A 113067-nucleotide genomic window follows, 5' to 3' on the forward strand; every position below is an offset into this window, starting at 1 on the left:
CTGTCCCATGAGACTTGTGGACTTCCCTAGGATTTTGATGAAGCAACACACCCTCCATCAAGTTAAAAATGTGAATTAGATGCAATGAAAATAAATGGTTGACTGATTGAGACAACCAATGCGTGGCTAACTTGATGCGTCGTTGTAATGGTCAATTTTAGGAGTTTGTGGGTGATCATCTCATTATGAGTGCAAAAGATGCGACAAACCTTGTACAACGAGACGAGAAACACTCCTCTTAGACCTGGGAAGTGCTCACGCATCTTCATGAAGCAACGTCCCTTCCATCAACTTAAAAATGTCAATTGGCCCTATTCAATAAGAATGAAAGCAATCCCGTGAGACTTGGGAACTGCTAGATACATCGAATGCGTGGCCATCTAGATGCATCGGTATAAAGGTCTGTTTTAGTTTGTAATATGTGATGATCATGTTATGGGTGCAAAAGATGCGATGAACCCTATTCAATAAGAATGAAAGCAATCCCGTGAGACTTGGGAACTGCTAGATACATCAAATGCGTGGCCATCTAGATGCATCGGTATAAAGGTTTGTTTTAGTTTGTAATATGTGATGATCATGTTGTGAGCGCAAAAGATGCGATGAACCCTATTCAACAAGAAGGAAAGCAATTCCGTGAGACTTGGAAACTGCTCATGTATCTTGATGAAACAACGTTCCTTCCATTAAGTTTACAATGTTGATTGGATGCAATTGAATTGAATGACTGACTCATTGACATAACCAATGCATGGCCAACTTGATGCATCAGTCATGAGGTTTTGTGTGATCAACTCATTATGAGATTAGAAGATGCGATGAACTCAGTACAACAAAAGGAGAAACAGTTCTGTGAGACCTGAGAACTGCTCAAGGATCTTGATGAAACAACGTCCCTTCCATCAAGTTAAACATGCAAATTGGATGCAATTGAAATAAATGACTAACTGATTGACAAAACGAATGCATGGACAACTTGATGCGTCAAGTTGGCCATCAAGTTGACGTTGTTAACTTGATGGAAGGGGAAACCCGGTACAACAAAAGGGGAAACAGTTCCGTGAGACCTGAGAACTGCTCAAGGATCTTGATGAAACGACGTCCATTCCATCGAGTTAAACATGCAAATTTGGATGCAATTGAAATAAATGATTGACTGATGGACAAAACGAATGCATGGACATCTTGATGCATCAGTATAATGGTTAATTTTAAGAGGTTTTGTGTGAGCAAGTCATTGTGAACTCAAAAGATGCGATGGACCCGGTACAACATAAGGGGAAGCAGTCCCGTGAGACCTGGGAACTGCTCAAGAATCTTGATGAAACAACGTCTCTTCCCTCAAGTTTAAATGTCAATTCGATGGAATTGAAAGAAATGACTGATTTATTAACAAAACGAGTGCATGGACAACTTGATGCGTTAGTATAATGGTTAGTTTTATGAGGTTATGTGTGTTCAACTTATTATGAGCGCAAAATATGTTATGAACCATGTACAACACGAGGGAAAACAGTCCCGTGAGACTTGAGAACTGCTCAAGAATCTTGATGAAACAACGTCCTCTCCATCAAGGTAAACCCCTGTACAACAAGATGGAAAACTGTCCCATGAGACCTGGGGACTTCCCTAGGTTTTTGATGAAGCAACATCCCTTCCATCAAGGTAAAAATGTGAATTAGATGCAATGAAATAAATGGTTGGATGATTGAGACAACCAATGCGTGTCCAACTTGATGCGTCGTTGTAATCGTCAATTTTAGGAGTTTGTGGGTGATCATCTCATTATGAGTACAAAAGATGCGATGAACGTTGTACAACGATATGGGAAGCACTCCTGTCAGACCTGGGAGCTGCTCACGCCTCTTTATGAAGCAACGTCCCTTCCATCAAGTTAAAAATGTCAATTGGATGAAATCGAAAAGAATGGTTGACTGATTGATACAACGAATGCATGGCCATCTTGATGCATCATTATAAAGGTCAGTTTTAGTTGGTTATATGTGATGATCTTGTTATGGGCACAAACGATGCGAAGAACCCTATTCAACATGAACGAAACTGTCCCGTGAGACTTGGGAACTGCTCATGGATCTTGATGGAACAACTTCCCCTCCGTCAAGTTAACAATGTTGATTGGATGCAATTGAAATGAATGACTGACTCATTGACGCAAGCAATGCATGGCCAACTTGATGCATCGGTCAGGAGGTTTTGTGTGATCAATTTGTTATGAGCTTAGAAGATGCGATGAACCCAGTACAACAAAAGGGGAAACAGTTCTGTGAGACCTGAGAACTGCTCAAGGATCTTGATGAAACAACATCCATTCCATCAAGTTAAACATGCAAATTGGATGCAATTGAAATAAATGACTGACTGATTGACAAAACGAATGCATGGACAACTTGATGCGTCAAGTTGGCCATCAAGTTGACGTTGTTAACTTGATGGATGGGGAAACCCAGTACAACAAAAGGGGAAACAGTTCCGTGAGACCTGAGAACTGCTCAAAGATCTTGATGAAACAACGTCCATTCCATCGAGTTAAACATGCAAATTGGATGCAATTGAAATAAATGACTGACTGATTGACAAAACGAATGCATGGTCATCTTGATGCGTCAGTATAATGGTTAATTTTAAGAGGTTTTGTGTGATCAAGCCATTGTGAGCTCAATAGATGCGTTGGACCCGGTACAACATAAGGGGAAGCAGTCCCGTGAGACCTGGAAACTGCTCAAGAATCTTGATGAGACATTGTCTCTTGCATCAAGTTTAAATGTCAATTCGATGCAATTGAAAGAAATGACTGATTTATTAACAAAACGAATGCATGGACAACTTGATGCGTTATTATAATGGTTAGTTTTATGAGGTTATGTGTGATCAACTTATTATGAGCGTAAAAGATTCGATGAACCCTGGGCAACACGAGGGAAAACAGTCCCGTGAGACTTGGGAACTGCTCAAGGATCTTGATGAAACAACGTCCTCTCCATCAAAGTAAACCCCTGTACAACAAGAGGGGAAACTGTCCCATGAGACCTGGGCACTTCCCTTGGATTTTGATGAAGCAACATCCCCTCCATCAAGTAGAAAATGTGAATTAGATGCAATGAAATAAATGGTTGAATGATTGAGACAACCAATGCGTGGCCAACTTGATGCGTCGTTGTAATGGTCAATTTTAGGAGTTTGTGGTTGATTATCTCATTATGAGTGCAAAAGATGCGACGAACCTTGTACAACGAGACGAGAAACACTCCTGTCGGACCTGGGAAGTGCTCACGCATCTTCATGAAGCAACGTCCCTTCCATCAACTTAAAAATGTCAATTGGATGCAATTGAAAAAAATGGTTGACTCATTGATACATTGAATGCATGGCCATCTTGATGCATCAGTATAAAGGTCAGTTTTAGTTGGTAATATGTGATGATCATGTTATGAGTGCAAAAGATGCGATGAACCCTATTCAATAAGAATGAATGCAATCCCGTGAGACTTAGGAACTGCTCATGTACCTTGATAATACAACGTTCCTTCCATTAAGTTTAAAATGTTAAATTGATGCAATTGAAATAAATGACTGACTCATTTTAATGGTTAGTTTTTTGGAGGATATGCGTGATCATCTCATTATGAGTGCAAAAGATACATTTAACCCTGTGCAACAATAGGGGAAACAATCCCGTGTGACCTGGGAACTGCTTAAGAATGTTGATGAAGCAACGTGCCATCCATCAAGTTAAAAATGTCAATTTAATGCAACTGAAATAAATGACTGATTGATTGACACAACCAATGCATGGACAACTTGATGCGTTAGTATAATGGTTAGTTTTAGAAGGTTATGTGTGATCATTTCATTATTAACGCAAAAGATACAATGAACCCTGTACAACAAGATGGGAAACAGTCCCGTGAGACCTGGGAACTGCTCATGAATCTTGATGAAACAACGTTTCCTGCATCAAGTTAAAAACGTCAATTGAATGCAATAGAAATAAATGACTGACTGATTGACATAACCAATGCGTGGCCTACTTGATGCATCGGTATAATGGTCAGTTTTAGGAGGTTGTGTGTGATCAATGCATTATGAGTGCAAAAGATGCGATGAACCCTGTACAACAAGAAAGAAAACTGTCCCATGAGACCTGGAGAGTTCCCAAGGATTTTGATGAAGCAACATCCCCTCCATCAAGTTAAAAATGTGAATTAGATGTAATTGAATTAAATGGTTGATTGATTGAGACAACCAATGCGTGGCCAACTTGATGCGTAGTTGTAATGGTCAATTTTAAGAGTTTGTGGGTGATCATCTCATTATGAGTACAAAAGATGCGATGAACCTTGTACAACGAGATGAGAAGCACTCCTGTCAGACCTGGGAACTGCTCACGCCTCTTCATGAAGCAACGTCCCTTCCATCAAGTTAAAAAAGTCATTTGGATGAAATCGAAAAGAATGGTTGACTGATTGATACAACGAATGATTGATACAACGAATGCATGGCCATCTTGATGCATCATTAAAAAGGTCAGTTTTAGTTGGTTATATGTGATGATGTTGTTATGGGCGCAAAAGATGCGATGAACCCTATTCAATAGGAACGAAACAGTCTCGTGAGACTTGGGAACTGCTCATGAATCTTGATGTAACAACTTCCCCTCCATCAAGTTAACAATGTTGATTGGATGCAATTGAAATGAATGATTGACTCATTGACGTAACCAATGCATGGCCAACTTGATGCATCAGTCAGGAGGTTTTGTGTGATCAACTGATTATGAGCTTAGAAGATGCGATGAACCCAGTACAACAAAAGGGGAAACAGTTCTGTGAGACCTGAGAACTGGTCAAGGATCTTGATGAAGCAACGTCCATTCCGTCAAGTTAAACATGCAAATTGGATGCAATTGAAATAAATTACTGACTGATTGACAGAACGAATGCATGGATAACTTGATGCGTCAAGTTGGCCATCAAGTTGACGTTGTTAACTTGATGGATGGGGAAACCCGATACAACAAAAGGGGAAACAGTTCCGTGAGACCTGAGAACTGCTCAAGGATCTTGATAAAGCAACGTCCATTCCATCAAGTTAAACATGCAAATTGGATGCAATTGAAATAAATGACTGACTGATTGACAAAACGACTGCATGGACATCTTGATGCGTCAGTATAATGGTTAATTTTAACAGTTTTTGTGTGATCAAGTCATTGTGAGTTCAAAAGATGCGATAGATCCAGTACAAAATAAGGGGAAGCAGTCCCGTGAGACATGGGAACTGCTCAAGAATTTTGATGAGACAATGTCTCTTGCATCAAGTTTAAATGTCAATTCGATGCAATTGAAAGAAATGACTGATTTATTAACAAAACGAATGCATGGACAACTTGATGCATTAGTATAATGGTTAGTTTTATGAGGTTATGTGTGATCAACTTTTTATGAGCGTAAAAGATGCGATGAACCCTGTACAACACGAGGGAAAACAGTCCCGTGAGACTTCGGAACTGCTCAAGGATCTTGATGAAACAACGTCCTCTCTATCAAGGTAAACCCTGTACAACAAGAGGGGAAACTGTCCCATGAGACCTGGGGACTTCCCTAGAATTTTGATGAAGCAACATCTTCTCCATCAAGTTAAAAATGTGAATTAGATGCAATGAAATAAATGGTTGACTGATTGAGACAACCAATGCATGGCCAACTTGATGTGTCGATGTAATGGTCAATTTTAGGAGTTTGTGGGTGATCATCTCATTATGAGTGCAAAAGATGCGACAAACCTTGTACAACGAGACGAGAAACACTCCTGTCAGACCTGGGAAGTGCTCACGCATCTTCATGAAGCAACGTCCCTACCATCAACTTAAAAATGTCAATTGGATGCAATCGAAAAAAATGGTTGACTGATTGATACATCGAATGCATGACCATCTTGATGCATCAGTGTAACGGTTTGTTTTAGTTGGTTATGTGTGATCATTCTATCAACGGCGCAAAAGATGCGATGAACACTGTTCAACAAGAAGGAAAACAGTCTCGTGACACTTGGGAACTGCTCATGGATCTTGATGAAACAATGTTCCCTCCATCAAGTTAAAAATGTCAATTGGATGCTAGTGAAATTAATGACTGACTCATTGACTTAACCAATGCATGGCCAACTTCATGCATCAATATAGTTATTAATTTTAGGAGGTTTTGTGGGATCAACTCATTATGAGCTTAGAAGATGCGATGAACCCGATACAACAAAAGGGGAAACGATTCCGTGAGACCTGAGAACTGCTCAAGGATCTTGATGAAACAACGTCCCTTCCATCAAGTTAAACATGCCAATTGGCTGTAATTGAAATAAATGACTGACTGATTGACAAAACGAATGCATGGACAACTTGATGCGTCAGTATAATGGTTAATTTTAGGAGGTTTTGTGTGATCAACTCATTATGAGCTCAAAAGATGCGATGAACCCAGCACAACATAAGGGGAAACAATCCCGTGAGACCTGAGAACTACTCAATGATCTTGTTGAAACAACGTCCCTTCCTTCAAGTTTAAATTTCAATTTGATGCAATTGAAATCAATGACTGATTGATTGAGAAAACGAATGCATGAACAACTTGATGTGTCGGTATAATGGTTAGTTTTATGCGGTTATGTGTGATCAACTTATTATGATCGCAAAAGATGCGATGAACCCTGTACAACAAGAGGGAAAACAGTCCTGTGAGACCTGGGAACTGTTTATAGATCTTCATCAAACAACGTCATCTCTATCAAGTTAAAAATGCCAATTTAATGCAATTGAAATAAATGATTGATTGATTGACACAACCAATGCATGACCAACTTGATGCATTGGTATAATGGTCAGTTTTAGGAAGTTATGTATGATGAACTCATTATGAGTACAAAAGATGCGATGAACGTTGTACAACGATATGGGAAGCACTCCTGTCAGACCTGGGAACTGCTCACGCCTCTTCATGAAGCAACGTCCCTTCCATCAAGTTAAAAATGTCAATTGGATAAAATCAAAAAGAATGGTTGACTGATTGGTACAACGAATGCATGGCCATCTTGATGCATCATTATAAAGGTCAGTTTTAGTTGGTTATATGTGATGATCTTGTTATGGGCACAAACGATGCGAAGAACCCTATTCAACATGAATGAAACAGTCCCGTGAGACTTGGGAACTGCTCATGGATCTTGATGGAACAACTTCCCCTCCGTCAAGTTAACAATGTTGATTGGATGCAATTGAAATGAATGACTGACTCATTGACGCAACCAATGCATGACCAACTTGATGCATTGGTATAATGGTCAGTTTTAGGAAGTTATGTATGATGAACTCATTATGAGCGCAAAAGATGTGATGAACCTTGTACAACGAGATGAGAAACACTCTTGTCAGACCTGGGAACTGCTCACGTATCTTCATGAAGCAACGTCCCTTCCATCATGTTAAAAATGTCAATTGGATGAAATCGAAAAAAATGGCTGACTGATTGATACAACGAATGCATGACCATCTTGAGCATCATTATAAATCTCAGTTTTAGTTGGTTATATGTGATGGTCTTGTTATGGGCGCAAAATATGCGATGAACCCTATTCAACAGGAACGAAACAGTCCCGTGATACTTGGGAACTGCTCATGGATCTTGATGGAACAACTTCCCCTCCATCAAGTTAACAATGTTGATTGGATGCAATTGAAATGAATGACTGACTCATTGACGTAACCAATGCATGCCAACTTGATGCATCAGTCAGGGGGTTTTGTGTGATCAACTCATTATGAGCTTAGAAGATGCGATGAACCCAGTACAACAAAAGGGGATACAGTTGTGTGAGACCTGAGAATTGGTCAAGGATCTTGATGAAACAACGTCCCTTCCATCAAGTTAACCATGCAAATTGGATGTAATTGAAATAAATGACTGACTGATTGACAAAACGAATGCGTGGACAACTTGATGCGTCAAGTTGGCCATGAAGTTGACGTTGTTAACTTGATGGATGGGGAAACCCGGTACAACAAAAGGAGAAACAGTTCCGTGAGACCTCAGAACTGCTCAAAGATCTTGATGAAACAACGTCCATTCCATCAAGTTAAACATGCAAATTGGATGCAATTGAAATAATGACTGACTGATTGACAAAACGAATGCATGGACATCTTGATGCGTCAGTATAATGGTTAATTTTAAGAGGTTTTGTGTGATCAAGTCATTGTGAGCTCAAAAGATGCGTTGGACCCGGTACAACATAAGGGGAAGCAGTCCCGTGAGACTTGGGAACTGCTCAAGAATCTTGATGAAACAACGTCTCTTCCTTCAAGTTTAAATGTCAAGTCGATGCAATTGAAAGAAATGGCTGATTTATTAACAAAACTAATGCATGGACAACTTGATGCGTTAGTATAATGGTTAGTTTTATGAGGTTATGTGTGATCAACTTATTATGAGCGCAAAAGATGCGATGAACCCTGTACAACACGAGGGAAAACAGTTCTGTGAGACTTGGGAATTGCTCAAGGATCTTGATGGAACAACGTCCTCTCCATCAAGGTAAACCCCTGTACAACAGGAGGGAAACTATCCCATGAGACCTGAGGACTTCCCTAGGATTTTGACGATGCAACATCCCCTCCATCAAGTTAAAAATGTGAATTAGATGCAATTGAAATAAATGGTTGATTGATTGAGACAACCAATGCGTGGCCAACTTGATGCGTAGTTGTAATGGTCAATTTTAGGAGTTTGTGGGTGATCATCTCATTATGAGTACAAAAGATGCGATGAACGTTGTACAACGAGATGAGAAGCACTCCTGTCAGACCTAGGAACTGCTCACGCATCTTCATGAAGCAACGTCCCTTCCATCAAGTTAAAAATGTCAATCGGATGAAATCGAAAAGAATGGTTGACTGATTGATACAACGAATGTATGGCCATCTTGATGCATCATTATAAAGGTCAGTTTTAGTTGGTTATATGTGATGATCTTGTTATGGGCGCAAAAGATGCGATGAACCCTATTCAACAGGAACGAAACAGTCCCGTGAGACTTGGGAACTGCTCATGGATCTTGATGGACCAACTTCCCCTCCGTCAAGTTAACAATGGTGATTGGATGCAATTGAAATGAATGACTGACTCATTGACGTAACCAATGCATGGACAACTTGATGCATCGGTCAGGAGGTTTTGTGTGATCAACTCATTATGAGCTTAGAAGATGCGATGAACTCAGTACAACAAACGGAGAAACAGTTCTGTGAGACCTGAGAACTGCTCAAGGATCTTGATGAAACAACGTCCCTTCCATCAAGTTAAACATGCAAATTGGATGCAATTGAAATAAATGACTGACTGATTGACAAAACGAATGCATGGACAACTTGATGCGTCAAGTTGGCCATCAAGTTGACGTTGTTAACTTGATGGAAGGGGAAACCCGGTACAACAAAAGGGGAAACAGTTGCGTGAAACCTGGGAACTGCTCATGGATCTTGATGAAACAACGTCCATTCCATCAAGTTAAACATGCAAATTGGATGCAATTGAAATAAATGACTGACTGATATACAAAACGAATGCATGGACATCTTGATGCGTCAGTATAATGGTTAATTTTAAGATGTTTTGTGTGATCAAGTCGTTGTGAGCTCAAAAGATGCGATGGACCCGGTACAACATAAGGGGAAGCAGTCCCGTAAGACCTGGGAACTGCTCAAGAGTCTTGGTGAAACAACGTGGTGCAAGATGGAAGCATAATCAAATCATGTAATGGATCTAATTGTATGTTTGGTACTTATTAAATGGATCCAGATCCGAAATCCATCCCTTTCTCTATAAAAGGGGACCTTGGATCATTTTGTAAGGGATCAATCAGTTTGAGTGAAAGGAAGTATTTTCTTATTCTCCTTCATATGTTCTTCTTGTTCCTTGTTCATTTGTTTGAGTTTTAGTTAGTTTTAGTTTAGCTGTGAATGCAGTTTGATTAAGATTCTTTAATCTTAATTTTTCTTGCATCACAACGTCTCTTCAATCAAGTTTAAATGTCAATTCGATGCAATTAGAAGAAATGACTGATTTATTAACAAAACGAATGCATGGACAACTTGATGCGTTAGTATAATGGTTAGTTTTATGTGGTTATGTGTGATCAACTTAACAGAGGGGAAACTGTCCCATGAGACCTGGGGACTTCCCTAGGATTTTGATGAAGCAACATCCCCTCCATCAAGTTAAAAATGTGAATTAGATGCAATGAAATAAATGGTTGACTGATTGAGACAACCAATGCGTGGCCAACTTGATGCGTCGTTGTAATGGTCAATTTTAGGAGTTTGTGGGTGATCATCTCATTATGAGTGCAAAAGATGCGACGAACCTTGTACAACGAGACGAGAAACACTCCTGTCAGACCTGGGAAGTGCTCACGCATCTTCATGAAGCAACGTCCCTTCCATCAACTTGAAAATGTCAATTGGATGCAATCGAAAAAAATGGTTGACTGATTGATACATCGAATGCATGGCCATCTTGATGCATCAGTATAAAGGTAAGTTTTAGTTGGTAATATGTGATGATCATGTTTTGAGTGCAAAAGATGCGATGAACCCTATTCCGTAAGAATGAAAGCAATCCCTTGAGACTTGGGAACTGCTCATGTATCTTGATGAAACAACGTTCCTTCCATTAAGTTTAAAATGTTAAATTGATGCAATTGAAATAAATGACTGACTCATTTTAATGGTTAGTTTTTTGGAGGCTATGTGTGATCATCTCATTATGAGTGCAAAAGATGCATTTAACCTTGTGCAACGAAAGGGGAAACAATCCCGTGTGACCTGGAAAATGCTTAAGAATGTTGATGAAGCAACGTTCCATCCATCAAGTTAAAATTGTCAATTGAATGCAATTAAAATAAATGACTGATTGATTGACAACACAAATGCGTGAACAACTTGATGCGTTAGTATAATGGTTAGTTTTAGAAGGTTATGTGTGATCATTTAATTATTAGCGCAAAAGATACAATGAACCCTGTACAACAAGATGGGAAACAGTCCCGTGAGACATGGGAACTGCTCATGGATCTTGATGAAACAATGTTTCTTCAATCAAGTTAAAATGTCAATCGAATGCAATTGAAATAAATGACTGACTGATTGACATAACCAATGCGTGGCCTACTTGATGCATCGTTATAATGGTCATTTTTAGGAGGTTGTGTGTGATCAATGCATTATGAGTGCAAAAGATGCGATGAACCCTGTACAACAAGAAGGAAAACAGTCCCATGAGACCTGAGGAGTTCCCAAGGATTTTGATGAAGCAACATCCCCTCCATCAAGTTAAAAATGTAAATTAGATGCAATTGAAATAAATGGTTGACTGATTGAGACAACCAATGCGTGGCCAACTTGATGCGTTATTGTAATAGTCAATTTTAAGAGTTTGTGGGTGATCATCTCATTATGAGTACAAAAGATGCGATGAACCTTGTACAACGAGATGAAAAACACTGCTGTCAGACCTGGGAACTGCTCACGCATCTTCATGAAACAACGTCCCTTCCATAAAGGTCAGTTTTAGTTGGTTATATGTGATGATCTTGTGATGGGCGCAAAAGATGCGATGAACCCTATTCAACAGGAACGAAACACTCCCTTGAGACTTGGGAACTGCTCATGGATCTTGATGGAACAACTTCCCCTCCATCAAGTTAACAATGTTGATTGGGTGCAATTGAAATGAATGACTGACTCATTGACGTAACCAATGCATGGCCAACTTGATGCATCGGTCAGGAGGTTTTGTGTGATCAACTCATTATGAGCTTAGAAGATGCGATGAACCCAGTACAACAAAAGGGGAAACAGTTCTGTGAGACCTGAGAACTGCTCAAGGATCTTGATGAGACAACGTCCATTCCATCAAGTTAAACATGAAAATTGGATGCAATTGAAATAAATGACTGACTGATTGACAAAACGAATGCATGGACAACTTGATGCGTCAAGTTAGCCATCAAGTTGACGTTGTTAACTTGATCGATGGGGAAACCCAGTACAACAAAAGGGGAAACAGTTCCGTGAGACCTGAGAACTTCTCAAAGATCTTGATGAAACAATGTCCATTCCATCAAGTTAAACATGCAAATTGGATGCAATTGAAATAAATGACTGACTGATTGACAAAACGAATGCATGGACATCTTGGTGCGTCATTATAATGGTTAATTTTAAGAAGTTTTGTGTGATCAAGTCATTGTGAGCTCAAAAGATGCGTTGGACCCGGTACAACATAAGGGGAAGCAGTCCCGTGAGACCTGGGAACTGCTCAAGAATCTTGATGAAACAACGTCTCTTCCATCTAGTTTAAATGTCAAGTCGATGCAATTGAAAGAAATGACTGATCTTTTAACAAAACGAATGCATGGACAACTTGATGCGTTCGTATAATGGTTAGTTTTATGATGTTATGTGTGATCAACTTATTATGAGCGTAAAAGATTCGATGAACGCTGTACAAATCGTGGGAAAACAGTCCCGTGAGACTTGGGAACTGCTTGAGGATCTTGATGAAACAACGTCCTCTCCATCAAGGTAAACCCCTGTACAACAGTAGGGGAACTGTCCCATGAGACCTGGGGACTTCCCTTGGATTTTGATGAAGCAACATCCCCTCCATCAAGTAGAAAATGTGAATTAGATGCAATGAAATAAATGGTTGAATGATTGAGACAACCAATGCGTGGCCAACTTGATGCGTCGTTGTAATGGTTAATTTTAGGAGTTTGTGGTTGATTATCTCATTATGAGTGCAAAAGATGCGACGAACCTTGTACAACGAGACGAGAAACACTCCTGTCGGACCTGGGAAGTGCTCACGCATCTTCATGAAGCAACGTCCCTTCCATCAACTTAAAAATGTCAATTGGATGCAATTGAAAAAAATGGTTGACTCATTGATACATTGAATGCATGGCCATCTTGATGCATCAGTATAAAGGTCAGTTTTAGTTGGTAATATGTGATGATCATGTTATGAGTGCAAAAGATGCGATGAACCCTATTCAATAAGAATGAATGCAATCCCGTGAGACTTGGGAACTGCTCATGTATCTTGATAATACAACGTTCCTTCCATTAAGTTTAAAATGTTAAATTGATGCAATTGAAATAAATGACGGACTCATTTTAATGGTTAGTTTTTTGGAGGATATGTGTGATCATCTCATTATGAGTGCAAAAGATACATTTAACCCTGTGCAACAATAGGGGAAACAATCCCGTGTGACCTGGGAACTGCTTAAGAATGTTGATGAAGCAACGTGCCATCCATCAAGTTAAAAATGTCAATTTAATGCAACTGAAATAAATGACTGATTGATTGACACAACCAATGCATGGACAACTTGATGTGTTAGTATAATGGTTAGTTTTAGAAGGTTATGTGTGATCATTTCATTATTAATGCAAAAGATACAATAAACCCTGTACAACAAGATGGGAAACAATCCTGTGAGACCTTGGAACTGCTCATGAATCTTGATGAAACAACGTTTCTTGCATCAAGTTAAAAATGTCAATTGAATGCAATAGAAATAAATGACTGATTGATTGACATAACCAATGCGTGGCCTACTTGATGCATCGGTATAATGGTCAGTTTTTGGATGTTGTGTGTGATCAATGCATTATGAGTGCAAAAGATGCGATGAACCCTGTACAACAAGAAGGAAAACTGTCCCATGAGACCTGGAGAGTTCCCAAGGATTTTGTTAAAGCAACATCCCCTCCATCAAGTTAAAAATGTGAATTAGATGCAATTGAATTAAATGGTTGATTGATTGAGACAACCAATGCGTGGCCAACTTGATGCGTAGTTGTAATGGTCAATTTTAAGAGTTTGTGGGTGATCATCTCATTATGAGTACAAAAGATGCGATGAACCTTGTACAACGAGATGAGAAGCACTCCTGTCAGACCTGGGAACTGCTCACGCCTCTTCATGAAGCAACGTCCCTTCCATCAAGTTAAAAAAGTCATTTGGATGAAATCGAAAAGAATGGTTGACTGATTGATACAACGAATGATTGATACAACAAATGCATGGCCATCTTGATGCATCATTAAAAAGGTCAGTTTTAGTTGGTTATATGTGATGATGTTGTTATGGGCGCAAAAGATGCGATGAACCCAGTACAACAAAAGGGAAAACAGTTCTGTGAAACCTGAGAACTGGTCAAGGATCATGATGAAACGACGTCCATTCCATCGAGTTAAACATGCAAATTGGATGCAATTGAAATAAATGATTGACTGATGGACAAAACGAATGCATAGACATGTTGATGCATCAGTATAATGGTTAATTTTAAGAGGTTTTGTGTGGGCAAGTCATTGTGAACTCAAAAGATGCGATGGACCCTGTACAACATAAGGGGAAGCAGTCCCGTGAGACCTGGGAACTGCTCAAGAATCTTGATGAAACAACGTCTCTTCCCTCAAGTTTAAATGTCAATTCGATGGAATTGAAAGAAATGACTGATTTATTAACAAAACGAGTGCATGGACAACTTGATGCATTAGTATAATGGTTAGTTTTATGAGGTTATGTGTGTTCAACTTATTATGAGCGCAAAATATGTTACGAACCCTGTACAACACGAGGGAAAACATTCCCGTGTGACTTGAGAACTGCTCAAGGATCTTGATGAAACGTCCTCTCCATCAAGGTAAACCCCTGTACAACAAGATGGAAAACTGTCCCGTGAGACCTGGGGACTTCCCTAGGATTTTGATGAAGCAACATCCCTTCCATCAAGGTAAAAAAGTGAATTAGATGCAATGAAATAAATGGTTGGCTGATTGAGACAACCAATGCGTGGCCAACTTGATGCGTCGTTGTAATCGTCAATTTTAGGAGTTTGTGGGTGATCATCTCATTATGAGTACAAAAGATGCGATGAACGTTGTACAACGAGATGAGAAGCACTCCTGTCAGACCTAGGAACTGCTCACGCCTCTTCATGAAGCAACGTCCCTTCCATCAAGTTAAAAATGTCAATCGGATGAAATCGAAAAGAATGGTTGACTGATTGATACAACGAATGCATGGCCATCTTGATGCATCATTATAAAGGTCAGTTTTAGTTGGTTATATGTGATGATCTTGTTATGGGCACAAAAGATGCGATGAACCCTATTCAGCATGAACAAAAGAGTCCCGTGAGACTTGGGAACTGCTCAGGGATCTTGATGGAACAACTTCCCCTCCGTCAAGTTAACAATGTTGATTGGATGCAATTGAAATGAATGACTGACTCATTGACGTAACCAATGCCTGGCCAACTTGATGCATCGGTCAGGAGGTTTTGTGTGATCAACTTGTTATGAGCTTAGAAGATGCGATGAACCTAGTACTACAAAAGGGGAAACAGTTCTGTGAGACCTGAGAACTGCTCAAGGATCTTGATGAAACAACGTCCATTCCATCAAGTTAAACATGCAAATTGGATGCAATTGAAATAAATGACTTACTGATTGACAAAACGAATGCATGGGCAACTTGATGCGTCATGTTGGCCATCAAGTTGACGTTGTTAACTTGATCGATGGGGAAACTCGGTACAATAAAAGGGGAAACAGTTCCGTGAGACCTGAGAACTGCTCAAAGATCTTGATGAAACAATGTCCATTCCATCGAGTTAAACATGCAAATTGTATGCAATTGAAATAAATGACTGACTGATTGACAAAACGAATGCATGGACATCTTGATGCGTCAGTATAATGGTTAATTTTAAGAGGTTTTGTGTGATCAAGTCATTGTGAGCTCAAAAGATGCGTTGGACCCGGTACAACTTAAGGGGAAGCAGTCCCATGAGACCTGGGAACTGCTCAAGAATCTTGATGAATAAACGTCTCTTCCATTAAGTTTAAATGTCAAGTCGATGCAATTGAAAGAAATGACTGATTTAATAACAAAACGAATGCATGGGCAACTTGATGCGTTAGTATAATGGTTAGTTTTATGAGGTTATGTGTGATCAACTTATTATGAGCGTAAAAGATTCGATGAACGCTGTACAAATCGTGGGAAAACAGTCCCGTGAGACTTGGGAACTGCTTGAGGATCTTGTTGAAACAACGTCCTCTCCATCAAGGTAAACCCCTGTAAAAATGTCAATTGGATGCAATTGAAAAAAATGGTTGACTCATTGATACATTGAATGCATGGCCATCTTGATGCATCAGTATAAAGGTCAGTTTTAGTTGGTAATATGTGATGATCATGTTATGAGTGCAAAAGATGCGATGAACCCTATTCAATAAGAATGAATGCAATCCCGTGAGACTTAGGAACTGCTCATGTATCTTGATAAAACAACGTTCCTTCCATTAAGTTTAAAATGTTAAATTGATGCAATTGAAATAAATGACTGACTCATTTTAATGGTTAGTTTTTTGGAGGATATGTGTACTCATCTCATTATGAGTGCAAAAGATACATTTAACCTGGTGCAACAATAGGGGAAACAATCCCGTGTGACCTGAGAACTGCTTAAGAATGTTGATGAAGCAACGTGCCATCCATCAAGTTAAAAATGTCAATTTAATGCAACTGAAATAAATGACTGATTGATTGACACAACCAATGCATGGACAACTTGATGCGTTAGTATAATGGTTAGTTTTAGAAGGTTATGTGTGATCATTTCATTATTAACGCAAAAGATACAATGAACCCTGTACAACAAGATGGGAAACAGTCCCGTGAGACCTGGGAACTGCTCATGAATCTTGATGAAACAATGTTTCCTGCATCAAGTTAAAAATATCAATTGAATGCAATAGAAATAAAAGATTGACTGATCGACATAACCAATGCGTGGCCTACTTGATGCATCGGTATAATGGTCAGTTTTAGGTGGTTGTGTGTGATCAATGCATTATGAGTGCAAAAGATGCGATGAACCCTGTACAACAAGAAGGAAAACTGTCCCATGAGACCTGGAGAGTTCCCAAGGATTTTGATGAAGCAACATCCCCTCCATCAAGTTAAAAATGTGAATTCGATGCAATTGAAATAAATGGTTGATTGATTGAGACAACCAATGCGTGGCCAACTTGATGCGTAGTTGTAATGGTCAATTTTAAGAGTTTGTGGGTGATCATCTCATTATCAGTACGAAAGATGCGATGAACCTTGTACAATGAGATGAGAAGCACTCCTGTCAGACCTGGGAACTGCTAACGCCTCTTCATGAAGCAACGTCCCTTTCATCTAGTTAAAAATGTCAATTGGATGAAATCGAAAAGAATGGTTGACTGATTGATACAACGAATGCATGGCCATCTTGATGCATCATTAAAAAGGTCAGTTTTAGATGGTTATATGTGATGATGTTGTTATGGGCGCAAAAGATGCGATGAACCCTATTCAACAGGAACGAAACAGTCTCGTGAGACTTGGGAACTGCTCATGAATCTTGATGTAACAACTTCCCCTCCATCAAGTTAACAATGTTGATTGGATGCAATTGAAATGAATGATTGACTCATTGACGTAACCAATGCATGGCCAACTTGATGCATCAGTCAGGAGGTTTTGTGTGATCAACTGATTATGAGCTTAGAAGATGCGATGAACCCAGTACAACAAAAGGGGAAACAGTTCTGTGAGACCTGAGAACTGGTCAAGGATCTTGATGAAGCAACGTCCATTCCGTCAAGTTAAACATGCAAATTGGATGCAATTGAAATAAATGACTGACTGATTGACAAAACGAATGCATGGATAACTTGATGCGTCAAGTTGGCCATCAAGTTGACGTTGTTAACTTGATGGATGTGGAAACCCGATACAACAAAAGGGGAAACAGTTCCGTGAGACCTGAGAACTGCTCAAGGATCTTGATGAAGCAACGTCCATTCCATCAAGTTAAACATGCAAATTGGATGCAATTGAAATAAATGACTGACTGATTGGCAAAACGACTGCATGGACATCTTGATGCGTCAGTATAATGGTTAATTTTAACAGTTTTTGTGTGATCAAGTCATTGTGAGTTCAAAAGATGCGATGTATCCGGTACAAAATAAGGGGAAGCAGTCCCGTGAGACATGAGAACTGCTCAAGAATTTTGATGAGACAATGTCTCTTGCATCAAGTTTAAATGTCAATTCGATGCAATTGAAAGAAATGACTGATTTATTAACAAAACGAATGCATGGACAACTTGATGCATTAGTATAATGGTTAGTTTTATGAGGTTATGTGTGATCAACTTTTTATGAGCGTAAAAGATGCGATGAACCCTGTACAACACGAGGGAAAACAGTCCCGTGAGACTTCGGAACTGCTCAAGGATCTTGATGAAACAACGTCCTCTCTATCAAGGTAAACCCCTGTACAACAAGAGGGGAAACTGTCCCATGAGACCTGGGGACTTCCCTAGGATTTTAATGAAGCAACATCTCCTCCATCAAGTTAAAAATGTGAATTAGATGCAATGAAATAAATGGTTGACTGATTGAGACAACCAATGCATGGCCAACTTGATGTGTCCTTGTAATGGTCAATTTTATTAGTTTGTGGGTGATCATCTCATTATGAATGCAAAAGATGCGACAAACCTTGTACAACGAGACGAGAAACACTCCTGTCATCCCTGGGAAGTGCTCACGCATCTTCATGAAGCAACGTCGCTACCATCAACTTAAAAATGTCAATTGGATGCAATCGAAAAAAATGTTTGACTGATTGATACATCGAATGCATGGCCATCTTGATGCATCGGTATAAAGGTCAGTTTTAGTTTGTAATATGTGATGATTATGTTGTGAGCGCAAAAGATGCGATGAACCCTATTCAACAAGAAGGAAAGCAATCCCGTGATACTTGGAAACTGATCATGTATCTTGATGAAACAACGTTCCTTCCATTAATTTTAAAATGTTAATTTGATGCAATTTAAATAAATGACTGATTCATTGACGTAACCAATACCTGGCCAACTTGATGCATCAGTCAGGAGGTTTTGTGTGATCAACTCATTATGAGCTTAGAAGATGCGATGAACCCAGTACAATAAAAGGGGAAATAGTTCTGTGGGACTTGAGAATTGCTCAAGGATCTTGATGAAACAACGTCCCTTCCATCAAGTTAAACATGCAAATTGGATGCAATTGAAATAAATGGCTGACTGATTGACAGAACGAATGCATGGACATCTTGATGCGTCAAGTTGGCCATCAAGTTGACGTTGTTAACTTGATGGAAGGGGAAGCCCAGTACAACAAAAGGGAAACAGTTATGTGAGACCTGAGAACTACTCAAGGATCTTGATGAAACAACGTCCATTCCATCAAGTTAAACATGCAAATTGGATGCAATTGAAATAAATGACTGACTGATTGACAAAACGAATGCATGGACATCTTGATGCGTAAGTGTAATGATTATTTTTAAAAGGTTTTGCGTGATCAAGTCATTGTGAGCTCAAAAGATGCAATGGACCTGGTACAACATAAGGGGAAGCAGTCCCGTGAGACCTGCGAACTGCTCCAAAATCTTGATGAAACAACGTCTCTTCCATCAAGTTTAAATGTCAGTTCGATGCAATTGAAAGAAATGACTGATTTATTAACAAAACGAATGCATGGACAACTTGATGCATGAGTATAATGGTTAGTTTATGAGGTTATGTGTGATCAACTTATTATGAGCACAAAAGATGCGATGAACCCTGTACAACACGAGGGAAAATAGTCCCGTGAGACTTGGGAACTCCTCAAGGATCTTGATGAAACAACGTCCTCTCCATTAAGGTAAACCACTGTACAAGAGGGGAAACTGTCCCATGAGACCTGGGGACTTCCCTAGGATTTTGATGAAGCAACATCCCCTCCATGAAGTTAAAAATGTGAATTAGATGCAATTGAAATAAATGGTTGACTGATTGAGACAACAAATGCGTGGTCAACTTGATGCGTCGTTGTAGTGTTCAATTTTAGGAGTATGTGGGTGATCATCTCACTATGAGTACAAAAGATGCGATGAACCTTGTACAACGAGATGGGAAACACTTCTTTCAGACCTGGGAACTACTCACGCATCTTCATGAAACAACGTCCCTTCCATCAAGTTAAAAATGTGAATTGGATGAAATCGAAAAAAATGGTTGACTGATTGATACAACGAATGCATGGCCATCTTGATGCATCATAATAAAGGTCAGTTTTAGTTGGTTATATGTGATGATCTTGTTATGGGCGCAAAAGATGCGATGAACCCTATTCAACAGGAACAAAAGAGTCCCGTGAGACTTGGGAACTGCTCATGGATCTTGATGGAACAACTTCCCCTCCATCAAGTTAACAATGCTGATTGGATGCAATTGAAATGAATGACTGACTCATTGACATAACCAAAGCATGGCCAACTTGATGCATCGGTCAGGAGGTTTTGTGTGATCAACTCATTATGAGCTTAGAAGATGCGATGAACCCAGTACAACAAAAGGGGAAACAGTTGTGTGAGACCTGAGAACTGCTTAAGGATCTTGATGAAACAACGTCGCTTCCATCAAGTGAAACAAGCAAATTGGATGCAATTGAAATAAATGACTTACTGATTGACAAAACGAATGCATGGGCAACTTGATGCGTCATGTTGGCCATCAAGTTGACGTTGTTAACTTGATGGATGGGGAAACCCGGTACAACAAAAGGGTAAACAGTTCCGTGAGACCTCAGAACTGCTCAAAGATCTTGATGAAACAACGTTCATTCCCTCAAGTTAAACATGCAAATTGGATGCAACTGAAATAAATGGCTGACTGATTGACAAAACGAATGCATGGACATCTTGATGCATCTGTATAATGGTTAATTTTAAGAGGTTTTGTGTGATCAAGTCATTGTGAGCTCAAACAATGCGATGGACCCGGTACAACATAAGGGGAAGCAGTCCCGTGAGACCTGGGAACTGCTCAAGAATCTTGATGAAACAACGTCTCTTCCATCAAGTTTAAGTGTCAAGTCGATGCAATTGAAAGAAATGACTGATTTCTTAACAAAACGAATGCATGGACAACTTGATGCGTTATTATAATGGTTAGTTTTATGAGGTTATGTGTGATCAACTTATTATGAGCGTAAAAGATTCGATGAACCCTGTGCAACACGAGGGAAAACAGTCCCGTGAGACTTGGGAACTGCTCAAGGATCTTGATGAAACAATGTCCTCTCCATCAAGGTAAACCCCTGTACAACAAGAGGGGAAACTGTCCCATGAGACCTGGGGACTTCCCAACAAAAATCCCTAGTATGACCAAGTTTTTTGCAATGTGTACATTTTCGGGAAGAACGAGGAGTTCCCACAGGGGCAGGGCTGACATAGGCAGACTGTTCTTCCCCCTTTTGTCCACTAGAAAGCAGCCTTCTCTGTTCTTCAGCTTCAACTCGGGAATAAACATCTTCAATACTAAATGATTCGTTAGAGTTAAGAATCTGACTCCTTATATTTTCAAAGTCATCATTCAGTACGGATAAGAAAAGGAATACCCTGTTCTCCCATTTATCAGTCATATATTGCATCTGGTCGTGAGGACACCTCCATGTAATATCAGAATGATAGTCAAGGTCCTCCCACTTAGATTTTAATGCTGCATAAAAGTCTGCAACCGAGAGAGCACCTTGTCGTAGGGAATACACATCCTTCATAAGTTGATACACACGAACTTTCCTTTTCTTTTGACCATACATCTGCTCCAAAATAATCCACATATCCCTTGCAGTCTTCTTACGAAGAATGAGGGGTTGGATATCCAGGGACACTGAATTAACAATCCAGGTTTTTACCTGGTTGTCTTCAAGAAACCATGTATGAAAAACCCTCAACGCGAGGGAAGAAAAACCACGGGTGAGGAGGTCTGGTGCCCACTAGCCTCCAGACACTCTCTCTCTTCAAAACTTCATTAACTCTAAGATTAGGGTTTACAGAGATATAAGTAGTCCTAATTAGGACAAACCGAATTGGGTAAGGATCCGGACCCGGACAACAAAACCCGTCAACAGTTGTAATGGACAATTTTAGGAGTTTGTGGGTGATCATCTCATTATGAGTGCAAAAGATGCGACGAACCTTGTACAACGAGACGAGAAACACTCCTGACAGACCTGAGAAGTGCTCACGCATCTTCATTAAGCAACGTCCCTTCCATCAACTTAAAAATATCAATTGGATGCAATCGAAAAAAATGGTTGACTGATTGATACAACGAATGCATGGCCATCTTGATGCATCAATATAAAGGTCAGTTTTAGTTGGTAATATGTGATGATCATGTTATGAGCGCAAAAGATGCAATGAACCCTATTCAACAAGAAGGAAAGCAATCCCGTGAGACTTGGGAACTGTTCATGTATCTTGATAAAACAACGTTCTTTCCATTAAGTGTAAAATGTTAATTTGATGCAATTGAAATAAACGACTGACTCATTTTAATGGTCAGTTTTTGGGAGGTTGTATGTGTTCATCTCATTATGAGTGCAAAAGATGCAATTAACCCTGTGCAACAAAAGGGGAAACAATCCCGTGTGACCTGAGAACTGCTTAAGAATGTTGATCAAGCAACGTTCCATCCATCAAGTTAAAAATGTCAATTGAATGCAATTGAAATAAATGACTGATTGATTGACACCACAAATGCGTGGACAACTTGATGCGTTAGTATAATGGTTAGTTTTATAAGGTTATGTGTGATCATTTAATTATTAGCGCAAAAGATACAATGAACCTTGTACAACAAGATGGGAAACAGTCCCGTGACACCTGGGAACTGCTCATGGATCTTGATGAAAGAACGTTTCCTCAATCAAGTTAAAAATGTCAATTGAATGCAATTGAAATAAATGATTGACTGATTGATATAACCAATGCATGGTCAACTTGATGCATCGGTATAATGGTTAGTTTTAGGAGGTTGTGTGTGATCAATGCATTATGAGCGCAAAAGGTGTGATGAACCTTGTACAACAAGAAGGAAAACTGTCCCATGAGACCTGGGGAGTTCCCAAGGATTTTGATTGAGCAACATCCCCTCCATCAAGTTAAAAATGTGAATTAGATGCAATTGAAATAAATGGTTGACTGATTGAGACAACCAATGCGTGGCCGACTTGATGCGTCGTTGTAATGGTCAATTTTAGGAGTTTGTGGGTGATCATCTCATTATGAGTACAAAAGATGCGATGAACCTTGTACAACGAGATGAGAAGGACTCCTGTCAGACCTGGGAGCTGCTCACGCATCTTCATCAAGCAACGTCCCTTCCATCATGTTAAAAATGTCAATTGGATGAAATCGAAAAAAATAGTTCACTGATTGATACAACGAATGCATGGCCATCTTGATGCATTATTATAAAGGTCAGTTTTAGTTGGTTATATGTGATGATCTTGTTATCGGCACAAAAGATGCGATGAACCCTATTCAACAAGAACGAAACAGTCCTGTGAGACTTGGGAATTGCTCATGGATCTTGGTGGAACAGCTTCCCCTCCATCAAGTTAACAATGTCAATTGGATGCAATTTAAATTAATGACTGATTGATTGACCAAACTAATGCATGGACAACTTGATGCGTTTGTATAATGGTTAGTTTTAGAACGTTTTGTGTGATCAACTTATTATGAGTGCAAAAGGAATCTGGACAACTAATTATTTAACCCTTTTATAAGCCCTTGAAGATCTCTCACAATCTTCAATATGAGACTAAATTTTTTGGGTGTTATAGTACATGCAACTATAATTTGACTCATAGTCATAGAAAACATACTCAGGTATTAAACAACTAGGTTTTTCTCAGGTATAATGTGGCGAGCTTGAAAAAAATGAGAAAAATACGATAAGTTTTTTAAAATTGAAAAAAACTAAAAATGATGAAAAAATAAATTAAGTGAAAAATTAATAACACAAACGTCAAAAAATAAGTAGATTTGCAACAAATAAAACTTAGATAATGAAAAAAACTGTTTGGGATTAAAAAAATGAAAAAAAAGCCAGAAAACATATTTTTTCATTTTAATTTTTTTTTTTAAAAAACGTCTTTTTAAAGTTTTAAACGGCAATTTTATTTATCACGTTTTTTTCACGTTTTTTTGTGAATATGATTTGAATGCATAGTCACAAAAAATGCATTTTGTTCGTGTTTTTTTTCATTTTTTAATGCCAAATATTTTTTTTCATTTTCTATTTTTTATTTGTTTCAAATCTACTTATCTTTTGATGTTTGTGTTATTAGTTTCTCACTTATTTTATTTTTTCTCTATTTTCAGTTTTTTTTAATTTTTAAAAATTTACCGTACTTTTCCCGTTTCATTCTTGTCTTTTTCAAACTCGCTGTATTATACCCAAGAAAAACCTCGCCGTTTAAAATTTCAAAACGTTATTTGTGACTGTTTTAATGCATATGAGTGACGGGAAATGAGAAAAGAATTGCGCATCACCAATATAATGCCAACTAAAACAACTTTCATGAAACTGTATTCTTATCTTGGAAGGGGAAAATGCCGATTCATCCTCAAAAATAAGAATATGGCACTTTTGATAAAATGGGAAATTTACATGGAAAGGACTATACAAGGTATATTGAAATGACATAATGTAAGGCGGGCAACACCAAACCAGATTTGGCGGGCCAACCCTTGAGAACATGAACCAGAGTCGCAGATGGGGAGACATAATAGAGAACGACCCACCTATGTGGGAACCCTTCAGAGAACGCCAAGTTGGGTCAAGGAACCAACCTCGAATTTCATTGGTCCGTATTGATTTCCCACATTTTAATGGCAAGGAAGCACGAGATTGGATCATCCAAGTGGAAGAATACTTTACTTGTCAGTTGATTCTAGAGGAGGATTGGCTTCAAACTTCCATCCTTCACTTTGATGGAGAAGCCAGACGGTGGTACAAATAGTTGAAACACAACGAGCCAGTGATGGATTGGGAGGGCTTCAAGGAAGCCTTATTGCTCAGGTTTGGAGAATCAACCTACGTGGATTATGATATTGAACTGCGAAACTTAAAACAAACCCCTTCAGTTCAAGAGTATCAAAGTAGGTTTGAAAACTTGGCTAGTATGGTTGAGTGGACACCAAAGTCCCTTATTGCCACCTTCATAGGAGAATTGAAAGAGGAGATCCAGATCGATATACAGGCAGAGCGAAACATCGAACTTGTCAAATGCTTTGCAAAGGCTCGTTCTATCTAAAAAAGGCAACAATGCAAGCAAGCGTTGCATCGTCCTTGGAGAAACGTTGTGGCCATACGGCCTAGAGAGGTTCCACATCAAAAACTCCTTCCACCTCCTCGTAAGGAAGAACCTAGACCTACATTCAAAGGCCGAGCACCTCCCTCCTTAACCCATGAAGAGAGGGAAGAGTTAATCAGAAACAAGCAGTGCTTTTGGTGTATGGAAAAATGGGACCCCACTCACAGGTGTAAACACATCAAGGTTTATGCGGTAGTTGAGGACAGTAGTGATGAGGAAGAGGAGGATCAGCCTGAAACCAAGAAAGAGCCAGAACCAGAGGCCAACTCAGATAGCGTCTGTCACTTACTGGCCGACCCAAACCGGCCTAACGCTATGCGAGTGCTTGGACGATTAGGAAACAAACGAGTTCTTGTTCTGCTTGATTCAGGAGCCACTCACAACTTCGTAGGAGTGCATGCGGCTAAAGATCTAGATTGTATTACTAAGGAACATCCTACCCTCAGAGTACTTGTGGCAAATAGTGACAGCCTCACATGCAATTGCAAGTGCACAAACGTGGAGCTAACCCTACAGAAAGTTCCCTTCCAAGTTGATCTACTTGTCGTACCCCTTTCCAATGTTGATGTTGTGTTGGGACTTCAGTGGTTAGAGACTCTCGGTATGATCTCATGTGATTTTCCCAAAATGACCATGAGCTTTCCTAAGGAGGGTGGCGAGGAACAAGTCACCCTAAGAGCAGTAAATTCAAGTGTTGAACCCAAGTCAGCAGTTAGAGCAATTATAGTGCAACAACCCGCAATGTGGATAGTGTCAGTAGCCAGAGATGTGACTACGGACGAGAGGCAAGATGAGGAGATACCAAGTGAGATCCAGGTGGTGTTGGATGAGTTTGGTGACATATTCGCCGAACCCGAAGGGTTACCACCCAAGCGAACGTATGATCATCGCATAGTTTTAACCAACGGGGCAGAACCAATCAATGTACGTCCTTACAGATACGGATATGCAGAAAAGGCAGAGATAGAGAGATTGGTCAAAGAAATGAAGGGGAGCGACATCATAAGGCCTAGCGCTAGTCCTTTTTCGTCACCCGTCCTTCTTGTAAAAAAGGACAACACGTGGAGATTTTTTGTAGACTACAGGGCTTTAAATGACGTCATAGTCAAGGACAGACATCCTATCCCAGTCATTGATGAACTTTTGGATGAACTAACAGGAGCTTCCATATTTTCCAAACTAGATCTTAGAGCGGGTTATCACCAGATCCGCATGGAAGAAGGGGATGTGTCAAAAACGGCGTTCAGGACTCACGATGGACACTATGAGTTCTTAGTAATGCCATTCGGTCTCACCAACGCCCCAGCAACAGCGATGCATGAACGATGTGTTTCGTCAATACCTTCGGGATTTTGTTTTGGTATTCTTCGATGGCATACTGGTCTACAGTCGAAGCCTTGAGCAACATGAGTGTTAGAATATGTTGTTGTGGGAACCGAGTCCATATCTGGACCCGGTTCTATGAGGCGCAGGTACCCTAGGCAGCTTCTCCTCTCTCTCTTCTTTATATTGTCACTTATGTACAAATGTTGAATTAAGTGAAATAGAATTTTCTCTCTCCTAGGGTTGCGGTGTGCACCTAGGTAGAGCTTCCCGTGGTTTTTTTCCTCATCCGAGGTTTTTCCACGTACATCGTGTGTTCTTCTTCCTCTTCCTCTACGTGGTTCGGGTTTCTACATGGTATCAGAGCCCTCGAAGTTGGAGAAGAGTTTTTTTTTCCGCGGATCGTTAGACGTGGAAGCTTTTCGTCGCCCGGCGCCGCTGCTCCGTTCCGCCGTCCTCCGTTTCCTGCCGCCTTCGTCCGTTCCGGCCGCCGTCGAACAGTGATCGCCCTGCTCTGCCGCCACCGTCCTCCGTGCCGTCGACGCTGCCTCATTCCCGCCGCCGTCGCCTGCCTTCTGTCGCCGCTGCCTCATTCCCGCCGCCGCCGCTGCCTCATTCCCGTCGCTGCCGCTGCCTCATTCCCGTCAACTCTCCGTTTATGTGCCTCTTGTTGCTGTGTGCTTGTTTGTGATGGCAGAAGCGATGGGGACTCAAAAAGATGCCGTTCTTGACGCGGGCAACGCCTCCAAGACTGAGAACGTGCCGATCCAGGTCACCTCCATCCGTCTGACCAAGGACAATTACCTATCTTGGTCTGCCGCTCTCGAGATTGGGATTACTAGCCGTGGGCGTCTCTCTTACATCACTGGCGACAAACCTGCGCCCATCAAATCTGATCCTCAATGGGCGACGTGGGCGTTGGAGGACAGCCAGGTGAAGGTGTGGATTATCAGCTCCGTGTCCTCCGATATCCAGCCCCTCATTCTGCGGAAGCCGACCTCTTTCGATATGTGGACTGTGCTTGCAAAGATGTATGGTCGCAAGAAGAGACATCTGCGCACCTATCAGATTAAACGCAGTATTTACTCCCTGACACAGGGTGACTTGTCTGTGGCTGCCTTCTATGCTGCCCTGAAGACCAAATGGGAGGAGCTAGATTATCATGTGACTGATGAGTGGAAGTGCGGTTCAGATCATTCCCTCTACTGGGAAAAGGAATGGATGGACCGTACGTTTCTGTTTCTGGGAGGCCTGCGGGATGAATTTGAGTCTATTCGTAGCCAGATTCTTAATGGTGATGAGATTCCGGGGATAGAGGAAGTATATGCTCGTGTTGAGTCTGAAGAATAACGTTGCCAGGTGATGCATCTTGACACCGGTCATGGCCCTTCTGCCTTTGTCAGCCGTGCCACAGGGACTGGGCAGCGTCCTGCCCGGCATTGCACTCATTGCAACAAGTTGGGGCATTCAGTGGATTTCTGTTGGGATCTTCATCCCGAGAAGAGACTGGTCAGAGGTCGTCCTCCCTCTGGCAAGCGTAGCCCTTCTGTGTCTGATTCCCGTCAGAACAATCCTTCTAGTGGTGCAAAATCCAAGCTGTCCCCTGATCAACTCAAGGAGCTACAGGCGTACATCAGCCGCCTATCTACTACCCCTGAGGAGTCCTCCACGTCTGAGGGGGCTCAGCTAGCCCAAGCCCTCGTTGCCTCGACTGATCAAGGTAACCCTTCTCTTGGTGATTGGATTGTTGATAGTGGAGCCACTCACCACATGACAGGGGACTCTAAACTCTTTCAAGAATATCAACTTTCCTCTGGCAAGCAACGCGTGTCTATGGCAGATGGGTCTTCTATCTCTGTGGCTGGGCAAGGGAGCTTGTCCCTGTTGAACAAATACCGTCTCCACAATGCCCTGCATGTTCCAAATATTCTTGTGAACTTACTCTCTGTCAGCAGTATTACTAAAGAATTAAACTGTAATCTGATTTTTTCTGCTGATCACTGTTCCCTGCAGGACTTGGTGACGGGGAAGAAGATTGGGATTGGTTCGGTTACTGATGGGCTCTACAGGCTGCCGGTAAAAGTTGCTTCTGCATTGATTTCTGCCACGAGTGGTCACTTGTCTGGTGTGAACGATAGATCTACGGTTCTGCGATGGCACGAGCATCTTGGACATCTCCCCTTTCCGTTAATAAAGAAGTTGTTTCCTCATTTGTTTGCTTCTGTCTCCATTGACTCCTTCGCTTGTGAAGTGTGTCAATTGGCTAAACATGTCAGGGCTTCGTACCCTATTTCATTGAATAAAACCACTCATCTGTTTGCCTTAGTTCATTCCGATGTTTGGGGTCCTTCTGGAGTACCCACGTGTGGTGGTTGTCACTATTTTTTGAACGCTTATTGATGATTACTCTAGATGTACGTTCGTGTACTTGTTGCGAGAACGTAGTGAGGTTCCAGCAGTTGTGAAAAACTTTGTTGCCTTTGTTGAGACTCAATTCCATACAACTGTCCAAGCTTTCCGTACGGATAATGCAAGGGAATATGTCTCCCAATCCCTTGATGATTTCTTGAAAGGCAAGGGTATTGTTCATGAAACCTCTTGTAGCTATACCCCCCCTCAAAATGGTATAGCTGAACGAAAAAATCGTCATCTTTTGAATGTTACTCGGGCCATTATGTTCCAACGTCATGTCCCTAAGCGGTATTGGGGTGATGCACTTCTCACTAGTGCACATCTCATTAACCGTATGCCTACTAGGGTGTTGGATGGTCAGTCTCCATATTCTACCCTGTGGCCCACTCAGAATCCGTGGCCTCTTACTCCTCGTGTCTTTGGGTGCAGTTGTTTTGTGCATAATCATAGCCCTACTCTCAAAAAGCTTGATCCCCGGTCTATTAAAGGAGTTTTCTTGGGGTACTCTTCCACTCAGAAGGGGTACAAATGTGTGGATCCCACTACTTCCAAAGTGTATGTTTCGAGGGATGTCACATTTCATGAACATGAGTCGTATTTTTCGGTGAATCCTCTTCAGGGGGAGTGCCTTGGGAACAAAGGGGAAGAGTATTCTTCTAATCAGCTGATTCAGTTTATGGAGTTTTTGGATTACAAGGTTAGTCCCAGTGTGATTGACACGGTCACGGTCAGTAATGAGAAGGGCAGTCATATGGAAGGGGTCACGGTGGATGCTCAGCCCATTGTTGCCCGGGATCACTTGTTTGGCCAGGTTTATGTCAGAAAGGAGAAAGCTACAGTGGAAGATGTTGGTGATGAGGATAGAACCAATCCCAATCCTGTGATCTCCCCGGATGACCCAAGTCCATCGAATGAAGAGCTCCCTATTGCTTTGCGCAAAGGCACCAGGTCATGTACTTCTCACCCTATTCAGAGATTTGTTTCTTATGCTAAGATCAGTACAAACTACAAGTGTTTTATCACAACCTTATCCAAAGTTGTTATTCCCAGGTCGGTGGATGATGCTAAGGATGATCCCAAGTGGTTACATGCTATGACGGAGGAGATGGGTGCGTTAGCGAAGAACAAAACATGGGAAGTTGTTGATATCCCTAAAGGGACACACTTAGTTGGCTCTAAGTGGGTTTACAACGTGAAGTACAAACCTGATGGCACTGTAGATCGATATAAAGCTCGTCTGGTTGCAAAGGGGTTCAGCCAGAAGTATGGGATCGACTATCTTGAGACCTTTGCCCCTGTTGCAAAGTTGAAGACCGTGAGGGTTATTCTTGCTCTTGCTGTGCACAGGAAGTGGCGCATGGACCAGCTTGATGTTAAAAATGCGTTCTTGAACGGCCATCTGGAGGAAGAAGTCTATATGAGCATGCCTCCCGGGTATGTTCAAGAGGGAAAATGTTGTCACCTCAAGAAAGCTTTGTATGGCCTGAAGCAGTCGCCTAGAGCTTGGTTTGAGAGACTAAGGATCGTTATGAAGTCTACTGGGTACAAGCAAGGAAATGGAGATCATACCCTATTCATAAAGCAGAGAGATGGTCTGGTGAGTCTTCTCCTTGTCTATGTTGATGATATGATTGTTACTGGCAGTGATGAAGAAGAAAACAGAAAGATGAAGGAGAGATTAGCTAAAGAATTCGACCTCAAGGATCTGGGTAAGCTGAGATACTTTCTGGGGATAGAGATTGCTCGATCAGAGACAGGGCTGGTTATGAATCAAAGGAAGTACACTCTTGACTTACTAAAGGAGACAGGTAAACTTGGTTGTAGGCCCTATCTTACTCCTATGGAGTCGGGGACTAAGATAAGTATCAAGACGGGCACTATTCTGGATGAGGAAGGAAAAGGGCGATATCAGAGGCTAGTCGGCAAGCTTATCTATCTTACTCTAACTCGCCCTGATATCACGTATGCGGTAAATGTGCTAAGTCAATTTATGCATGCTCCCACGGATTGTCACTGGAAGAGTGCAGAAAGAGTGTTGGGATATCTAAAGAATGACCCAGGAAAAGGACTGCTGTATACTCGACAAGACAAACTTACTATTGAGGGCTACTCAGATGCAGATTGGGCAGGTTGCACTGACACAAGGAGGTCCACTACAGGGTATTGTATCTTTCTTGGAGGTAACCTAGTTGTTTGGAGAAGTAAGAGGCAAGAAGTATGTTCGAGGTCTAGTGCTGAGGCTGAGTACAGGGCTGTTGCAATGGGGGTTACAGAGATGCTGTGGCTGAAGATTCTTTTGACTGATATTGGTGTGGAACTGGGAGATAAAATGAAGATGTACTGTGACAACAAGTCTGCGATTAATCTTGCCAATAATCCAGTTCTACACGACAGGACCAAACATGTGGAGATTGACCGTCATTTTATCCGGGAACGCATTGACTCAAAGGAGCTGATTCTGCCATATATGAAGTCTGAAGATCAAGTTGCAGACGTCCTAACTAAAGGGCTTTGTACTTCTTCATTCGAAAAGAATGTTAGCAAGCTTGGCATGTTTGGCGCGGGTACCGAGGCAGACTCGGTACCCTAGGCGGCTTCTCCTCTCTCCCTTCTTTATATTGTCACTTATGTACAAATGTTGAATTAAGTGAAATAGAATTTTCTCTCTCCTAGGGTTGCGGTGTGCACCTAGGTAGAGCTTCCCGTGGTTTTTTTCCTCATCCGAGGTTTTTCCACGTACATCGTGTGTTCTTCTTCCTCTTCCTCTACGTGGTTCGTGTTTCTACAATGAGCAACAGCTCTGCATTGTGTTAGAAATCTTGAGAGAAAATACCCTATATGCAAAGATGTCCAAATGCAGTTTTGGGCAATCATCCATAGGGTATCTGGGACACATCGTGTCCAAAGAAGGAGTGAAAGCCGACCCTGAAAAGCTACAAGCGATGGAGCAGTGGCCACTACCGAAGGACCCACGTGGTATGAGAGGATTCTTAGGCCTCACAGGCTACTACCGACGATTTATTCAGGGATATGAACTGATTGCATCTCCCTTAACTCACATGTTAAAAAAGGGAGAGTTCACATGGACGGATAAGGCTAGAGAAGCCTTCACCAAGCTGAAAGCAGCTATGATGAGTGCACTTGTACTCACCTTGCCAGACTTTACCAAAGAGTTTGTGGTAGAAACAGACGCCAGTGATATTGGAGTTGACGCAGTTTTAAGTCAAGAAAGCCATCCAATTGCCTTCATGTCAAAGGCCTTGACCAGCAAGGCAAAACCGTTATCTACCTATGAGAAATAATTGTTGGCTATAGTCTTGGCAGTTGAAAAATGGAGGCCCTATCTCATTGGGTGAAGATTCGTTGCCAGAACCGATCATAGTAGTCTACGATGCATGGTGAAGCGGAGAATATCAACGCCAACCCAGCAGAGATGGCTAGACAAGCTCCTTGGCTATGACTTTACAATAGAGTACAAGAAGGGTATTGAGAATTGTACAGCAGATTCACTATCGTGCATGCCTGAACAGTTGATGACGCTATCGGTTCTAGGAACAAATTTGTGGGAGCAATTGATCTGTGAACAAGATGAGGATCTGAACCTGAGGTTATTGAAACAATCCCTTAGGCAGAACCCTAATTCAATCCCACATTACAAGATGAGGGGCGATATCCTTTGTAGAAAGAAGAAGACAGTTGTGCCAAAGAACTCCTCACTCAAGCAAGAACTGCTTAAACACTTTCACGATTCAAGGTCATGAAGGCGTTGCCAAGACCTTAGGGCGCATCAAGGCCCAATTCTGGTGGGAAGGCCTCAAAACCAATGTGAGAGACTATGTCAAGGCATGTCCAACATGCCAACGTGAAAAATATGAGGCAACCAAGCCTCCAGGGCACATGAATCTGTTACCTATTCCGGAAAAGCCTTGGGAAGGCGTCTCCATAGACATCATAGACGCCATGCCTCGGGCAGAGGGGAAAGAAGTTGTTCTTGTAGTGGTAGACCGATTAACAAAGTACAGTCATTTCGCGGCCCTTCCCAAGATCTATCATGGGCCGATGGTTGCTAATGTCTACCAAGATTCTGTGCGAAAACTGCATGGGATGCCCCGAACCATTGTATGTGATCGTGACTCCATCTTCCTCAACGCTTTTTGGAGGGAATACATGAAGATGGCGGGAACAATCATCAATTTTAGTACAGTTCACCACCTGCAGACTGATGGGCAGAGCGAGGTGGTGAACAGGACATTAGAAACCTATCTAAGGTGTTACGCTGGCGAGAGACCCAATACGTGGGTCAAGTACTTGTCATGGGCTGAGTGGTCCTACAACACTAACCTGCATTCGGGAACTGGCATAACACCTTACGAGGCTTTATATAGATATCCACCTCCTTCAATTCCATGTTATGAGGTTAACTCGGCTAGGGAGGACAAAGTGGATTGTGCTATGCGCAATCGTGATGAAGTCCTAGCCACCTTGAAGAGTAATATTGAGAGAGCCCAGGCCAGAATGAAGAAAGCACATGACAAAGGGCGGAAAGACGGGGAATTTGAAGTTGGCGGTATGGTTTGGTTGAAAAGACTGCCTATGAGGCAGAAGTCATTACTGGGGCAGCCTTACTCCATGCTTTTGCCTAGGTACTATGGACTATTTCGAGTCTTGCAGAAGGTTGGAAAGGCTGCATATCGAATTGCTTTGCCTCCCACGGCTTTATTGCACCCGGTCTTCCATGTTTCCAGCTTAAGCCTCATCATGGACCTATACCTGAGCATGAAGAACCTATTCCAGATGTCAGACCACGTCCATATCGCATCTTGAAGCATCGTTGGGTCATTAGAGAAGGCCGGGCATGTCATGAAGTGCTAATAGAATGAGAGGGAATCGATGGAGGAACCTTTTGGGAGTTGTTCGATCAAATCACACTCCAATTTCCTATTACAAGAGCTTGGGGACAAGCTCATTCTAAGGAAGGTAGATCTGATACGGTCCAAGCAAGGACCGTGCCTAGAATGGCAGGGGACACGGCCGAGAGCAGCCATCAAGGGCGGGGCCACCCCGCCCTACAGTAGGCTAAGGCCGACCAAGGTCAAATTGACCCAACTCATGGTCAAGAGGGAGGAGTGGGTGGTGCAGACCAAGGCGTTGTCATCGGCAGAGAGGATGAAGGAACACTTAGAGTTGGAGCAGAGGGTGGTGAGGGCGGAATTGCAATGGCTCTAAGTGGAAAAATGGAAGAAGACTCCGGCGTAGATCCGATCTCTTTATCTAAAGACCAAAAAGGTGGGTCTAACTCCGGCCTAGATCGAGTCCACCTTGTGTCGGTCGAACCCGGTCACTTAGGGCCAACCTAGGGCGACGCCTAGGCAAATTTGGATCCAAATCAAAGGCCAAACATGTGCGGTCTAGAGGAGGATCCGTTTAGGATGCGAGACAATAGGTCTCAAACTTGGATTTTCGTTATTTGTTTAAGCATTTTGCTTTTGCGCCTTTGCTTTGGTTGATTTGGACTGGTTCATGAGCTTTGGAACCGGATTTAATCCAAGACTATAAATATTTTGTAAATCTTTCATTTCATATGCAATTAGAAGAATTTGAATTCATTTGTCTCTTGACTCTCTCTCCTCACGGTTCTCTCCTCTCTCCTTGTGCACCTTCTTCCCCACGGCACTTTCTTTTCTTCCTCGTTCTCACATTTGGGAGAAACCGACAGCCATTGCCGATTTTAACCAAGCTTCTGCAAATCCGAGGGCTTCTTCTTATCCTTTGCCTTTTTTCTTCCTCTCTTCTCATCCACTTGCCCAAGGTTCGACGGCTTGAAGCATACGACTCCTCCATTCAAAATCAGAGGTTAGTACGTTAAGATTAAGGTGCTAATTTGTGCAACTCCGTTGAATTGACTTGGGTTAAGATTCAGCCATTAGGAAGTCGTGAACTCTCGATTCTAGCCGTGAGATTCACTATTTTCCTTGGTGGAAGCTTTCCCCATATCCGTTCTTACGGGTCACAAGGGATCTCCTTGGTTGCTCGTGCAAAACCTTAAGTGTTGAAGGCTTTCGTCGATTTAATTGGTCAAAGGAACATGTTCTAGCATTCGGCTCTAGCTTGTATTCTTATGGGAAAAATTCAAAAAAAAAAAAGAAAGGAGAAAAAGAAGAGAAAATAGGCGAGAAAAGAAAGAAAAAGAAAAAGAAAAAGAAGAAAAACGCCCAAAGAAAAAGTATTGAAAATTGAATTCCTGTAAAGTTAGAAGCAAGTTTGGTCGATTTGGGAGTGGCCGGAATTCTGAAATTCTGGCCACCGCTGCACACTTTCCGGCATACATTTGGTATTTTTCGGCCAACATTTGGGACTTCCGGTCTGAGATTCGAGTACACCTTGAGCAGCTTCAAAACATCTCGCAAGGGTGACAGCCACATTTGGGGGAAAACCGGCGGATCGCGTGGAGGATCTCCTAGGTGCACTCACCTAGCCGCCGATGCATTTGGGGATTTCTGGTCGTCATCCCTACATTTGAGGTAAGTGGAATTCTACTTTGGCCTTTCGCAATTCTAACTTTTTATCTCAGCCACGTGGCAGCCATCGAGAGCAAGGAGGGATCCATCGAGATTGAGTTGGAGATTCCCTTCCACATTTGGTGGGCTCGCCCCTCCTTTTGAGGAATCATTTGGGATCAAATCCCATTCATTTAGGTAGTGTCCTTCATTTTAGGACTTAGCCTCCCCTAGCTCACCATTTGTCCTCAACCCCGAACCCATTCACACCCTTAACCTATTTCCAAAACCCCACGTGTGATCTCATTTGGCCTACCCGATCCTACCTTCTAGGCATTTCCTTAGCCTCCCTTCCTAGACTCGTGGAAGGTAGCCTCGATGCACCATACACCTCAGCCTACATTTTAGGAGCTCAATCCCCATCCGGATTTCTCTCCTAGACATTTGCCTAACACCCCTCACTCGCCTCTAGCTAGCCGCCATTTCCATTTGGCTCATTTCCCCCACTCATTTCCCATTTCCAATTATCCAAAGTGCCCTAGACCTACCCTTCCTAAAATATTGGAGTTGACTTTTGACCCCCTTGCCTACATTTGCTCGAACCTAGACTTGGACCCTTGAACCTAGTTGACCTAACCTATCTCGAGCCCAATTCTTACCTCAATCCGAGCTTAGTCGTAAGTTGACCCACCAAGTCCGAGCCTAGCCTAGACTACTCGAGCCCACCTTGTTCCACCCCCTAGGCGGCCACAGCCCTAGCCCCCAAGGCAGCCCGTGGCTTTCTTCCGCAGCCTTGGCCTTCTTGTGGCCAGTGGATCCCAGCCAGCAGCCCTCACACTTGCTGTCGGCCTTTGTGCTTGACTTCAGCCCCTCGCGTGGCCAGGAGGGCCACGCCCGTCGCCTTAGCTTACTACCGAGCTTGGCCAGGAAGGCCGAGCTCTCGGCACCAACAGCGGCCAGGAGGGCCGTCATCGCCTGCAACCCCGGCACCTACTCACGCGCCTGTTCCATCTACTCTCGGCCAGGCGGGCCGAGGCCTCCCTGCGAGTACTGTCCACACTCGGCCAGGAGGGCCGAGACATTGCTGTCTATCGCCGCAACCTGCCTGCTGCGGCCAGCCTTTGCCGGTGCCTGCTGTCTTCAGTCAGCACCTGCCTGCAATCTGCGGCCAATCCCTGCCGACGCCTGCGGCCAACGCCTGTTGCACCTGCAGCCAGCGGCCGTCGCCTGCGGCCTGTTCTCACTTGCGGCCAGCGGCTGGACCAGCCTGCTTTCTTGCGGTCGGTTGCTTACAACCTGTGCCAGCCCTTTTTAGCTGCAGTTTTCGTCATCACCCTCCGCCACTTGGAGTTGTCTTTCTCTCCCGCCTTGTAGCTGCAATACCTGAGGGTGGGTCATCACCTCGTGGTCTTTCTTGCTGCCCTTGCCAAGCGAGTCTTGGCCGGTAACCTCTCTAGACCCTCTATAGATAAGTGGGAGGTTGTTTTTGCTTTCGTACTTTGTTTTAGCCCAGCTTTGGCCATTGTTGTGCATTGAGGTACCTCGGAGGCTCCAAGCCAAAGACACGACCTCGTGGCAATTAGCCTCCTATGGGTGGGTGTGGTTTGATTCGATTAAAATTGGTTTGATGGTTTGTTTGAGTGAGTTGTGAGAGATTTTATACTTGTATCGTTTACGATTTGTATTAGCCTCACATCTTGTAGTTCTTTGTAGTAGGATTTGCTTTGGGGATTGGTATTAACCTCACTTGTATCCTTTGTACCTATTGGGTTTAAGTCGGGGTTCCTGTCCGACTGGGCAGTGTCATTGTATTTGATTTGTCTTAGGATTAGTCTTAGGCTGTCCCAAGGTGATCTTGGGGTGGGGGTAGGCACGGCCGTCGGTGTAGGATTTTGGTCGACGCCGGGTTTGACCCTATGAAGCCCTTCCAATTACAGCGCCAAATTTATTTTTTGAAAATATTATATTATTCTGTCACATTCACTTTACTTTGTGACTTGTGTGTGCTTCCTGCATCAACATGACTCAGTTCTCAGGCACCATTAAGATACTTCCCAATGTCAGTAGCCTTCATCAGCGTCAACACATTTAAATTGATTTTATCTGTTCCTGTTTCTGACTGTGATTGCTTTACTTGTATTTTTGTCTTCTTTTCTTTCCAAACTTTGTTATGAACTTTCGTGTGTGTTCTGTTTGATTGTTGTACAATGTTTTCCGGTTATGACCATCTATTACTGTTCAGAAGCTTCCAGTTGAGCTTGCCTTCATGCTTTACTGAGCACTGTGCATATGGCATATCTCTACATTCTATATTTGAGAAATGATGTACTATCCCAGGCAGGCAGGCAGGCATATCCACATCTGCATCCTGTTGTCGTAGCTGCACTTGCACCTGTTTTTTTTTTTCTCTTTTGCAGGAACATTTTGACATCTCTATAGTAGTCTATATGTGTGAATTATTACGACACCAGGTTGTTCAGATGCAGTCCTATCCAAACCTCAGTTGCATGCTCAATCTTTGGTGGATCAGCGATATGGTGCTCTTTTGACTGTGAATCAATATAATAACAGTGGAATAGCTAGCGCCATTTATATGACCCATTCTAGGACCTCGCAAATCCATGATGAGCTGGAAAAAATAAGGTTTGAGCTTCATCATGTCCAAGAAATGTTTAAGCTGGTCCAGGAGCAATCTGATCCTTCCAGCAAGGTAATCCTAATTGCATTATTAGAGATGTTTTCCGTAATGTATTCAGTTTATTTGTTGAACCTCCTTTGTTGCAAACCACATTCTAGATCTCTGAATTTCTTCCAACAAAAGTTTATGATAATAGAAATGGAAAATGCCTAGTTTATGAGGCTGATAGATGTTCATATATGCAAAAACTTTCTATTGAACCTAATGTACATGAGTTCTTCTATTTATGGATGTATAGTGTATTTCCTATGCTCAACCTTGTATTTGGGGTATCAAGCCATTTGTATTAGAAAATGGTTATGAGAGAGGCAACTGAAAGTTGTTTATCATGTGTTTTTCTGACCTTTATCTTGTGGGGTGGTCCCTCATGAGCCTATTTCCACAGCATTTATTTCTGGCCCCTGCAACTTATTTTCACTTATCTTCTGTACCGGTTGCTTTATCTTAGAAATCTGAGCTCAGCAATCACAAAGATGAGCTTGAATTGGTGACTACAGAAGGTAAAGCTAGAGAACCTCTAAAATATGAGAAGAAAAAACATGAAGCTGCTGACGAGGAAGCTGAATTTGTGAAGGTATGCTTAGAAAGCGAGCTCGTTCCGAAGAAAGAGGCTGTAGTTATAGCATCATACAAAGCAAAGGAGAAACATAAGCTGGAAAATGCATGTGCTTACTTGGATAACCAGTTTGAGAAATTTGGATGGGAAGAAATAAGTTCCGCAACTTCGTCATTGTCCGACACACTTAGGGTTGGAGAGGGGGCCTTTGGATATGTTTACAAGTGCACTTTGCGTCATGACAGTGGCTGTGAAAGTGTTGAAAGCAATTGGCATCCAGAAAGACAAGCAATTCCTACGGTGAGGTATGATTATGACATTCCAAGTAGTGAGCAGATTGTGACTTTTAAACATAGTCACAAAAAATTTTCTCAGGTTTTAAACGGTGAGGTTATTCTCGTGTATAATATGCCAAGCTTGAAAAAAAGGGAAAAAATATGATAACTTTTTAAAATTTTAAAAAACTAAAAATGAGGAAAAAATAAAATAACTGAAATTAATAATACGAATATAAAAAAATAAGTAGATTTGTAACAAATAAAAATTAGAAAATGAAAAAAAAAACGTCTGGCATTCAAAAAATGAATAGAAGGAAAAAAAAACGCTAAAAGAAATGCATTTTTTGTGAAAGAAATGCATTTTTTGTGACTATGCTTTTAAAGCTGCTTGGAAGAAAAGGGAAAATGATAGTAATAATTATGATAACCAAATAATGAAATAATCAATAATAATTCGAATTATAATAACAATAGTAATAAGAATGGGATCAGACATGTTATCTAGCAGCTGGCTGATTTCATTTTTAAGAGCAGCCACTAATTCAGTTAATTCAACATGTTTCTCTTGGTGACCGCATGGCATCCTGCCATGTCACACCAACTCAAACTAAACCTGATGTGGGTTCAGTAATCCCACAAGGGAGTCCACAGCTTTGACAGTGGAGAACTGTCAATCACGAAGAACCTCACCTTCTTGGGAAATTCATTTCAGAAATCTCATTTTTTGGGCATATCGTGCCTGACTTTTGGTTAGTCATTGGGAATTTCCCATTTGTTTATTTAGGGAAATTTAGAAGTGAATTTTATTTATGAAAAGGAATCTGAGTTTTTCCTGAAATACAGTTTTGTGATGTTTCAGCTTGAGATACTGAACAGTATCCGGCATCCCCATTTGCTGATGCTTATTGGTGCCTGTCCTGAGCATGGTTGCTTGGTTTATGAGTATATGGAACATGGCTGCTCGATCACAACCTTGTTAGTAAGATTGGAGACGTGGGTCTCTGTACGCTCATTCCAACAGGTCATTCCACCATGGCTACGGTCTACAAATTTGCTGTTGCCGAATAAGAATCTCGTTCCTAACCGGGCTCTCTCTTCTGCAATTTCAGAGTGGAAGTCCATAAACCACTGAGACCTCTCATTTCATAATATCCGAAAAATGATGCCCGTTCGACTTCGCAAATATTCTTATGTTGAAGTGTCTCACGGAAGGGCAGCAGAGGAACCCATCTCTGTCATCGGGTTCAGAACTGGCCGGGTTCTGGTTTTTTGTGAACCAAACCCCGATTTTATCCTGGTAAGGGCTGATATTCACTGCTATGCTTTCGAGGATTTCAAATCCTTGTTTTCCATAGATCTGAAATCCAGTATCTGTTCGGGCCCCTAAAAGGGATTTCAGATCTCAGACCAGCCTCATATGTGAGACCCGAGACTGTCAAGCACACCAAAGCCATACGAAAAGAAACAATCTTTTTTCCCCCTCCTGTCGTTTATGTTTGTTGCCTATATATATATATATATATATATATATGATGGAACAAGAAGATATTCTTGCTTAGCAAGATGGGGGAGACGCAAGCATCCAAATTTGGACCAACCAATTTGTTAGACGGGCAAGAACCAATAGTCCAAGGCAATTATTGGGGCTGACTCGATGCCTCGTTTCCTACCTCTTCCTTCCCTCAATCAGCTATATATATATATATATGCACGCAAAGGTGTAGTTCAATCCCGAAGCGGTCGACGGAGGCAGGCGTAGCCAGTATGTGCGTATGTTTTTGATACTCCATCGGGTCAAAGAAAATGATGATGACCCATGGATCAGTGCAGTCAAAGAGGTTGCTAAGCAATTCTGAATTTTCTTAAGCATAATATACTTAAGCAATGAGTTGTGTGGCCATTGAAGTTGAGATCCTGAAACTGAAAGGATTTGCTACGAAAAAATTAACTTTGGCAGGCTTCTAGTGGCTGTTATACAGCTTATGTCTGTAATTTTTCTTTTCTTTTCTTTTTTTTTGAGAGAGAGAGAGAGAGTTATGTTTATATAAATGTGAACAGCATTTTAGCTGGTGGGTAGCCTGATCCTGTATATAGCCTGCATCCCCAACTCCTAAAATGGGATTTGGTTCTTGTTTCTGAGAATGTCAGGCATGGGATGTTTAATTAGTTCTTAATTAGCATTTCAAAAGCAGGATGAACAAATTAAGGTGGTCCTATTAAGGAGGTTGTGCATGCGTTTGATCTTAACCTTGAAATGCCGAAACAGCTTTCTGCAAGACGTGATTGCATGTTCTGGCCGAACACGTATGAGTTTGGGCCAACCCAGCTTGCATTTGCATGATCAGCCCGTTTGGCCCACCAGCCAAGGCGTATCGATTTTCTTTTCTTTTTTTTTTTTGTTCGGCCCGAACGCATAACTTCCTTGAAAATTTTGCTGGATGAGAGAACATACACCCTCCATTTGTGTGGGCATTTAAGAAGAGCTTGAATTTCACACCTCGAGTTGGACCATGGATTTTCCATGCATATAAAGAAAGCTTATTTACTGGTATTATGAAGTAATTTGGGATGTCAACTCGTGTTTGAATCAGGTATATCATTTATCATATTTAATTTTTTGAATGTTTATATATTCGGATTCGAATGGGAATGAAGAAAAGCCTATACTGTATCTGAATCCTATTTTTAAATTCACAATCCGATTCGTATCCACAGCTGAATTTTATTTTCACATTTGAATCCCCCTTTCAGATGCACAACCAAATCCGAACCACCTTATGATATGTTAATTAAGAACCAACTTTCAAAATGATGGATACTAGACATAGGATATTTATTTTGAAAATGAATATACATTCAATTACGAAATCCAAATTTGATCAGATGTTTATTTAAAACGACAGGGGCCTTCACCCCCACTCAAAATTTAAAAAAAAATACATATAATTTTAAAAAAAATTTACTTAGCACCTATAAAAATTTTATTTTGACCCTTATTAAAATTCTAGAACTATAGTTTGGCCCTTCTAATGAAAAAAATTATTGACTCCACCCCTGTATACCAAGACTCGATCTCATGTCAAGCACAGACGAGCCAAATTTGATCAGATGTTTATTTCAAACTAAATCCGTATCTAATTAGTTGTGATTTCTTATGTAAATCCAAATTCACCCTGAATTCTTAATTGAATATTAAATCTTTTTTTCCATATCATCAGACATTTTTAAAAAGCAATTCGATCCCATTAAGTCTCAATATCCATTGACGACGACGTCCCTTGCAAGACCCATCAACTGATTTCAGTTAAGATCAGCTCGATTTTCAAACATTTTCTCGTTTGCATGTTGACAAGTGCATGAATGATGTGTAAAAAAAATTCCTTTTGGCTTCAAGAAGGATTAAAATATCATCATCATCATCATAAAGGTAGAAAATATATGAGATCCTGCGTTGCCAAACTCGGGAAGGAAATTGTATACAACCTTTTAGATTTAGAATACGAGGTCGCACACTCCCAGTGAAGATCAATGAAAAGAAAGGAAGAACATTTTGTTAACATTATCTCGGCTCGAGTACTTCAAGGAGTGGCATGATGGAGAACAGTAAATTATTGCACCACCTTTGAGGAATTGCAAAGTCAATCGCTTTTCTGCACTTTAATAGAACGTTGCTCCTTTTGATAAAATTGTTGTAGAGTCAACAGGTTTTTCTCCCATTGTGGGAAGGGGAAATCTACTCTCATATATGCATAAAAGTTCACAACTTTCAAAAAATTACAATTTCAGTGTTGTATCGTATATAGTAAGCTTTTAGAATTTGTGTTTTAGTTTTAAAACTTCAGTAAGCTTTTAAAATTTGTGGTAAATCTTGGGCACATTTTTCTTTTCAAACGCTTGAACGGTCTTAATTGTAGACCCACTTTTACATCATATATATTTCTTTAACAAACACTATGGTTTTATCTAGTTTATATTTTGAATTTAGGAATAACTATAGAAAGATTGAATTTGTGAAAATCACGATGAATCATTTTCATTACAATTGGAATTATGTGTCAGTCTCCGTGTATCGTTAATTGGCGTTAGTAGCTGACAGTTCGGGAACTAACTTAGGCTTGAGCGGGGTAAGAGGAAGAATTTTTCAGTCACCCAACTATAATTTCAAAATTTTGATAGGAGTTGAAATATAATATTTCAAAATTTTTATATAGGTTAAATGGATTTTTTTTAAAAAAAAATTACATATAGATTTTTTTAGGAGTGCATCGGCTCATGTCGAGCATGGATATGATACTCATGTGAATCGAATCAGGATCTAGTCTTTTACCAACCAATTGATCCGACCAGCTACCCAACCCTTTGGAACTTTTCTGGAACATGTTCGTGGACACCAAGATCACTTGTCCAACTTGTCCCGAAACGAGTTCACATGAATGAAAATTTTAAAAAGACCTACAGGAGAATTCTGGAATTTGAAATTCTGTCCTTGTCAAAATCATGCAATCTCCGACGAAAACACCGACAAGGCGTACACACTTTAAGGTCTCGTCACTTGATTATTTTGGAAAAAAACGTGAATTTAGGAAAATCCTAAATACCATTTTGGAATTTAGGAAACATGGTTATGATTCACGGAATTCGAAGTACGTCTATAACGAATCTTTCGCAAACGGGCTCTAATATTTAAGATTTTCGAAAGCACGATTAAACTTCAACAAACTTTTCTGGAACACGTTCGTGGTAGTCGAGCTATTTGACATCGTCTCAGTACAGTCATGTTCAATCGGGCTGGGCAGGCTCTATGCCCAGCCTTAGAAGTTGGGTTCTTATTAAAAAAAACAACTCGTGAATATATTAAATTTTAAGCATAGTTTTGTAATTTTTCAGTTAAAGCTAGTGCAGTATTTCTTCACTACGCTTCCTCCTTTCTGTTATTTTGTTGTCGTGAGTGCATTTCATTTGTGTGTGCGTGCTTTTGGAGAGCTAGATCTACGATATATTACTTCAAGAGATAGGCTTGTAGCTTAGATTTTACGCAATTAATGTACTTCTTGATTTCTGCTCATTCTTTCTTTTTTTAATTTTTTCTCTTATGCAGAGAAACCAAATATGGTAGTTGATTCTATGGTGCCTTATCTCTTCCAATTGAATTCTGTTGCTTTTCCCGCTCTAATTGCAAGTTGACATCTCTTAGCACGTTGTTTTCTTCTTTTTATTCATGTATTTATTCTCAACAGTTCGCTTGATTGCTAAAAAACCATCTGTTATGCTTTTGATGCAATTTTGCTGCCAAGTGTTGACACCCATTGGGCATATTCTGCATATATATTCCTTACCAAAATCAAAATCAACGAAACAGCTTTTTGGCGGGCAGGGAACAGTATTAATAGCAACCACATAGGCGCTACAGGAGATAGCAGACGACGAAAAGAAGCAATGAACTGTCATTTAGAACACGGGGCTAGAGAGAGAGAGACATTTGCTTTAACTTGAGAAGAAGCAGAGTCCCCTTTAGTGAGTGGACCTACATTGGTCAAGTCAGGGCTTTCACCTGCTGCAAGGTGTTTCCTGAACTTGGACCAGATTACTCTGCCTTCAAAGACCCCGGTCCTTTATCATATGTTAAGCCTATCCGGGCCCCTTGTTCTGAGCCATTTCCTTTACCAATTGATTGGACTATGCTACTTCCGTAGTTTTGAGTAAGTATCAGGTACCCTTAGTTTACATCCAAAAAAACTAAAATTAGGCTTTGAATCCATTTCCAACTGTTGTACACTGTGCAGATAAGGAAGCACTTTGATCGAAATGTCAAACGACGTTCTGTTTTTTTTCTCCTTTTTCTTTCAGAAGTCCCATAACTGAATGAAAAGGTGCCATAAATGATGCATGGTGGCTGAATTCTGTTTTTTAGATTCTGCTACCCCAGAGTTAAAACTGTTGTCCCAGGTTATCTTGGTGTCTTCTGAGGTTGGGAATGGAAGTCCTTCGGTGTGAGAAGGACGGTATAGTTGCGTCATCCACTTCAGCTTCAAGTGTTGCAGTTGCTGTCAATGGAAGCAGGAACAGCTTGTCTGCACTCTTCTGGGCATTAAAAAAGTTCGTCCCTGAGGGAAAAACTTCTTTCAAACTCATATATGTTCGTCCGAGAATCACGACAATCCCTACGCCAAGTAAGTTTTTAAGTTTTAAATCAACTTCTTGTGGCCTCAAGCCTTTTGTTAGCTAAGTATGAGCTGATAAAATTTTGTTTGGTAACATGAGTAGCTGTCAGACTAAGCTCCAATCTTTTCCTCATTAAGGTTTTGATTTTGATTGAAACTATAAAAATATTTTCTAATTTTCTAATATGCTACATATCATTTTGCTTAATCGAGACAATCATTACTTATTGTAATCTAACGTTTTTACAAAACGATACCTTCTGATGCAGTGGGCAATTCTATTCCTGTTTCAAATGTTAGAGAAGAAGTGGTTGCTGCATATAGAAAAGAAATAGAATGGGAGACGAACACAAAGCTCCTTCCTTTCAAGCAAATGTGTGCTCAAAAACCAGTATGACCTCCCTCTTCCTTACTTATGTCATCATATGCTTGCTAGTTGTAGGCTTCAAAAGTACTAACTCTGTTGTCAAGTTATTTCCAGTCAACATCTAGTGATTCAATTAGGGGCTGTTTCGATTCCTCATTTGGATATATGTCCCTAGATGCCTTGACATATAGGTACCCGCTCCTGTAGAGTGTAGACTCCAGCAACCCATAAAATTTATAGCTTTACCTAGATGGACCTGGACCAAGTATGCTTGAGTTGGTAGCATGGCATTTTCCATTTATTTTGCCGTACCAAACTTGTTTATCACCTAAAGGTGATACCTATGAATATCGATTAAGCAGACTTCTTTTTGCATGCCGGCATCAGTTCACAAAGGATAATTTTACAGTGTTACAGTAACCATGGGGTTTGGCATCCACAGTGTGCTGAGATAATTTTTGTTTCATAGACTTACTTTTTTCCTGTATGAACAATAAAACTCTTGTTCTATGTGCAGGTGGCAGTAGAGACCAATGTGATTGAGGCAGACGATATAGCAGAGGCCATATCAGAAGAAATTGCTAAATCTGAAATCCATATACTCGCTCTTGGATCATCATCTAGAAGCATATTTTCTAGGTAAAGTATTTTTGCTGGCACACTTACATGCTTAACATCTAATAGTGACGTCACCTTATCATAGATTCATGTTTCTGTATATCTAAATATTGGTACTAACACGTTTCTGCAACATTAACCTGACAACTAGGTAGACCAAGAAGCCTGCATCACAAAGAGTGACGATAGATATTATCAAATTGATGGATTTCTTAAATTATCAGACGATATCAAATCCTGAACAATATGATGTTATCCCGAAAAAGTTAATAGTGACGAGAATTTTGATGAAGTTATTTGACTTTTTTTTTTCTTTTGTTTGGTTTAACATTTCTATGGCCCACACGAAGATTGTTCATGAGTACAACTTCTAAGGAGGTAGAATATCGAATTTCCAGATATGGGCCCTTATTAGCTAAAATTTACAGCTCCAAGAACTCAGAAGGCAGTTAAGCCTGTATACAGAGAACAAAATTTAACAAATCATCTCTTATTTGTCTATGTTGTTGCTGTTGGTAATAGCCATGATGCTATTATCCATAAACTGACATGGAAATACAAAACAAATCTCTTAGATATTATTATCAGTTCGAAACATACAGCAATTAATAACTGTTTACTTGTTATTTTCTTATTACAATGTGTTCTTCCTCCTGTTTCTGTACCATTTTGCCTACCTTTTGAATGAAGAGTTTTTCCTTAGGAAACTCCGAAATCAAGATGTATCCAAGAGAGTATCTGGCTGTGTTCCAAACTTCTGTACGGTGTATGTTATTTCAAAGGGGAAAGTGTCATCCATCCATCCAGCAAGTTTGGAGGACAAAAACTCCACAGATGTAAAGGATGACGGTTTAAGCTCAAAGACAGGTATGAAAGTCTTCATATTCAATAACAACTCCACAGGCTTAATCGTTAACTAGTTAAGGTTCTATTTTACCTTAAATTATGTAGGCACTAACTCATGATACACATTAGAGATGCAATATTGTGTATAAATAGGCAACAGGTTGAGCAGCCTGCATGTTACAGGCTGCTTTGCCTAGTTGGACCAGGTATTTGGAGTGTGGGTCTGCCCACTTTGGGTCCAGGCCCTATCTGGCATGATTAGCCAATGGTTGCCTATTATATCCTGTCAAATCTATGGGGTATGCTGGACCTGGCCATCTTGTCACCAGTCTTAGAAGACTCATGCATAGCCACCCAAGTCTGTCAAGTTACTGCTCTGGCTGCTGACTTGGTCTTGGTCCAATTACCATCACGTCCATCATACAAGATAGGTTGGTATGAGGGGCTTTTTAGTTTTAATGTCAGAATTGGGCTGGTCCTTGGTTGCTTTCTACTGAGGCAGGCAGAAGAAAAAAGTTGCATCGGCTGGAGCTTTGTCCCTATGAATCCAAATTTAGACACATGCACACAGATGTGGTCAAGAATTTCGCATTCTCAAATATGGGTATGGACTCACATTTCCCTTACCCGGTGCCTGCCTGTATTTCTGTCAGGTCATGTATAAATGGGACTCTTGGCTATTGACTTCTAGAATAGCGATAGAGCTGTCAAAGTCTAGTTAATCATGAATTTTACTTGGGTTTGATTCGAAAAATTACATCACCAATTCCTATTGCCCGCATGCATATTAGGCAAATATATGTTCTCCTACTCCACTTCCATAATTACCTATAGTTCAGACGAGATCCAATCTACTACCCGCCAGGATAGCACTCCATGTGTGTAGAGGAACTTGAAAATAGTCTTATATCCAAGATTTTGAGAAATGTTCAGGGGTTTGTATACCTATGTTTACTAGCTACCTGTTGTACTACTTCGTAGCCTTTTAAGGAGTGAAGCAAAGTCGTCTAGAGGGTGGGTTGGATCCGCCATACTGGACAATCAAGTAAGTTAGGTTATTACAGTTGGTCTTTGAGTCCTGTACACAGACCTGAAGTCAAAATGTGGTGAAATGTATTTTTTCAGAGGGGTGGACTTCAACACTCAATCTGCATGTAAGGACTTGATCTTTGAGAAATCCTTTTGGGTTTAAACATTTCTATGTCATGCTACTGGTTATCTGTTTTTTACGTGTAAACTGAAAATGCTGTCAACGGCTTGGGATTCACCACAGCAGACGTACTGGGCCATTACATCTGCACTAAATCCATATTCTTACTAGTAGCTAGAGATACTGATTCTAGTATTGCTGTAATCATGCTTCCAGAATCAAGTGGAGAAATCTCATCCATTGAGGATGTCCAGTCACATTATCCTTCTCTCTTGGATCAGCGTGATCATGCCATTTCAGCAGTAAACTGCATTGGCAGAAGGCTACATCCAGGTGATATTGAGCCTTCGCAGGGTTCACCTCCAGTCCACAGTGAGGAATTTGCATTTATTGATCCTGGATGTGCATCCATAAATAGTCTTACTGCAATTTCAACAAGTGAGGAAAGCTTTGAGTCAGAGACTGACTTCTGGATCTTTGACCGGGCCTTTAAATCAGATATTCGAGCTGTTGCCTCTACAGAACCGGTAAGACATGTGTCATCACTATATACTATGACACTGGTTTTTTGTTTGGGTTGGTGAATTATATTTTTCCAGTTTGCCTAAAAGACAAAATTCAAACCAGCTATATTCCAAAATAGGACCAAGGCAAAATGTAATGTACGAGACTAAATTATCTTCTTCTTTTCTTTTCATAAATTAGGTGATTGAGATCAATAATGTCAAGATGCATGAAGCAAATGAGATCAAAGAAATGAGCTCAAAGGAAGAAATAGCAATAAGACATGCAAAAGACAAAAAGGAGAAGCATGAAGCTACTGATTTAGAAGCTAAATTTGCAAAAAATGAACACGTATGGGGAGAAGGGGCCAAGAATATGGCAGCAAATGAAGTGAAGGAGAAACATGTGCTGGAAAAGCCACTGGAGAAATTGGATCAGAAATACAAGAAATTTCCGTGGGAAGAAATAGTGTCTGCTAGCTCATCATTCTCTGAGTCACTCAGAATCGGATCTGGTGCATATGGAACTGTGTACAGATGCAAATTTCATCATGTCATGGCCGCTGTTAAAGTCCTCCAGATAAATGATGGATGCAAGACCAAGCATTTCCAGCAAGAGGTATTAACTTTTTGAAAGAATTACAGTGGAATATGCATGCATAAGTTGGCAATCTGGCAACATACTAACAAGCAGGTCCATGTCAATGCAATGAACACAGTCCAACAATCACACGGAACAGAATCCATCTATTCACATTGAGGGTTTCTGCAAACTGTGAGCATATTTGTTCTGATTGGGAAGCAAAACCATTTTGATTAGGAGTGTAGTGGCCATAGATTATAATCTTCTTAAGAAATAGCTTAAATTTAAGAAAATGGAAGTTTGTTTTTCAAGCGTAAGCCTATCTACCAGCATTCGGGCCTGACCTTAAGCTCATCAGAGCTTGAATGGCCTTGTCAAATTGCTAAAACCATAGATAAGATTCAGCAGGCCAAAGAGGCAGCGTAGCTTAAGCTTGAAAATCCAAGTTTGACTTGGTGAGCTTGCTTAACTGCATGCAGGATTATGAATTGGTTCCGTGTTGCATGAAGCAACATTAGTTTGATCTGATGAGCCTGATTTCCATTCCATGATTGTGTTGTTATTTTTGTACTGGTGGTTACATTGGAAACCATTTTTATTGTAAAAAAATATAGGCAGTAAACAGTTAGCCTTTGTCATGATAGATCAGGTTATCATGCATAAAGATTTCAGTGAGAGAAATGTCGCCATGATGGAATTTAGCTTATGGACCACTTTGTATCATCCATCTTGATGGGACTTTTTGCCACCTTGTTTTTTCCAGCTGGAAGTACTCAGCGAAATCCGTCATCCCCATCTTCTAATGCTGCTTGGTGCATGCCCTGATCATGGTTGTTTGGTCTATGAGTTCATGCAAAATGGAAGCTTGCACGACAGGTTGTTAAGAAAGAACAATACCCCACCGTTGCCTTGGTTTGATCGCTTCCGGATAGCTTGGGAGGTAGCTTCAGCGTTGTTTTTTCTGCATAACTTGAAGCCAAAGCCAATAATCCATTGTGATCTGAAACCTGCCAACATCTTGCTTGACCATAATCTTGTAAGCAAGATTAGTGATGTTGGTCTGACGACGTTACTTCCAAAAGATCATGCTACTTCAGTATTCAAGAACACAGCTCTTGCTGCTACATTCTGCTATATTGATCCTGAGTATCAAAGGACTGGCTTAATGTCACCAAAGTCGGATACATATGCACTTGGCTTGGTTATCCTGCAACTGCTGACTGCTAAACCTCCAATGGCTCTTGCTCACTTGGTAGGAACAGCAGTTCTGGAAAATAAGTTGCAAAATGTTTTGGACTATTCAGCAGGTGAATGGCCTACTCAAGAAGCAGAAGAATTAGCAAATTTAGGTTTGAGCTGTGTGGAATTAAGACGCTGTGATAGGCCAGATCTAAAGGACGATGTTCTTCCAATGCTTGAGAGATTGAAAGAGGTTTCAGAACTTGCACATGCTTCTATATCCAAGAGCAAAATGTCACCATCAAGCCACTTCCGTTTCCCAATTCTTAAGGTTAGTCGCCTTTCTTTTCCTGTCAAGCTTTTCTTGCCACTCGATTAAGTTCCTGGCCTGCATTTATGGATGGGATCACGCACGACCATAAGGTAATTAGGTCTGAACGTTCTCTAATTCAGTTACGGATCTTCCAATGGTTGGTGTCAGCTTTCCATGTTAAAATCCTGTAGTGAACATTTGCTGGTCTTTGTCAGAAACTTAGATATATCTTTCTAAGTTTTTGAACTCCAATTTCCGTTATGAACTTTTATAAATTAGGCTGCCGAGAAGCTTCCGTGAAGATTCCTTATATGACTCAGTTCGAGAAAAGAAAAGCCAATATCTCAATGTAGAGCTGATGATGGGAAGATCACTTTGCCCACGCAACTTGAATAGATGCACCGGCCCAATTGATGAAACCCGAGTCTAAGTTGAATTCATTTTATTTGTCTTCACCTGGAGAAATTGGTCTGATGCAGGATGTGAAGCAAGACCCTAGTGTTGCAGCTGATGGCTACACATACGAGCGAAGAGGGATAGAAAGATGGCTGGGCATGAATGACAGGTCACCAATGACAGAACTACCACTGCCCAGCAGAGCCCTTGTCCCTAATTACACACATTCAGCAGCAATTGCTGATTGGAGGTCCAAGGGTCTGTGAGTTTCACCATATGCTTTCACGGGTAGCAGATGATGTGGTTCAGCCTGTCTCAAGGATCTTACGCTACCATTCTACCTGGAGCAACTGCCTGCTAAAAACAGAAGTTTACTGGTTTCTTTTCTAAAATTTGAAGGCTTTCTTGGAATTAGGAGGGCCATGGTTACTTCAGATTTTGGCATGCGTGCAAATTTGGAAAGGAAAAACACGCTCTGTACTGGATTTCTTCTTAAAACGGTGTCAGGTCTGCCTATTTATTGGTCCATCTTCAAGTCAATCCCTGTCGGTGTTGACTCGAGTATCTCATCTCTCACTAAAACCTCGGCTGAGGATTGGTTTTGGCATTGAAACAGGTTTTCTTAACCTAGTTTTGATGGTAGGTCTAGGTTGCCGACATGGTTTTATCATCATCTAAGCAAGCCAATAGTTGTTTAAGAGTTTTAGCTTCTTGTTTGTCAGATCATAGCTGGCTAGGATCTACTCTTCCTCTGCCATGTAAAATCGTTGTACCTAACTGGTGCTACAGAAAAGGAAAAAGAAAAACTGTGTGAATCAAGTGGATGTTATTTGAGGTCTCTGCGTGCCTTCCACGTTCATTTGCTTCGTAGCAAAAGTTTAGCGTAACTCCAGTTTAACGCGGTAGATGGAATCTTGTTTCTGAAACAACGCAGCGCAGCTAACCTTGTTTGTGTCATGTATGGGGCTGCATTTTCTGTTAATCAAAGCGTTATAGAACTTCAAAAATAATAATAATAAACCACCATTAAAGCTCGCAAGCTCTCTCTCTCTCTCTAATAGTTGTCCAAACAGGCATGGACAAGTAGACGACCGTCAACTTGACATTTCTGTTCGTGTACATGGTTTGTGGCTAAAGCCCTAAAAGAAAACATGGGGAAATTCCTTTTGGATTTTAAGAAATCCGCCATGGAAATCAAACTGTAGAAGCGGGTCGTCCAAGTGTTCAACGCTTTTTGCGTGCAAAATTGTCCTTCAATTACGTGGTCGTCTGAAAAGCTCATAACTTATCCCTCATGTATCCACGATTATCACTATTGCCCGTTCAACATAATAAGTCGATTCATGGTCTTTTTCTCCTCTTTGTTTCTGACAAAAAAAAAAAAAAAACCTATCGACTTGCAATTTTCATGCCAATTTATGTTCACGATATTAATTGAAGGAGAAGTATTTCATTTTACTGCGAAAACCGTTACCCTTTTCCATCCGATTAAGTCCTACTTTTGGTACTTAGAGACAGGGAATCTACATATATAGGGCATTTCTTTCATCCTTATTTCATCTATTTATGCCAACCCCTTGGTGATCACACTATTAATTTCTTTATCTCTTTCTACCAAAACAAAGCCAGCGTGAAGCTCGTTACGACGAAAGCGACCCTTTGATTTTATCAGGCACTTGGTCGGTCGAGTGTTTAAGCAATTATAAGAAATGAGAACATGCTAGTACCCCTTTTTTTTTGTTTTTAATGACAACGAATTTTCTTTTCTAATTCAGGACAAGCCGCCTCCCTCGTGACTCGTCCGTCAAGTCTAATGAGGACAAAACTCGGCATTTGTAAACTTGGTAATAATAGAGTTGGAACGTGATTCATAGTCTTCAACTTCACACTTTTTTATTATTATTATTTCTTTGACTACCTACATGCAATTTGTCATTGCTTTAGAATTCTTTCAAAGACGCTCTACTCAATATTTGGTAGACTTCTTTTATTTAAAATCAAGCCACCCGGACGTGCATCATGCTTTATAAACATAAACGGCTGGGAAGGGTTCTGATCTTTTTGCATTACATACTAATGAATCTTTCCCATTTCGTCTACTAGAGAAAAAAACGTCAACCTAGTTTCATTTAATTACTTTTCAAAAATGTATGTCTCGTAACATTTATTAAACGTGTTTGGTTTCCATTCTACACGGAAAACATAATTGATTTAAAGTGGTAAATGAGGGAAGCATTTTAAATCAATTATATTTTCCATGTAGAATGGAAACCAAACACGTTTACTAAATGCTACGAGACATACATTTTTGGAAAGTAAAGAAAGAAATGGGACAAGAAGAGTTGGGAACAGGGTCTATCGCTACCATTCTACACCCGAACTCTCCGAGGGGGCGTTCAAACGTCCCCATATGGTCTCGACTTCACCGGGTGCTGCGGGACGGTTCTTGGAAGTTTTATTGTCATTAATAAAAAGAAAATTTTGTCACTTTTTTTTTTTGTCAAAGTAGTCAAATCTTTTACGGGAACGGCAGTTTCTTGGGGGTGTCCCGGTTTTGTTCCCTCACACAGAGCAAAAATTTGTGCGACCCTGGTGAAAAAGGAAGAATAATGTGATAAGACCATGGCAGGCGTCGATTATCGGTTCCTGGTCTTCTGCACCAATCATTCGGATTTCTTCTCCATGATCCGAATGAAGTCCAGTTTTGACATTTTGTGGGTGGCTTTGCAGCTTCTTGCCGCCTCCAAGAAGACAAATGTTACACGAAAAAAAAAAGAAGCAAGTCGCGCCAGAAGCTTTGACCCCAAGAAAAGCCCGGCAGACACAAGTCTCCTATGAGATGGAGGGGTCTCAATTGAAGAATTTTCTTGCTGTAAGGAAATGTGACGGCGGTTTGCCAGTTTCCATCTCATGTCAGAAGAAGAGAGAATATGGATTTGGCATCAAAATATGTTAGAGAAGCAGCAGAAGTGAATGATATTTGAAGGGGTTATTTTCGGTGGTTCAACTTCAACATTCTTGGCATTGTTGAGCACGTTAAAGGCGAAGCGATTCCTACTGGTTGCCTCCAAGATTGATACACCCCTGCTAAGGTTACTGCGCGTGGTATGTGGAGTTTCTTAACTCCAACTTGTGTTCTCTTCCATGTCATTGGTGATGAATAAAAAAAAGACTGCTAATCCCGTATTGGTTTCCTTTTGTTCGTTGATTATCTTGTCGTGTTAGTTAATCTTATGTTCGATTTGATGTCAAGGATTTTTGTTCTTTTAGCTTGAACTAGTTTTGGGTGCCTAAACTCTTCATCAGTTTCCAGTCTTGCTGTTTTAGCTTTTGGATGAATTGACTTGGGAAAATGGTACTTGTCATCTCCTTCTTAACCCTTTCCTTTTGTATCTTTTGGCTTTTCCCTTTGATGGGGCTTTTCTTTTTCTTTTCTTTTCCCTTTTTGTCTTTTCCAGATATGCCAAGGGAGGATTTGCCTTTGTTTTTTACAAAAGAATTAGCTGCAGGTGACTGGGATTGCATAGGAATTCAACTGGGTTTGAGGATTTTAGCCTGGAGCTCAGTTGACTTGGAATTGCACTGCTTCGTCTTCTTTCGCGTCCAGTTCTTTCATTTTTGAGACGTTTGGCTACTCTCTGTAAGCTTAAATCCGCCGTTTTAAGAACCAAAGTTATTTGTGGAAGGTTTGAACTGTGAGGGAGACGGTCAATGGCCTAAGAGTTAAATCGGAGTCGGTTTTTCCTTCCTTCTTTTGGTTATGTTGTCTTCTAAGCACGTTTATCTGGGTTTTTGTATCAGTCGAGACTAATTTTAGTACGTGACAGTGTAGCTTCATGTATTTGATATTTATCTACGGATTATTTTCTGGCGTTTGGATGATCTTCGCTTCTTCTTTCTATAATTCTTTTATTATAAAATGGCATTCCTGTCTTAGCTTATTCTGGGGTTGTCTATCTCTTCCAATTGTTTTTTCTCCTCCTCACCGAATGTCAAGAAGCATACGTCTCTTATGACCTTGTGTATTTTCTTACCTGCTTCCTTCCAAACGCCAGTGACATCATTCCTTTTTTTTTCTCTTTCCTTTTTCAGAAGTTTCATCAATGAGTGATTCTAAGCTGCCATTAACAACTTATGGAGGATGAATTCAATTTCTACTTCTTGGTTTTTTTAGAAATGAGATTGTCATCCTGATTGTTGGTGCCTTCCAAGGTGGGAAATGGACATTCATGAGAATGAGGAGGGCAATATGCTTGCATCACTGACCTCAGCATTAAGTATTGCTGTTGCTGTTAATGGAAGCAGGAACAGCAAGTGTGCCCTCAGTTGGGCACTGGAGAAGTTCATCCCCGAGGGAAGAACTTCTTTCAAGCTCTTGTTTGTGCGTCCAAAAATTACGGCAGTCCCTACAGCAAGTAAGCTCTTTATGTTTAAATATACTTTATTTGTAGTAAGTTTATGTCCTTTCTTGTATCTAATTTTTTATGCTAATTGCTAACTATGGGTAAATAAAGCACTTCTTTTCCCATTGATGAATTAAACAAAGCTAAGGGATTTGCACTCATATTCTCAAGCCATGTTTTTTAATCTATGCATGTAAATCTGGGAGTCTTTGTTCTAACTTCTCTCGCTCTCTCTCTCCCTCATTCTGGCTTATTGTACATAATCTGTGGATGGAATGTTGTCCTCCACTGACCTCATATGTGATCCTTCAAATTTGTATATGTTTATTGCATTGTTGGACATTTGTATTTGACCTAGTAATCAAACCCCTGCTTAAATTAACAGTAGACACCTAAGACCAAGGTAGAAGTCCAGAACTAGGCATGACTGTGACTTATCATCTGAATGGTCTTCATGTCAAAGCATGTTGAGCTTGGGTTTGAGGTGAATGTGTCTACCATTTTTTGCTTTTCCAAGGCCTGCAATCTAGAGTGCAAGTGAAGCATGGTCAATCTAATTAAATATGATGAGTCAACAACTGCTAGCATGATAGCATCCCTCCAGGGTAAGAATGCTGCTCTGCATTGATTCTATCCTTTGTTATACACTGCTTAATTGACACTAATTCCCATGACAAGCTAATGGTTATTCATAATGATATTTGTTCATGTAGTGGGAAACTTCATTCCTGTTTCTAATGTTCGAGAAGATATAGTTGCTGCATATAAAAAGGAAATAGAATGGGAGACAAGCTCAAAGCTTCATCCTTTCAAGCAAATGTGTGCTCAAAGACAGGTATTGCTTTCCTGTTCCTAGTTATGTCGTAACATGTTTGCTATGTAGCTTTCAGAAAATGAACTTTAGTTTTCAAGTCAAGTTCCAATCAACATCTTGGAGGCATCTAGGAAATGTCCCTTTTCCAGTCAACTCAGCCCATTGCAATATCCCTAGATGGCTACCTGTTTATGCAGCATATAGTCATTGACAACCTGTACATTGGATAACTCCGGCTAGATGCACTTGGACTGAATGCAGCTAAGATGGATTTCCTATTAATTTTTCTCTAGCAAGTTGTTTAGAGCCTGAAAATTTTCTTTGATATTCATGAGTCTAGTTTAAGCATACTTCTTTTTGCTAGCTGGCACTTCATGAAGATGACGATGGTAGCCATTGGTATTCTGGCATCCAAGATCTACTGCAGAACATTGTTTTATCATGTTATTTTTCCCTAGTAAGTGATAAAACTCTAATTGTATGCATAGGTAGCAGTAGAGATCAGTGTGCTTGAAGCAGAGGATGTAGCACAGGCAATATCAGAAGAAATTGCTAAATCTGAAATCCATGCACTTGTTATTGGATCATCATCTAGAAGCATAATTTCTAGGTATGTTTCTCTTTTTCCCCTTCTCCTTTGATGCACTTATATGCTTAACATCTAGCTGTGAAATGACCATGCTGGAAATTCATGTCAACATAATATCTGGCCATGTATGTATATCATAATTGACTTGTTTCTGTAGCATTATGCTTAAAAGATAGCATGACAAACAACTTGCCTTATAAAGAGTAATGGCTTCTTTGTTGCATGCAAATTAATAAAGTTCTAAAATTTTTTAGCCTGACAGTATGACATACCAAGGAACATGGTGGTTATCTTCACAATCTTATTAGTGACATGAAATTGTGATGAGTGCTTTGATTCCCTTTTTCTTACTTTATCATAACGTTTTTGTGGTGTATATTTTGTGTAAACTGTCAAGTGAACTCATGCTTCTGTAATCTGCTAATATATGTCTTTTAGAGATGAATGTCAGTAGTTTCAAACTTTCAAGGTATGAGCCTAACTAACCTTGTGGCTTCAAGAATGCAGGAGGCTGTGAGGCCCGACTCAATAAAAAAAAATCAACAAATAATTTCTTATTATTTACTGAATTCTTGCTGTTGAAAATATTAGTGGTGTCATCATTCATCAGTAAATGTGAAAAATGCATGTGACTTTTGAAATATGTTAGATCATTTAGTTATTATGAAAAGTTACATTGATCATCGACTGTCTAATTGCTATTTTAGACATTTGAAATGTGTTATTCCTGTTTATGTATTTTTCCCTAACTTTGCTTTCTTAGGAAATTTGGACGACATGATGTGTCCAAAAGAATCTCTGGCTGTATTCCAAACTTTTGTACCGTCTATGTTATTTCAAAAGGTAAACTATTGCACATCCATCCAGCAAATTCGGGGAAGAACAAGAGCTCAGTAGAACTGAAGAATGATGGTTTCAGCACAAAGACAGGTATGCGGTTTGCGTAAAACAGTTCACAACTCTATTAACTTTAACTAACCTAACTGCTTAAGGTTCTACTTTTACCTCATATTGTCATGTCACTAACTCATGGTACACTTAAGGGATGCGATGTTGTGTTATAAGCAGAAGGTTGGAAAGCCTGCAAGCTACAGGCAGCCTAGCCCACTTGGACCAGTCATAAACTGATTGATTAACATGTTGGATCTGCTATGTAGAACTCCACAGAATTATTTTATAGAAAATCCCTTTTAATGATGGTGATAGAGCTGGATGTGTAAAAACGCCTTCAATATTGACAAGAATCAAGTCAAAATATGACTTGACTAACTCACATTTACCCTTATAGAATGAAAATAGTTGCACAAAGGCAGAAAAAAACACTTGAAGAGCCAGACGAACACCCACAGATGCACTATGGCACAGCCATGTAGCAAAGCGTAGCCATGAATGGGGTGAAAGTGAAACCCCTCCATGTATACAGCTCAACTTGCAACAGAGATAGCCGACGGCTAGCTCAGTCTTGTCAAAAGTCAAAATTAATGAGAACTGAGCAGCCAAAAAAGAAAAAAAGAAATGCAATAATCACAAGAAACATGAATTACATAATCAACTGATATGCAATACATACTGCCTTATATACACATGCTAGCTATACATATAATACATGAATATATTCATGTACTCAGTTAAAAGAATGTGCATACTTACACTATTTTTAACACCCTCAGACTTGTGGTGTCACACGAAAGTTTGCTCAAAAGTAGAAGAGGACAAGACTTGGTAAAAGAGGTCCTCCAACTGAGACTTGGAAGTAACATATGCTAGATTAATATTCTTCCTTAGATCTTCCTCATGAACATGGTGGTAGTCCATCACAGTGTTTGGTACACTTATGAAAGGTATGATTGTTGGCAATGCATATTGTTCTCTTATTATTGCAGTCACACCATAACTTCATGAGTTGCTGACCAGTGGTTAGAGGTTCTCACTCTAATCCTTCCGGAAGTATGAACCAAACAAACTTGAAGACAAACTTCATAAACTGTGAAAAAAGTTGTTTCATAATAAAAGATAACTTTAAAAGTAAGAAGGTAAAATGTTAAAATAAATTTTGTGAAATTGTGAAATCCAGTGACTTGGGATTCAACCCATCCATTATTGGCTCGTGACATGACAGGTCAACTTGGTCACTTGGGTTAAATTTTGTGAACTATTTTTTTTGAAAGAAATGCGATGTAAGAACTTGTCATTTAAACATAAACAAATTGTAGGGCGACCTGATTACTTGTATAATTCGGAAATAACTTAAATCAGCATCAAGTCAAAGTCATGGTTAAGTTATATTTACACATAATAGCCAGAAATTCCTTATTAAGCTTCTTTATATTTGCATACTTCAATATAATCGAGTACCACATATCCATATGTCAATTGAAACAAACACTCAACAAAAACAAGCATTAAGGTCAAGATAATATCTATCACCAAATTTTGGGCAAGTGGAATTTTGGGCCAGTCTTTCTGAGTTTTGGATAAAACCAAGTCTCCTTATTGGGTTGTCTTGATAGGGGCCGAATCGGGCAAGTCAGCAAGTTGACTTGGTGAATCTTAAACATTGATAAAAATCATTGTATTTGCACTAAATTGATTTGTTTTGTATTATGAAAAATTATAAAGAATGCGAAACAGAAGCTTTGCAAAATATGTCCAACAAAAACACGAGCAATGATCAACAAGATAAGGTGGCAAGATATTCCCCTTTTTGAGATAATAGTTGCGGGAGTCCATGCATTTGAGTCCAAGTCAAATGGTTTCCTTTATATGTGATTTTTTATTTTTAAATAGCATGCGCTTGTCCAACAATGCAGTCTTTATAATAAAATTTCTCATTGTATAAGTTTTTAAACAAAAGAATTGAATACATTTTTGTTTACATTTGGATGGCCAAATATTTGATGCCAAACATCTTGGATTCTTTTCACAAATAAGATAACAGGAATGATGTTTCAATGACATAAAGCAAATCTATAACTTATTAGTTTTTTGTTCTTGTCAAATCAACTTCCCAAACAGGCGTCCTGCATGGGATGATCTTTTGATGAAAGACAGAGAAGAGATTCAAGATTATTTCTGGAATACATCTATCTTTTGGAACAGGAATACTAATCCTTTTGAACTTGTAGACCTTTTGATGCTCTTAATATAAAGAGAGGAGCGTTAAAAAATGAAAGAAGAGATACCATTGATTTGTTCAAACTCGGGCCTAAGTTAATTAAGAAAGTTAAAGAAATGCTCTTTTTGAAGTTGCTTTTGTCTCACCTTCATTGCATTTTCTTGTCACTTGGGTTCAATATGACTAACTCATACCAAATAGCTGATATTTTGGGTTAAAATAATTTCTTACACTTATGCTCGTCTGCTTAAACTGAAGTGCCTTTTGTTGAACCAGAAAAATTGTGAGACATATCTCTTGAGGCACATATCCTCTTGAGGTAGTTTTGTTTCTCATTCGCTTAAATTTAAAAGATTTGCATTAATTCTTCCATCAACAGTTTTAAATATCCAAGAATGTACTGTCACTGTTCTTCATTTCTCATTCTTCATGCTTCTTTCAAGGCTTTGTCTTTCTCATCATGACTAATAATCTTGATTTCTCAATCTTCTATTTTGGTAAGCTTGGGTTTGGGTTCTGCAATTGTTCCCCATGATGTGGACTCCAATTTGCAGAATCACAGACACAAGATTAAATTTCCCAAGCCATTAACTTTGTAACTGATGGAATATGATGCTTTACCACTACCAGCCATGTGATTTTTTAATATGCTAACTTGATGAAGATCTTTGGAATGAGAAAATAAAGATCTACTTTTCATGCTTCTTTTAAGAAGCCTTAACCTCTCTTTTTTTCATTTGAGAAAGAAATCAAGAACCAGATTGGCTCTGATACCATGTAGACTTAAACTTCAACAAAAATTAAACAAAAGAGGACTTTATTGACTTGCGAATGTTTGCACGAGAATCAATATAACTATATCTGAATAAGGGTACCAAATATTAAATAAGCCTAGAGCATCGGGCCCGGGTACCTGACGGTCAGTCCGGGCCGGCCCGATTTAATTTTTATATTATTTTTATTTAATAATGATATATATATTTTATTATTAAAAATATATTTTAGATTTAAAATTTTTTATTTTACATTTAAAAAATATTTTTTAATTTAACTGGGCCGGGTCCAGGCTCGATTGTCGGGTATCAAGCTTGGCCCGGACTCGATTTTCGGGTGTCATGCGTTTATTAGATATAGAATCTAAAAGTATTGAGGCATTACGTGCCATTTACCATGTGGCAATAAGAAACCTGGCATAATCACACTAAACTAAATTTTGTAAATTTTGATCCAATCATCTTCTTTTGCAATTCCATACTATTGCTATTTTCTAATCTGGAATACAAGTCATCTCCGATAAGGGTCACAGTGATATCCATAAATGCAGTATGGCAGAAGTTCATAAAAAGTTAAGCAGGTCAACTCTCAGCAAAGTATAGCCATGAATGGGGTTAATCTCCTCAATATATACAGCTCAACTAGCAACTAAGTTAACACCCATGTACACAATTAGTGTGTATATGCGTGTGCGTGTGTTTTAGAGAATATAATTATGTTTACATGATTTTTACATTGAGATCCCAGTTAAATCTTGAGTTGTACTCAGCCTAGTTTATATAAAGACATCTGGCTCCAAGTGGCACTTACATCTATGATCTCACAAATCACAAGCTTATTGGATGAACATGAGTTTATACAATTCTTCTTCATTTAGTTCACCAAATGTCCAGCTGCGAATAATCTATTCACTAGCTTCCACACTAAATGCATACAGTAACAGTAGCTGGAGATACTGATTGTAGTAGACTAATCAGTGATCATCATTGCAGAATGGAGTGGTGCGGGCTTGTCTTGTGAGGACTTGTCTTGTGAGGATCTGGCATCATATTCTCCTTCTCTTTTGGATCAGTGTGATCGGACTTTTTCAACATTAAACTGCATTGTTGCCAACAGAAAGCTATGTTCAGTCGATGTTGACCACTCCAGGGGTCCATCACTGGTCAACAGTGAGGGTTTTATTTCCTCCAGTTCTGGACATGCAGACTTAAGTTGTCATGTTGGAACCTCAGCTAGTGAGAGCTTCCTTACAGAGAGTGAGTCTTGGATTTTTGATCAGACATCTGAATCAGATGGTCAAACAGATGTGTCCTCTACTGCACAGGTGAGACATGTATCATGATGTGTATTGTGACACCAGCTTGTGCTTGGGTAGGTAAATTTATATTCTCGGTTTGCTTAGAAGTCAATTGAAGAATCTGGCCATTTGGGTGTACCGTTTTTCTGCTTATGTATGTTCTTTATGTCTGCATGATTTGGCAGTTGGATCTTAATCTTGAGTTAGAGAAACTGAGAATTGAGCTCCGTCATGCCCAAAGTTTGTTTTCTGTGGCTCAAGAGGAGGTAGCAGATGCTTCTCAGAAGGTAATATTCTGTTATGACTGTAAATTTTTCATTTCAAGTCTTACTTGATATAACAGCACATAGAAACACAATAAGGTGTGACATAATATATATAAATCGTCTTCTTGCTTCCTTTTGTCTTAATTAGGTGACCGATCTTCACATTCACAAGATGAACGAAGCAAATAAGTTCAAAGAGATAAGATATCAGGAAAAAATAGCAATAGAAAATGCACTATGTGAGAGGAAGAAGCGTGAAGCTGCTGAAGCAGAGGCTAAATTTGCAAAGCAAAGTGCAAAGAATGAGCTATTGTGGAGAAGAGCAGCTGAGATTGTGGCTGCTAATGAAATGAAACAGAAGCATGTGCTGGAAAAGACCCTCGAGAAAGTGGATCAGACATACAAGAAATTTTCATGGAAAGAGATAGTATCTGCTAGCTCTTCATTCTCTGATTCAATTCGAATTGGATCAGGCGCATATGGAACTGTATACAAGTGCAAATTTCATCATACCACGGCAGCTGTTAAGGTCCTTCAATTAGATGAAGGACACAAGACCAAGCAATTCCAGCGAGAGGTATTAACTTCTTAAAGGTGCTAGAGCAAGACATCCATGGATGAGGTAGCAAGTTAGCAAACACTTGCAACCAGCTCAGTTTCAATCTGATGTGGCTTGCATGAAACCAGAGGGCAGGCTTTGCAAGAGGATCTTGTGCCTGCTTTCTGAAACCAGAATATAAAAAGCTGAATTGGAGCCATCTGGTTCTCACGTTGGATTATTAGCTAGGTATACGGGTGTCAGAATACATGTAATTTGGCTGATAGTTCCTAAGAAATATGTTTATTGTCTTTGAAAAACAAAAACTTTTTGGATTATAGAGGTCAATAAATGAAAGTGTTCATGATAAATAGTTGAAATTTGAGACTGAAAGTATATATTTCTTAAGTGTAGCCTATCAAGTAAAATAAGGCTGGCCATAAACTCATATTTAGATAAAATGGCTTTGTCCTCCGATTGGGAAGATCAAGGTTAAACTTCAGCATGTCATAGAGGATTTGCACTTGAGCTTGAAAATCCCAACTATGAAATTTGGTTTATGTCTGAAAGAAATTTTAATGGATACTAGTAATCTAATGAAACGCTAATTTTTTCTGATGAACCTTATTTTGTTATGTCGTGATAATATTATTGTTCTTGTTTGGTGGTTACAGCGACATCTCAATTGTGGAAAATCATGCCATAGTAGTCAATAATTATGCCTTATCATGTAGGCCAGGTTATCTTGCTTGAAGTTTTGAATAAAATAGCAGGACTGACATTTTATTTAATTTGCTTATGGATGGTACTGTATCGTCCAAAGTAATGGGCTTTCTTACCTTTTTGCTTTTCAGCTTGAGATTTTGAGCAGAATCCGCCATCCCCATTTGTTGCTGCTTCTTGGTGCATGCCCTGAACATGGTTGTTTGGTTTATGAGTACATGGAAAATGGTAGTTTGGATGACAGGTTGTTCAGAAAGAACAATACACCACCACTCTGTTGGTCCGATCGCTTCCGAATAGCTTGGGAGATAGCTTCAGCGCTGCTTTTTCTGCACACCTCAAAGCCAAAGCCGATAGTCCATCGTGATCTGAAACCTGCAAATATCTTGCTTGACCATAATTTTGTAAGCAAGATTGGTGATGTTGGTCTTTGTACTTTACTACCTACGGATCATGCTACTACGGTATTCAACAACACAGCTCTTGCTGGCACATTATGTTATATTGATCCTGAGTATCAAAGGACTGGCTTAGTGTCTCCAAAGTCAGACATATATGCATTTGGTATGATCATCCTGCAACTGCTGACTGCTAAACCTCCAATGGCTCTTGCCCACTTGGTAGAAACAGCATTACTGGAAGGTAAACTCCAAGAGATCTTGGATGGTTCAGCCGGTGAATGGCCTCTTAAAGAAACACAAGAATTAGCAGCTTTGGGTTTGAGCTGTGTGGAGTTAAGGCGCTCTGATAGGTCAGATCTAAAGGATGATATTCTCCCAATTCTTGAGAGATTAAAGGACATACCAAAATTTGTACAGGATTCTATGGGTGAAATCCAAAAATCATCTCCAAGCCACTTCCTTTGCCCAATACTTAAGGTTAGTCACTTCCATTTGCAGTCAGCACTTTCCTGTTTGTATGTTTTAAGTTCTGGGCTTGAAATTGATAGATGGATCATGTGACTTCCTGGATTCAAATTAATAGATGGGATTCAAATATGCAACCATGTGGTGCCTTAAGTCTAAATGTCTTCTGTTCCAGCTAGTGGTTTCCAATATTTGCTGTATTAAGGACCCTGTTAAAATTCCTGTTGTTAACATTTCTAAGCTTTCTGTCAATTATCTTAATAATTTTTTTCTGCTTTTCGAGTTCCTTTTTTTCCTTCAGAATTTTTTCTACATTTGGGTACTAAGAAAGTTAGAAACAAGTAAGATGTCTTGGCACGGGGCGATATCAGAAAAGACAACATAATGTCTCATTTTATAGCTGTTGACTCCAGGATTTCGTTGTCCATCTTACCTGTATAGCTGTATTGATCCAACCGTGAACTCTGGCTCTAAGAAGAATTCTCGTTTTGCTAACTCGGTGAAGTTGAATTGATGCAGGAAGTGATGCAAGACCCTTGTATTGCAGCAGATGGCTATACGTATGAGCGAAGAGCGATAGAAAGATGGCTGAGAACTAATGATAAGTCACCAATGTCTAATCTACCATTTCCCAGTAAAGCCCTTCTCCCTAATTACACTCTTCTGGCAGCAATTGCCGAGTGGAGATCCAAGAATCCGTGAGTCTCACTATATGCTTTAGTGGCTTGCTTCTTTTCCTGCTGTTATTGAGCGGAGATCGTGGTTTTCTGCTGCGACTGTCTGCAAGGATCTCAACAACTCGAAGATGTGCTGGTTTCCTTTTCAAATGTTGGTAGCTTTCTTAGAATTAGGAGGGCCATGATCGTTTTCAGCTTTCAGACCTGCCAGTAAGTGAAGAGGAAAAGTTGGGTGTGTCATCACTTCAGCCTATTCTTCGATCCATCTCCATGTAAATCCCTGTTCCTGTTGACTCAGGTTGAGTCTCATGTATCTCTCATCCAATCATTAATTATTTTTAAGGTTTCTTTTTCTTCTTTGAAGGTCGGGTAGCATGGGTTGTATATGTAATATACTGGGGTCTCAGCGTTCTTTGGTCGTGTAAATTGTTGTCGCTAACTTATGTAAAGTTAATGAAGTTAAATCTTAGTTGAAAACTGACGAACCAACTTCACCATTCCTTTTCAACATTCTTCTCTCTTCACCTTCAGAGTGACGAAAAAGTTGGTGTATGGCAATTATGCACTTCTGCGCGTACGCACCACACCTGATACGCATAAAAAAGATCAGTGGTTTCTTTCGTTCGTAATTGACAGGACTTGTAGATCCCCGTCTGAAGCCGAGTTAGTAATTTTTATAGTGGTCCATGCATAGGCGGAGCCCCAAAACTTTAAACTTTTTATGAGGAGGGTCTAATTGTAGTTTCAAAATTTTAACAAGGGTCGAATTGTAGTTTCAAAAAGTAAGTTCTAAGATGAGATCAAGTTCCAATAAAGATGTGAGGCTATTAAATGAAAACGTCAAATCCATACATAAAAGATTCCAAATCTGGATTTCCAATCACAAAATCCAACTCAACTCAGTCTAATTTCGTAAAGGCTGGATGCCAAACTGCTCACATCCCAATGAGATCCAATTGAGATGCAAACATAACCAGGCGGCCGTGGATATCCGAATCCAGATCCAGAAAATTGGCAATGTTGTTGGGGGTGGGGCCAATGAGTGTATTGTTGATATTGGGTGTCAAGAAGACAAAGGGAATCAGGTTAAGTACTGTGGTGGGGTGCAGGACACTGATGGTGCACTGCATTTATAAAAAAAAAAAAAAAAAAGTGTGAAAGGGAGACAAGGAGACAGAAGGAGGATGGTCCATGAGATGAGCACATAATGTAATGATGGTTGAAGATACCTTTGGAGATAATGCCACCAAACCATCCCTTGGTGGTCCTCATTGGAAGTTCAAGAAATCTAGACAACAAGGGTTGCAATCATCATTCCCATAATGTTTGGTATCTTCATGTCTCTCCCTTTTATTAATCTCCCCCTTCTTCCACATCAACAAATTCATAAAATATTAAACCATCGGCCCCCTCTTGGTGCGCTGCGACCTCATCGAAAAACAAACAAACAGAATGAGAATAAGCCATGCCTTGGCTACCAATGGATAGATTTTCTCCGGCCGGCAACCTTATCAAGATCAAGATATCTAGTGATGATGCGTAACAACATCTCAAACAACAAAATGCATGGCAGAGCTAAAACTTAATCTAAGGTCTTCAATTTGTACACAAACTCCCAGACTAGATTAGATACAAGGCGATCTAAATCTAAGAATCAGGAGATCAAGCTTCAGCCTGAAGATTTTGAAATCAAATTAGTTCTGAGAAAATGAATCAAAAAACACTTGGTTGCATGAATCTTCTCTTCGTGTTAGAAAAGTGGAAAGAAGAAGAGGTGAAGAGAAGGAATCAGCATGTTGCACTTTTAGAGAGTTGTTGCGTCCCATACTCACGTAAGGTGGAGACGTGGACACGTTTCTGTGTTGCACGCGACGCTTAGATAATATACATACGATTTCCCACAAAATAAAATAGAGGGGGGGGGGGGGGGAATATAACTGCCATATCTTCAAGCAATCATGGACAACTAGATGTGCATTTTTTTTTTTTTTTATCTAGTGACGCTATCACATGATTCTGCCGCAAAAGCGCATTCCTTTTTTTCTGGGCACACCAGCATAAATGGGATGGATACATTCATAGACTGTGGCTCAATTAACTAACTTCCATCCATACTAAAGTAAAGCCTGATACCATCACCAACCAACGAATTTGAGAAATCGACAGCTGCAATTGATCATCCATCCCGATACGATGAACGCGAGCAAACACTTGTCGGCATCACATTCACATGATGCGCGATCGATCGAACACGTGTCGTCGCCTGAGCTCTGAAATAAACAAATAAAAAATAGAAAAAAAAAATCAAAAATTAGCTGTGAAATTATGGGCGTGCCAACAGCCACCCCAAAAATCATTGGAATTTTATCGGATCCGCTTTTTTATTTATTGGGGGTTTGCATCATTGACGTTAGAGAGTTGAATTGATAAGTACAAGTTGCAAAAGGAGTTCACATGGGCAGTGGGGGGTCGGTCACGTGGGACGCAGCATCCCCCGCACGTGCGCCACAACTGCGTCCGGGCCCCGCCCGTGCGACAACCAATAATTTGAGGGGACGACCTCAATAATTCTCTTCTTCCTCTCGGTCAAACGCCAAATCAATTCGATCCGCTTCATCATTCGTGCCGCCCACTTGGATCGGATCTGATCCGGGTCCTGTCCAAGTTGAGCCCTTGATCTCGGTTGGACCCGAAACAAAGCTTGCGTCGGTCCTGGTCTTCCACACGGTGAGGATCGGGTCCGGGTTTCACGGCATCGGAGCCGCACACGTGGCGGTTCGGGCACGTGGTTGGTTTTTGGAGGAAGCTTCTCGGAAGTCCCAAACCCCTTTTTTTTTTTTTTTCAATTTTTCGTTCCCCGATGGGTTTGGACCTTTTTGACGGTTGACCGAGCCAGTCCCTGACAATCATATAAATTACCACTTCTGTCCACGAGGGTCGCACGTGCGACGGGCTCTGTGGTGAGCTGTACGCCACATGAAACCGAGAGTACGGCCCACATGCACGGAACCGCTTTCCCAAAGAGGACTTTTACGTCTGACGAAATTGCCCTCTTCCCCGTGCTACGTTTTTCTCTAAATTCCCCGAATCGCCCCTTCCTTGCTCTCAAGGGCAGTTCAGGGATAAAATAATATCCCACGTGCGATGGGCCCCACTGAGATTAGTGTGATCGTACGGAAAGCCGCATCGTGGGGACGTGGACACGTGGGCGGGTGGTGGGGCCGGAACAGCTTTATCTTCCCCGACAATGCACCGGCACGAAACGCTCGCCCCCGCGCGAGCCCACCCGCCCTCATCTGGGCTCGTCCGTTCAGGTGACCTTCATCACCTTCTACCTGGCTACCCGGCTAAGTTTAAGGTCCGCTTAACCATTCAATTCCTCTATAATATATATTTAATAATGGGCATGAAGCTTTGATTGTATGTGGCTACATCAAGTACGAGAAACATGTTGGGCAGTATGATTTAAATTGTTGCGGAAGTAGGACACAAGGACATGGAATTTTTCAATCTTTGGAAGATAGTAATTTAATATCCAAGTGTTTGTTAAGTATCGTTCGAGGAATTGTTAAAGAAATCATCGCTTGATGGCCCTCGCGCATCGGCTTCGAAAGTTCACGTGTACTTGAATATTATAATGATGTCGAGGGAACAAAATAATGTTTGGTTGTGAGGAGGGCCTGATTTTATAGTGAGATCGAGGCGAGTGCGCAACTTGAGAAGCAAGGCAGCTGGACATAACAATGAGACAAATTAATGAGCAACGTGGTCTTTACTTTACGCATATGGTACCATCTCCCTTTGAATCTGCTGGAGTAATTTAAAACTTACTAGAAAATCAAAATCATATATATGTTGCACTTTGTGATGTTGATCGAATTCATTAATATAATCTGTATTGTATTTGTGAGTGTAAACCAACGTAAGAAAAGAAGTATTTCTAGGATATGTGAATAGATATTCATAAGCCAAAAAAAAAAAAAACAGATATTGGTTTTCATACTTTTGCAGAATCTTATACGCTCAATCGCAAACGATGATTTTTCCTTTCATTCTTACCGTTTCAGACATACATCACATCTGCATCTATATATATATATATATATATATATATATATATATATATATATATATATATATATATATATATATATATATATATATATATATATATATATATATATAGAGAGAGAGAGAGAGAGAGAGAGAGAGAGAGAGAGAGAAAGAAAGATGTGGCTGGTGCCTGCCCATTCCCAGCTGTAATGTATAGTTGATGTGGTTGAATTGAATTATGCTAGATTCTGCAGCTGTAAATTTGATGTGGAAGGACAGCAGCAGGTGACGACCATGGAAGCCCTAGAGACCGGAGGGACAGCGGCCATTAAAAAAAGGGCCAGTTTTTGCATACGCCCACTTGCTCGGGCCTCCTGATTCCTTTTGTTCCACTGCTTGCTTCTGCTGCATGGCTCGCACATGATCCCTTGCAAGTTGGCTTACTAAACGGTGGACTCAAAACCGCCGGAAACCCAGACGAGCTTCAAGCACCTTGCTCATCTGTGGCTCCCGCCGGTTTACTTTCAGGTCCCAGTCACAAAAACCCACCAGTTGTCCTTTGGCCAAGCTTTGGTTCACCGTCATGGCCCTGTTTAGTGGTTACAAGTCATCCTTCTGCAGTGGTAGAAACCACACCACGATAACCAATCACTTAACAATTCATTTTAAAAGTTTCTTAAAAATTCTTTACAATTTTAAATAAGACAGAAAACTTTGGGGTGTTATAACGATACAATTCACCTCATCCACGTTTGTGGAAACATAGACTCGAGCATTCAACCAGCTTTGATACTAAATGTCACGATTCAGTTCAGTGAATCACAACTTGTTGTCTAATAGCTTCAGTTTTAATCCTCAAAAAAACCTTTATAAGTCCTTCTCCTCCTTCCTCCCTTAAGACTTTTCACAATATTAGATACGAAACTAAACGTTTGGAGTATTACAATAGCATGTCTTAAAAAAACAAACATTCAGATTTCAAACATCCAAGATGCATTGCGAATAGGGTTGGATTCGAAACTGAAAATAGCTAGAAGGCATAAAAAATGCCACCAGTTTACTAGAAATACCAACTCAAGTTTAAGCATTATCATCCTTAATAAGTTGGCCAAGCTGGAGCCCAGGCTTTGATGCTAGTTACAACTCCGGTGTACCCTTTCTTTGTTTATATATAAATTAGATCCTCGTCGCACACTCTTAAGGCTTCAGGAAAGTGGCAAACAATCAACCTCATAGCCTTCATAATTATGTTTTATCATAAGCTACCAAGGCACATGTTTTGGTAACTGAAAAACTGATTTTAAAATTGATCCGAGTCCAACTATTTGATTTCCACAATAACCTTTCCCAGTTAAAACCTGGTCTGATCGAGTTTGGAAAATAATGTTTCAAATTCTAATTGGATCCAGCCGATTCTCTAAATCTTTTTTGTTGACCAATTCGATTTTGAGATTGACCTTAACAACATCGCTTTTAAGTAAAGCACAACCATTGTCTACTTTACTCATATGCACCTCTTCAAGCATTCTTACAACACTTTCTCCAGTTTACATTGACCTATACATTATAGATATCATATAAGCTTAGGTTATTATATAACTTTAGGCACAAACATGCAATCGATTTATGAATGAAATGTATATATATATATATATACATGAAATCGAATTTGTGAATGAGAAGATGATAGGACAAGTAAAGTAAGAAGGAGGAGTCAAATGATTAGGGGAAGGAGATGCCGGGGAATGGGGGTACAGGATGACAGGATGGCGGGGCCCGGCACCAGGATGGAAGGCCAGGCCAGGCAACGGCATGTTGACGCACGTGACGGGGAGCCCCCCCTTTCCTTATGAACCGCCTGCCCCACGTGACCACCACTCCCACCTGTCGGACGGATGCTCCCCCGGTCCTCCCTCTCCGGCTCCGCTCATCATCGACTCAACGCTCCTCCCTTTTCTTTTGACGGTAGCAGCCGAGCCGAGTCGAGCCGAGCCGATTGAGGATGAACGCTTTTAACCATGGTTAAGTTTGACCTCCTAAGCCCCCACGCCTCGTCATCATTGCATGGCTATAAATAGCGGACCACCCTTCCTCCTCCCACCTCATCGTCATCGTTGGCGTCGTCCTCATCATCACCACTGCTCGTCCCACAACACCATCGTCGTCTGCATCTCGTCATCTGAAGCTCACTGAGAAGAGGAAGCAGAGGCGGGGAAGACTTATCTCATTCAAACAAACTTTAGGAGAAGGGGAGGAATCGAAGGAGGGGCTGCTAGTGGAAGGTTTTCTCTTGGGTTTTTTTTTTTCTTTTTCTCGAGACGCGGTGGGGAGAAGAAGATGGCGGAAGAGATAGGGTTGGATCTGAACCTCTTCTCGGGGAATCATCACGCGTTGCAGTTGAAGCTCTCGACCGACGCTTCGACTTCGCTGCCGGGCCTTCGTCTTCACAACGCATCTCCACGTGCGGATCTCTCTCCAGGTACCGTCAACGGAAGAAAACCTGTGCTCGATGCTTTTCCTATTTTTTTGGCTCTTGCATCGATCCTTTTATTTGTTCCTGATCCGGAAATCTGGACTCAGGGTGCTTTTCATGGCGGACTTCCTTATTTTGTATCGTTTTCTTCTTCTTCCACACCCCCGCCCTCCTTTTTTTTTTTCACTCTTTTGAGTTTTTACCTAATTACCTGATCCGTCATAGCAGCTAAAAAAGGGGCTGTGGCCTTTGAACGTGTCTCCGAAGAATCGGATATCGGATCCGATTCGCCTGGAGATAGGAGACCATGGAATATGATCTCCCTGGTCGATTTGCTTGGTTTGCTATATAATCTGATCCCTGATTAGACGACTCGTTTCGGTTAAAAATTATTGGGAACCACTGTTGCATGTGGGAGCTAATATCAAAACGACGTTGTCTCGTGCAGACAGAAATCCCGGCAACTTCAGAGTGGAGACGAGACGCTTTCTTAAGGGGATCGATGTGAATCGACTGCCTGATGCCACGGACGGAGACGGCTTCGAGGAAGAGGAGGAAGAGGAAGCCGTAGCCAGAGCATCCTCGCCTGCAAGCACGGTCTCGAGCCTGAGCCTGAGCGGCAACAAGCGAGGAGGAGACAACGATCTCCTCCTGGAGGATGACAGGTCTTCTCCTAGAGGAGGCGCCGGAGGAGGAAATGGTGCCAGCGACGAGGAGGACACCTCCAGGAAGAAGCTGAGGCTAACCAAGGACCAATCTGCCGTCTTGGAGGAGAGCTTCAAGGAGCACCCCACTCTCAATCCCGTAAGCATCATCTCCAGCCTGACCTTTCTTTGTTACCAATTTGTGAGAAGATTCTCGACGATATGATTATTTCTTCTTATACTGATGCCCTGTGGTGCTTGTTTATTCTCAGAAGCAAAAACTAGCGTTGGCCAAGCAGTTGAATCTCCGGCCCAGGCAGGTGGAAGTCTGGTTCCAGAACCGCAGAGCAAGGTATAGCTACCCCCAAAAATTTTCGCGTTCTTTGCATTTGTGTGTCACTCCATACATCTCCCACATGGTTGTGTACTTTGCCGTATTTTTACAAGGATGGCCGGTAAAAATCCGGACTTATCCTACTTTTTTGGATCTGCTGGGATATTTTACTGAAACGCCCTAGTATTTGTGGGATTAGATGTATGGGAAGTCGATTTTTGCCTTCATTAAGATCTTTGTTGAAGGGATGTAAATTGATCAACTAACTCAGACTGCCTTAACTGGTTGTTTGCAGAACCAAGTTGAAGCAGACAGAAGTGGACTGCGAATTTCTCAAGCGTTGTTGTGAGAATTTGACGGAAGAGAACCGGAGACTGCAGAGAGAGTTGCAGGAGCTCCGGGCGCTCAAGCTCTCCCCTCAATTTTACATGCCTGTCCAAGCCACCACGCTCACCATGTGCCCTTCTTGTGAGAAGCTGGCGGCCATGGCCGCCACCAACAACCATTGCCGGATCCCGCCATCCGCCATTAGCCCGATTCCAATCCGCGGCTTCGACATGCCGGCGCGTTCATGAGAGAAAGAACTGGTGTAACCGGTGGAGCCTTCCTTTTTTCTGGTTTTCCGGCCGATTGCTGTGTTTCTTTTGCCATGCGAGTGTTATCTATCAAACATAGATTAACACGTCGGTCTGAGCCTTTCTTTTCTCTCTAATTAAAGAACAAATTTGTAGCCGGATTCTTTTGTTATGAATGTAAAAATCTGTAGCTTTGTATCTGAAATTATCGGAATCAATGAATAGCTGCTTCTTTACAAAATTCTGTCCAGGCCAAGGTAGTACAGTATGATCAATAAGCTTTTTCCTTCTTTTTGAGTTAAGTTGAGGTTGAAAAACCGTAGCTTGCTTTTTACAGAAAAGAAGAAAGAGAAACTATTGAAAGAATTTTTTAGACCATACAATTCCATCAATGAACAGATAACCCGGTTGGATTCCAAAAAAGATTTCGAAAAGTGAATCTTAGGGCTTCTCCCGGTCGGCCTTACTGCAGAGATTCAGGAACTTTTGAAAAAATAATTGGTGCAACTACAGCCACTTCGTAAAAAAAAGGTATGAATCGTTCTGAGTAAACAGCCTTAAAGAGAAAGAGGACAGAAGTGCCCCATCTGGCACATGGGGAGACGAGCTGCAATACCCAGAAGTTCCCAAATGCGTGCTGCTTTTGGGCAAGATAAACCAGCATTGCCAATACCGAAGCCGGAGATGAGCCGTTTTTAAGTTGTTTTTTGTTAAGTTTAAATTCAAAATTCTTTTAAATATTTACTGAAAAAGAGACCGATAATTGGCAAGACCGAGTGGGTGGTTGCAGCTTTGAAAAGTTACAACTCTTCGCACGAGTGACAGAGAGAACTCTACGGCGCCGTTTCGTTTGGCATCAGGGACAGGGACACTGTTCCAGTGGGTTATAATGATATAATAATGAAATACAAGCAAAGTGTCTCTACTCCAAACAACTTTTATAAAGATGCATTAAGATTCAGACGGCTAATTGGAACTTAGCTAGTTAACTAATTAATTTAGATCACAATAATAACCCATGACCATCCTCACTACAGGACACCAGCACGACTCTTGAATAGGCTTTGCTCTTTTTTAACTTGGTTTTCACGAACTTGTATTTCATGAATCTGTATGATTTGCATGTACCTATATAGAGGCTTGGCTACTGGGGACCGACCTACTTGTGACCAGTGTCTCCGGATTCACGAAAGGCTGACTGAGAAGGCAGGTTTAGGGTGCATCCTACCAGCACTTTCAGACACAACAAATACTGTCTGATATCACACTCTGATGGTTTCTCAACATTTAGTGAATCGCCTCTGGCGTTGTCCTGTCATAAGAAGGACATGCAAGGCTTGAGCCCATCCAAGAATCCAGGCCCAAGTGGCTGGGCCTACCAGAGCTTCTGTTCATGTTAAAAAAAGGAAGGGGAAAAAAAGGCGAGATGAGGGCCAGTAGTCTCCCCAGTGACTGATAGGGCGCTGGATGAACCGATGGATCATCGTGTTACACACGATCAGTGTCCCATGAGAGCATGGTAAGTGGATCATCTTTGCAGGTTAAGAAATTCACCTAGAGTTTACAAGGCAGGGTTCATTAAGCGACCTCTAGTTCCAATTGGTGACGTAAATTGTTCAGACCTGGTTTCACGATTTGTCTCGCTTCTGCTGTACTGGATTTGAAGCAATCCGATTTTGCATGTTTTCAGATTGTTCAAACCTGAGTTATATCCGTAATTGCAACTCAAGTTACCCCCTTCACCAGGGACACGAGAGATGCCAGTATCCATTAGAAGGGTATCTGTCGAAGGACCATGGACACATTTTACATGCTGCACGCCTGCGTTGGTGTATTAGCCTAAAGACTTCGAGTGGGAGAAAGCCAAATCATCATTACATCCTTTGCTGCAAGTCTAAAGTAATGGAAAGACCACCTGTTCAAAAAAGAGGGCACCAAGGATTCTAAATAAAAGGATAAACAGAACAGAGTACGAAAAATATCAACCTCTGGAATAGGGAAACATGATGCCCCCAACAAGTTTAGTTCTTTCCATCACCCTTGCAAATTGGAAAAAAGGGAAAAAAAATCAGCAGCCATAACTCATATACAGGATTCCAAGAACAATCCATTATCATTTTTGTGTCTCCAGACAGTCAAACAGGTGCAAAACTGGATTCAAAGTTTTATATGCTGATTATAGCTAAATTACACGCAATAGACAAGCAAGATGGCATTTGCTGGCACTACTGTAGAAAAATACTGAATCTCTTTCTCTCCTCCGACAGATCGAATCTGTGATTTCAGCAGATTGTCTGTGTGGTTTAGCCATGTATCTCCTTCCAAATGGGTAGATTCAGACAGTATTTGTGGTGTCTGAAAGTGCACGTAGGATGCACCCTAAACCTGCCTTCTCAGTCAACCTTTCGTGAATCCGGAGACACTGGTCACAAGTAGGTCGGTCCCCAGTAGCCAAGCCTCTATATAGGTACCTGCAAATCATGGAACATCGTTAGTGGAAAAGTTGGCTTTATCCGCTAAAGCAACTGCAAGACATAATCGGATAAATTCACCAAAAGGTTCCAAGCGCCAAAAACGACAAAATGAACATAATAATTCTTTGGTGTATATCCTTTGTAAAGGCATATTTTTGTTTACTGAAGGGTGTAGATGAGACTAGATCCAACATGTTCCCATTATCTTCTGGGAGTGCATGACGGCTGTCTTTACCAAGAAAGCAACTGCACTGGGACAATTAGACCAAGAAAACGGAAGAAACATAAAAGATAAAAGGATGACTGGTGCTGCCATTTGCCTCAGATTTCACAGACACAACAACAACAAAAAGAAAGCAGTACCTACAAGCGCTCCTAAATCCCACCATTTAGAGCAAGCATTCCCACTACTAACCCAATGTATAAGCAACAAAAAGGCTGAGGGACATAGTGATGAAGAGATGCAATCCTTGCATGACTTGGATTTACGCCAAGCCCTAAATATACCATTCCAGGTTACAGTCTAAGTCATGATTCGGGTACTCACATTGGTGAGTGGCATTATTACCAATAATAATTGCTAACCTTCTATGCATAATGGAGGTGATGCCTTCAAACATCCGAAAACAAGAAAACGAACACTTGTGAAAAAGCAACCTTGAGATTTGTCAAAAGAAAAAGTGGACTCACAGTCACCCTGCACCTACAGCCACCACTTTGATACATATGGCCCCAAAGTAGAAGCACATTTTGTGGTTTGGACACTCTCACAAGCCTTGCCTCATCAAGATTCAGTCCTAGAGGGATCAAATGTTCCATATGCATGCACTCCTGAATCTTCAGAAATCAGAAAACAATACGTTGTCATCATCAGAAGTGTGTCACTACTCCAAATTGATGATTTTGGAAAAAAAAAAAAAAGTCATAGAAATGATAATGATGAATGTAAGCCCTTGAAGGGTGCACAGAAAATACAACTAATCCAGCTATCACTGTCTTGTTGAGGAGAACCGAGAACAAGTATATTATTACCGAGAAGAGAAAAGGAAGTTTATACCTAGGCTATTAACACATGCAAAGCAGACACGAACTTCAAAACCAGAAATTAGACAATCAGACAGACCCATGTCACTTAGGCATCCCATATGAACCTTAAAGCATTTTAAATTCATTATCTTAACTAGCCAAGAAAAAGGTTGCGCACCATGTATAAGAATCTCCTCATTATATTTGTGAGAGAGAGAGAAGGGTAAGTAACCTAAAGGAGAAGGCCAGAAAATAAGAAGGAAAAAGAAAAGGAGAGATCAACACGTTTGTATCCTTAGACATTGTGCTTATGTCACATATTATATGATACATATGAATAAAAAGGAAAAAATATAAAACAATGAGAAGCATGCAAACACAAAAACCAAAAGTAGAGAAAATACCCAATACAGAAAAGGACACACAACATCCTGCCATCCAAAGAGCCCCATCCTTAGGCGTTCAAGGGTCATTACACTCAATGAGCCTTATGAAATCTTGGTCCCTACTTCTTTATATTAAGTGAGTGCAATTTATTTGTCTATTGTCATCTTTTCTCTTGTATTTGCATAAGTTGTAGGACATGATTGACCTTCTCATTTGTTGATTGTTGCATCCATTACGATTCTTACTGTTTTTGTGAACCTTGAGAAAAATTGTGCACAAAATGGACTGGTCTGCCTGATGCTTTCGTACAACTTTCTAGGTAGAATATAAGTGACTACTATTAATTGCAATAACCATTTAGCATCACAGAGCAACTTCTCCAATGGAAATTTTCATCCAAAAATTATTATCATGTTTCAATATGGAAATTTTATATATTCTCCAATTTTTCAGTTTAAATCTTTTTTGTGCCCATTTTATAAATTTCTGGTGTTATATCAAGTATCAACTTTTCTCCCTCCTTTCTATGTTTCTAAGAGATATTTGTTTTCAGGTCATCCAGCTATGCTTAATCTGGCAAAATAACTTATGAGTTATGTCCCAAAGTCAGCAAATTTTTAGGATAAGCTATAGGTCTCAAGGGTCTCTATTCAGATTTACTCATATGGATGATACAACGCTAATCTTGCCTCAAAGTTTTGAACTTGGGTTGTATTCCTATGTAGTACCAGACTACCAGTAGTGAATCTCAAAAAATATTTTGGAGTAATCGAACTTTGGGAGTCATATTAAGTTATTTCCATGGTGAGCTCCTATTAAGATGATAAGTTCTTGATACATTATGGGGGCATCGGCAATGTATGTTTGGATATTAAGAGTATAAGACTATTCCAACCCCTGAGACGTGATACATGGACGACCATCACCTTCCTTTCTTATTGCTTATTTTCTTTGAATAGCAATCAAGGGTTAGGCAGCCTCCTTAAGTATGCCAGAAGCTGTGCCATGGATGACAAAAATGTCACAACCTTCAACTTGAAGATCTTTTAGGTCTGGCCCCCCCTAGCCAGGTTGAGAGAGCTCACCTTTGGCTTCTTGATGTTTTTATGCTTGCTTGCAATAGTTTTGTATTCTACATACAGCTCTTCTGTTCCTGAATAATCATGCTATACATAGCTTGCCAAATGTTAAATAACACATACAACCAAGACATAATCATGCTGCAGATAACTTGTTTAATGTTAAATAACGTACATAGATGTCTACTATCACAGACATGCACATGGATATTTGTCATGTTTGCCCATTATCTTTTTTTTTTTTGACATAGTGTGTTTGTCATATTTGTCATGTTTGCCCATTATCTTTAAATTAACAAAATCACCATAAGAGCAACTAACTACTAGAAACTTTCCGGGTCAGAGAACCATCTGTTTCGGCTTCATGGTCGACACTAGAAGCTCATAATTCATGAAAACCAGTACAAAACTCTCAAGGAGGGAAAAACAGTATCACTTACTTCATTAGGATGTCATAGTATTCTACGTCTAAAGAGGAGAATAATGCATCCACATCTTTGATGGCCATCATAGCCCGGTGCACCACTATCCAGTTTGCAGACTGCCAAGCGGAAGGAGAAGTTACATGCAGAAAACAAGGAAAAGAAAAATAAAATAGAAACCAAACTAAAGCCATGACCATTGCAAAAGAAAATAAGGAATAAAGGAGCAACGACAGCTAATACTTGTGAATCACAGTTAAACCACCAAAGCCCAACAAGGCACCAAGGTTTAACGCACAAATTGATGGCCTTGAGGTCATTAACATAGGAGAGAGCTGGCTACCAAGTGAGAAATCAAGGGTTCGAGTTGAAATAGGCACTTCCTCCAAAAATTAGAAGGTTACGGCTGTCTTGCCCCGCCCCTGCCAAGTATTCCTGCATCCAGGAGTCCATTACATATAGTCCTCTTGATTATACGTAAATGACCCAAATAAATTTTCAATAGCGAACCACATAGTTCAGTGGGATTATCTTCAAGCATAATTGAACCCCAAAGTCATACAGCTATCCAGCTAAGTGCGGAAACAAGTTCAAAGGCAAAACTGTAGAGATCCAAACAACCACGATATCCCAGTTAATGCATTTGACGTCAGGATTCCTCAATTCAAGCAAAAAAAAATCCATTTAAACAGCACCATCATTGCATTGCTAAGATTCCAAACAGGACCAGGAAAAACAAATTATTCGAGCTTCGGGTCAACGTGTTTTACTTCCAAGAAATTTTCCCATGAAGGGTCTCCAGTGAACCGAATAAGCAACAGAAAGCTCATCTTCGCATATTACATGCGGAATGAACAGACCGATGCATGACGGTACAATTGACCAAGAACCAACCTTACATCTCTCGTCCAAGGTTTTAGGTGGGGATCCTTCCAGAGCAGTTTTCAGTGCCTCCACGGGCTTCGATCTGTGAGAAAGAGAGAAAAGGAGAACGGTGATCTTCCGAGGGGGAGTTTAGGAGGAACAACTAACGAACGATGGAAATAGGGGGAGAACAAGAGGTGTGCTCACGATCTGAGCAGACGTTCGATTTGGCGCGACTTGTTTTCGATTCTCATGATGATTGCTTCCGCGTTGTCTGCTTCCATGAACTGAGGCGCTTCCGCCATCGAGACCCCTGGCAGCCCCTCTCACTCCCTCTCTCTCTACGCCACTCGATCTCGAACTTTTTGCGGCAGGGTAGGAACTTGGTCCGGCACTTATCAAGTCACTTGTATTTGGGTTTTGATACTTTCGTTCTTGGAGAGCGTCTGGATGATACACACCCACTAAGAAATGGTTTTGTGAAAATTTATTAAAAAAAATTTTTAATCAGTTTTAAAAAATTGGTAATAAGATCACCTTTTTTTAATAATCAGTTTTTAAAATTGGTAATCAGTTAAACAAGATTTTTCAAAAATTCTGTCGCCAAAACTCATTCTTAGTATGATCAAAATGCACTTGAAATGGGTTTTTGGAAACAAAACCACCTTTAACCTACAAAAAGTGATGTTAGAATATCAACCATTTGATGGAAAGAAAAATATTGTATTCGAAAAACAAATGTACATGAGAAACATAGTATATTTATTACAAAAATATGTATAATATTTGTTTGTTATATTTAGAAATAGTATTTATAATCATTATTATATGAAACAATTATACGGTGTTTTTATTACATATGTGTTGGTACATTTGTTTTACGATCAAAACGTTATTCTTGTCAAACACCTTTTTCAACCTAAACGTTCATAATGTGTATGATATACCTATAATTATGGATTTTTAAAATCAAAATACTCATTTTTAAGAAATTAAAATTATTAAACAAACATGGTATTTTATTTTCAGAATTAGGAAACTAAAGCTTGGAATTTAAATTTCATTTCAATTTGAAAAGGAATTATGGTTTTAGAATTTTCATTATTGAATCAAAATTCCAAACCATCAAACGCTCGATACATATTCAATTTCTCTCTCTCTCTCTCTCTCGTCCGTCTTAAATCTACAGTAATTAGACAAGGGTTCAAATAAGTACATATACCTCTAGCCATCCTACTAAACCCATAGGCTATCAGTTTTCATGCTGGTCCAGATTATCCAGCCGTTGGTATTGGATCCATTCAAGAATGTGATCGGCACTAGGACTATAAACGGGTCGTACAGTACAAATTTCTTGGCAAGTTTGAAAAAATTCCATCCGAATTTGATCCAACTCCTGAATGTATCAATATCCCAAATATTTGCAACCATAATTAGCAAACTTCCTAAGAAAAAGCGTTCCTCAAAATCTCATTATTCAATTTTGAGATTAACAATTTGTGCGAATTTCAAAATTGCACTTTCTTAGCACGAGGAAACATTCCGAGGCAACGATGCCTTGCTTGCTGTTCTTGCCACATTTTTTGCAGCTTTTGCATATTCGTATTTTCCTAACAAAAATAACTTCGTTCCATCCTCTTACAGTCGATTTGAATCGAGCAATTCAACTGAATTCAGAAAATATATTAAAAAAAAAGAAAGTTATATAAAAAAAATATAAAGATTCTTAAAAGATTTTAATAAGATTATGGCGCAAGACACTCTTGAATTGACTGTTAAATCAAATCAATTTGAAAATCAGCCGTTTAAAGTTAATTCTAGTACCGGTGAGGTGGAACTCTAACTCAAGCATGATAAGTATTTCATCTTACCATTCATAAGAAAACCGAAGCTCCCACCCTATCTTGTATCTTTATAAGGTGCAGGTCTACTTTTGATGCTTGGAATGTTGTCTCCTTCATGTTTTAACTTTCTTAAGCATCAGTTGCTTCTTGTTTGCAGTATAAGGTAAGGGAGTTAGTTGTCTCCTTCGTGTTTTAACTTTCTTAAGCATCAGTTGCTTCTTGTTTGTAGTATAAGGGAGTTAATGTTAGCAGAATTTGAAATAAAAACTAACCCTACCAACTCCCATCCTTTCATCCTTTACTGCTTGACCTCAGTTAGGAGGACTCTAACTCAGCCTTTTTGCATCCATAAGTAGCACAAGAAAAAGTTTTAGCTTCAAAATTAGCATTAATTTTAGCATGACCTTAGCTTATCTAGTGGTTGATCTTGAAAGTCAAGGGCCCAAGGTCACTCACCAATAAAAATATTCACATTTTTTGAGGGAGGAAAAAAGAATTATGAAGTACATATACAGACCATGTGCTTATCCAAACGCCGATTAGAAAAGGTAAAAGCCATTTCTTTTAAATATAAAGCAAGCCAAAGGTGAAAAAGCGCTCCACCAAACTGTTCGAACTCTCCAAAAAATAAAAGCCGGGTCAGGATCATGACGAGCTATCTTTCTGCGCAGATCTGATTCTATCATGAACTCGCGTTCATTACATCACTACATCTAAATTTAAAAGAAAAGATAAATTGTACTGTATTCACACCTCAAATTGGTATGTTTATGACTTGGAAGCCATTAATGAGCAGACAAAAGGTCAATTGCGCATTAGTTAAAGTAGGGTACTTCATAAAGGAAGGACTCCCATTAAGTGGCCTGGTTTTTGGTGGGTTCCAGCTCGTCGTCCCCTCGAAAAGATTAAATGGCAACGTCGATCTCGTGCGAAGAGTTGCTGGTTCCACTTCCACAGATAAAGCATAATGGATCTCGAGAAATTGCCAAACAGTTTCTCCTATCTTTCTCAAGATTGGGAAGCGTGCATTGTGCTGCTTGGAATCCTTCATACCTTCAACAATACTTTATTCCTTCCCGATGCCCGTTAAGGCTCTTGAAATCCTTCACAAGGGCCGTCGGTGAGTGGGGAATGCATATAAACTCACAATTAAGGCCAAACTTAGACTGGATATACAGATAACACAATTGTGAAGAGACATTAAGGAATGCATTTTAAAAAATTTCACGTGGAAGCTTCTTTCACAGCGGATTTCGTTAAGATTATATCGTGTTTAGAACTTTAGAAGTCGTAATCCTCTGAAACACTGTTTACGCTTTAAGACTGTTGTGTGAGAAGGGCAACAGTTTCCTGTTTTCTATGTAAAGTTGAGGATCTGACAGAGGATTGGAATTTTGTAGTGTGATGACCACACTCAATCCTTTTGCTTTACCTTTTCCCTATCCATTTCCTTACGCATTAAGGGTTCTTCGCCTCCAAATACTTGCTCTTTCCTAGTTTCGTTGTCTTTGTTTTCTTTCGTCTGCGCCTGCAACCCAAAGGTTTAACCAGATTTCTTTCATGGCCGCCTCTTTCAAGAATGGCCGACGGCTGCATTTCTCACCTCCCCATCTAACAGATTTGAATGCTCACCGGCTAGTTTCAAAGACCCAACAGAACCCAAGCAACTATTCTGGCTATCTGCTTAAAGGCCTGTTCATAACTGTAGCATTTGCGCTCCTGCCTTTTTGCTCCTCCCACTTACCCGAATTCACCAACCACACGAACCTTGATAGGAGGTGGGAGTTTCTGCGGCTGGCTTTCATCGGGGCTGCTCTCTCCTATGGTCTGTTAAGCCGTCGTCGGAGTGAAACAGTGAAGGAAATTGAGGTAAGGATAGAATCGACGCAGAATTATGTCTCCAAAATCCTTCAAGTCTCGCCAGTCTTTGATGGTGAGAGCGACTGTGGTTCTTACTCTGACAGCAGTAGGCTTCAGACCTGGAGCTCTCTATATTATCCTTGTGAGTCCAAGGTCATGGTGGCCGAGGAAGATCGCAACCGCCATGATCAGCCCCTCTTCCTTCCAGTTAGGAGCTTGAAATCCAGCATTTCTGACACAGAAACTATGCCTGCACGGGAGATAACACAGATTCCAGCGCCTGCAAATTCGAAAACCAAAGACAGCGTGATGATTGGAAAAAGAGAAACTGGGATGTCCAACTTTCATGGTGTGGACCTGGACAACGTAGTTTTGCCTTCACCCGTTCCATGGCGGTCGAGGTCAGGAAGATTGGAGGTTAAGGGAGACATATTTCCTTCTGCCCTTTACTCTCTACCACAGTCTATTTCTGGACCTGAGGTGCCGGAATTTGCAAGTCCTGCTTCACTGTCATCCATTTCACGGCCTCCTTCAATTTCTCCTCCACAGTCTCTCTCTCCAACCCCAATGTTAGCTTCTGTTCAAGACTCTGCAACGGACCCTAAAGTCAATCGTGTCTCTTCTGTTAAGGACAATGTGTCCCCCCCTGTAAAGGAAATCGTTACGGTGAACAAGTTCCTGAACAAAACCCTAGACTATTCACAGTCGTTTGAAGGCAACCGACCTAGAAAATCCATTTCCACAATGAGAAAATGTGAAAGTTTGGATTCAACATATGGAGGTCATGTCGGTATCGAACCTGAGCAAACGGCGGTAAGAAGCAGGAGGACGTTTAATTCAATGAAGGTGGAGAACGGTGTAAGAAAGAACAAGGATGATGAGAACCTTCTGATGCCCAGGCCAGATGGGGAGGATAAAAGTGTTGGGAGTGAAGCAGAAGAAGGGATGAGCAGAAATGATGGAACAGAGTTTGTTGTTGCGACGAAGAAAAGAAAATCAGAAGTTGAAATAGCAGAAAAGACTCAGTCAAAGTCCAATTTCCAACCGCCACGACCGCCTTCTATTGAGTTGTACGAAGAGTATCGCAAGAATAGACACAGTGCGAAGCAAGAAATCAAGGAGTTGAAGGCACAAGTAGAAGCGGCATTGGTCGCTGATGGTGATGATGACGATGACAATGGCGATGAAGACGACAATGATGAGGAGGAGGAAGAACGGGAGCACGAGGAGGAGGAAGTTGATGACACACATTCAGACACTGAAACTGTTTCGTCAGAATCAGAATCAGAAACCGATCAAATTGATGAGAGTGAAGTTGATAAGAAGGCGGATGAATTCATAGCTAAATTCAGACAGCAGATTAGACTACAAAGGGTCAGACCAATCAAGACTGGCAGCGGTCAGAAGATTCAAAACAGGAAAAATAGATGAGGTAGAGTTGCTTGCTTTCTTGAAAGCTAAATCCCGAAGGTTCGCAGCAGTGATGAATTCTTCAGAGTTCAGAAAAAGGAAAGTAAAACCGGAAAGACAACATAGATGGGTTTCCTTGAATTGCTGCTTCTGCTGCTGCTTCATTTTCTCTTGCCGTGTTTTTCTTTTGTGGCTTTGGTTTGCCATTTTTGTGTTTCTTATGTTGTCAAAACCAGCTTCCGATTGGCGTCTACTTGTTTATGGCCGTTTACCAGCTTAAAGACTGTGCATTACAGTTTCTCTTGCTATTTTGGATTCTCATTTGACATGCTCTGCAGGTGATGCTCTTGCAAATTTGATTGAACCATTGTGGTACCTTCTTGTCATGTCCTTCGCGACTCATGAAGCTCTTGAAAATTTCCGTGATTATTTAGCAGAACTCTGATCTTTCGGATGTGAAAATGATCCGCTTTCTATCGTTGGTCGAAGCTAGATGCACCCACTTGGTGAATAAATTCATTATGAACATCAGATCTTGTTTCACTGCTTTTAAGTGGTTCTAGCATGTTAAAATACTTTGCTTCTGATAAATTTATCCAAGATGATGAAATTTTGAAGTTCTACGAGGGACATTGACAGGCTTCCAGACTGTTCCAATTTAATTGTTTTGACTGATTCTGTAGCTACCATCACGATAATTACTCTACCAGAAAAAGGACCCTTGAACAGAAATTCACTGCCATGGATTTTTTAATTATGGGAACACTAAATCTGTTCAAGCAAATCAGGTTCTGGCCGTTTGAATGGTGATCTTCAATTGAAAAAACCGCAGTGATCACGTCTGCAGAAAGCCCATTTGAACCAAAACAATCTGCAACAATGAACTCCCATGGAATGGTATAGTTGGAAACTCATATTCTGTCCATTAATTTTGTCAAACAACGAGTAAGCAATGTCGGTTACTCAATCGTTAAAAATACTTGGGATAAAGGGACATGCAGCTTGTGCGAGAACGAGTGCGCCGCCCCACACAGCAGTCATATGCAATATGTGGATATTATAAAGCTGACAATACCTCCCCCCACCAGTTGCACATTGACAGGCTCTCTTTATGAAATTATACAAGCAAAATAGTCCGAGTTCCAACTTGCGGCAAGGAATAATACACACCATGGTATATGCTTCATGACCCCTATAGTTGTAGACTTTATGAAGGGATCGACCGAAAAATGAGATCTGGTACATTGTTTTTCTTGTTCCAAAAATGGCTGCCTAAATCAATGCTTTTTTTCTTGAGCAATGGTGGAGGCAGGATTCTGAGTCACCTGCTCAACTTTGCACCTTTCCCCTTTGAATTTCACTAGTGCCCATTCCTTGCAAAAGCAGAGACATGCTAAGACAAGGAGTAAAAAAAAGTAGTATTAAGGGGCATTTAATCACTTAAAATTCAAAATCCATAGACTTGATATGGACATGATGTGACATGCTTTTTTGATGTGACAAAAGATCCATGGATTCATCAAACCAAAGATTCCATACCTAAGATCAACACTTAAAATCTTTAATTTACTTATTTGTATTGAGAAAAGTTGGATTTAAGATCGAAGGGGGGAGGGCCTGATTTTAAATCCACAGTTCTCAAATCTTAAGAATATTAGGGTTTTATGACCTAATAAAATCTCCCTGCTCAAGGTGGTTTCCTCCAAAATAAAATAAAAAATAAAAAATGTCACATATACGACTTTTATTAGTAACAAAAATGAGAAATCCAAATAGGTAAAAGAAAAGACTTTACATATTAAAGTCAAGAGTTCGATACTCAAGCTGCATTTTCTTCATAATCAAATAGGATTCTTCCTAACCTCCACTTCCTAGTGAAATAGAAACTTAAAAGGCGGAGTCTCCTCATACATGTGGTTCCCTGAGATGGTCTGGTTTGTGCCATCTATGTCCATATCCAGATCTGTTTCTGGCATAAGGAGTCGGGGGTGGTCCAAACGTGGCACCCCTTTTTAGCTCTACCGGATCCTGTTTTCCGAAGCGGAGACGTTCCAAACCCGAAACATCGAAGCCCTCCTACTTCCTGTATTATTATATTATCCAAACCTTCATCCGTTCCATCGGATCATTTTTTAAGTGCTTTTATTTATTTGGGGGAAAATAACTGGCTGTTGGAGAGAGAGAGAGAGAGAGAGGTTTACTTTTCTCGGGATTCTAGGGTTTGTTGGGGAGAAGGGTAAGGCCAGGGTGACTTGACGGAGCAAGGAAGGCATTACAGGCGCTCGTTCGATCCCCCGAATCCATCTATCAGCTTCGGTCATCCCGAGGGCTGTTGATGATGCTTTCGATCTTCCGGCATTGCTTTTCTGATTCGCTTCGTCCAGATCACGCCTCTCGCCGATCGGAACTCCTCCGGTGCGTCGTCCATCTCGTGCTTTCCCCTCCGATTTAAGGGTCCTAATTTTATCCTCTTTTGGTCAATAATCCCGCTGCATCATCGAAGCGTTTGCTTTTGGGAACCCATTTAGAGTGCTCTGGAAGCACCTTTTTTTTTTTTCTGTAACTGCACCTTGGAAGGGGAATTGTGTGTGTTTTCCTTGAGAATTCAAGGTTTTTTTTGTTCTTCTTGATTGTCCATCATAGGGATCATTATGTTTTTCATTCACAATTTTAATTGTTGAAGAGATCGCCTCCTGTTATACATTATGCCAACCGAAAGAAAAAAGCCGTACGAGTTTCAGTGTTGTCGTTGAATTTATGTATCCATCATGAAAGCCTGCAGTGCTTTGAATTTGTCTTGTAACTTCTTGCATAATGTTTCGTTTTCAGGATTTGTTGTTGAGGAATTGGAAGCTCATCAAGACAGGAATCGTGTCCGTTGCTGGAGGAACGCTAATGAGACGCAGTAGTAGTGCGTGATGTGAAGGTATATATATCTTATTTTCGTCTTCCCAGAGCACTTCTCTGTGGTATGAGTGTCCATCCTTTCAGAAAACCTGTGAATCTGGAAACTATGGATTGTACGTACTGCTGGGACAAGGCTTGAGTGGGAAAAACGTAAAATAAAAATAAAAAACCGAATGGAATGAACTTTATATCTAAGAATTGGGTCTGATCGGATGCGTGTTCAATTTTCGTTGTCCTGATAACTCAAGGCGTTGCAATCCTTCGATAGCAAGATGGCTTCTCGCCGTGTTTGAATTTTTGATTTTCTTGCGTCCTAATTGATGCGATATTTCAAGATATGCATGGTTTGAGCTGTATATTCTCTAAATGCATGCAGACATGTTCTCTAAATGCATGCAGAAACTTATCAGGACAACTGTATATTCTCTAAATGCATGCAGAAACTTATTTTATCACTTCAGTCTTCTCCGGTATCCATGTTGATGGCATTTATTTTTAATTAAGATGTGTTAAGCATGGTCTTTCTACATGGGTTTAACATGGAAATTATTAACACATGATAATAGGAAGCTGTACCTTTGAGGAGCTTTAAGTTCAGACGTGTTTCATTTTAATTGGAGGCATGTACATTGAGGAATTGGAAGAGGAGACTTTACCGGACCATCATGATGGCAAGCAACTATTAGATGTTTCAAATTATACGGTTGTCCAATCAACTGCCAAAAGAATCCTGGTTGGGGCAGGTGCCCGTTTCTTGTTCTATCCAACTCTTTTATATAACATCTGCCGGCACAAGATCGAGCCAGATTTCCATTGGTGGGATGAGGTTGATCAGGTTTGTTTTCTACATAAGCAACCCTTCCACTACTTTTAACCAAAAATGTGTGACAGAGGTAAAGATACTGCCATTGGCTTGTTCCCTTGCTGTTTTGATGTAAACATATACATTATTAGAAAAGCAAATCATTTACTGATTTGATTTCCATATAAAAAAAGGAGAGATGTTTATGATATTATATTTTTCTATGTAAATGTTTTCTTGTTCATAAAAACTCTGTGTTTGATTCCAGTTGACCATTTAACGTATAAACTGCATGTGAATTGCCCCATTTGTTCCTTGAGGCTGTAGAGGTCGTGTAAGAGTATTGTCTACACTACTCTACAGAAATGAAGACAAAGACATTAATTTTCTTTATTCCTTATGTCCTGCTTGTGGAGAAATGACATAACAGCTACTTGTCTTTGGTGTAGTATTTTTAACTATGACAGAATGCCATGCAAAGATATATGTAGAAAGGTTTAATTAGAAGAGTAATCTATCTTAAAGAAGGTGGTAAGTTGTCTCATTATATTGTTATTGACATGTTTCTAACTTTCTACTAATTTTAACATGGATGCAAGACATGTTTCGATGTGGAGAATTGAGAGATGCTTATGATATTATACTTTTGTTGGTAAAAATTCTGTGTTCCATTCCAGTTGACTACTATCAATGCACAAACTCTATATGAGGTTTCCCATTTGTTCCATGAGGCTGTAAAGCTTGAGCACGAGAATTATCTACAGGAATGCAGCATTAATGTATTGATATTCATATACTTCAAAGCAGTGGATGTTTGAACATGCCCAATGTCTGTTTTGCATTAGACTTATTTGATGTGTACTCCAGTGACTCCCCAAAAGGTGCACTGGCTATCTGAAGTTTGGGATCTACTTTGGAGAAATTTTGTTTGTTGTCAATGGTTTCTAACTTTCTATAGTTAAAGGATATATTTTGGGTTGTTCAGGAGCGATTAATCTTCATTTAATTTAATAATTTCGTTATATGGAATGAACCAAGCTTTTCTTCCCCCACAGCATCTGTTTTATTTTCTTTCTTCCCATCATCTGTTTTATTCTCTTTACTCCTTATGTCCTGTTTGTTGAGAAATGGCATAGCAAGTCATTGTTATTTGTATAACGTTTCAACTTCCAACTATTACAGAACCATATATTTGAAAAAGTTTAGTTAGCAGAGTTAGCTCGCAAGAAGTTCGTCATCTTAAACAAAAAGCTCACTTCTCTATTGTTAATGTGTTAGCTATGTCATGAACAGGCTGTGCCTAGCCCTAGGTGCCTTAGGCAACGATTACAATAATGAAGCTATTAATTAGCTTGTATTAAGTTGTATAATACAACATCAACCCATAACAGTCAATAATATATTATATAATTAATAATTTGTATTATACTTGTATAATGAAGACAAAATGCAAAGTTTATACTTTATAGCTTTGGATATTCAAGAAAAATGATAAACAGTTAGCAGAAATCATAAATCATTTTCAGGGAACTGTATAAAATGGGTTCAAACTTCAAACATAAAAGGAAAGCTGTAAAACAAACCTAGCTCCTAACACAATTGAGTCAAAAAAGTTATGTACGGATTACAGTCAAGTTTATATAAAGTATAAACAGTTTACTTGTAATTTTGTAAGTAAAGAATATAATCAAGAATCATATGAGTTATGACGACATTAGCTGAAAGCCTGAAACATAAATCAGATTTTTCACAAAACAGAAATCAGACTTCCCATGTCAAAGATTTTAGAAAGCTTGAACATTACCAAATCTACATGTCTATTTCACAGGAAAACTGAAAATTATGAACTGATTGTAATGAGTAACATGCTCACTGTAAATAGACAAATGAACAGACTGTAATCAAATGGCAAACAGAGTTACAGACTATATAATGAAACAAAATCTATATAAACATTATTACATTAAAATATCAGTCAATATAGATTATGGACAAATAAACAGGCTTTTATCAAATGAGTTACAGACACAGTTACAGAAATTTTAATGGAACAGGACCAATATAAACATTATTACATTAAAAAGTCTACTGCATAATATATAAACAGTCACAGCCTAAAAAGGTGCACCAGAACAGTCTCCAGTCCCAGTTAATCTTTATTAAGTATCCTTTAAGAGCCCCGCTGAGAGACTATGGGACTTCTATGGAGTAGGCGCAGGCTGGGCTAGACTCGCCTAGTCCATAAATAGATGTATGATTTGCCTAAGTGCTTGGACTTAGCCACTTAGGCGATGCAGGTGGAGTAGTGACTAGGCATGTGCCCCTAGGCGACGCCTCAACAACACATATTTTTATTGTTAGCTGTTGATTAAATGTACGGTATGTAAACCTGGCTGCTTTGACATATGCTAATAATTCAAGTTTCAGTTTGTAATTTTAGGTGCTGTCCCATTTCCCAAGGATGTTCCTCATTTAAAACAATTGGGCGTTCAAGGAGTCATTACACTCAATGAGCCTTATGAAATGTTGGTCCCTACTTCTTTATATCAAGTGAGTGCAATTTATTTGTCTATCGTTATCCTTGCTCTTGTATTTGCATAAGTTGCAGGCACGTGATTACCTTCTCATTTGTTGAATGTTGCATCCATTAGGATTCTTACTGGTTTTGTGAACCTTGAGAAAAATTGTGCACATTATAGATTAAATGAACTAATCTGGTTGATGCTTTCGTACAACTTTCTGGGTAGAATATAAGTGACTACTATTAGTTGCAATAACCATTTAGCATCACAGAGCAACTTCTCCAATGGAAATTTTCATCCAAAAATTATTGTCTTGTTTCAATATGGAAATTTTATATACTCTCCTATTTTTGTGTTTAAATCATTTTCATGCCCATTTTATAAATTTCTGGTGTTATATAAACTATCAAGTATCAACAGTTTTTTCTCTTTATTTTTAAAGACATGGTTTTCATTTTTGACCTGCTGCTTTAGATTCTGAGTACCATATCATGTATTAAGCTACTTCTCTCAGCTATGCTATTCTTTGCCAGATGAACATGCATCCGACCTGAACTTATGTGTTTGCTCCCTTCTTTCCATGTTTCTAAGAGATATTTGTTTTCAGGTCATCCAGCTATGCTTAAGCTGGCAAAATAACTTATGTCCTAAAGTCAGCAAATTTTAGGATAAGCTGTAGGTCTCAAGGGTCTTTATTCAGATTTACTCATATGGATGATACAACGTTAATCTTGCCTCATAGTTTTGAACTTGGGTTGTATACCTATGTGGTACCAGACTACCAGTAGTGAATCTCAAAAAATATTTTGGACTAATCAAACTTTAGGGGTCATATTAAGTTATTTCCATGGTGAGCTCCTATTAAGATGATAAGTTCTTGATACATTATGGGGGCATCGGCAATGTATGTTTAGATATTAAGAGTATTAAGACTATTCCAACCTCTGAGACGTGATACATGGACTACCATCACCTTCCGTTCTTATTGCTTATTTTCTTTAATAGCAATCAAGGGTTAGGCAGCCTCCTTAATTATGCCAGAAGCTGTGCCCTGGATGTCAAAAATGTCACATCCTTCAACTTGAAGATCTTTTAGGTCTGCCCCGTTAGCCAGGTTGAGAGAGCTCACCTTTGGCTTCTTGATGTTTTTATGCTTGCTCGCAATAGTTTTCTATTCTACATAAAGCTCTTCTGTTCCTGAATAATCATGCTATATATAGCTTGCCAAATGTTAAATAACAGATACAACCAAGACATAATCATGCTGCAGATAACTTGTTTAATGTTAAACAACGTACATAGATGTCTACTATCACAGACATGCACATGGATATTTGTCATGTTTGCGCATTATCTTTTTTTTTTTTTTTGGAAATAGTGTTTTTTGTCTAATTAATTGCATGTACTTCAAATTTCAGATTCATGGCATTGACCATCTAATGATTCCCACAAGAGATTATTTGTTTGCCCCATCTTTTGTGGACATATGCCAAGCTGTGGACTTCATTCATAGTATGTAATTGTTCTGCTAGCTAAAATTTCGGTTGGTCATACTTGTGCACCAATGAAAGTGCAGCATTGATACAATACCAGGTTCCTTCATATCATTTTGGAAAAAGAACCGTGCATTTTTGCTTTCACCTTGTATTAATTCGAATGGTCTATTTTGGAAAAGGTACATGCGCCTGTGTATTATATGTACTATATATATATATATATATATATATATATATATATATATATATATATATATATATAGTTTGAAAGCAGTCGGCTACCTCTGTGACCAGATGTTTTTTCTTTTTCATTTTGTTGCTGAAACCTGTTGCAAAATGTGCATTCCGTCACTAAAAAACTAAAAACTATGACCGAGCAAGTGCCATCGCCAATGTACATTTTGTGATGGATTTTAGCAAACAAATTAAGAGAAAACACCTATCCAGCCACAGAGCTAGCTGGCTGTCTTCAATTCCTGTGTCTAACCATATAGACAGATGTAAAACATATGAAAATATGATAATTAAAAAAATATCATAATTCAGTGCGCACACTGGCTTTGCTAACCCAGAAAAGCTAAGTTCGTTGTTTTTTTAAACCTTTGAAACATTGAATTTGCATGATTTTTTTTGTTTCTGAGTCTTATAATTTTTTTAATGTTTTGCATTCATCTATACGGTTCGATATATGGTAAAGGGCACTCTGAATGCTCGAGATCCAGGAGGCACTAGGAGGCAACATAATTTTTCTTTCCTAGAAAATCCTGATGGTTCGGAATGCCTTTCTTTTGGTCTAGAAAATAATGAAACAACACTCCAGTTAGCTTTGTGTTGTTGTATGATACCAATAGAAAATGGTTTTTACGGAGAAAACATTGTTTCTTTTTTAGCCATCTCCATCATCGTTCAGATTCCTTTTAGAGTTGGTATTTTACCGTTGTGCAAACTTACTAGGTATCCGGTATGCTAGTCAGCTGTGCCGCGAGACTGGGAATGTTCTTTGTCACTCGGGTCTTTGTTGGACACAAACTGTTTTTTATGTTTTTACCAAATTATTTGTTTTTTGGATCAGTATCGTAGTATTTGACTTTAGTTTTTGCAAATTGTTAAGTTAATTATTCTACTGGTCCTTTTTCCACCCAGAAAATGCTTCTCGTGGAAAAACAACGTATGTACACTGTAAAGCTGGTCGAGGGAGAAGCACCACCATCGTTCTCTGTTACCTGGTCTGTGACGTGAAGCTTTATTTTCCAGTTATACAAAGAAACTAAATGGCATTAAGATTGGATTTTCTTTTTGGTGCTTGACCATCCATACTTCTGCAGGTTCAACACAAGCACATGACTCCTGTAGAAGCTTATCATCATGTACGGTCAAGCAGGCCTCGGGTGCTTTTAGCTGCTTGCCAGTGGCAGGTACTGATTTTAACCATCTTCAGGGGAATGAGTTTGAAATCATTTCCATCATCACTTTGTTGAAATTGTTAACCTCAAGTGGTAGCATTTGATCGTTGGCATAGATCTCATGCCCTCCATTGTTTGTGACGGTTCCTCTCATTCGTTATGCCCTACGGCAGGCTGTTCAAAAATATTACAGGATGAAGGTGATGGAGAAGAGAAATGCCAAAGACGTCAAGCCAACGTTTGCTTCTGCAAATCTGCTCCAAGTCGCACCAAAATTTCAGGCCAGCAGGGCCATCATGGTGGATGATGGCTCGATTGTCATGATCACAGAATCTGACCTCGATGGTTACACTGACGGCAGGGGAAGTACAGCAGGAATAATCGGCAACGACTTATTAGCTGATGCCAGCTTTGTCTGTAAGGTGCAGTTTGCTGGTCAAGCAGCACTGGCAAGACTCTCCTGCATTTGGCTGCGGTATCATGCAGGCGGAGATGCAAAGTCAGGGGCTTCCAGGAAGGCAGGGTTGACACGGGCAGGTTCGATCAAGACAATGGAAGGCAGTTGCTCCGGCGGCGGTGCGGCTGCTGAGCAGCTGGGTGGGATTGGTGTGGATATTCCTGTCTATTGAGTGGTCCTGCTCCGAAACTTTGAAAGAGGAATGGTTAAATGACTGGGGGAGGTCAAACAAATGTGGGGTTTGGCTATTCTTCTGTTTAATCTGTGTTAGGGTTTCGGCAAGTCTATCAAAGGGGTTTATTATTATATGTAATATTTCCTTTTTCTTTTTGGGTATTTGAAGGATAGGAAGAAGTATTGTACATGTATATCTATGTTTGATTTTATTTTTGACATTTGGCAAGTGTTGTAAAGAAAAGATGTAAAGGAAAAATCTCGCCGTTTTCTATTATCTGTAGAAATTATAGAAACAATTTTCAACCATTTGTTTTTCAACCTTTTCCGATAAACATGGTGATGGCACCCTGTTAAAAATCAAAAGAGATGGCGAAGGATATTGGTGGCCCTCGGTTTCCACTTTATTGGTGAAAGAGAAGATATGATTGGTTTACTAGGTTCAGTATGTAGTTTATCTAACTAGATTAACCGATCAAATGTTCTATCGCGTCATTTTCACCTTAAAATCAAATTGTGACATGATTTCCCTTTTTGTACTTACCTGTTTTTGTTGCTTGATTTGTTAATTATAACTGCAAAGTCTTAGTTATGATTAACAAAAAAACATTAGAAGTTCTAAAAGTTAGAGGAAAATAGGTCGGTTGATGATTACACTATCTTCTAACTCAAAGGAACATATGGCATATTCTTTCTCTCCATAGCTTGCTAGGTTTTTGACGTGAACATCATTCAAAAAACTGTTCGAATGTTGTCTGAGAGTTGAGGGAGTTCTGCAGGTTCTTGACTCCATTTGGACTTCCAAATTAACAAAAAAAAAAAATCCAGTTTGTTTGCACCATGAGTGATTGAACTTAGAAGAACCCACCTTGAAAAGGCCATCTACAAAGGTGGTTCACTTCACTGGAAAACGCGTATTATACGTTAAAAACATCTCTGACGTATAAAACGGGAATAAGACGCGTTTTTTTCAAAAAAAAACGCCAAATCGTAAAAAATGGCACAGCGTGTAATATTGTTTAAAAAGTTGGTTTTTTTTTTGTTAATTTGATCTCCTTTTAATGGCAAAAAATGTATTTTTACATAGAAAAAAAGGGCTTAGGGTTAAAAACTGAAAATCTAACACGCTTGACTCTTCGACTTCCTTCCTTCCTCTGACGAAAAGGGGATGCCGGTGAGAGCCTGAGAGGTTCGTGATGAAGAGGGGACACCGGACGGACGATTGGTGAGAGGTTCGTCTCCTTCTCATTCTCATCGACTTCCTTCGTCTCCTTCTTGTTATCATTCGGCTGAGCCGCTGAAGAGGGCATTCGACTTCGTTCGTCTCCTTCTCGTTCTCATTCGGCTGAAAAGGGCATTCGACTGAAGAGGGGACGCCGGACGGACGAGCGGTGAGAGGTTCTCATTCTGTGTTAGTTAATGGATTTTTTTTTTGATTCCATGTTCGTTTTTTTAATTCGTTTACATGGACTAGTTTCCCCTGCATTTTCCTTGTTGCCAATAATTTCATTGTGTTTATAAAGCTGAAAAAAGTCCGTCGATCTCTAGAAGTGCTTCTGTTCCCTTGAAGAAGTAGTAGGTAGTTGATAGTTGATAGTTTTAGGTGAACTGCAAATGTATTCTCAATTTTTGATAACGTGAGCAAGCGCAACGAGGACACAGTGAAAGAAATGTGATTTCATTTTCCTGATAAATTCATCAGAGGGCAGAAGAAGACGAAGGAGTTGCTTGCACATCTCCTGCCCTTACACTTTCTTCTCTATTCCATAACTCTTTGACTGTGGATTCAAATGCACAGCTTGGCACAAAGCCTTTTAAAATGGGATCAGAAATTATACTATTGTCGATTTTTTCAATGTTTTTTTTTTATTTCTCATTTATTTTATTTTTATATAATTGTTAGGATTTTTTATTTATTTTTTAAAATTTACCGTCTTTTTTCCGTTTTATTTATGAGATATACAACTTTGCCGTATTATACTCATCTTTTTCCTCGCCTTTTTCCTCGCCGTATTATACCCGTACACGCGTTTTGTGACAATCACTTCACAGTATCTTCACACCATCAACAAGAGGGGACCTTGTCAAGGATGCGACTTTTCGTTCTGACCATCAGAGAAACTCGCTGGTGCATTGGAGCAACATTCTGAAATACAATTTGAATCAACCCTTAAACCATATCAACTTGAAAAAGGAAAAAATCGTCTCCATATATATCATGTGTGTGGTCATTTCCGCCTATGAATGTTGCTCAACTAAGGACCAAGACTACGGGGAATAATGACTTAGGACTTCGTTGACCCACGAGCACAGCAAATTCAATTTTGCCAAACATCACTCTTAGTTTCCTTGCTACACTTTCTTTCACAAAATCTGCTATGATTGAAGTCTCTTTAGAGGTCGTTTGATGGACACGACGTCTTGTCCACCATACCACTTCCCTGTCCCAGCGATTAGGGGCATTCTCTGCACTGCCAAGTATGGCCTCTCAATCTCTTTCTCTCTCTCTCACCTACGGAAACCGTTACTCCTATTTTCTTCTATGAGCTCTACTATTTTTAATTGGTTTGTTTGGCACATATCGGTGGTTTGGACAGGTTTCTTCCATTTGACAGCTGATAATTGTCATGAAAAACAGTCTACCACCTTCCTCAAAGATGGAAGGTTGGTGAATTACATGAAGTGACATACATGACTCTGATGTGAATCATATGCTGATATCACTCAGACTCAAGTTTGTGTGTGTATAATCAATAAATTTACTTTTGAAGGCTGCATTGTTACTATTTTAAAATAAAAATGCAGGTAAAAAATCTTTGGCAGTTATTCACTTTTTTTTATGCTCTAAAAGTTTTCATATTTTTTAAGATCATTGTTATTTGTTAGAAAACAAAGAGGCTGCCCATATGTTTGGTGAAGGGGCAAACTTGCAAAATGAATTATTTGCACCGACATTTTTAAGTATTTGCATACGCTTATCACATTGCTGATAATTATAAAGGGTCATTGAGATTGGGCTTGTCATGAAGAAGGATTATTATAATGGTGTACAACATCGCATTTGGCTTTGATTAGTCGACTTCATAAGAGCTGTTAGAGACCCAAGCGTAGCGCCGTAGCCTACTACTAGGGGCTAGGGCTCAAGGGCCTCCATAGTCCAGACCTTCTGATTGCCGTGCTGCGGCCTGCCTAACGTCATCTTCACCACGAGCGATCACGCCTTCACGCCCCACACTGGTTGAGAAGCAGAAGGATTACTGGGTCTACAGGCAGTGAAAGGAATAGGTGATTCTCTCTCTCTCTTCCTCTCTCTCTCTCTCTCGCGCGCGCGTTTCAATATGACTAGCAAAGGGGCTCGAAAGTTGACACCTGCCAAGCTTTGTATTCTTGCGATTCCGTCGTTTCTGCGTGACTAGAGAAGGAGCTTGAGACTTGATGCCCGGAAAGCTTTGTAAGGTAGCCGTTCTCGTTTCTTCCTTACTGGAGAAGATTTTGAAAGTTGATGCCTCCCAAGCTTCGTATGTTTATTGTGTCCTCCTTTTTGAGGAAGTTTTTTTCTTCGGTGCTCTTCAGCTGCAGATATTGAGGCCAAATAAAATTCTTGGTGGAATTAAAGTTGTTTACAGCAGCTTTTGTGGATGTTGCTGTTTCCAAGTTTGATTGTTCAAGGAGCTTCGTGTTGCGTTACCTGCAACCCGCTAGCTTTTCTCTTGCTTTGGGTCTCTAGTTTTCATTTGGTGTCCTACTATGTCATTCTGATTATTGTTTCGACTGTGGTATCAACAAATCAATGTTTATATAAGCACGTTCTGTAAGATTATACGTCTGAAACAAGTTTTCTTGTGAGCTCACTTTGTACTTTGGTCGGTGCCGTTCATTATTTGGAGACATGTTTATTCTAGAGTGAACCTCTGTCCTCTATTTAGTAGAAATGTGGAATTAATTCTCCTATGACAAAAATCTTTCAGAAAAGGGAAACCAAAATTGCAGTCTGTGAAGTAATTTTTGTTGTTGGATGAAAATTGGTTTCATTTTTGGGCGTGCCTTTGTGAATTAGACGGAAGACAAGTGACAAATGGTGATGGAAGATTTTATTCTCCTTTCACTACAAAACATGGTTAAACTTTTGCTTTTTCAATGGCTTAGACAAGTGAAGCAAGAAATGGGTATGAAGCGACATGCTAGTGAAGATGAAGAGGAACTCAGTGAAAGTGAAGGTGGTTTCTCTGAATATGATGATGAGTTGGATTTGGAGAACGAACTGGTATGTTATGCGTTTTCTTTTTATTGCGTAAGTTGATTATTTTAAGCTGTGATCTAGTACTGCTATAGCTGATCACTGTTCCCTATAATTTTCTTACCTAAGTCACTCGTGGTAAATGTGATTCCTTCATGCAGAAGTTGAGAAATGATGACCAACAAAATGAAGTGCACAAAGAAGATGAGATGGAAGAACTGGAGAGAGAGTACTCAAACCTACGTAGCCAGGAGGAGTATGTTCATCTTCCATCGTACAACTCTTATTACCATCATGTCTACACTAGCAAAAATTAACCTAGAGTCATGAATATAAAATTACAACCTGTTAAGCAGTTCTCCGTTTCATATGTGTAATTTTTGGTTGACTGATAAATGAAATATATACTATGTGTCTCAAAGAAAATACAGCTGAATGATCCTGCAAGTTCTGTTCATGCTTCTTTCTTGGCATTTCATCATATACCGGTTAACTTTCACAGTAATGCCGTGGAAGTCCTTGGTTATGAGTTTCTTTTGTAAGGTCTTAGCTACAGAGATTGTCCTTGTCAGAGGATATTTTGATTTAGTACAACTTGGGTTTGTTACTGAACAATTAGAGCGTATTTAGTTGGGATTCCTTCAATTGTTTGACAATCTTTTTGTTTGTGCTTCATTTTCTCGGCTTGCAGTGAAATTTCACATTTGCATATTGCTAGAGATATGTGGGTTCAAACTTGTGGCGGTTTGGGGCTTCTCTTTTTCTCTTGAAGCTTAATCTATATATGTTTCAGAACAGCCATGTCTTAGTATATTACCTATATTTTGGATACATAGCATCCATGCCCTTAACATGACCTTTTTGGCTTTTTCAGTTAAAGATCTCCATATCCTAGTCTAGTTGCTGTAGCCACTGAAGTCCTCATTATTGCAGGATTAATCTTGATACTTCTCATTCATGTGATATTGTCAGTCTTTGTGCTAATCTAATATGAGCTTTAGCAGCTTAATGTGTTCCCCTTACGTTTGCCATATTTTTGTTATTTCTTTTTTTAACACAGAGACCTCTTAAGGAATTTGAAGCGCAACAAAGATGACGACATTCAGAAAGGACAAGCTGTAAAAAATCAGAAGGTATTCATTACAATTGAAAGCTTGTAACAAAGGATCGTAATACAAATATGTTGTTGTCTTGGTTCTTTCTTTTTTCCTGATCTCTTGTCATAATTTTTGTGTATAGTTGGGGTTTCCATTATTTGTCCTGAATTTTTGGTATTATTACTTGCTTTCAAGAAGTTCATACTTATTTTGCTCCTTCTTTCTAAGGCTCTTTGGGATAGGATGTTGGAGATTAGGATTTTGCTGCAAAAAGTATTCTCAAGTTCAAATAAATTACCACAGGTATAGTCATTGTGATTTACAAATTATTGGTTTATTTGGTTGATCCTAAACATGCATGCACACTCACACACGTGTATACTGTTAATAAATTATGTAGTAATGACTAGTGAGTGGCACGTCACACAGGTGCAGGGTGTGGTACACACACTATATATATATATATATATATACACACACACACACACACACACACATAACAAATATAACATTTAACAGATGAAAGCTATGATTCTATCAATGATTAAAATAAAAACAAATTGTATGTTGTTGCACTCACACCTGCATGTCATGTTGAGTTGGGTGGGTGACTGTTTTGAAGAACTTGTGTTACTTAGGTGTTTGATTCTGACTTTTGGATGGTGATAGGAACCCTGGAGGTCCTCATTCTCCAGTGCAGATGGAACAATTGATCAAGCTTATGCAGATCTTGTGGCATCAACCGAACTGACACTAGATAGTTGTTTGAAACTCCTGGAGGTTTGTTTCCTTTAATGCAACAACTTGAATGTTAAGTATGAGCCACACAAATATTTTAAAACTTATGTTTTTAACAAGCTTTTACCCTTTTATGTGGTTCAGGCTTTAATTGAGAATAGTGCAGCAGTCAACCAAGTCTCTAAAAGTGGTACTTTCTTACTTTACAAGCAGTCCGTGTTTCCAAATGCATGTTTGTACATCTAAGTTGCTTGTCGTATACCGGTACTTCACATTATTAGTCAATGTTGAACTCAAAAGGTTAGTGCACTCTTTTGGGGAATCAAGGTCATGATAAGTTGGTCATAGCATGTCTGTCTATTTGACCTCTGGGCATGTTAAAACATGCTTTATCAGCCTAACTCTTTTCCCCCTTCCCACCTATGCATGTTACTGCATGGGGCACGTTAGAAGTCACATCAACATAATCTCTCTTTCAAGTTCTTTTAGAGATGAATTTGCATCGTCGACAAGCATATCCTGTTTTGAATACTATGTATAAAATAGTTTCTTTGCGATGAATTTAATTGCACAAAAGCAACAGACCTTGATGGGTTGTCCTTTGCTGCTTGTGACACGGAGATAACATAAAAAACAGAGGGATGAGAATCCTGTTATTGTTTTCGATTCTACAACCTTGCGACTTTTCGTTCCTTTATGAGAACATAGCCATATCATTTTCTTTTTGATGCTTCTCATGCATGATGTTGGTTGTTCCTATCTATACTTGTGATACACTCCATTGGTTACTTTAGTTTGCTAATTTGTAGCTCGAGCCCCTATCTCGAAGTAGAAAGAGAGGATCTTTTTTCATCCATATATACTTACTACAATAGGACCTATATTCTAGTATCATGTTCCTGTGTGTTTTTGCTATGTTTCAATCTGGCTTAATGTTGTTACTCTCTCAGACCATTTCTGCTCTTGTAGTTAAATTTGTTTCTTCCATATGTTGGTTTCAGAAGATCACTATTTTCAATTTCTTCAAGTAATCCTGTTTTGATTCCTTGAGTTGATTTCACTAGCATGGATGTTCTACTGATTGTTTTGTGTTTTGTTCTTTCTATGAAGACAACAAAGGAAACTCCAATGAGTCTTCAAATACGTTGAATTGTTCTTGTCCAGAAAATGATGATGATTGGTTGCAAGTACAGACATTGAACTCTAGGTATCCTGATCTGCCAGAATGTGCTTGCTTCATGTCACTAATTTTTCATTGTTGATTCTATTTTGGGTTATCACAGTTGGTTAGTTTCTTTGATTTTTCTAGTCTAGCTCGCTTGCATTGCTATTTCCTTGATGATCCTGTGCTTACTATTTTTTTGTTCTGTTGTTGCTACTTTCACTGTCATTGCTTCTGTCATGAATTTTCATCTTCTAGTATTTCACTACTTTGACTAGTGAATCCTAATCAGCAGATGGAAAAATTCTCCAAATAGCCTATCTGCGTACTCTTTGAACCAGTGTCACAGATATGGCAATGTTCAAAAATCTCGCGATATTTATGAGAAAATCACATAAAGTGAAAAAATAGGAGAAAGTCGCAAGATTTTAAAAATCTCACCAAAATGAAATCTTGCAATTTTATTGCACAAATTTTTCGTGGTTTTTTTCAGAGATTTAGTTACCAGGCTTTTTATGATTTTTTAGTTTTTTAAAAATTGTTGAAATTTTCTCGAGATTGTTCCAAGAGGCCAAAAAATACATGAGAGAAAACTTGCCGATACTCTCCTGAAAACGATATTGTGAAAATGCTTTTAACTACATTTATCATGTGTATGGTTATCTCCACCTGCAGAATTGCACCATTTAGAGACAGTTCAATTGACAAATGGCAAAGAAAGACACAAATGACAACTGGTGCAGCTGCTTTCAAGAGCAAACTGCGTGCTTTCAATCAGGTTGATGCCATTTTAGGATGCAAATATGTAGTTCTCCCAATGATTTAAGTTTCAGTTTCATTTTTAATCTTTTCTTTTCTTGAATACAGAGCATAAGCCAACAGGTAGCAACAAACATGAGGGATCCAAGTAGAATGATCAAGAGGATGCAGTTGAGGAGATCTTTGATTGGTGTTATTGGGAATGTAAGTTCTCTTCTGCCATTAATAATTTTGACAAGGGTAGGTTTATATTTTATGCCATTGTAGTTGCGGTAACATGTTTTGGTGGTTTCCCTGCAGGTTCCAGAAGAGAGAAATAACATTTTGGAAGAGGTACTAACCGTCAAGTTGTCTAATCAAGTGGGCTTATGTAGATCATAGATCTAGCAGTCCTTTTGCCTACTTCTGCCCTGTCCAAATTTGAGGAACTTAATTACTTATTTTTCCTACATAGATGACCTGAGCTTTGAATTTCTTCTTATTGGCCACTAGGATTCCAGTGCGGATGGTGATCCTGAATTACTGGACGATTCAGAATTTTACCAGCAGTTACTTAAAGAGTTTCTGGAGTCATTTAATCCTGATTCAACAGGTAATTTTCACCACATTTGAAATTCAGACATGTTATGTTTCAGGCTGTATTCTCATTTAGTGGACCTTGTGTGTCATCCTCAAGAAATCACCTTGCATAGTTGTTTCTTGGACCATACAGATGAAAATCATTGATCCACACATGCTACAGCAACCAAGATTGATCAAGGGATTTTCCGAAGGCCGTAGCCATTGGATTGTTTCTCATGGAGGGGCTATATTGGCAAGCAATGTGCATGTTATATACTGTAGTCTTGGATGCTAACAAAGGAAAATTCGTAAATTAAGAAGGAATGCTTTCCATGTCAAGTAGTTGTTAGAGATTGTGTTGAAGAAAAAGTGGATGAAATAGAGATGTAATCGAGCACGTTGTCCTGGTTATTTCACTTTGAGATGGGACCATAAAATTCTCTGTATCAACTAATAGGTGATTATTTTCTGTGACAATTAAGTTGAGATATCCAACACCTGTAGGATAGTGATTCTGATCAATTGTGCCTACGGAAATCAGACTTTTCCTTATGGCCTTTCATTTGCAACTCAGAGATTGTTCAATACAACATCCTTTGTCTTCTTGTCTTCTTTTTTGTGACAACTCCATATACATACTAAATCAAGTAGGTAAATGATTGAGCAGAGAATGTTCTTATATTACAAAAGACGCGGACAAAGAAAAAGAAGAATGTTGATAGACGAGCATCAAAGAGTCGCAAGATAAGGTATGTCTATCCTTGCCATTTTCACTCCTTTCAGAAAATTTAGCCTATGAAATCTTTCTTGGAGCTGTTGAAGAAAAGAAGACCTGTTCTGCAGATATAATGTGCACGACAAGATTGTGAATTTTATGGCACCAGAGCCTATGAACCTGCCACCCATGGCCAATAAGTTGTTCGAAAACTTGTTTGGCCTAAGAACCATGAAGTCCGCCTGACTTGCTTCCTGTGCTTATGGATTGCTCATTCAAATGGAGGTATCCGTCCACCTTTGCAACTGTGCTCCAGGTGTTTTTAAAATTGATGTATAAGCAAGCAGATGCATCTCTTGTCTCTTTCTGTTGGATTCATTTCTACTGTCCGTTTATGTGCTTATAGTTCTTTTGTATGAATAGCCGGTGTTATTACTTTTATTTTCCCGAAATTGATATATGCTTCTTTTTTTCACTCAATAGCTTATCCTTTGCAACATGCCAGTGGGAAATTTAGTGCTAGCTGTGACGGATAGCGTGTGATGTAGCTTATCCTTCGCAACATGCCAGTGGGAAATTTAGTGCTAGCTGTGATAGATAGCGTGTGATCAGCTTGCTGGAGCATCTTGGTGAACCAGTTGCTGGCAGTCTTCTGTTGCTCTGTCGTGCCTTGCTGCTGTTAGTAGATTGCTGTAAATGCTTATGGATCTAGACATATCGATGTACAAGTCAGTTTTTATGTTTTTCAGTATATGTAACATGCCTGGCATGTAAAAATTTTGGTAATATTCGTATGCTGCTTTATGATTCTTAAACACTTGTATGAGTTAAGCAGAACCTCTGCACGAGAAAGTCTGAATTGGATCGTGAATGGTCAAGCGTCAAATTCCCCTCTTTTGATCCAACCCATCTGCATGCGTGCCAGTTTCTAACTTAAACAGAAAAACAGCGACTAAAACTGGGAGTGGCAGTGAGGTTAAAAAAACCTTACTGGTTTATTGATACCCTTGGATCTGAACTAGTCTGCATTCCCTTTTACGTGGGATTTAAAGAATAAATAAGCATCGGATTGCACTACTATGTGAAAATAAAGATTTGGAATCCTCTCTTTATGTGCCAAGAAATTCAAATTTGGGTTCTAACCTCAAATCCTCGATCTTCAGTGATGCCAAATCGTCTCGGGTTTTTATAATCAAGGTAATCAAATGCCCCCTTGACAGGTTTTCTCCTGCTCAAACCCTACTAAATGCAAAGCCGTTGGAATACCAAACGGCTATACCACAGCAGTTACAGCAAACAGGATAAAAAAAAACTAGCAAAGGAGCTCGAAAAACAAAACAAACTACTCCCGCTAGAAGCCCAAACCAGGCCAAAACAAGACCTCATGATCAGGCGTCAGCCTGTGCCCAGTTTTGCCATGAAAAGCCCCATATCTGCACAGCATACGACCTGCATCAAGAGATGGTAGCATCTTCGAAGTAAATATAACATCTCTGAACGCCCGGATTTCCTCCCAAACTCGTGGAAGCTTTACTTTTCCTTGCAGCATTACATTCAATCAGGCCTTCTTGGTCGAAATGATTCCCTTCCTTCCATTAATCTGTGTTGTTTTTGGCAGCCGTTTGAACAGAGACTGCAATTCTGAATTATCATGCACTCCAGCTTCCATAAACTCGTGATCGAGGTTTTCCGCTTCGCCATATTGCATGAACAACTCAAATTATCCCTGCATGTCGTAAGGATCTGCACCATGTGGTAACTATTCTTCAAAGCAGCATTACTCTTGCATATGATACCTGAGTTAGCCCGGACCAGCTTGAGCTTCTTCTCCCCTTCCTCCCAATGAAGCCCCTTGAACGCAGCCATGCACATCTTCCATATGCTCTCAATGACATCCTGAAGTTTGTACCTTCTAACGTATCCTGCGCCAGCTGGTTTCTGCCCAAACCTCCCGCATATGATTTTCCAGATGTTCTGCGGTTCACCAGGAGATGACGATTCGATCGGTCCGGCATATTAAGAGCCCATCTGTCATGAGTCGTAGTTACGTACATGGAGGAGCAAAAAATTGGTTGTAGATGAGAATTTTAGTAGAGCTGAATCTAAACATGTGATGCTCAAACTCTCCTAAATGGCATCTCAAGAAAACTAGATCCCGGTATTACCATATCACCTGAAAGAGCAGTGCGTAGGAATAAGATAAAAAGGAGTCTTTGAATTGGATATCTGCAGTCCATAGATAATGTTTGCTTCTTGATGATCAGGTTGGCGTTTGATAGCTTCAGAGCTTAGAGCTGAGGCTGCATAAAAAGGTGTTCTTTGTGAGATTTTCTATTTAAACAAACTAAGGATCTTAGTAGCATGCTACATGTAAGAAAGCATGGATTTAAGGTCGGATAAGGGGGACGGAGGTGTCTGATCTTAAATCAAAGTACCTAAGATCCTAGGATCTCAAAATCACCGTGGATCGTAGATCCGTGCGGAAAAACACAACTTCAGAATTTTGGAATGAGGATTCCAGAATTTTGAGTCTGAAATGGTTGGAACTGGAAACACGATTGCCATCTTCTAAAATGGTTTTCATGTTTGTTTTAGGTTGATCAAAGTAGCTGGAACCATATTCCATTGTTGGATGGGCGTGGCTGGAAAAATTTTTGGGTGTTTAGAATGTGAACTCCAGTAGAGAAATACGTCCGATTAATGATCTGCGTTGTACCCGGTTTTTTTTTGTTCCGTACAAGCATCGGAGTCTGCTAGGATCCGAATCTAATGCATTTAAAAATCGGATTTTAAGCGACTCGGACTCCGATTCACTACGCCGCAATTTACATTGGACTCCTAAACTGAACTCGGATCTGATTGAGTGGCATTTGGTAAAACCCAGACCCGACCGGGAGCCAAGAACTCTCTCTTTGGCCCCTTGCGTTTCCAAGTACCAAATACCAATGTTTCTCCGCGCAGCCATAGGTATTTTTGCTCTTTTTGTCCGATCTCAGGGTAATATCGACATTTGCTTCACTTATAACTCCCGCCAAACTTAACCGCCTAAATCCCCATTTCTGAAAATTGCCGAAGAAAGCCCAGATGTTCCCAGTTCGACGCCGAAGGAGTTTCCTGGTGGTAGGGAGTCGGAGATCGTCTCCCATTGTCTCCGGCTTCTTGTGGATTGAAGATAGGGTATTCTTCATTCTTTTCTGTGTATGATGTCCAGAAACTTTTAGGGTTTCCGTTTTTTCTTGGATGATCGTCTGGAGCTTTTTTCTTCTGGTTTCTTCTTCTTCCTCCTGCACCTCATTCTTCTTGGGCTTGATGGTTTCGGGTTTGGAGGATCAATTGAGGAAGGTCAGAGTTTCTGCTTGAACGAGGTTCTGACGCATCCCTTTACTTGCCATCTTTCCTATTTGATAGGAAGGAAGTCACAAATCATCAGTGCGAAATCGCCCTTTCGCGACTGATTTCAGGTATGGGACCGGATTTCTCTCTTTCCCCTTTAAACAGCAAGAGAATACCGCAATTATTGTCTGGTTTGAAATTGTATTTCTTCGTTCCCTATTTGGGCAGAAAGATTTCAAGTTTTACGCATTCTGACCGTCTTCGCTCTCTCTTCTTGTTATTTTTCGTGGAATAATCATGGACTATGTTTTTTGGAAATTATTGCTAATGCGACTTCCTATATGTTCTGGAAAGGAATTGCCAGAGGCTCATCTCCTTTGGCCATTGTTGTCTCCGCCATTATCTTGGGGTGCAAGGCGAAACGTGAGAAAGAAGGTAAAGAATGGTTTTCCCTTTGTATTTTCTTGTTTAAGAGTTCTATAATCTGATCGCGCAGGTGCATTTTCTTCATTCTTTTCCGGGAATTTTTCTTGCGTATCCGGGCTCTTGGATTGATGAATATCTGAAAGCACAATGATTGGACTTTCAAGAAGCCTAAGATGCGAAAGCTGGAACTCCTTTCTCCACCTTATGTGAATGGTTATGGTTTTCTTTTTTTTTTTTTTTTTTTTTTTCGATGAGTCTGCTTAACTTGTGGTGGTCGAATTAGCTGGCAGCTATTCTGGTTTAGAAGGATCCCGGTCGCTCTTGATTCCGATGGTTGATCGGTTGATGTCTTTGATATTTTTATGGATATCTATCTTGGTCTGAAATGGACGTGTGCTTTCATCAACAGCCATCCATGCTGTTGGAAGCCCATTACTGAAGGAACTTGCTAGACATTCTTACATGGTTTGTTGAGATTTCAGAAGAAAAGGTATGGCTGGGTTTAGTGCCACTTCTCCTTTCAGGGGTTCTTTTCTTTTGACTGTACATATCATTTAGAGGCGCTTGTGGATAAAAGGATTCTTGAGTCCATATCCCGAGGTTATAATTGAAGTATTAGTACTGAGTGGAGAACTTATATCTGGGTGAGGCAGTAAGACAAACCTGAAAAAGCTTTTCTACAGTATAGGGCTAAAAAGATCTATGCATGGGAACTCTTCTTCTTCGAAATTGCGTTTGTATGATCATGATATTCTCATCTCTTATGGTAATTGTGTTATTGCAATTTCTTATCTTCAATAAATCGGTAACAACCATGGGGTTTTACAACCCAGGATGGGTGGGTATGTCTCTCGACCTAACTGCAATTTACCCATGTAATACATTGAAAAAGTTCTTAAGGAGTATCTAGATAGCACTCAAAAAATTGGTTTTCACAAAACCAATTTTTAAAAAATCGTTGAAAAAATGGTTTTTATGTTTAGGTAATAGAACCAAAACACTTTTATTTTAAATGATCTGGGGTGCCAGGTTATTCACTCCCATTACCAGTTTTTTTGCCAAAAATGAATTTTGGCAAAACCCTTTTTTGGTGTCATCCCAACACACCTGAAGTGGTGTTTTGGAAGGAAAACCATTTTGACCTCCAAAAATTGGTTTGGGGTGCCATCCAGATGGCCCAAACATTCTTTTTAGGAGAATGGGGAACTAATCTGTTGATAGTTGTTTATATCGTAACTGCTTTAACTAGTAAAATGGACAGAGCATCTGTAGAATCTCACTTGGCAACAATTAAGTGCAATGATTGGTAGCATTATATCATGACAGTTTCAGTTATATGGCTTACCAAGGATCTGTTTGAATCTCTCCCTAGTAAGAGTCTATAATAGGAGAATTATAAATTATAAGAAGTTTGTAACTCAGACTGAAAATACTAATTGGAAGATAACTACTCACAAGAAAGTCAGAGATACTGAAGATTGCAATATGTTGGTCTTGGTGTTTTTACCAGCCTTGCTTTCCATGAAATATGTCTACCTGCCAGCAATTGGATGAAATCCTACTTTGACGTCTTGTTCACTAAAAAATTCTACTAATTGAGGGAAGCAAGTTGTTTGTTTTAGTTTCCTTTTGATTTGCATTAGTTTGTGCATTTCGATTGTCGCCCTGGCTAAGCTGAAACCTGAGACTAGTTCCTCTATTAGAATGTTTGGTGTGCTTTATCATGGTTTCTGCAGATATGTTTATTTTTTTCCTATCTAATCATTCTCCATCTATCCATTGTCGAAGAGAAAGCAAATGGCTATTACGATTGGGATTTTCCTATGGTAACCCAGCAGTTGTCAGCTTAGTTCTTGCTTGTTTTGTTGTGAACAAGCAGAACCATGCACTTATAACTTCGGTAGATGCTTGTATATGTTACTTCTTCGTAAGAATACATAACAAAAAGTTTGGATGTAGATTAATTACATGTTTGAGCATAAGAGCATCACTTGCATGTGGTTATGTACTTTTTCTGGCATGTTCAACTTGAAGAGAAGTTTAATATAAGAGGAAGCACTAACATTATAATTGAAGGTTGAAATGTTCACATGCCATAGTCATCTGCATCGTGCTTACTGTTTCCTTCTGGGGATGCATATGAGATGATCTGTTTAACTTAGTCCTGTCATTCTTCCATCAGTCCATGTATGTGCATACTTCATGTTTCACCGCAAAATAGGCCCATGCAGGCCACTTTCTTTGATGTCTTCTTACCATTCTCTTTCAGGTCTCATTGCATACGTGGAAGAACTGTGCAAAATTATTGGCTGATGGCTGGTGAAGTAGCTGTTTGATCAAAGAATTTTTGGTTTTCCTGCAAACAATCTCATTTCTAATTTCTCATAGATGTTGAATTGCTTGTTGAAGGCCTGGCTGAGTATGTAGTTTGGGAAATGGAGTACCAGACCTCGTTTTCCTGTGGGAGGAAAGTATTTTCCCTTTGCTGAGTCCCATAACCTGCCAGCATATAGATGGAAAGAGAAAAGAGAATCACAAGCTGTAAATTCCATCAAATAATGAAGCAAAAAGCGGGATTGGTAAAAAAATCAGGGCCTAGACCTGCCAACTTAGCATTTTCCCACCCTCTTTAGTGTCAGCTTCAGGACTTCACGGGGAAAACTACATGTTCTGCCAAGTCCAGCATGTTTGAATGGAGCTGACAATCCAAACTAGTACACTTGTTCCCATCAAAACAAATGGTTCTAGGTTGACACCAAATTATTGATCCCTTTCAACAATGATCAGGCTCTTGGTATAGAAGGACAAAACCGACGGCCGGTTGGTCCAACAGTAGCATTCCACCTGGATGATGGGCGTCAATTGCACTGGGAAAGCTAATCTAGATTCGGCTGCTTGCAAGATGACCATTTTAGACAACAAGAACCTGACCTGAAGTTGATAAATTTGACATAATACTGGAACCGAATGGAGGATCAAAATGGAAGCTTTGTCATGCATATGAAAGCCAGCCTTAGGTATGGTTTCCACTTCCCACGTATCCATCGAGTTTGACTCATTTTGAAAACGATATAACACTAGTCCGTTGACATAATTGGGCAGTTAAAATAGTTTATTTTTAGACTACTCATGATGATTTACTTTGATAAGATTAAATCATTGTTTCTAGTAAAACTTGCCACTTTGTAATTGTAGGTGAAGATTTTGATTCAATCTAAAATGGGTCATCCACAAACTCAACTCGTTTACGTTTGGAGTGGCTTATGCTTGAAAAGTGTCATGTATATTGAACCCTGATTGGTGTGAACCATGTCAGGTGACAACCTTTAGCTATAACGTTAATAGATTGAACTGGGGTGATTCTGATATCGTTCTTGATCTGGCAAAGCAAAAGCTCGACCTATTTGCAACCAGTCTTGTTGAACTTATCCATTTTAAAGCTGAGATTTAGAATTGATTCTTTTTGGGTTTCAGTAAGGATGCCGAACCTGGTTTTATACAGCTATGAAGCGGCAACAACCTACGGCAATACCCTTGGCTCATCCTGTCCCTAAAATTAAATGTTCATTGATGTTTGAAATTAAAAAAAAAAATGCTCTGCTTCTTATCGGAAAGTTCTAAAATGCACGCTGGGACCGTATTAGCCGAGCTTTGGGTGGAATCTGTGTTTTGTTCGTCTTTTTCTACCGTTTTATATAAAATCTAGCGCTGCAAATCAAATCTCCTGAAATTTGCATGATCGAAAATCCTGGCTGTTATAAAAATGGGGGTAGCTAATGGGTAGCATAGCTGCTGTACTGGCTAGTCTAGCTCACTATGGATCAGCTGATATCACCGAACCGCGTCTATGTCCAGGCCTTGTCTCAGGTGGGCTGTCGTAGACTGGAATACGTTGGTCAAGATATGTCTGCGACTGCTTGTGTGTACATTGATGGAATTTTTGTTTGATCCAACACTAATGATATGATTATCGTGTTTATATAATTTTTCTGATTACTTCTTAATTGAAGAGTTTAAGCAGTTCGTACCTCCATGTTTATCTTTATCAGTTTGCAGTTCTCTATATATATATATATATATATATATATATATATATATATATATATATATATATATATATATATATATATAACTGCTGAGAGGAAGATGTCCTTCTCACCATCACCATCCATGCCTCTGTTCATCGACAGTGGTGATCGGCCGAGGAGCAAACTGACATCTCTGATGTCCAATTGTCCATATAGGAAAGCTTCTACATGTATTTGTGTATGCATAGGAAATGCAACCATCAGCTTTCTGCTTTTGGTTGCTTATAGTCATACGGGTGCTCACGATCACGAACAGAATGAAAATCAAGCGCAGGACTCTTTGCCTTTTCGCCCTTTTACTTTGGTCTGCTTTATTGACTTCATTTGACTGTGTCTGATAAGAGTTGAATCCATTTATTGATTCCATAGATACTAGAGGAGTCCGGGACTTTCAAGTGCTATTTTTTGCCATTTCCGGTAGAGGAGTTATCCGGAAAGGAGAACGGTCTCCATTTGGGTAAAGCATCGTCGGAATAGGATCGAAGCATCATCCCGGTGGGTGTTTGCATGATACTAGCCAACCATACCTAATCAAGGAGATGACCACCGTCATGACTTTGTAATATTGCCTTAAGATTTTCAAGTTGAAGAGTTAAGGCATAACTTGATGAAGCTGCTCTGGTGGCACAACATTGGTGGGTTAGCCTAATGCCAAAATAATTGAGAAAGAGTGGAAAAGTTTGCAACTGGGTTGAACTTCTTAATGTTGGATCCTTTAATGATTATTTGGCAGCAAGTACACTTTGTAAGTGTTTAGTAAATCTGACTAACCTAAATGTTAAACTATATTTGTAGAACACTTATTCTAGTGCTCTATGAATCTATCTCAATTTTTGAGGCTTTGAGGCAAGTTGTGAAACCCTCACATAGTATTTATGCTGCCAAACGACCTATCAAAGAGCAGCTTTGTGTAGGTAACATATCCATTTAGGAAAGGGACAAGGACCCCTTCTCCTTTGAATTTTGAGTATAATTTTTTTTTTTTACTTCATGAAATCTTGCTGGGCATGCTTAAAAAGTGGATTACCAGTTATGGGAAACTTCTTGGAGATGCAGCAGCTTCTAGCTTTCCAAATGGGGGAACTCCCTCGTGAATGTTGACCTTCCTTGCGTTTTTCCATTGGAGATGTCTTCTGTTGTCTAGGAATTACTTTATGTGATAATCTGTTGCTTGGTGGGTCCAGACCAGGTTACTTGGTGATGCATCTTGTCAACTTAAAACACATAGGACTTAATTTCAAGCTATTTGATGCTTTCATTATTAAAAATTAAACTTACTTACAACCGAAAGCGATACAAAAGAAAAACTAAGTATCAACTATTATCTTATACAAATCTGGCAATTGAGATGCACTTTTGCTTAAAAGCTTAGCCTTACTGAACCACCCTTGAGGTCCTTCAATTACAATG

At 39.9% G+C, this 113067-nt stretch overlaps 9 protein-coding genes across 23 annotated transcripts; 8 read left to right on the plus strand and 1 right to left on the minus strand.

Annotated features, from left to right (window-relative positions):
* Window positions 1–31974: 31974 nt before the first annotated feature.
* LOC116253295 (uncharacterized mitochondrial protein AtMg00860-like) lies at window positions 31975–32430 on the plus strand. Its single transcript, XM_031628058.1, has one exon. It carries the CDS (start codon window positions 31975–31977, stop codon window positions 32428–32430), a length of 456 nt encoding a protein of 151 aa, XP_031483918.1.
* Window positions 32431–37746: 5316 nt separating this feature from the next.
* On the plus strand, window positions 37747–40922 carry LOC126410038 (U-box domain-containing protein 51-like). The gene is made up of 3 exons (XM_050077646.1): window positions 37747–38335; window positions 38772–39184; window positions 40017–40922. The coding sequence occupies exons 1-3, from the start codon at window positions 38219–38221 to the stop codon at window positions 40027–40029; spliced, it is 543 nt and encodes a 180-aa protein (XP_049933603.1). The 5' UTR covers window positions 37747–38218; the 3' UTR covers window positions 40030–40922.
* A 3213-nt stretch (window positions 40923–44135) lies between these two features.
* LOC116252401 (putative U-box domain-containing protein 53) lies at window positions 44136–52086 on the plus strand. Its single transcript, XM_050077265.1, has 9 exons — window positions 44136–44856; window positions 44941–45327; window positions 45588–45709; window positions 46203–46324; window positions 47007–47170; window positions 48516–48826; window positions 49005–49421; window positions 50149–50895; window positions 51357–52086. Exons 2-9 carry the CDS (start codon window positions 45132–45134, stop codon window positions 51537–51539), a joined length of 2262 nt encoding a protein of 753 aa, XP_049933222.1. The 5' UTR covers window positions 44136–44856; window positions 44941–45131; the 3' UTR covers window positions 51540–52086.
* Window positions 52087–53856: 1770 nt separating this feature from the next.
* LOC116252734 (U-box domain-containing protein 52-like) lies at window positions 53857–65843 on the plus strand. 7 transcript variants are annotated; one of them, XM_050077486.1, is made up of 12 exons: window positions 53858–54378; window positions 54544–54628; window positions 54732–54782; window positions 55366–55688; window positions 56390–56511; window positions 56979–57100; window positions 57843–58009; window positions 61961–62292; window positions 62451–62552; window positions 62680–63108; window positions 63924–64670; window positions 65178–65843. In XM_050077486.1, the coding sequence occupies exons 4-12, from the start codon at window positions 55493–55495 to the stop codon at window positions 65358–65360; spliced, it is 2400 nt and encodes a 799-aa protein (XP_049933443.1). In that variant the 5' UTR covers window positions 53858–54378; window positions 54544–54628; window positions 54732–54782; window positions 55366–55492; the 3' UTR covers window positions 65361–65843. The 7 variants fall into 7 exon arrangements, with proteins under 7 accessions (XP_031483078.1, XP_049933443.1, XP_031483075.1 ...); XM_031627215.2 differs by lacking the exons at window positions 54544–54628; window positions 54732–54782 and having other exon boundaries at window positions 55448–55688; XM_031627216.2 differs by lacking the exons at window positions 54544–54628; window positions 54732–54782 and having other exon boundaries at window positions 55486–55688.
* A 5648-nt stretch (window positions 65844–71491) lies between these two features.
* On the plus strand, window positions 71492–73658 carry LOC116252178 (homeobox-leucine zipper protein HOX11-like). The gene is made up of 4 exons (XM_031626285.2): window positions 71492–71867; window positions 72310–72665; window positions 72778–72857; window positions 73135–73658. Exons 1-4 carry the CDS (start codon window positions 71726–71728, stop codon window positions 73412–73414), a joined length of 858 nt encoding a protein of 285 aa, XP_031482145.1. The 5' UTR covers window positions 71492–71725; the 3' UTR covers window positions 73415–73658.
* A 1674-nt stretch (window positions 73659–75332) lies between these two features.
* LOC116253725 (actin-related protein 2/3 complex subunit 5A) lies at window positions 75333–80053 on the minus strand. The gene is made up of 4 exons (XM_031628700.2): window positions 79874–80053; window positions 79697–79769; window positions 78821–78921; window positions 75333–75885 (listed from the first exon to the last, which is right to left on the minus strand). The coding sequence occupies exons 1-4, from the start codon at window positions 79969–79971 to the stop codon at window positions 75750–75752; spliced, it is 408 nt and encodes a 135-aa protein (XP_031484560.1). The 5' UTR covers window positions 79972–80053; the 3' UTR covers window positions 75333–75749.
* A 2746-nt stretch (window positions 80054–82799) lies between these two features.
* On the plus strand, window positions 82800–85088 carry LOC116252255 (uncharacterized). The gene has a single exon (XM_031626401.2). The coding sequence runs from the start codon at window positions 83071–83073 to the stop codon at window positions 84799–84801; it is 1731 nt and encodes a 576-aa protein (XP_031482261.1). The 5' UTR covers window positions 82800–83070; the 3' UTR covers window positions 84802–85088.
* A 1837-nt stretch (window positions 85089–86925) lies between these two features.
* Window positions 86926–94818, plus strand: LOC116253524 (phosphatidylglycerophosphate phosphatase PTPMT2-like). Its single transcript, XM_031628367.2, has 8 exons — window positions 86926–87195; window positions 87610–87706; window positions 88254–88522; window positions 90917–91039; window positions 92430–92523; window positions 93651–93733; window positions 93833–93922; window positions 94084–94818. The coding sequence occupies exons 3-8, from the start codon at window positions 88310–88312 to the stop codon at window positions 94537–94539; spliced, it is 1059 nt and encodes a 352-aa protein (XP_031484227.1). The 5' UTR covers window positions 86926–87195; window positions 87610–87706; window positions 88254–88309; the 3' UTR covers window positions 94540–94818.
* An 841-nt stretch (window positions 94819–95659) lies between these two features.
* On the plus strand, window positions 95660–104703 carry LOC116253522 (protein BFR2). 9 transcript variants are annotated; one of them, XR_004172452.2, is made up of 15 exons: window positions 95660–95932; window positions 98688–98805; window positions 98940–99034; window positions 99839–99911; window positions 100104–100178; window positions 100545–100655; window positions 100758–100803; window positions 101724–101820; window positions 102451–102553; window positions 102643–102738; window positions 102835–102867; window positions 103027–103126; window positions 103763–103844; window positions 103939–104126; window positions 104294–104703. XR_004172452.2 is itself a non-coding variant. In XM_031628361.2 (15 exons), the coding sequence occupies exons 2-14, from the start codon at window positions 98704–98706 to the stop codon at window positions 104054–104056; spliced, it is 1131 nt and encodes a 376-aa protein (XP_031484221.1). In that variant the 5' UTR covers window positions 95660–95939; window positions 98688–98703; the 3' UTR covers window positions 104057–104095; window positions 104294–104703. The 9 variants fall into 9 exon arrangements, 7 of the variants coding, with proteins under 7 accessions (XP_031484221.1, XP_031484220.1, XP_031484223.1 ...); XR_007573244.1 differs by having other exon boundaries at window positions 104359–104703; XM_031628361.2 differs by having other exon boundaries at window positions 95660–95939; window positions 103939–104095.
* The last annotated feature ends 8364 nt before the right edge of the window (window positions 104704–113067 follow it).

This window comes from Nymphaea colorata, chromosome 4 (assembly GCF_008831285.2).
Source record: "Nymphaea colorata isolate Beijing-Zhang1983 chromosome 4, ASM883128v2, whole genome shotgun sequence".
Lineage (NCBI taxonomy): Eukaryota > Viridiplantae > Streptophyta > Magnoliopsida > Nymphaeales > Nymphaeaceae > Nymphaea > Nymphaea colorata.

Bases quoted from the DNA above. Each gene is read 5' to 3' on its own strand.
- LOC116253522 (XM_031628361.2), top strand. From the start codon at position 98,704: ATGGGTATGAAGCGACATGCTAGTGAAGATGAAGAGGAACTCAGTGAA. The intron at 99,912-100,103 runs GTATTCATTACA...CTTCTTTCTAAG, and splicing joins AAGCTGTAAAAAATCAGAAG to GCTCTTTGGGATAGGATGTT. The intron at 102,739-102,834 runs GTAAGTTCTCTT...GTTTCCCTGCAG, and splicing joins TGATTGGTGTTATTGGGAAT to GTTCCAGAAGAGAGAAATAA.
- LOC116253295 (XM_031628058.1), top strand. From the start codon at position 31,975: ATGTCCAAATGCAGTTTTGGGCAATCATCCATAGGGTATCTGGGACAC.
- LOC116253524 (XM_031628367.2), top strand. From the start codon at position 88,310: ATGTACATTGAGGAATTGGAAGAGGAGACTTTACCGGACCATCATGAT. The intron at 91,040-92,429 runs GTGAGTGCAATT...TTCAAATTTCAG, and splicing joins TCCCTACTTCTTTATATCAA to ATTCATGGCATTGACCATCT. The intron at 93,734-93,832 runs GTCTGTGACGTG...ATACTTCTGCAG, and splicing joins CCATCGTTCTCTGTTACCTG to GTTCAACACAAGCACATGAC.
- LOC116252401 (XM_050077265.1), top strand. From the start codon at position 45,132: ATGGAAGTCCTTCGGTGTGAGAAGGACGGTATAGTTGCGTCATCCACT. The intron at 45,710-46,202 runs GTATGACCTCCC...TTCTATGTGCAG, and splicing joins AAATGTGTGCTCAAAAACCA to GTGGCAGTAGAGACCAATGT. The intron at 48,827-49,004 runs GTAAGACATGTG...TTCATAAATTAG, and splicing joins CTGTTGCCTCTACAGAACCG to GTGATTGAGATCAATAATGT.
- LOC116253725 (XM_031628700.2), bottom strand. From the start codon at position 79,971: ATGGCGGAAGCGCCTCAGTTCATGGAAGCAGACAACGCGGAAGCAATC. The intron at 78,922-79,696 runs GTTGGTTCTTGG...TCCGCTTGGCAG, and splicing joins CCTTGGACGAGAGATGTAAG to TCTGCAAACTGGATAGTGGT. The intron at 75,886-78,820 runs GTAAGTGATACT...CATGATTTGCAG, and splicing joins TACTATGACATCCTAATGAA to GTACCTATATAGAGGCTTGG.
- LOC116252734 (XM_050077486.1), top strand. From the start codon at position 55,493: ATGGACATTCATGAGAATGAGGAGGGCAATATGCTTGCATCACTGACC. The intron at 55,689-56,389 runs GTAAGCTCTTTA...TTGTTCATGTAG, and splicing joins TACGGCAGTCCCTACAGCAA to TGGGAAACTTCATTCCTGTT. The intron at 57,101-57,842 runs GTATGTTTCTCT...TTGCTTTCTTAG, and splicing joins TCTAGAAGCATAATTTCTAG to GAAATTTGGACGACATGATG.
- LOC116252178 (XM_031626285.2), top strand. From the start codon at position 71,726: ATGGCGGAAGAGATAGGGTTGGATCTGAACCTCTTCTCGGGGAATCAT. The intron at 72,666-72,777 runs GTAAGCATCATC...GTTTATTCTCAG, and splicing joins AGCACCCCACTCTCAATCCC to AAGCAAAAACTAGCGTTGGC. The intron at 72,858-73,134 runs GTATAGCTACCC...GGTTGTTTGCAG, and splicing joins TTCCAGAACCGCAGAGCAAG to AACCAAGTTGAAGCAGACAG.
- LOC126410038 (XM_050077646.1), top strand. From the start codon at position 38,219: ATGACCCATTCTAGGACCTCGCAAATCCATGATGAGCTGGAAAAAATA. The intron at 38,336-38,771 runs GTAATCCTAATT...GCTTTATCTTAG, and splicing joins AATCTGATCCTTCCAGCAAG to AAATCTGAGCTCAGCAATCA.
- LOC116252255 (XM_031626401.2), top strand. From the start codon at position 83,071: ATGGCCGCCTCTTTCAAGAATGGCCGACGGCTGCATTTCTCACCTCCC.